This window comes from Brachypodium distachyon, chromosome 4 (genome assembly GCF_000005505.3).
Source record: "Brachypodium distachyon strain Bd21 chromosome 4, Brachypodium_distachyon_v3.0, whole genome shotgun sequence".
In the NCBI taxonomy this organism is placed as follows: domain Eukaryota; kingdom Viridiplantae; phylum Streptophyta; class Magnoliopsida; order Poales; family Poaceae; genus Brachypodium; species Brachypodium distachyon.
This window is the reverse complement of record NC_016134.3, coordinates 35,023,456-35,165,812: the sequence shown is the minus strand read 5'-3', so window position 1 is coordinate 35,165,812 and position 142,357 is coordinate 35,023,456. Positions and strand designations below refer to the sequence as shown.

Genomic DNA, 142,357 nt, shown 5'->3' with positions numbered 1-142,357 from the left:
ATGTGTGGTTTTGTTGTCGATACCTGTATATCCATCGATTGGATATCGTGGCCACACGGGCAGGGCAGGGCAGGCAGCACGCAATCCAACTGACTGCATACGCACGCACGTATGCCGTGCGCGGGCTTTTATTATGAAGCAGCATTGAGATGTAGACCTCGCCTCAGCGCTCCCGTTTATGTTTGTTGTCCATCGGAAGTATCCGATGTACTCTCGCATTCCTTTTCTTTTTGCGATCAATGCTTTCTTCTATTATTCACCGAACATAGGTCACTGACAAAAATGTGCAATCCACAATGTGCAAGGTTGCACATTTAGGGCAAGAATAATAAGCTGGCTTACAAATTACTCGAGATGGATTGGGATACATATTCGTTAATAATATAGATGGAGTATGATTTATTCATCTAAGTAGAGAAATCTCTAAATAGAGACACTTCTTTTTCTTTTTAGAGAAGGGTGGGTAAAAATCTCTGGTTCTTTTCTTTATGGTACAGAAGTAGGTGAGATTAGGTTCCCTTTTCTTCATTTTTGCATTTCCTCATGACACGTCATCTTAAGCCATCGTAAACGAACACTGGTACAGTAGGATGGCTACTAGATGGGTGTATTGAATTCTTGAATATTTAATGTTGCATGTACTTTACCAATGAGAAAAAAGAATCTGCTGAAAAAAATTGAGAGGTAGAAGAAAACCGCCGCTTACAGCGTGCCAGCTATTCCTCCTCGCGTTGTGTGCCATAGCCGAACGACTCAGCTGCAGCGCGCTTCGTTCTCTTTCATCCTTTTTTTCTCCTCCAGATGTGCTTTTGCTGACATGGACTGCCTTGTAGCCTGCTGACTGTGCTCTATTAATCTTGCACTTAGAGCACTGATAGCAGCCTTTTACATGACAATCGGAGTATGCTTTGGTGCAAGGTTGGAATGTATCCGGACAAACATGACATTTTATTCATTTAGGTGATGCTGGGGAGATGATTTTGGAGAAAAATGTTCATATTTTCTAAATAAAACATTTAGAATAACTTTGAGGGATGCCGCTGGAGATGCTCTGGTCTCTCGAGTCTTGGAGATTGATTGCTGCTAAATCGATGACATGCGCTCTGTGATTAGAGCGCTGGTCCGGTCCGGGAGTGTATTCTATCGACAGACTACGAAAACGAAAAGAAACCCTGAGGCCGATCCGGCCCGGAGGGTATTCTACGGCCGCACAGGGGTGCCGCGAAAAAGGAGAGAGGAGAAATCTCCCCGCTGCGGCCGAACTGGCGCTACGGCCCAATCCGAAGCCGATCGACGCCAAAAGACCGGCCCGGTAATGGATGGGCATCTCCCGGGAGCTCAAGGCCCACGAGGCAGCACAGAAGCATGCCGCTTAGGCCACGCACTACAACGCTTCATCATTCCCTGCTGGGGCCGGAGTGCCCAGTTCGGTGCCACGGCGCGAATCCATGAGACGCACAGACGGCTGATGTTTGCTGTGGGCCTCGACCGAGTTTGCCTATCAGCCCATCGCACGCTTCTAGCGTGTTTTTGCCGAGCCATGCCTACAACGATTCACAAATCACAAGTCGCAGGCCGTATGACCGCCCAATTTCTTTTTTCCGTTCTTTCTTCTTCCCTTACAGTACAGTTTCCTTTCTGAAAAGAATAATATTTTTTATGCAAAGACATGACCGTTTCCAAATACTGTACTAGCTAAGCTATGGCTATAGTAACGCATGATAAAATTTTGAATTGAAAAAAAAAATCTAAGCTATAAGTCCAAACTGCTAGTTGTTCCTCCTTAAGAAACAACTAGAGCTGGTAATTTATAGAAACGTTCACACAAATAACTATTCTTAAAATGTTCTCACACATTTCATACTGACACTAGGCTATTGGATCGGGCCATCACCATGAATTGACATATTTATAGGGATAAATAAATTGGCCCTAAATAGGTACTCTTTCCTTCTTATCTTATCCCTTTAGGTGCAATTCACGGAATATGGTCGTATGGGCATTCAAGAAAAAACATGAGTAATGGCAATACCGACACACGTTTAATTTAGCTCCATCTAAGTTCATTTCACCAAATATCAGAACCAAAGTTGGTGTGTGCATAGAGAAAAAGAAAAGGAGAAAATCAGCTGTAAATAGCATCTAATTCAAGTCACAATATTAATTTAGCTCCAATTAACAGCAGAATTTGTCTTTCTTTTCATGCACAATCAAATTTGGTTTTGAGTTTTTAGGCATAATAGATGAATCTTGTGTCTATTGTTTAAAAAAAAAGTACTGCCCGAAATTTCCTTGAGAAAGAAAAAAGAAATCACATGACGCCAAAGAAGCGGGCAGATGAAATATCTATCTGACCAAAGGAGATTAATTTATACCGGACGTTCTCACACATGTGTGTCGAATAAATAGGATGGTCAAACACTGTCAAAGCACGCCCATATATCAGAGCCGGTCAAAGGTTTCTGGGGTATATTTATACCCTCGATCAGGCCCTTCAACTGCGTACAGTACGTACCAACCAACGGTCACTTTCCCGTTCCGTCTGACGGGAATGTATGCACGGTACAGTGAAGCAGTTCCAAGTGGTCCTGTGTCCTGGCCTACGTACGCCAGACTAGCATAGCTATGACTACGGACGAGACGTGCATAACGCCACACTGCCCGGTACTAGTACAGTGAAACAGCCAGGTACGTACGTACGTACGTCGTCGTGTAGCTTTCGCATTTACGGCCCCTTTCAACGTACGCTAGCTAGCTAACGCCCCTTCGATCGATCCTCTGGCTGTTATGCGTGTAATCACGCACAAAGCATACCGATGTGTGACGTTCGTGCATGTCAGCCTGAGAATTCATGGTGGCTGCGGAATTTGTCGCTGAATAAGCTTTCACAAATAGATCAGGATCGAACGGTAGTACCTTCTCTCACACTTCTTTTTTTTTTGGTGCTCTGCAAATTTTGCGTCAGCCTGGCAATCCCACCTTCCTCGGAAAAAAAAGAGAGTAGCCTATATCGCGCGAGCTAATTGTTGGCTTGTCAGACTCTTCATTTCGTTGAAATTAATCCTTTTCCTCATGTGTTGTGAGATATATGATTCTTCTTGTTCCATGGCGACAAGCAGACAACATGCATGCTAGTTTCCATTTTCCATGTAAAATCTCGTACGTGTAATACCTAAGGAAAATGCGTGGACACGATTGTGGTGTACCTTGTTGAGTTCACAAAGGTACAAATTTTAAAATAAAAATAAACTGGCCATACATGCCCATGTTATATGCAGTGTGAATCCATGTTTTTTGGAGGGAACTAATAGGCACTAGCTAGAAAATCAGGTGGGAACTACGGGGCACTAGATAGAAAATAATGCATTACGACAAACTAAGAAAATCGTACTAAATTCTTCCTTCTTTTCACAAAGGTTGACGTATTTGATTTCGTTAAGACAAGACTTTGACAAAAATTACTTTATTAATATGTGTTTTTTGAAGATACGTATATCAATATATTCATTTTCAAAAGTTGTTGGATAACTGTGGTTTCCTATCATATAAATTACATATTAATAATGTTTTGATCAAAATCTTGACTTAATGAAACCAAATATGACAACCTTTGTGAAAATGAGGAAGCATTTGCAAGACTAATTGGAAAGAGGAGTTCCTCAACTAGGCTAGCAAACCGGACAATCAGTATGAAACCTTGAGAAAACAGACCACCACCCTCAAATAGGTTATTTGTACGAGTAAATATTATGTTTGCTTTTGCAATAAATTAGGAACAAGCTGTGTAAATTTTGAGGAACCAAATTGTGTAAATTTGCAGCTGCTGTTAGAAACTCTTTCGTAGCACATACTATATGCGGTTGAGTTTCCCCCCTTATAACTACCATTTTTTTTACCAAATCTGGAATCAGATCCAATAGATGACAAAAAGTTCAAGATTTGGAGAAAACTTCTCTCAGTGGGAAATTCTAAATTTTCAGGATGATTTGACAAAACGTAGAGAATTAGCAGCAGGATACCAAGTGGAGTACTTGCAGGCATGGGAAGATGCCGAGGACCATGGCTCCAATGGAAGTCCACCCCACATGTACAGGTCATACGGTGATGAATGAGGCACAGTGCGTGTGGTGGTCCAAAGGCCGCATCAACCAAACCCCCCATCTGCACGGGGCCAAAAGGCCCCATGCAAATAAATACCCAGTTCCAAGTGCCAGTGCCCCTCGCTCTCTTCTCTACGGTATCCAGCCACAGCCCACAGTACACATCTCAGGAACCAGGCCACGTCTCCTCCCCGGCCCCCGCTACAGTTCTAGGGAGAGAGAGAGGTTCAGACTTTTTAGAGAGAAGAGGAGAACAGGGCATTTAAATGGACAGGGATGCTGCACAGGGTCTCTCTTTATTTATTTTTTCCTTTGTGCTGCAGCTTGCTTGCTTCGCTATTTTTATCCCTAATCCTTTTCAATTTTTTAAAATTTTCTTTTCTAGCTTTCACTCAGTCGCTCTCCCTCTCTCCCTCTCATCCTCCCTCTCTTTGTCAGACGCTGCTGAGCAAAAGGGCCGACAGAGGGAGAGGGAACAATAGAATGACTTGAATGAGGGGACAGAGAAACATGGGGGGACTGGAAAAAATGATTTTGCAATCCATTGCTTTATGATTGGGCTGTTCCTTTTTTCCATTTCTCTCCTTTCTTTCCCCCCACATCTCTTCTTGGTAGGGGACCTTCCTTTTGAAAGAATTTCTCTCGATCTCTTTCTTGCAACTGTGTAGGTGAAGATTGTAGATGACTAAGACGTAGAGTAGTACTCCTAGTACTGGGATTGCAGTGGCTTGAGGTTTACTAGTACCGGCACATTAACAATGAGTGGAGTCAATCAATCGGTTCAGTCAGTCAGTCAGCCCTATGGTTGTCAAATCAAAAGTGCCTCACATCGCAGGAACCATACATGCATCCAGGGATTAGTGTACCACTCCGGCCTCCTGACTGTCTGGTGGCCACTTTTCCCCGAGATCCTAATTAAGGTATGAACACCGACTTTCCCATGGAAACTTGCAAAGCCAGAGGTTCGCATAATTTCCCCTGCTGATCGACCGGCCTATATATACGCGCGTCGGTGACGGACCAATACAAAGTTGACTGACATCCATGTTCGCACTAGTAATTTTTGGTGCCTCTGCAGACTCACAAGTGCAACACCTGTCTATCACCAGGCAGGTCTCATGCACTGGCGGTGGGGCTTTTCAGTCAGAATCAGCGCTAGTGTAGCTTACGTAGCCTCCTTCCTCGCAGCTGGCGCGTCTTTCAACGACGTCTCGCCGTGCATCCTCTCGTCAATCAATCACGCACGCACTGGACCAGCCGCTAAGCTACAGCGTATATGACCCTGCTTGGTCATGCTATACATAATAAGACGACCTTGCCATATGCTGGAGCTAATTCCGTCCGTCCGGCCGGGCGGTTGCTGTCATGATCAGGTCATTATTCACGGCGCGGCACCTGTGACCAAATGCTCGTAATGATCAAGGGAGATCGAGCTAGCTATATAGGCGCAGGCAGCCGTGCATAATTCCGGCAGGTATTGATGCAGATTTCGATCGAGTGCACGCAGGGAGAGAGATGCATGGTCCGATCGATCGGTGTCAGCAGATGCGCGGTTGGTTGCGCGAAACGTCCCCGTCACCCGCGGCGGGTTTCATGGCACCCTAGCCACACAGCTACAAGTACCTGCATGGATTAATGCGCGTGTGCATGCAGCTTGTTATTGGACCTGGACCACCACCATGCATGTCCATGGGGGTCAATGTATATCACGGGAGGAATCCATGGACGATCCCGGAGCCGAAGACGGTTGTACGACATTGCTACGTGGCTTTTTTGCAGGATCAGGAGATGCTTACCTTGTTCGGTTTCGATGCATGTAATTTCCGCGTAAAGTGATGAGAGCCTTTGCTTTGATTGATTAGTTAATTAACCTGGTGTGGTCAAACGGGGGGGGGGTTCACACTTGGCCGGTGCTGGAAAAGAGCGGGCAGGTATGTCCGGAGCTGACACGACCAAGTGGGGGGGAGAAAGAAAGAAAAGCATGCAAGGACCTGCAGGGATTAAAGAAAGAAACAACATGCACAAAAGGGGATCGTTGATCAAATCATTACCATGGTCGATCTCTCGGAGTAGATTGCTTCACCAGAACTCATTCCATCCTTTTCTCTCTCTCCCTTCTCCCTTTCCAACTTTCCATGTGCCAATGATACGCTCCACGTACACACGCCCAGCTAGCTAGCTAGCTGGCCCTTTCACACACCAACTCAATCCACACACACTCACTCTCTCGTGCACACGACACGCCTGCACTAATGCTGTAATCTCGCCACAGACGAAGGAAACAAAACTACAGAGGATATCGATGAGATGGAAATCGATCTACTAGCTAGCTAGCTAGCTATCTGGAAACATGCATCAGCCGGTAAAACATAGGAAAACCCCAAAAGTAACTAATTAACAGAGATCGATCATGGTAATAACTTCTCCCGCGCGCTCATATGTTGATGCTCCGGTGCTCCTCTCCCAGTAACAGCCGGCCGGTTGTCGTCGATTTTCTTCAATTCGCGCACCAGTCGGAGGAATTTTGAGGGAGCAGAAACTCAACTAAAAGATGATCTATCAGTACGGACCGATGTATCTTGGACTGAAAATTAGCCTGTTGTTGCTAGGTTTCTTTTCTGTAAGTTTGCTGGCTAGTATTGCTAGTGATCATGATCGACGCCATGCCAGTCCGGTCTCCCCAGCGTGAACTCGAGGCTCGGGCTGCTCAGCTCGTGGTTCGACACCTGCGAGCCGCTTGATCTGCAGGCCTCCATGTTCTGGAGAGCAAATGCACACATAGTACACAAGGATGAGCAAGACATGGATAACTACGGATATGCAGATTTGTAGATACGGCCCAGCTGGAGAGAAGAAGATGGGACAATGTACACACACATACCTCGATTGGAGAAGACAGTCCTACGGAGCGATGAGCGTCCATGTTGCAAGAATTGGACGACAGCCATGGGTCCCTGAAGCAGAATGGATTTCACATTTAGCAAATCTTATCATCAGTTAACCAGCTTTCCAGATCAAGCTAGCCAGCACGTACACATGTCTGGATATGTGTGAATGATGAGGCTGGCAGAATAGTAAAGTAGGACTCTTGCAATGTCACAACTGGGCATATATGTATATGTATGGCAAGTTTATTACTGAAGATAGGCACATGCATGCTTGCATGTCATGTATAACACGGATGCAAAATTGCCTGTACATATGTTATCTTTGGCTAAAGAGAGTAACAACAGTTGCTCTCCCTGACCAGTTCGTTACTCATATAGCTTCTTTCTAGGTAACGAAGTTCTTAAAAGATGTTCCCGGTTTGGCACAGTCATGCAGTGCAATGGCATGTACAGAAGCTCGTCATCGGCAAGCTGCTGCTGAAAGGATTTAAGACAAAGAGAGGCCACGACCGAAGAATCTAAAGCTACATGCATGCATGCATGCATGACTATCTAGCACAGGAAGAGCAAGCCTAAATTTGGAGACCAGATCAACCCAATTAACTTGCTCTCAGTTCCTAGGCACACTAATCTCTTGCATTGGATAAATCTGCTGTTTTTATGCCCCATATGTAGAACGAATAGTTTTATGTACAATATTCTCGCACAGGACACAGGGAGAGCTAGAGAGAGATACTTTTCTATATATATGGCTATGTCGACCCACATGTTGGAGATCATGAAATTGACAGTTCTTTTTTTTTTCTCAGTGTACGCGTGATTTTGGTACATCAAGAAAAGTGTCCTTCCTTTATCACTAATCTATAAACATATACCAACAACTCACTACCAAACCGTTCGAAAGTGCTTTTGTCTTGATAGGAGCAAACGTATACTGTTAACATTGAGGGACCAGTAGACTTTACATGTCAAAAATTATCAATCATGGATACATTACTTTATATGCCCTATATATGCCTGGATCTTCTTCTGATTAAGGCTTATATCACCGGGAGAATTTTTCTAGATGGTGGGGACTTGGGATGCATAATGCAGTATACGTTCAGTACGTGGATGCTATAATCTATACTCAGCTACACACTGCTACATTTGTCTTCACCTTTTTGTTAACTAGTTGCTCCACTCCATAATTTAGATAAACAAAACAAGCATTTTCTGAAGAGACTACAATGGAACGGACACAAAAGAAGTTTGTCATTCTCGCGCCCAGTGGCATATTTCAAAACCACAAACTTTGCAGTAACATGTATCCAATTTTCTCAAAGATAAAGGTGAAATAATTTTATCATCAGCACTGGTGAAACGGTCCCTAGGCTCCTAGCCATGCACAACCCCAAAAAGAGAAGAACAGGAAAATAGATCAGTTGATCCTAAATCACTCCCCTGACCATTTGCGAAACCAGTTTTCTGAAACTCCCAACAGGCAGATAGGAAATTCTTAAATAAATCAAGAGTACACATAAATCAAAATATATGTGGTTGCAAATTATGTTTTGGAACGAACATGTGGGTGCCATTTAATATCATGGTTATAATTTTTGTCACTACTCACTAGTACACATAACCCAGTTAACAGATTCTTCGAACGGAGGGAGTAGTATACGAGTACCATGACGTATACTATAGCTAGCATGCATTAATTTGACCTGCATTTTATTTGGCCAAAAATGACATGAAATGGCTGAACAGAAAGTGCATGCAACATTCCGTCAAAAAGAATGTGCATGCTACATTGCCAAGAAACGAAATGAGGACAGATTAAAAGAGGAGATCAAATAGATGGCTTTTTCACCGAAAAAGCTATGAAGATATAGGATCACGGAAAGCAATTAAGTACCCGAATGCAAGTACGTCTAAAAGAACGCAGGGAAGGAAAGACGGAGTACGAATTAATATAAGATAAGAAAAAAAGTGAATGCAGCCAAGGACATGTGGGACTTTGCTTATAAGCTGCCCAAAAGATGAGTTTTTACGCAGGTGTGGCCGGAGTAGACTAAGAAATAATCTTTAAAACATGCAAATTAATATTCTTCATTAGTGAAAGAAATGCTAGTAAAAAATATTGGGGGTGAAAAGAAATGCTAATGCCTCTGTCAACAGAGTTATTTAGAGGGAGATTTAGAAAGAAATGCTAATGACTCTCTTGACAGTAGCATGTCAACAAATAAATTGGGAGACCTAACATAATCAAAACTAGAGGGAGAATTGTGTGCCGCGCTAAAAATTGCTCAGGAAATAGGAGTAAAAAAAGGCACGAAGCGACTGGAGGAGGGAGGTGGAAGGAACCAAGAATGCAGCAAGTCCTTGGTACATATTCCTAGGCAATAGGGCATGTCAGGTCAAAGCCCCACCCCTCCCTGGAATCAGAGCCATGCATTGATAAGAAAAGATAATGGGGCTACCTAGCCAGCCCGGCCGTAGGAGAGAGAGAGGATTGAGAGAAGAGGACAATGGACAAAACCCAAGAACCACACACACAAAAACTCACACGACATGTTTTTATATATAAAAAGAAATATATTGCTGCATTTTCATACAGTATCTTAGTTCCACACAGTAGACCAAACACAAAGGAGCAGCCTGGCTTGGCTGGCTGTGACTGCGCAAGTCAAGGGTGGTCATGGGGGTGTGACCTTTTGGTGTTTTCCGTGACATAACATTGGCCGGCCACCTACAGAGAGATAGGCAGCCTGTGCGTACCTTCCCCTCCAGGTGTGTGCGTGCCCCAAAAACATTCTTTTAAGCTTTAGACATCACACCACACCTGATCTACACTTGTGCAAACATGAAGCCTGGTTAATTATTCACAACCTTTTCAGGTGTCAATGCATACAAAAGTTTGGTGGTGTGTCTTTTGGCTTAAACCACAGCAGTTAAGCACGGCAAAGTAAATCAAACACACAACCAATTATCTAATGAGACGTTATCTGTCTACGGATATGTAAACGCAAAGCCAAACGTGTACTGCTTAGCTGTGCGAGACAAGGCAGGCTAGGCCGCTACTAGCTAGGAGATGAGTATATGGGATGATGTGTGCACAACATTCACATGTTGTCATGTGACTTGAGTTAATTGGCCGTACCTTGACGAGTTGCTCCACCTGGTGCTTGCGTTGCCCGCGGAGGACTGGTCCATGTCGCCGCCGCCGACAGAGCTCGCCGCGCCCTCGGAGGTGGACCGGTGCTCCGGGAATGGCCTCGGGCACATGTTGTTGTCGCCGCCGGACCCTGCCTGGCCAGCGCTGGGGAAGTCCTCGTCGCCGGAGCCGCCGTCGGCTGGGCCTGAAGAACACAATGCGAGACACCCTTATATAAGGCGTGATTTAAATACTACTGCTTGTGCTATATTAGGATTTAGGAACAAGCATGCGAGCGACCGGTGGCAATGCAATATGTATGGAGGATTGATCTGAGGCAATGCGAATTACCTGAGGATGCTGCAGGCTTGTCAGTGCTCTTGACGGTTCTATACATCTGAATGCGGGTGGCAGCAAAGTGAGAAGAAAGGGGGAAAAAATACCAGTAGCAAATTTAATTAGAAAGAAAAAACAAAGAGAGCAGCAATCGGTTAGGACTGATGGGAGGGGGGAAAAGACAAGCAAATGTATCAACAGACGGATCGGCGCGCAAGAGAACAGCGGGAAATGGACAAGTGGAAATACTATGATGCCATGCCCTTGCGTTGGACAGTTCCTAGCTTTCTCTCTCATTCTTCTCTCTCGTCTGGGTGTTGGCCCTGGTTGTGGAGGTGAGTGCTTTGGGCCGTGCACACTGCAGACGCAAACACATACGCTAGCTAGGTAGGCGCACAGATGCACATACGTTTCATTATTGAGTAATGATGGCAACTTTTCTCTCTCTCACACACACATCCCCAAATCCCTCCTCTCTCTCTCTACCTCTACCTCCAAGAATGGCAGTTTCTTCACTAACTCAGGAGTTACTGCATTGGCTTTCCTGTCTGACCGAAACAAGGAGAAGAGAAGGAAGAAGGAAGCGCGATCGAGATTCGAGAATGGGTTGGGGTTGGGAGCGAGCAAAAACACTGGCAAGGAGGATCAGGTTCTCAATTGGTTTGTGATCAACGTACCTGGAGATGGCTCTTGACATGCGCTAGCGTCAGATCCTTGACGTCCATGAGCTCCAAGACAGACTTTGGCGTCGCCCCTGCACGCCGGCCGGGAGTTTGATCAGAAAAAGAAAAGAAAAGATTGAGGGGGCCGGAAGGAATTAAGAAAGGGAACGTACTCTCGTGTCCGCCGAGGAGCTCGACGGCGTGCACGAAGCGCGCGTGGAGAGTGCTGGTCCAGCGCATGCGGGGAGCGCGCATGCTGCGCTTGGCGGGGAGCTTGGGCATGAACCGGCCGAAGGGCCCGCCGTGCTGCGCGCCATGGCCATGCCCATGGAGGTGGTGGTACTGGTGGCCGCCCATGCCGATGCCGATGCCGCCGGGGGAGCCGCCGTAGCCGCGGAGCGTGTCGGAGAGCATGCCGTTGAGCCGGCCGGACGCGGACTGCAGCATCCGGTGGTGCGCTGCCGGGGACAGCCCGAACGCTGTAGCCGCCGCGGGGTCGAAGGTCGAATTCGCGGACGGCGACGTGGCTCCCAGCGAGGACGGCCACGTCGTCGCCGGGTGGTGGTTCTGGTGATACGAGCCGCTGTAGAAGCCGACCTTCGGGAGCTCGAGTCCTCCTCCTCCTTGCGCCGCGGGCGGGAGGAACGGGAAGCCGGCGCCGGCGCCGTTGTAGATAGGTATCCCCCGGATTGGCGGCGACGCCGACGCGCCGTTGGCGGCACCGGCGGCCGCGTCCAGCGGATGCAGCAGCATCGGCATGGTCATCAGTGCCGCGGACGTCGTGGCCGCTGCCGAAGAAGACGGAGCCGCGGCCGATGATGGCGCCCTCTGCCGCGGCCACGGCAGCGACGCGGCGCCCTCCTGCAGCAGGGGCGGCGACAGCGACAGCTCCGTGGACGCCGTGGATCCGTTCAGCCTCCGCCACGGGTCCCCGCCGCCGGCCCGAGGCCCAAGCCCATCCACGGGGCCCGTCGGCGGCCCGCTACTCGGCAGGCTGATGTGCAGCGAGAGGTCAGGCGAGCTCGCCTCCATCGATCTCCAATTAACCTAGCCTAGCCTAGATAGCACAAATTAGCACCCGCAGGTTGGCTGGCCGGCCGCGAGCGAGGAAGTAAGGAAGGAGGAGAAGGTTCTTGGTGTTCTTGTTTCTGCTTGTGCTTTGGCCTTGCTCATCAGGGGTGTGGGGTGGTGTCTCCTTTTGTATCTGTCTCTAGTACTGGAGTTACTACTTCTTCTTCTCTCTCTGAAGCTCTCCTCACCTAAACATGAGAGACACCAGGGATGAATTGGTTTCTTGTGCTGTCCTTCCTTATTGCTACTAGTATAAAAAGGTAGAGAGAGAAACAGTGCAGATAGATAGGTGGAGAGAGAATGTGGGGAGGTTATTATCTTCTTGTTTAATTAGGAGAGGCAGACATCACCGAGTATGAGAAAATGACACTTAGGAGATAATGGTACTACCAGATAGGCAAGTGGAGTCAAAGGACACCATGCCTTTTGTTTCTACATGTATTAGGACCATAAAATATACTAATTCAGTATAGTACACAACAACACACAGACAAACACACGAATTAATATTTATTATGCATACAAGAAAGATTGTATATACAAGCATGCATATGTAGGTACTAGGTGAAGATGTGTATATTGTAGAGGAAGATTGATGGATCTGATTTTGTTTGTTGGACTGAAAAGGCTGTGTGAGCTCGTGCGCTTGGGATTCTTTTTCCCCCATGCCCCCAGGGCTTGGGCTCTCCTTTTCTCTCTCTACATCCTGTTGAGCACTGCACCCTTTTTTAGGGGGGAGCTGATCGGAGAGACAGGCTGCTGCTTCTTCTTCTTCTCCTTCTACTACATTCTCTCTCTACATATTTCTCTCTCGTCTCGCTTTCGGATTGGATGCGTGTGGGCGCTCAGTGCCCCCCATGGGCCGGGACTGACCCAGTCGACATTCTACAGTCTCATCGGAATACGGTGATAACGAACGGACCCAAACCCGGCCTTGTGTTTTTTTTTGCAGTTGCACATTCTCTGAATAATTTTTATGCTTTTTTTAATATACTACTCCGTAGTACTAGTGTTTTCAGCGGCTTCATCTTTTTTTTAATATATATATCAGCAGTTTCATCTTTTTTTTTTGGCATTTCAAAACCAATGCTTTTCAACACCAGTATTAACGTTTTGATATCAGTGTTTAATCTTGGTACCAGTGTCTTTCAACATTAAATAAAATTTACACACTCTCTTTCTCTCTTTGCCGTGCCTTGTTAATTTGTTATAGTACCATTTTTCAAGAGTGACCTTACATGGAGGGCCCTATTTAATAGAGAGCTAGAGGAAGGCAAATTATCTTGTTTAGATACTCCATACATTGCATAATATAAAACATGCACATAAATATGTGTGCGGTCAACACATTACAACTTTAACCACAATTATAGGACAAAGTATATGTACTATGCATTTCAGAGTAATGTAATTGTATTTTTCTTGCAAAATTTATATATGCCATATATTATTTTACTAACTTTATATGCATCTACAAGTCAAATTATATTCAAAGTTGTGCATTGGAGACCGCAAAAAAATCTTCCTTTATATTTTTGGATGGAGTGAGTACAACATTGAGAAACAATTGATTGGAGTTGTATCCAAATATACATTTAATGCATATGATGTGGTCTAAGATACGATACATTGGAGTGCTCATAGTGTTGCCCTAAGCATTTTGTAGCATTCACTCGATTAGTTTGACATTTGGGTTTGATAGAAACATTACAAGATTATCATAACACACTTGCATTGACCAGTTTTTTCTAATCACACATGTTTTTCCTCAGGTGTCCCACGCGGGGATAACTCATGAGGGGACCTACTTCAAATCTTTTGGCAAAGTATAAGATGAGTTATATCACACACACCTTGCCAAGGTAAACAGTGTGCGATAGGGCATAATCGCATAGGCCTTGACCAGCTAAAACGTGTGCGATAAGGCCCATGTTGTTCTACAATGTAGGGCGTGTGCGTGACATGTCAGCTAGCACAACACGTCAGCTAACACACTATTATGAAATCTCGAAAAGTCCGGTGTTTTCCCGAACATAAATCCAGTTTTTTCTAGAAGTTGATTAAAATTCCTCAAACTTCCGAGAATAATTAATGTCGTACCTAGTGACTATAGAGTTGAATTTCATATAACTAGCAGATTGACCCGCGCATTTGCTCGCTACATATTGATTGTTATTGAAATAGAGATCAAAATTTTGTTTCTTTTTCAGTTTTTATTTGCACTCAGTACTTTAGATTTAGATCAAATTTTATATATTGTATATATAAGTCCAACTATTGATTTACTCCTTTTATCGTTGCACTCCATATATTGACACGTACAAACACAAGGGACTACTTTATATTATTGTATTTTTTGACAATTATTTGCCCTTTGGTATCAGTATTGATGTATCATTTGAAATATATATACAAAATACCATAGCCAAAATGTACATGCTTGAGAAAAATGATTAGATTTTCATAAAATTCTCCCTAAGTTGTTTTATCATAAGGACTCAAGTGTGTACAAAACACACCAGGTACGCAACTCGCCATGCAATTATTTAAAAACTAGTTGAAATATCAAGTTTTCTTATCTACCATTGTTCGATTGCTCTTTAGGCCAACCGAGTCTCCTGTCAGAATTAAAATCGAATTGGAGTTACAGCGTACTACTATTTCAATCTCCTGCAGGTACACGTTTGTTGTTGTACTCCCTCCCTTCATAATTAACTGGCGCCGGCTGTTTTGCAAAGAACAGTACTTTTCAATCTCCGATTGATATGTCGCCAAGACGTCATAAATCAGCTTGTGCGGCAAATTTTAAAATCATATCCGTTAAAATTAAGAGCTACAACATAATGAACGGAGGAGATAATTATGGGGGAAGTCGGAGCTAGTCTCCAGCTCAGAAGAAGTGTTGTGTGATAATGATGACTACTGTGTGCTACCTCGACGACAACAATCTTCTTACGGCAGTGTGCATGGAGTGTGTGTGGATGGTTAATTAGGTCGGTCAGTGTAGTCCTGGGTGCGATCATGTTTCATGAAGGCACTATGGACTGTTACTGCTTTGTCCGGTTTTTCATCTATTAACCACGAGCAACTCTCTTCTTCTGTATTAATGGATTGAGTCTTTCCGACTCCTGTTCGAAAAAAAGTTCCTTCTTGTACTATTGCATTCCGTCACTTTCTTGAGTTGTTATCAACACTACGCTTAAATGCGATTTCTCGGGGCCAAACTCTGTAATTGTGTATGTGGATGCATTTCTCTGTTTTTTAATTTATCCAAAACACAACCACGGACATGACCGACCGATGTTTTTTAATTTATCCAAAGTGACACGTGTATGTACCTTTTATGTTCTCCAACCATGAAAAAAATGCTATCTAAAAGATGTTTGTTTCGTGTGTCTTACTCCCTGAGCAAGTTGATTAATTAGTGATACCAGAAAATCACATTGGTTAGAATAAGAAGGTACGTACTAGGCTCAATAGCAAAACCCTTGTTCAAATCTTCTCGCTCTTGCATGCTTTCCCCGAGATATTCCATCCGATCCAGCGAGAGCCTTGTCTGGGATTACTATGTCATCCTCACATGCCCAAAACGCACATAGACACGCATGCTAATGCAGGCCTCTAGTTGACTCACATCCTATAGTATGCTAACCCCATGACTCGATGAGCATATGGCCTCAAACCCCAAAGCTCCATCCATCAAAGCATTGCAGACATTGGGAATGTAGCACACCAGCTTTCATGTCTCTGAAGCCTTCAAGGTGCAAATTTCTCACCTTTCGTTTTCTTTTTGGACATTCTTGAGCTAGCAACAAGTTAAGTTGGGATCACAAGCATCCATGTTGCAATGCATATTGGTCAATATAGAGAACGTAGTAGTCTAGTAGAAGTCCAGCTTGGTGTTACCTTTCGTTTTCTTTTTGGACATTCTTGAGCTAGCAACAAGTTAAGTTGGGATCATAAGCATCCATGTTGCAATGCATATTGGTCAATATATAGAACGTAGTAGTCTAGTAGAAGTCCAGCTTGGTGTTCCTGGTTTGTCAGATTAGTGATCTACGTCTGAGAAGCTACACAGAAGCCTTATTTATAGTACAAGTTGGACCGAGACAGGCGGTCATAGACGCATATAGATTCCAAACGCCTAATAGATAAGAAGGAGATCTAACTAGGTCTATATATAAATTAACAGATAACAAAAGGCCACTACCACTACCGGAAGTGGTCGGGAGGGCGGGAGGAGGCAAGAAGCACGGTAGGCTGGTCTTCGGGAACGGAACCATTGATCCGAGCACCGCTCCCAGCCTACCTCACCTGAAGGCTACTTCCAAGAGCTCGAGTGCTAGTATACGCAGTCGTCCAGGTGCACGGCAGTTCTCACAGCAGGTTAGTTGTTCTTCATTCGCCGTCTCGTGTCTTTTCGCATTTCATTGTAACGACAATGATCTGTGCAACAGCATCAATCCGGCTGTGGCTCGAATGACCCTTCTTCACACGCAAGCCTTGCTGGAGGCAACCCTCTTGGCCAGTCACCTGCTCCTGGGCACTGACTCGGGTAAGTTGCCAAAAACTTGTCTCTTCTCGAGGTCCGTTGTTTTGAAAACTTACTTTCTTGTCTCCACAACATAGAACTGCATAACCTAGCATCACATAGTGACATAGATCCCATTTTAGAGCCAAGAGGGCTCACTTGGCTCCAAAATGGTGCCTTGGTGGCATTTTTGGTCATTTGGCTCATTTATGCCACCAGGGCACCATTTTGGAACCAAATGGGCCATATTGGCTCGAAAATGGTGCCTTGGTGGCATTTTGGAGCATTTGGCTCATTTATGCCACCAAGGCACCATTTAGGAGCCAAATGAGCCATACTGGCTTCAAAATGGTACCTTGGTATCATTTAGACCATTTAGGAGTGATTTGGCTCCAAAATGGTGTCTTGGTGCCATTTTTGTGCCATTTGGCTCCAAAATGTCACCAATTTGGAGCCAGATGAGCCATGTTGGCTCCAAAATGGAGGCATGGTGACATAAGGAAGCGAAATGGCTCGTTTTGCAGCCAAAATGGTGCCTTGGTGGCATTTTTGGGCCATTTGGCACATTTATGCGACCAAGGCACCGTGTTGGAGCCAAATGAGCCATATTCGCTCCAAAATGGTGCCATCATACCATTTTAGAGCATTTAGGGGTCATTTGGCTCCAAAATGGTGCCTTAGTGCCATTTTTGAAGCACAATGAACCATATTGGCTCAAAAATGGTTCCATGCTGGCATAATGTAGCCAAATGGCTCGTTTTCGAGCCAAGATGGTGCATTTGAGGCCTTTTTGGGCCATTTGGCTCATTTATGCAACTATGGCACCATCTTGGAGTCAAATGAGCCATAATGGCTCGAAAATGGTGCCTTGGTGGCATTTCTGGGCCATTTGGCTCATTTATGTGACCATTGCTTCATTTTTGAGCCAAATGGCTAAATTCTGCTTCAAATACTAACAATTGTCACTTCAATGCCTTTATTTATATCTAATTATGCTATTCCAACTCTATTTCATAGGTTTCTACGTGTGCAATGGGTGGTGGATGTTGAAGGTGCCCGAGTCACCTTTTTTTCATGTATGAACACTTGTAATATGTTGCTACCATGTGATGAACACTTGTAATACTTATGTTGTGAGATATGTGATATTTTTGGACTTTCATGAGATGTTTATATGCTTGTGATGTTAATGCTATATGTGTATGCATGTATGATTTTGTGTGGATGTATTGCTGTGATGTGTCTGAATATATATCTATATATATGTGCTGTTAAAATATTTTTAATTGCTGTGATAAAAAAACAAAAAAAAATTCCTTTGCCGACGGCCATAGTCCTGGCCGCCGGCAAAGAGTAAGTCAGGCCTCTCCCCAGATCGTGCCACGTGTCAGCCTTTGCCGGCAGCATTTTCGCCGGCCGTTGGCAAAGGCTGACATGTGGGCCACAGCGCGGCACGCGTGGCCGGCTCACGGCGTGCCACGTGCCTGCCCTTTGTCGGCGACATTTTACCTGGCCACCGGCAAAGGCCGACAGGTGGGCCACCACGCGACATGCGTGGCCGGCTCGCGGCGTGCCACGTGCCTGCCCTTAGCCGGCGGCATTTTACCTGGCCGCCTGCAAAGGCTGACACGTGGGCCACCGCGCCCCACGCGTGGCCGGCCTGGCAGGAGCCATGTGTCAGACCTTTGCCGGCAGCTTTTTCCCTGGCCACCGGCAAAGGCCCGACATGTGGGCCCAGAGCGTTCTTCGCCGTTAACGCCACCACCGGCCGTGATCTCCTTTTCTTTGCCGGAGGCCATGGTTTTTGCCGCCGGCAAAGGCTTCGCCGACGGACCCGTGTGAAAGCCGTCGGCAAAGAATCCTTTGCCGGTGGAGCTCCGTGCCGACGGGCTTTGCCGGCGGCCCTGACGGAAAGCCGCGGCGGCCACTGGCCTCCGGCAAAGCCGGTTTCTCCCATAGTGTACGTTCATTTCACATAGGCTAAAATATCTTCTCGGATAGATTTCGAAGATGAGGTGTAAACTACTTAATGCCTACATGATATGTGATACAACGGAAGACTCCAACAATCGTGACTAATAATACATGATTAAAGAGTCCATGCATGTGACGTGCACAACCATCGTGCATCCGTAAGTCTCAAACATATATCCGGCAGCTGACCCGTGCGCTGATGTTTGCGACGCCACTCTACCTTCAGATCACCAGGTTCGATCCGGCTAGATAGGTGATACGCGATGCCTCTCATGTGGAAGTCATCTTGTCAAATCTGTTTTTCGTGTTAGGGGAAGACTTCCGTTTGTCGCCATAGGAGGTGGATCAAAGGCGGTGCCACAATGACTGGAAGCGGGACGGTATGGGACGATTCCTGCTTCCGGCCAGTGAGATGCCGTCGGAGATGCCGGCGGCCGGTAGGTGGATTGATGGAAGTCGCACCTTCGATGACAAGCATGTGCGTGATCCGGTGAAAACACAGATCTATGCACCTGCATGCCTGGTGCCCTTGCTGAAGGTGGTGATCAGTTGAAGCTATGCTTTGGGGATGAAAATCCCAAGATCGACCAACGGTTGGATTCGTCATCATCGACCCACATGTGACGGACGGCTTTGTCTACGAGTTGTGTGTTTAACATTTGTTTCAGTCACTTGTTATAGGGTATGTGGCAGGTTGGTGGGATTACTATTGCGAGGTAGACAACCTCGGTTTTTTTTCTTTTTTGAGCGACTTGTTCGACATTGCTGTCTAACGGTGTCAGTCACTTTTGATCAATGAGTAATATATGGTTGTGCACATCAACCGATTCATCAGCCGAGGGTCTTCCTTCTCAAAAAATAAAACAAAAATCGTGCATCAAGCTGGTGAAACGAGTCCATGTTTACACTGTTTTTTCATGCAATTCAGTTTGGAGTATCTTTTAATAGCACGTTGCTTTGGACTCATGCTCCAGCCTCTTGCCTCCACTAGCAACGTCCGCGCCTCATCTCTCCGGTAGGTGGAGTACATCCCCCGGAATTTCATCAATTAATTTTAGGCGATTGCACTCTAGCAAAGTCATATTTATATGTAAGCTGATTGTTCATCCGCCCATCCACAGGCCAGATTGCAGTGATGGTCATATACTTTGACTATTTGAGTCTCGGGAGTGCAAAATAATTAATATACAGAATGTGATAGCCATATTTTGGGCCGGCCTTGGTCATTCTTTCTTGTTGCTATCATTCATTTACATCTCACATCCAGTGAGCGAAAGGATGTGACTTTATTACCCGACACAAATTGCAAAGAATTAAGTTATTTGGCTTCAAATTTCCAATGTTAATTCAATAGTTAGGGACTGACCAACAAATGAATAAGATTTTTTTTAGGCAATCACTGGGGGAAGATTATTCACCTGAATATATTAAAGCACCAAACTATTACAATAAGGGGAAAAGATATACACGTCACAATCCGACGGCTACCTTTTTTAATTGTATTTCAATCAAACGTTCATAAAAACTACCTAGTCAAAACACAATAGGACTAGAGGACTACCACCTAAGAAGCGATCTCCGACATGTATGAGAGGAGTGCCTCTGACATCGTCGAATGGCAAACCACTGCCGAGTCAGAACCAGTGTTATGCATGTACAAGAGAAAAATACATATATGAATAAGGACATGATACGAATCAAGATCGAGGCGGCCGGGTTCATAACTTGTGTTTGTCACCCACAGTGCATGCATGCATGCATTGCAGGCTAACATTTATGACATGTTTAGAGAGCCCGAGAGGCCGGCCAGAGTCCTTCCTGCATGCAGATCCTACCGGTCGTATCGATCATCTTAAAAGGCCCTTCATGCTGCATGCACTACATGCATATGCAATGCGCGTTGGAGCGTTCCCCAACATGCTGCATGCGTTGCCTGGCGGTATGATGTTGATCTCCGATCCATGCTACGCTATAGCCTTGCAGCAATGGCCAGCTCCAACTGTTGCTACATTGAACTCAGAGATACTGGCGCACGTATATATGGTTGCTACAGCGTGATCAGTTCCACGCATGCATGCATACAGCCTGTGGGATCTCTGCCTCATACTGTTCGTCGTGATTGTCCACAGCCTAGCAATGCTACTTATCCCAGCAGCCATGCATGCATGCATATCCCCAGCAGAGCGAGGTCATGTCCGTTTAAAAGAAATCAAGATAAAAAAGGATAGGAGATCTAGAAATTAAACAGTAACGAACGGATTAATTAGGTGCGAAAGTGCCCATGCATATATGTTGCACGGAAACGATAAATCAATAAGAGGATGTAGTACTCCGTCCGTCCCATATTAAATGAATCAAATTTGTCTGTATCTATGTACTAAAATACGTATAGATGCATGTAATATTACGACACTTAATATGGGACGGAGAGTATTATTTATCGTTGTTGTGCATATTGTGACCTCTCCTAACTGTTAATTTTACAGAAAAGGGTAGCTCTTCTGCATCTGTACTACATGTGGAAACATTTAATTTCTGATTTCCGGGCCTTTCCCGAGTGATGGAGACACCAGTGAGAACAAGAAACACGTGGGCACGGAGAGTATATATTGACAGGTTCGCTGGGTCTAACTCAAGGCAATAACCTTTTAACTCTTCCCTGTTCATGACCTGTACTATCGATAGTCTCTCCTAGCCCCATCTGATTTGACGATGCAATAGTCGTCTGATCAATTTGTTGACATGGACTCTTCGACTAGCTAGCTATATAGCTGGAATTAAAGAAAAGTTGGGGCAGTCCTAGCGCTACTTGATTGTCTCTTTCAACCCCAAAGCAAGATCCGTTGAACCTACACCGCCTGATGGCATTTGTTTCATGGAATCTACCGGAATGAGTCGCCCGGGAAACAGTGCATTCTTCTTTTAAGGTGATGATTCAAGGTGTGTATGTGCTCCGTATATATATTGATGTTCTTTTGTCTCTCCATTTTTTCAAAAAATATTTTTGTTGGTATATAAAACAAATGCACCTCACTCTCAAGGGTATATTCACGCTGCTAAATTAAGCAGACACATGTGTTCCCTAGCATAAGTTTCCCAGGACACTCATTCCATTAAGAAAGGGGAATAGTTCCAACAGAACAGCGACAACAAAAAAAACACAAAAGAAGGGGAAACAAAGACGAAAGCAAACAAGACAACGGACAGCAGGCACTATAGTTATGCCACCTTCATCCGCCGAACACCCACACACTACGACTCACTGAGGTTTACAAAACATAATAAGAGTTTACCCAAACCCACAGTACCAAGATAAAAGTATCCCTGTTTTTTTACATCAGCTGATTCATGTCAATGATTAGAATGAACCACATGCATGACAAAAGGAAGACGTACATGCACAATAAAAGGTTTGTACATGCATGACATAAGAGTACTTGGATGGGAGGGGTTTCGACTTAAAAGCAAAGGTTAAACTACAGGAGGACCACATTGGTAAAACAAGGTGTAACCACTTCTTTCTAGTTCTTTAGACAAGTCCATTTGGATGACACTTGTGTATTGTCCTTTCCTTTATACACTTGACACATGTACGTTAGACAAATGACACTACTACGGAAAGGCTTATCAGTAACGGTCGAAAAACAACATCAGTAATGGTCGGGGCTGCCGTTACTAACTTCGTGTTACTGATGATACCCATCATCAGTAATGGTCGCTCCGACCGTTACTGCTGTACCATCATGAGTAATGGTCGGAGCGACCGTTACTGATGTACATATACATCAGTGGCGGTCGATCTTTCCCGACCGTTACTGATGTATATATCATCAGTAACGGTCGCGTTGCCACATCAGTGTCGGTCGAGGGACTGACACTGATACATTTTCGGTATTTAAAAAAATAATTAAAACCACAGTAAATACACAGGAAATATACAGAAAATTATATACAGCACAGCACATAATGTATCTCATCACAGAAAAATGTATCTCATCACAGAAAAATACATATAAAGCCGCATCACATCACATCACATCACATCACATCACATCACATCACATCACATCACATCACATCACATCACATCACATCACATCACATCACATCACATCACATCATTTAAAGCATACAAATGTATATAAGCCGCATCATATAAAGCATATAAAGAATACCAATGTATCTCACTTCACGACATTGATTACAGTGTCAAAATTCCATACAAGCGTAATTACAAAGTGTCAAAATTTCATGGAAGCATATAAAGAATACAAATGTATCTCATTTCAAGCTTGAATCTATTGTTGTGGGTGAACCCTAGACACGACTTGTTCCATGCGTTCGAAGAAGTCCCCACTAGGCTTGATGACCTCATTGTTTATGAGATGGGCGAACTCCCTTTGAATGTTATAGACGACCCATTTAGGTCGGTGTCCCATTGTCATTCGAGGCCGCCAGTACTCTTCCATCGCCGCGACTGACCCCTTCCACTCAGGCTTGAACATGCTGGCATTCTCCATAAGGATGTGACAGCAGTAGTAGCCACAGGACACACTGCCTGGCGGCTGTTGCTGGCAAGGGAACCTGTGGTTGTGGTGAGGCTCGTCTTTATAGCCTTTACTAGCTAGTTTTTCCTTGGTCGCCACTTTCCAGGCAGTGTTAATGAGTGATTTGATGGGTTTCCAGAACCTACCTCGAACACCCTTCTTCGGAAGTAGTGAATCGAAGTAGTACACCTCGGACCAAGGCAAACAAATGAGTAGTGTCACCCAATGGTCTTTGTTTTCAAAAGAAACAAACTTTAGTATCTAAGGGTGTATAAGAAAGACTGATTTACAAAAAACAAACGGTTCCATATATAAAATTCAACTTACTCCAAATTAAGGAAGAAGAGGATGAAGTCGTGGTCTGCGTATTTCTCGAGACATGCCACCAAGTATTTAGATGCCATGGTTCTTGAGGCATCCTTTTAAGGCTCAAGACCGATGTCACCGTAGTTGAACATCGCGGGGTCTAGAATGGCTACTTTTTTGACCTCCAATCGCCGCAGTTCTCTTATTTGGTAGGCAGACCACAGCCTTAAGAGGTTGATATCAAGCTTTTGGCGGTTGAAGAGGTGGAACAGTTCGTTGAACTCCACACCAAAGGTGATAGGACGTTCCTGAATGTTCCCGGTTTCTTGGTCAAAGAAGCCATAGTCTTTTGGGATTCTAACATTGATCTGTTGGGTATGCTGTTGAGAACCAGCTGATGTTTGCATGTAGAACTGATGAAACTCTTGCATCTCTCTGGACACGGCACGCAGGGAATCTTTGGTGACCATCGGTCTTCCAGGATAGTAAATAAGCACCCGGTCGAACTCTCTAGCCACGAAATAGGATCCGTCTTCGAATCTCTGGCCTTGATATGGGTTCTTGATGAGAATGTCAGGCCTATTGTCCTCCCAGACTCCAGTTATGTCAGGCACATGGTGCATCTCATCTTGAGTGACATTGGAGGACTACTTGATGGTCTTGCCGCCACGCCCCCTCTTTTTATGCCTCCTCTTACTGTCCCATGCCTTCTGCTCCTCTGCCTTGTACTTGTCATCGATCTTGTGGCCACCCATGGACTCAGCGGCACCCAAGAGAGAGAAGGTGGGAGGGACGCTTCCAGCCTGCGCCGACCCTGTGGTCTGGCTATCTTTGAGCTATGCAGGCATCGACATTGCCCGCTCTTCATCTCCGCCGGCATCGACAAGAGGAAGTATCCTAGGAGAAAAGCCGAGCGGCGAATGAGAAGTACCTTTGTGGGCGGAGGGAGGTGGAGTTATAGAGGGCCGGCGCTGGTTGTAGAAAGATACCAAGCTCCTAGGCCACATAATTCAGTAGTTTGGACAACCGCCTAGGATATCCACGCCTTCCTCCAGAGGTAGCGGGAAAGCATAATCCCGATGCTCCTCGATGACGGAGTCCACCATCACACTCACTTGTGCGTCGTTCATGAGAATGCCGTGCACCAGTGGCGGTGATTGTCTGGGCATCAGGCGGCCAATGGCACCTACAGGCTTCCCAGGCTTGTCAACGTGGATACGACACTTCACCGGTGCCTGCGCGTAACAAGAAGAAGGCATATGTGTGTAAGATCTTTATTCATGAAGGTAAGGAGTGAAAAAGAGTTTGAAAAGATTGCTTACAAGGATGTTGTCGCTCGGACCCGGATCGTTATCCCAGCTGCCCTCGCTTGGGGAAGGTTGGCTAGCGGGGGGATTGTCCATGCTAGGAGCCGGGCTGTAACCTGGGGTGTAGGTGTCTTCGTCCTCCATACGTGTGTCGGAGGCGGCGCTGCTCTTCAGCGGGGTGCTCTTTCACGGGGGAAGAGGAGGAAGAGGAGGAAGGAGGTTCCTCAAATCTTCCACTCCTCCCCCGAGTATGGCGCCAAGGGTGGGGTGGTCTTTGGCCAATGCCGACACCAAATGATGGACGGCTTGCACTGCATATTCCCGCGACACCTCTTGAGACACGATAGATGCATGCTCTCACGCCTCCGCCTTAGCTTGTTCTATTATCTCAAAAGAAGCGGGGAGTTTTTTCTGGACCCTGCTTCGCTTCGGAGCAGGCGGGAAATAATCATCCCAGCAGGCCCCTTCGCCTTTTCCTAGAACACGGCCCGTGTGCTCCGCCTTTTGCAAGACTGGCGGTCACAGCCGACTCCCACCTCTTGCTCTGCACGGAGTTGTCGGAGGTTTCTGACCACTTGCTCTCCTCCCATTTGTGGGCATTTTCCTGTTATCATATAAGACATGACGTGAGTCTATATGGATTGGGAGTGTCATAATTAACGCCGCAAACAACTAAATGCACGTGAACCTTACCGTAAAATTTTTGACAGGCGGCTGCATTGGCTCAATGCCCGCCCACTCCTCTGGTGTCATGTGCTGACGTGCATATTCTCTAGCACGTTGGTCCTCCAGCATGTCATGCATTGGAGGCACCCTGCCCGCCGCCTCAAGAATTCGGTACTGCTTGCGCCAGACCTTCTTCTTCCCCTCTTTCCCTGCACTCCCTAGCCTATGGTTCAAGGGCTTCCTCAAGCGCAGCGCCCTCATGCGTTCACTTTTCGCAATGAAGGCTGGGTCAGACGATTCCTTCTTGAACTTTTCCCATTCGGCCTCATCAGTTACCGACGGCCATTTCTTCTTGATGATCTCGTACGGTTTGTCCATCCACTTTCTAGCGGTGGTTTTCCAATTAGCAAGTCCATTGCAGACTGCTATGTTGACGGCCGCTAGAAATCACTCACGCCACTCGTCGGTGACTTGGAACCTCCTTGCAACGTCCGCGATGCACATGTCTCTAACGACTTGGGAGATGTCACTCCACTCGTCGGTGATCTTGCAATACTTGCATGCAACGGATCCACAGGTCGTTGTGAAGGCCTTCTGTGCCCTCTCAGGCGACTCCGGGCGGCCTCTCTCAGAGTGCCGGGTGAGCACGTAACAGAACTCCTTCAAGTTGTGGCTCCCCCTCGGCGTCTTCTTCCTTTGCTTCTTAGCGGGAGTTTCAGAAGGCTGCGGGTTACTCTCTTCCACCCGTCACTCGTTGTCGGGCTCTTCTGAACAAGAACTACCTGAGCCAGAGTTGGCAATTTGCTCTCCCGATGAAGACTCTTCATCGACACGATCTACCTCCTCCCGATCAAAACTGGTTTCTGGCTACTCTTTCCCATTTCGTACCTATGCCATCAAAACCATCAAATATATATCGGCCGAAAATTTCGGCATGACCTATGCTAAAAAACTAGCAAATTTTCTCCACTAGGAGCTCGAAACCTGCATAAAAAACCCACCCGCATATGTACCCCCTCAGCACGATCGCCGGCCCCTTCTCCAATGACCCGACATGATGGTCGGGCCCACAATTCACATATAAGATCCATATCATGTATAGCATATATGACAACATCTAATATATGACAGCATGTATATATGACAGCATCTAATATATGTGTAGCATTTAAAACACCTAAAATGGCATGTATTTCTTCGCAGCTATACAACAGCATGTATTTCATATAAACAGCAGCATGTATTTCTTCGCAGCTATAAAATTGTACTAACCAACACCTATACAGCAGCAAGATGTTTAAACCACAGGTGCAAGATCAATAAACACCTATACATCAGCAGTAATTGGGCCAAACGAAGGAGAATACCACATTAAAACCCAATTTCCACTGCTTGGACCAAGCTAAATGATTTGAATTAACAGCAAGAAACTACAATGCTAACCCTAACCCTAAATCCTAACCCTAAATTAACAGCAAGAAACTACACTGCTAACCCTAATCCTAAATCCTAACCCTAAATTAGAGGAGAGGGAGGGAGGCAGAGGAGAATGAGGCAGAGGCGCACACTTGTGGTTGAGGGAGACGGCGGCGCGCGCTCGGGGAGGAGGAAGACGGCAGAGGAAGACGGCGCAGAGGAAGCTCGGGGTCGGAGGAGAGCTCGGGGAGGGCGGTCGGAAGAGGGAGACGACGGCGCGCGCGGGCTCGGGGACAGCGGCGGGCTCAGGGCGGCGCGGGCTCGGGGCGGCTCGGGCTCAGGGACGGCGGCGGCAGCGGCGTGAAATACCGGCAGGGCTTCACCCGGGGAGGAAGACGGCCCACAGCTGGTCTGCTAGGAAAGCGACGCGCAGGCGAGGAAAGTGACGGGCTAGGGTTTCGACCGCTCGCTTTTATATGCCGACGCACATCAGTGGCGGTCGCGTAACGGCGCGACCATTACTGATGATCACCCACACATCAGTAATGGGCGGGAGGCTTAGCAACCGTTACTGATGTGCTTACATCAGTAACGGGCAGCAGAGCTACCGACCGTTACTGATGTGTGGGTGATCATCAGTAACGGTCGCGCGGTAGCTGACCGTTACTGATGTGCTAGTACAAATTTCACACATAATTTCATCACATAATTCATGCATTTCTGTAATACAAATTTCACACATAATTTCATCACATGCATACAAATTTCAAAAACTTCATCACATGCATATAAATTTTATTAAGATTCAGTACGAGTACATTTTTACAATGTGACTACTAGTGCTTCTCCTTCCTTCGGTAAGTCATAACTTGACTCATCGCAGAACTGCTTCTGAGGTAGGGTTTTTGTGGTATTTTCTCACTCTCGCTCCCATCACTTCTTCTTTTCCCTCTCCTTTTCCTCGTTAATATCGTGCGTTCCGCTTCTTCGTCATCTTCGGCTGTCGTCGGATCACGGAAACCTTCGTAGTCTTCTTGTGAAGTAACTCTGTCCACTCCAACAATGCTTCTTTTTCCTCCTCTTACTACAACGCAGCCTTTATTTGCCGGGTCGTCTATGTAGAAAACTTGCTTGCATTGTTTAGCAAAGACCCATGGTTCCTCTTTTGTCGGGATTTTTCTCACATCAACTTGTTCATGAGGGATCTCAGGAGGTAGCACCACCGTCGTAAACCTGTGACTTTCTTCTTTGTCACCTTTGGTCCATCTTACACGGAACATTGGGATCTTTGTGATCAAGTAGTCCAATTCTCAGATCTCCTCGATAACGCCGAAGAACGCTTTGGTTTTGCTGTTGTCGTCGACCGCGGTCTGAGAAGTCATGACTACAACACTATTTTGATACGTGCTTTTACGGTCCTGAGACGTAGTGTAGAAGTTATAGCCGTTGATCGCATATGATTGCCAAGTAGAGACGTGGTAAGCAGGTTCTCGTGACAAGCATGCAACCGTCTCTTCTGATACATTAGTCGTCTCCCTACCGTACCAATAATTCTTCAGCCACGCTGCGAATGTTTTATTGTGCTCCCAGTGGATCCAGACTTCTCCTCGTTTAGGGTTTTCATTTCGCAGTTGTTACATGTGCATTTCCTGATAAGGCCGGTAGCAACCGACAGTTTGCAACACAACCAAATGTGCTCTTTCAAAGTCAGCTTCCCTTCCTCTTCCATAGACATTACGGTATGTATGTCCAAGGCCACCTTCGCCATCGAGCTTGCCCTTGTGCCGTGATTCAGGAACACCTATTGATTTCTGATCGGCCAACCAATCCGTGCAGAACTTGATGCACTCTTCTGCCCTAAAGCCTTCCACGATGCTACCTTCCGGACGCGATCTGTTACGAACGTACCGCTTCAGAACCCCGTTGTATCGTTCAGGGCCATAGATGTTATGCAGGAACGAGGGCCCTAGGGACAAGATCTCATCGCATATGTGGATCATTAGATGGATCATGATATCGAAGATTGATGGAGGGAAGAACATCTCGAGCTCGCACAGAATCTGTATCATACTATCCTTTAGTATCTGGCATCGTCTAACGGTGATTGACTTCTGCGAGATGCTGTCAAAGAAGTCAGAAAGCTTCATGATTGTCTCCCTTACGTGCGGCTCGATGATACCTCTGATTGCGACTGGAAGTAACTGAGTGAGTATGACATGGTTGTCGTGAGACTTCATGCCAGATAGCTTGTGACTCTTCATGTCAACTAGATGCTTGATGCTCGACGAGTAGTTCGATGAGACTTTAATGCCCTGCAGGCACTAGCACATCCTATGCAACTCGTCTTTGTACAGGTTGTAACATGCAAGAAGACACCGCGTGGTCACCGTCACGAAACCATTCTTGTCGGCTGCCGAGACTTGATCTTTGCCCCACAACTCTTTCCTGATAGACATGAGTTCCAGGTCCTTCCGTGCATTGGGTCCATCTTTCGTCTTCTCTGGAATGTTCATCAGCAACCCCAGCACGCTGTCGCATACATTTTTCTCCACGTGCATGACATCTATGCTGTGACGGCATTCTAAATGTGCCAAGTACTCCAGGTCCCAGAATACGGACCTCCTTTTCCACACGACACCTTCAGGTTCCTTATATTTCTTCGCAGCAATCTTTCCGGGGACAACCTCAAGATCGTTCACAATTTCGAGGATTTGCATACCAGACTTCTCCTTCAGCGCTGTCCCGTGCTCCGTCTTCCCATTGAACCTTTCATTGTCATCCCTCCAAGGGTCTTTCGGTGGCCCATGTAAACAATTTTGGATGAAGCGGGCAACTTCTCCGATGTCGTGTTTTCCCCGCATTTTGTATAGGCCTTGTACCCATGTGTCACCTGGCATGAAGTATTTCCATTCGCAGGGTGGTCATGCACGCAGGTCAGAAGCGCTGCTCTCATCGTGAAGTACTTCCTCTAATCCTGCTAATCGCCACCCACATTCCCCATGGCGCCCAAGGTCCCCAAGAGGAGGAAGGTTTCCACAAGCTCTGCGGGCGACAAGGGCGAGAAAGCTCCCAGGAAGCCTCTGTCGGAGAAGGAGCAGAGGAATCGGGAGATGAGGGCCAAGCGGGCCTTCTTCAAGCTCGGCTTTGTACCGTGCATGCATGCCTGCGCAGCAAAGGCAAGCTGCCTAGGGTCTTTGTTCGGCGTGTGTCCAAAAGCGCGTCCCCATGCAGTCCGAGGCACCTGTGGTATCCCCTTGACTATAAAAGGAGGACCGAGGGCACTGGTCAAAGGGGTCGTCGACTCTAGCTGGGTTGTGATTCCTAGAGATTTAGTCCAGAAGTAGTAAGTAGCCATTTATCAGAAAGGAAGAGAGCGCCCGGGGACTTCCCCGGCAACCTGTAAACACTTGTTCATTGGCTAATACATACTCAGAAGGAGGACGTAGGGTTTTACACCTCCGGGTGGCCCGAACCTGGGTAAACTTGCTTGTTTATTGCTACGCTCGTCATTGGCCTCGCCAACGATCGCCGGAGCGATCCCCATCGCCCACTGCCGAACCTAAAAGGGGGTGCCCAGCATCCCCGGTGTCTAAGCCCTAGGCTACGACATTTGGCGCCAGAGCCCTCAGCGGAAGACCCCGGCAACCAGTCGTCGTAGTCCCCTGCTAGCCTTTGTTTTACCTTTGTTTCCTGTAAGTGGTGCTTGGCGCCGTTGAATAGTTATGGTTTTATTAGCCCATGTAATCATTTGTTACTTTTAGAAATTTTGCTTTCTGGTTCTACTTGATACTTGTTCCTGAAATTGACTTGTGGGGTGGATCTTCCTGTCCTCGTGTGTTATGCTTTGTGTTGCCGGGGACTCGCACGCTACTCACTTAACCAGACCAGGGACCCTGGACGGACCCGCAGTGCCAACCTCGGGTTAAGTAGCAGCGGCGCGCCACTCCACTTGCGGGTTAGCTACTCCCAAGCACGCGTCTACAGGACGAACCCGCAAGCCGCATGAGGAGCGCACTCCCCCCGCAAGCGTCCTTCTAACACTCCAGCCGCACGCAAGACCCGACCCACACCAGCGAGCCAGCGTCGAGATTAGCTAGGCGCCTAGGATAATGCACTTAGTTGTCTGTTCTCTTGTCAAACGTATCGCTTCTGCACTTGGAACGCCTGCTGGAGGGATGCGGCAAGGACGCGGTGACAGTGCACCCATCGGCGCTGAGCACTGATGGCATGCACCATCACCGCGTCTCTGCGGCAACCCTCGCCTTGGAAATGTCTGGAGGAGTGATGTAGCAGGGACGCGATGGTGGGAACACCCTCGGCGCTTGCACCCAAAGGAATGCACCACCATCGCTTCTCTACTGCATTGCTCGCCATCTTCTTAGCTTTGCCTTGAGTTGCTCCATGGCCACCATGCCCTTTTATAGGCACGGTGGAGAATCCTGTCGCCACGCGCGCCGAGTTACCGCGGCACACGGGCGACACCCTCCTGTGGTAAGAGCCTTGAAGCGGTCGCCACGCACAAGTGGCTACCCGCTAGATGACACGGCCCGTGAGTACTCCACGAGTATCACAATGCGTCTGATTCCTATCCTTATCCTGCATGTTAGATTCTTACCAAGCCCGAGATGCTGGAAAAAAATTCGAAATGCACGAAAAAAGGTACATCACAGATAACCCTCCTGCCTCCCAGCCCCCGGGCACAAAAGGGTCGATACCAAACTTGGGTGTGATCATTCTTTTATTCCCAAGACACGAAGTGATCCGGCAACGGGATTTCTGTTTTCGAGGCTCCGGCAGCCCCCTCCCATTTCGGAGTCAACTTTTTCCCGGCCTTCGTTCCTTGTATCCGGCGCAGGACAAGGTCTCCGACCTCGACCTCCCGGGTACGGACTTGCCTGTCGTGATAACGGCGGAGTCCTTGCTGATAACGTGCAGCTCGTACAGCAGCCCGGCATCGAAGTTCTTCGATGAAGTTAAGATCGTCAACCATCTGCTCGTGTTGGCTATGCTTGCCGTACGCGCGTACCCGAGGGGATCCATGCTTGAGCTCGAGGGGCAGCACCGCTTCTGCCCCGTAGACAAGGACGAATGGAGTTTCACCCGTTGCCCGGCTAGGTGTGGTCCTGATCGACCACAGCACGGGCTGGAGTTCTTCAATCCTGTGCTTCCCGTGGCCTTTGAGCTTGTCAAAGGTTCTCGTCTTGAGCTCCCGTAGCACCTCTGCGTTGGCCCTCTCTGCCTGTCCGTTGCTCCTCGGGTGAGCAACAGAGGCGAAGTGGATCTTGGTGCCCATGTCCTCGCAGTAGGCTTGGAACGCGGCGCTCGTAAATTGTGTGCCATTATCGGTGATGATGCCGTTAGGCACACCAAACCGGCACACAATGCCCTTGAAGAACTTGATGGCCGCCTGAGCGGCCACCTTCCGCACTGGTTCCACTTCCACCCACTTGGAGAACTTGTCGATGGCCACGAGCAAGTACTCATAGCCGCCAACGGCTCTCGGCAACTTGCCGACGATGTCCAGCCCCCAGGCCGTGAATGGCCAGGAGGATGGAATGACTTGCAGGGCTTGCGCCGGCTGATTACTCTTCTTTCTATGGAATTGGCACGCCTGGCATGTCTTGACTAGCTGTTCAGCATCGGCTAGTGCTGTAGGCCAGTAGAAGCCATGCCGAAAAGCCTTGCCGGCCAGAGCCCAGGAGGCCACATGGTGCGAGCATGTGCCTCGGTGTATATCTTCCAGTAGTGCGCGCCCTTCGTCTTGGGGTACGCGGAGGAGTTTTACTCCGTTTGCACGCCTCTGTTAGAGATTCCCGTCTACCAGAGCGTACATCTTGGCTTGCCGGGCTATGCGCAACGCGGCAACGTCGTCTTCAAGGAGGGCTTCCCCCTTGAGGTAGCGTGCGATGTCCACCACCCAAGGTGGGGTTTCCCTACTCATGCATGCTACCACATCGGCAGCATGGACTTCTGCTGTTGCGGGGTCTTCTTCAGTGCCGGGGGCTCTTCCCCGGCAGCCGGCTTGGGAGTGACTGAAGGCGTAGTCCACCTGTGCCAGAACACTCCCGCCGGGACTTTTCGGCGCTCTGCTGCCCACTTGGACAGTTCATCAGCCGTGAAGTTATCCTTGCGCTTGATGTGCTCGAATCGCAAACAATTGAACTAGTGTTCTAGCTTGGCGGACTTCATCCACGTACGCTGCCATCTGCGGACAGTCGTAGTCCTAGTTAACCTGGTTGATCACGAGTTGGGAATCTCGGCAGACAACCAAGCGCTTAATATAGAGGGCGATTGCCGCCCGCAACCCGACGAGCAACCCCTCGTACTCAACCGTGTTGTTGGTGGAGTTGGGGAAGTCGAGTTGGATGGCGAATTTCAACTGGTCCCCTGTGTGTGACTCGATCACGACTCCGGCACCAGCACCCTGCAGGCTGAAAGCGCCGTCGAAGTACATGACCCAGTGGCCTTCGTCCAGCCTGCCGAGCAGGCTGGTCTCTGGCTCCTCTTCTTCTATGCCTGTCGAGGTCCACTCTGCTACGAAATCAGCTAGAGCGGCACTCTTGATACCCTTGGTGTTCGTGAAGTGCGGATCAAACTCCGACGACTCCATCCTCCACTTGGCCACTCTTCCAGTGGCTTCACAGTTGGTGAGGGCCCGCTCGAGGCAGAACCCTGACACCACTGTGATGCGGTGCGCCTGGAAGTAATGCCGCAGATTGCGGGATGCAAGCAGAATCCCCAGCAAGGGCTTCTGCTCTTGCGGGTACCGTACGCAGGCGTCGTGCAACCCCGTGCTGACGAAGTGCACATGGTGCTGCACGAGCCGCTTGCGTGGTGTCGGCGCCGCCGCCTCGATGGCGGTTCCCAAGTTCAAGGCGGTTTCCGAGGCTGGCTCAGCCCCCAGCCCCGTAACCCCAGCCCCCGGGAGATCTTCTTCTCTCTCAGCAACAAGCACCAAGCTGACCACTTGGTCAGTCGCCTCTAGGTAGAGTAGTAGTGGCTCGCCCAGCTTGGGGGCGACGAGGATCGACGGCGATTTCAGGTACTGCTTCAGGTCCTGGAACGCCGCCTCAGCCTCGGGGGTCCAATCGATTGGGCCCTTCTTCTTCATTACCTTGAATAAAGGCAAGGCACGTTCACCCAGCCTTGAAATGAAACGCCACAGCGCGACAACACAGCCGTTGAGGTGCTGGACGTCCTTCACCTTGCGGGGAGCCTCCATCTTCTCGATAGCTTCTATCTTCTTTGGGTTGGCCTAAATCCCCCTGTGTGAAACGAAAAAGCCCAGAAGCTGCCCCGAGTCTACACCAAAAGTGCTTTTCTCAGGGTTCAACTTGAGCTTGATCTTGCGGAGGTTACCGAACGTCTCCCGCAAGTCATCAATAAGCGAGTCCCCGCGCTTTGACTTGATGACGATATCATCCATGTAGGCCTCAACGTTTCGGCCTAGCTGGGGTCCCAAACACTCGCATAAGGCACGCTGGAATGTTGAGCCCGCGTTCTTCAACCCGAAAGGCATGCACGTGTAACAGTAGCAGCCAACCAGGGTGATGAACGTCGTTTTCTCCTCCTCCTCGACTACCATCTTAATTTGATGGTAGCCAGAAAAAGCATCCAAAAAACACAACAAATCACAACTGGCAGTGGAATCTACTATTTGATCAATGCGGGGTACAGGGAAGGGGTCTTTGGGACATGCACGGTTTAGGTCGGTAAAATTTACACACATGCGCAGTTTGTTCTCCCCCTTGGGTACTACAACTGGGTTTGCTAACTAAGTGGGGTACAATACTTCCCTGATAGCCCCCGCAGCTTTTAGCTTGTCCACTTCTTGCTTGATGAAGTCTTTGCGCTCCTGTGCTTGTTGGCGGACCTTCTGCTTGACAGGGCGGGCGTCTGGACGCACCGCAAGTCGATGCTCGATCACCTTCCTAGGGACTACGGGAAGATCCGACGGTTCCCAAGCAAACACGTCGGCGTTCTCCCGGAGGAAAGTGATGAGGGCGCTTTCCTATTTGGCATCGAGGTTTGCACCGACACTGATGGTGTGCTCCTCGTTGCCGACTTCGAGGGGCAGCTTCTTCACCTTGGCGGCCTCCTCCTTAAGCTTCTGGCCCTTGCGGGGCGTGAGCTCGAGCTTGTGCTTCCCCCGGCAAATTGCTGCGGGGTAACGAGCCTTCTTCGCTGTGGGACGATCGCCCGGCAGCGAGCCTTCGCTCCCGGCGATGCCTTCGTCACCGGAATCGGCTGCGGCGGCGGCCTTGACGACCTCGCCCAAACACCAAGCCGCATCCTTGAGATTGCACTTGATGGACAGGACTCCATACGTGGACAACATCTTCATCACGCCATAGGCGCAATGGGTTGCCGCCATGAACTTGATCAGCGCTGACCGACCAAGGATCCCGTTTTACGGCAACGGGGTATGAGCCACATCAAACATGAGGTGCTCAGTCCTAAACGCTTCCCGGGACTTGAAGGTAACCGGCAGTGTGATGCGCCCCAGGGGCTCACGATCCCGGGGTTCACTCCCCGGAACGGGTCGGTGGGCTTCATCTGCTCCAGCAGCAGCTGAAGCTTCTCCACCAACTTGGCGGACAGGAGGTTTAACCCCGCTCCGTCGTCCACCAGCACCTTGGTTACCGTCATGTTGTTGATGATCGGTGAGACCACGAAGGGAAAAACCCCTGACCCCAGCTGCCGGGCTGGGTGATCGTCAGAGTTGAAGGTGATCGGCACGTGCGACCACTTCAACGGCTGCTGCATCTCCATGTCCGGCAACAGCGCACACACCTCCCGGGTGAGGCGCTTTACCGCGCTATAGGACGAGAGAGCGTAAGCTCCCCCAAGGATGCAGGCCACACCGCGAGGCTCCTGGAAGTCGGGCTCATCGCCCTCGCTGTTATTGGACTCGCGCTGCTCCTCAGCACGAGCCTTGTCTCATCCCCGGGGAGGCCGCTCCTTGCCGGCGCGGGCTTGGCGTCGATCCCCCTGGGCTTCCTCTCTGCCGGCATCTCCGCCGGCAGGCTTCACTCCAGCTCTGGGGTCATTCGGGCAGTTGCGGGAGAGATGCCCAATGTCCCCGCAGGTGAAGCAGGCGTCGGCTGCTCGGCGCTCCTCGTGGCGTTGTTCGTGCCTCTGCTTGATACCCTGCAGGATGCGGCAATCCTGTGCATCATGGGTGGCGTTGGCGTGGATGGGGCAGCGAGGCGTGTCGCCCGGCTTGCCGCCAGACCCGCCAGCGGACGAGGCCTTTTTCGCATGCCTCGAAGTAGCTCCCGGTTCCGCGGCAAGCACTTGCTTCCCGCCGCGCTTCTGGCAACCCTTCTTCTACGTGCCCTCAGCAGGACTCACGGCAGCCTTAGTTGCAAGTTCGGGCACCAAGAGCCCTTCCTCGGCCATGGCACACTTGTGTGCCAAGGCGTAGAGCTCATGTGTCGTTCGGATCTGGTGCGTGTTCAGCTTCTCACGCATCTTGAGGTCACGGACATTGATGGCGAAAGTGTTGATGATGGCGACAGCCTCCGCCTCAGGAATTGAGTAGGAGAGACTGGAGAAGCGATTTATGAAGCTCCGCAACGTCTCCCCTTGCTTCTGCACCACGGTGTGCAGCTCCACCATGGTTCCCGGGCACTTGTAGCCGCCCTGGAACGCACTGACAAAATGCTCGCGCAGGTCATCCCACGAGGAGATGGATCTTGCCGGCAGGTTGAGCAACCAGGTTCTCGCCGATCCTTTCAGGACCATGGGGAACCAGTTGGCCCTAACCTTCTCATCGGCACCCACGGCGTTCATGCCCAACGAGTAGGTTAGGAGGAAATCTTTAGGGTTCGTGGTCCCGTCGTACATCCCGAGCGTTGGCGGGGCTCGGAACATGCGGGGCCACTCCACCTGCTGCAGTTCACGGGTGCACGCGGGGCAACCGTCGTCAGCCCTCCGGAGCACTTCGCCTTGGCCTCCGGGATTGGCGCTGTCACGTGCAAGTTGGCGACGCCGCTCAAGGCGCTCGCGCCGATCCTCCTGCTGACGCGCGTTGAGCATCCCCCGCACGTCCGCACCTAGGATGGTTGATCACGAGTCGACGGAGTCGTCGCCAGGATCCACGCCCGTGCGACGGCTACCGCCGGGCACCCCACGCTCCGGCTGGGGGTTAGGGCCTGCACCAAGCCCCGCAACCAGGTCGGTATTAGCCCTAGACTGGCCGCGCGATCCTCCTGACCGGCGGTTGGCTGCAGCGAGGAGGGCGGCGAGCTTCGCCATCCACGCCTCGTGCGCCGGTGTTCCCTGCGGCGGCTCGTAGCGCATGATGGCCTGAGCCGCCACGAGGGCTTCTGACCTAGTTCGGACGGGCGGCACCACGTGCTCCTGCCCAGCGCTGCCGTCTGGGACGGCTCCGGTTCCTCGCAGACGATCCCGCAAGCCGGAGGGAGTTCCTTGGGAAGCAACATAACGATGCTGAGATGGACGCGGTTCGTCGTTGGCCCGCGGCTGCTCGACGTGCGGCTCGCGAGTACGAGCGACGACCCGGCAATGACTGGCCCCAGCGCAAGGTTGCGGGGCTAGCCTCGGCCGGTCTCCAACGGAGCGCGGCGGAGGCGGAGGAAGTATCACTTGCTGCTGCTGTTGCTGCACCCGGGCAGGCTCAGGCTTCTCCTGATCCTGCGACGTGCACTGCACGTCGTGTGACCGTGTGTTCGCTGCTGGGGCACCATGCGACTCGATCCGAGAGTCGCCAGCCCGCTTAGGAGGCATAGCGACGAGTACTGTCGTCGGAGAAGGCGAAGCTAATGTGGCTGAAGACGATGGCGCCGGCGGTCACCGGCGAGCTCTCCGCACGCGCCCGCTACCTGGCGCGCCAGATGTCGTAGCCCGGGACTTAGACACCGGAGATGCTGGGCACCCCCTTTTAGGTTCGGCAATGGGCGATGGGGATCGCTCCGGCGATCGCCGGTGAGGCCAATGACGGGCGTAGCAATGAACAAGCGAGTTTACCCAGGTTTGGGCCACTTCCGAGTATGTATTAGCCAATGAACAAGTGTTTACAGGTTGCCGGGGGAGTCCTCGGGCGCTATATTCCTTTCTGCTAAATGGCTACTTACTACTTCTGGACTAAATCTCTAGGAATCGTAACCCAGCTAGAGTCGACCCCTTTGACCAGTGGCCTCGGTCCTCCATTTATAGTCAAGGGGATACCACAGGTGCCTCGGTCTGCATGGGGGACGCGCTTTTGGACACGCGCCGAACAAAGACCCTAGGCAGCTTGCCTTTGGTGCGCTGGCATGCATGCACGGTACAAAGCACTGTAGTTAGGGCGATACGTGCCCTAGATTCACTGCGAGCTACTCACAGTAGGTTGACTAGACAGGAAACCACTTTCCTGTCGGAGCATTTAATGCTCGACTTGTGCCACACTTCAAGCTCCGACCAGCCCTGCACAGAAGGAGCCTGCCGGGCAGCCACGTAGCGCCGATACCCTGCCTGCACTGGGCACCGGTCCTGACGTAAGCGCCTACGTCAGGAGACACCCTCCCCGGCAAGTGAGCTTCCCGGGGGGCTTCCTGATGGGGACCTTCACACTGTCATCCGGGGTAACCCCCGCAGCCCGGCTAGTCCTGCTCCAGGGCAACCCCCTTCCCAAGTTCCTGCGGGGCTGGTGGCTTCCCAGGCAGCTCACATTGTGCTTCCCAGGGTGCCGCCTTTGCGGAGAGCAAGCGAGGTGACCCACGCGTTGAGCAACGGTGGTACCCCGGGTGCCACTGGTGCGACAGGCTGAGTGCTCAATAGTATCAAAAGCCTTTTCAAAATCTAACTTTAAGATAATGAGCTTCTCTTTAGATTGCTGACAGATGTGCGCGCAAGTATTTAAAAGCCCAAGCAAGACAATCTTGAATAGTACGAGATTTAATAAACCCATACTGATTGGCATGCACACACCTTAAGATCTGCCCCTGTGATCTATCAGCCGCAAGCGTGGTCAAAAATTTCAGACAGGTATTTGTCAAAGAGATAGGCCTAAAATCATTAACAGATTCATGCGAGTTCTTCTTGGGAACCAGGTGATAAAGGACCCATTTATACATTGCAAGGATAAATTTCCATTGAAAAAAGCCTCGCACAAAGCATAGAAATCCTCTTTGATAATGCCCCAACATTTCTTCATGAAAAGCCCGTTAAACCCATCCGGCCCTGGAGCCTTATCAATGGGCATTCTCTTCACAATACCGTCAATTTCCTCTCTGTCAAAGGGGGCCACAAGCCCATCCAGATCCTCAACAGGCTGGATGATATTCTGCAGATGGAAAACCATCCTAGGCCCAGAAGACAAGCCCATTCGCTGCCGATAACAAGCCCATAATGCAGCAACTTTTTCATGATGATCAATTTATATTTGCTAAAGCTTCTCTAGGGGTACTTCCACAACTTCTAAAAAACCCACATCAGCATTAATAGAATGCCCATTATTGAAAAAAATATTTGAATTTTTTTATGCCTAAGTTAAATCCATTATTGAAACTACTCCACGAGGAGGCCAAATCTGAACTCATGAGTCCCTTCTGCTATAATCAGAGGCAGCCCTAGGATTTTGGGAGTCGGCCGATTTTCAAAAAATCAAAGCGTTAAAAGGAAAAAAATACAGTTAAAATTGAGAAACTATGAATTGGATTCAATTAACATTGAAATGGTGACAGTGGGCCAAGGGAGGAGGTAGCCGTACGTAGAGGTGAACTAGTTGTTTTTAGGCTCAAGTAGCTTTAGTTTATTTTAAGTTGTCCATGTTTATTGATAAGAATATTATGGTACTCGCTTCATCCTATTTTCGTGGGTATTTTTTAGTTTCTGCATGTAGTCCTATTATTAGCTGACGTCCAACAACCTTTTCTATAGTGTTTTTACGAAAAATACTCTTAGACATTGGTATGCCTCTACCATTGCAATTAATGCCGTCGAATCTTAAATTGCAAGCGAGAATTAAAGCCAAGCACACGTGTGCTCGCGTGTCTCTAAGCAATGTAAAGGAGGGTTTCACCACATCAGACACATATTGTCTTCACCTCCTTAGTATTGACGGAAAAAAAATTCTAAATGATTATATAATTGCCGTACCACTGGCACCAGGGGTGCCACTTGGCACGAACGCATGAGCGGTGGAACCATTCCCGGGACCAAGAGATAAGGCCGCGCCCCGCGAGTCAGGCACACACCCCTAGGCCGGGAAGGGGCCAAAAAGCATAGTAGGCACCACAACTATATAAACCCCCTCCTGGTTGCTTCACCAACCCAGAGAAGAGGAGCACGCAAGAGGTTTGGCATGGTACCAGAGGCCTGGCTTTAACATTCTTCCTGCTCAGGGGTGTGCTACAACTAGGCCCCAGGGATCCTCCTTCTCCCACTTCACCCAACGACCACTGGAGGCCCACACGATGCCCGGATCCTTACGACACCACGAGGATAAGCTCGCCATGAGCTCAGTGTGTCGGTGTCGTAAGGAGCCGAGTTCCGGGAGGATCCTTTGGGACCACCAAGGAGCGGTGGAGGGCTTCGCGGCGCCCGGCTCCCTAGGACACCGTGGATATGGGCCTACTGTTGGCCTACCGCGTGGTGTCCTCAGGAGTCGGGTTCTGGGAAACCTACCCGTAACACCGAGGATGCAACCACTTGAGGACGTGCAACACGAGGGGACACCCATGGGCATGCTCCATGAGAACACCGTCGCGGGAGATGCGCCGGTGTCTCCTGGGGATTGACCCTAGGTTTACCCCCTGAGACCAACACCGCATGAGTGAAGTGCCTAGATCCATGTAGGGGAGGGGGTCCTCCCGGGGCAGGGCATCCTAGGAATCCGAACGGGTTCACCCGGCTCAGGACCCCCAGGATGCGTTGCTCCGATGGACCCTACCCTGACACCCGATCGCGGTTCACCCCCGAGGCAGAGAAGAAACTCGCAGTGGAGTCGCCCGCTGCAGCAACTCTTCCCTGAGATATGGGTGGGCCCACCCATGCCTGGGGTCTCCTGGGAGTTTTGCCTCAGAGGACGGTCCCTTGGAATCCAATCGGCGTCGCCAGCAGCACCACCCAACCCCTCGGTCGAACTCAGGTATGTGCACCCGGGAGACCACACGGGGTGTTGTGTGGACAAGGTTAGATGTTAGGTGGAGCAAACTGGTGGCGCGCGCCCTCTGCGACCGCCCGATAGCTGCGCAAAGCATCTAATGAGCTACGGGCAGGGCACGACGGGGAATCTGCACTATTCATTGACAAGACAAGACAAAGGCCGACCGGTCAAGGCTGACCCAACGGCTTGCCCCGTCCCATCAGAGCAGGCAAGGGGCTGGCGCGTGGACGATGCCCCGAGAGGCCTCGCCATCGCATCACTTAGAGCGACACGTGTATGAGAGCGGCGTGTCGCCTATGCAGACCACTACTGTGGTATCCACTTGAAGTATAAAAGGAGGACCAAGGGCAACTTAGAAAGGGCATCTCGCACACTTATGCATTTGGCAAGCCACTGAGCACCACACCTCTGTAACGAACAGCCGCCCCCCGAGAACCTTGTAATCCACACCCCCCCCCCCCCGCTAGATATAAATAAGAGCAGGACGTAGGGTATTACGCCCTCCGTGCAGGCCAAACCTGTGTAAAATCTACGTGTGCTTGTGTGTGAGTTCTTGGTGCATGTGACAACCGGAGTGCCTACCATCGTAGCAGCACCCTTGCCTCCATCGAACCAAAACGGGGTGTGCAACATCACCGGTGTCGGAGTTCAGGTACCGGCAATAATACTCCCCACCAAATAAGTATATTATGAAAATTTATTTCATGGTTGATCAATCTATTGCTATTTTTTGGTATTATAAATGCTGATATTTGGTGAAAAGTGACGTAAAGTGAGTAGTCACCGTGGGAAGTAAACAAGGGTCATTGTTCTTCAACTTCAATAAGAGCCTAACAACCAGGAAAATGAAAGGAAAAAAAAAATAAGAGGGGCGTAATGAACATCTGAGGGAGATAGAAAAAGTAATATCAAAACTCCATAATCCAAGCATTACATTTCCATATTTGTTAAATTTGGAGATGAGCCTAACATACTGAAATGGATTTCGGTAAAAAAAAACAAACGGAGGGAGTATATGACTTGTACTAAGGAGTAAAAAAAAGATTTGATTCGAACAAAAATTACTCCCTCCATTTGGGTTTATAAGGCCCGCACGGAATTTTATGCCAAACTTTAACCAAAAATTGCATTGCTAATACGAGATTATCGGGGCACAAAAGATATAAACTCTTTCTAGTGGTATAACTTTTTTATACATATACTAAATATAATTTGAATAATTGTTGGTCAAAGTGTGACACAAATTTCAATAGGAGCCTTATAAACCCAAACGGAGGAAAGCATATGAATTGTACTAAGGCCTTATTTTAGGTGCTTTTGGCTTTACCTTTTAGCTTTTGACTTGATATTGTTAGTTGATGTTATAAGCAAAAATTAAAGCCAAAAACATATACTCTCTCCGTGGTATATTAAGTGACTTAAATTTGTCCAAATATGAATGTATCTATACAAAAAAACGTTTAGATACATGTAATATTTCGTCACTTAATATGAGATGGGGAAATACATAAGTGTTTTTGTGAATAAACCAAAGTCAAAAAATCAAATTTAAATCTAGGGAACCAACAGGACCAGGGGTGCTGGGAGAGAACGATGCAGCCAATAGTGGGGCAGCTTCCAGAACCGCACCTGGACGTGCCACCCAGATGCTGCCACGTGCGGACCGGGATACACGCGCTCACGCACGGACGGTGAAAAAATTATAATTGGGTAATGATGCCGCTGTGATTGATGAGATGGATGAAAGGTCAAAGCCTAGGGATTTGGTAAAAGAAGAAGTTTACCACGCACTACCAGAGTAGTAAAAAACAGTAGAAATCTGACAAGGAGGAGGAGAAGAAGCAGAGTAGAAGAATGAGATGTGTGCATGGACGGAAGCAAGATTCCCGGGGCCTCACGTGAGTAGGAGATGTCGTCACGTGACCCTGACCCTGGCTTCGCGGAGTAAAGTGAGACCATAGGAGTGTTCTGTACTGGTACCTGGATTGGATTGTTTGACAGGATCGGATTAGTTAATTAGGAGGCCCTGTCCTGTGACGACCTCGCCAATAGTTTTATCCGACCAAGACATTCGTATGCAAATCGCATCAACGCGAGCTTGTTTAACTTGCACTCAAAATATTCTCCCTACTTGCTATTGTCAAACGACAAATACTAGTAAAATACAATGTGTATCGCCAAACAAGCATTATAATTATTCTTTGCCCAAAATGTGCCTACAATCAGTACAATTTCCAGTGCACAACAAGAGCTACTATTAGTGTTAGTTTCTTATTGACCATAATTAATTAATTGCTACCTTGAGATGCATGCAAACATGGGATGCGGAGAAGGTTCCAAGCAAGAGCTGGTGTAATGTCATGATAAAAAGATAAGCTGTATCAGCTTGCTTGGATCCTATGCCTTGCAAAAAGCATTACATGATGAGGTCAATGACAGCTTGATAATAGCCAACAGCAAAAAAAATCATACTTTTGAGAAACATTTTGGGGAATGGAATGCTCCGGAGATTCCGCACGTACAAATTCCCTTTGACTTGCCCACACACACACCAACACATTTGTAAAGGTGGGGCCACAAGGAAAACATCCCAGTGACGACACGCTCAAGCCATCATGTTTCTGAGGGGAGTTTTCCTAGCTTGTCCATCGATCATCTCGTGAGATGTGCTGCACTGCAGCCAGACATGTGCGGATGTACCTCCCGCCGGTACTCCAATTCTCATACCTCCAGCGTCAGAAATTAGTACTGTAAAACAATTTATACAAGATACTCCAGTTAAGTTAACTTCTACTCCGTGCAAGAGAGGGAAAACCTGTCTCAAAGGACTACGTAGTAACCATATTTGATGAGTTTGGTTCTTGCCTTTCTCCGTGATGGTGAAACGTCAGATGTCGTTTGTCTCTATTTCTTTTCCTGTTTAGGTTTGTTAGTCATTTTGAGCCTAGCTTGGCAGGAGAAAAGAGGCCGGGTTAGATTGAAGTTTGCCTTGGCACTCGTACAAAATGGAGCAACCAGATAAGAGTGAGATCCTTTCGATCAACTCAAGGAGAAGTTTGTTGAAAGCTCTCTTCAACCGCACCATTGGATTGATCCTCTCTATATACCTCTCATCCTGTCAGGGTGCTGGGTGTCGCCACCACCACCGCACCCGTCGTTTTCACTGGACAAAAGACCCACTTAATCTCCACAAATATATAGTTCCACAACGAAATCTATGAGGTATCTGGAGCGGGGGCTGATTAATTAGTAGAACACCCATGATCGCTAGGTAGCTTCAACCAGATAAAAGGTATCATCACTAAAAATCACAGGACTAATCATGCAAGGATTGCATGCCCGGTGCACATGTTTTAATGTCGCTTGGCATGTGCATGTGCATGTGCATGTGTGTGCAAAACTGTGGCAAGGAAATGACGGGCTAGCTTAGCTAGTGACCACATCCATAAAGGAGAGAGGAGAGCCATAAAGCCCAGCGTACAGCAGGGTGGGGAAGAAAAGGATGAACAGTGAGCGGCATAAATGGCGGCAGGCAGGCAGGCAGGCAGACGGTGGCAGTCATCCAACTTAACTCCGGCCGGCATATCCTCCCTCAACATGCAAGAAATTATTTATGGGTGATGGCACGGAGCCATTCATTCATTCACTTTGTTTCTGGTCCATGCGCAAACCCTAGCTCGCTTAGCCACACAAGCCTACCTAGCTACTACTCCAGCATATACACTCTGCCTCGGTTCAGACAAACTGTTGCGTTTCGCCCTGCTGGGTTTAGCTACCACGTGGTCGTGAATTCATTACACGGCCATGTATGGATGAATGAATGAATGCCACTCCTACTTTGGTTTTATGAGTGATATGCGGGGGCGGACACAATGGTGAGACGGTGAAGACGATAGTGGTGTACTACCCGCCGGACCGGTGGTGGTACTGCTACTACCGTACCTCTGCATCAAGCATCATAACTATTCCTCCAACAAAATGTGACACTACATGTATTTTATTATTTTTCTAAGTTTTTAACACCCCATTATGTAAATATATGAGACAAGCTAGCATCAGTTTATTGTTTTTTAAATACAACTAGCATGGTGTCCCGCACAATTGCGCGGGAAACATCTGTGATCATCTTAGCTTTCTACCTGACGTAGCTATGTATTGCCATACTATTCATATAATTGGTCGTTAGAAATACATAATTAATCAACTTAATATATCTAAAAAAAGTAAAATCTATATACTGAGTCAAGTGAAGTTTTTACACACGAGACAATATTTTATCTATATGTGATTTTATATCGAAATCCAGAACTAAAGATTAAATCTAGTGCCGGCTGGTGGACCGACTTTTGCATCAGATTTCTGAATTATTTATAGACCTGATTTTTATTTATCTAATTATCTACTGAGAAGGCATAGATATACCATATAGTTGCGGCAATACAGGGTGGTTTCTAAGTGTAATTTATCCACAGGTAGGGGAGCTTCTGGGGCTGGACATAAATCTTTTGGTTAATCGTTGCGGCGTTGGTATGAAGTTTATATTTTAGCATAGTACCATAGTCAGTTCTATTGTGAAGTGGTTCAATATATACATATTATGGATCTCATCATACATGTATTTTGTAACTAATGTGACCAATAATATCAATATTTGTTTGTCTCAAGTCTACAAAATCTAACTTTTTGTGGTTGTTCAAATCATGGTAAAGGTGTCCTATCCCAACTAATTGAACTGACTATACTCAGTTTCTAAAAAAAAATTATGCATTAGGCACTTCCCACCTATAATGAGAATATCAAGTATGGATCCAAGTGATCTATGCTGTAACTTCTGTACATAATCTAACATCACTTCTTTGCAGCGAGTGTTTGTGCTTGCATTTTTCCTAAGTGAAAGTGTCACTGCTGGAGCCTGCCATGCGACCTCCTGGTAGAGCTTGAGCTCTGTGTGAGGCTGAAGTGGACGACAGGAAAGTTTTCTTTTCCTTCCTTCCTTTTCATGTTTAGGGCTTGAAGATATTTCTGGGATTTAGATAAAATGTTGTTGTGTGTATATGGTCCAACAGAAATTCAGAACTGGAAGGCTAACGGTAATTGCATATTGGCAAGAAATTTCATTTCTGTGATGGCATATATAAGCAAGTGCAGTTTCAGGTTAGTTTATTCATCAACTCTGCATATATAATTGGGATGACCTATTTAATTAATTAGATCACTAATGATATTTGTAATGGCGTGTCAACAATCAATGGAACAGTAAGGGTTTCATGTTCAATATGGTAACATTTTAGGATAACCTTACTTTTAGTAAGTTTTTGGTTCTTTAGTTCCTGGGAGGGCTAGAAGTATTGGACTATCCAAAGTGATGGAACGGATGGTGCTCGAACCAGTGTTGATCAATGTGGAGATCAATGACACTACTATTGACTTGGAGCCTTGGACCAACAATTTGATGTTGATAGTGAAGCTGATGCTGATCCTAGTAGCGGTGATGTATTTATTTTGATGCTGATCATAGTAGCGGTGATGTATTTATTTTGATGTTGATCCTAGTAGTGGTGATGTATTTATATGGTGATGTATTGACACAAAATGGTGTGTAGTATGACTTTTGTTGGTTCTTATTTGGATGAATGCAATGTGCCGTCGATGTCATGCATTTAATTGATGTGCATATATATCTTGCTACTAAAAAACTGATCTGGAACTATTTACTAAATTTATGCAGCTACCAATTGTGTTTTTTTTTTCTGAATGTGTTCATTTTTCTGTCGGTTATTGGACTGTCAGAAAGAATGTTTTTCCGACGGCGTTATTATTTCTTTGTCGGCTACTGGGCTGTCAGAAAATACGATATTTGTGTCGATTAACCGACACAAATTGTTTTCATGTCGTTTTTTCTGACGGGTTAGCCGTCAAACTAAAAGTTGACGAAACCGGATGCCAAAATGTTTTTTTGTCGGCCACCGTCAGAAATATCCGCCAGAATTATTATTTGTGAAGGGTCACCGGCACGCAAATGGTTTTTCTCCGGCGCTCCAGTTCTGACGGTATTTGCGTGATGGTTGACCGACACGAATTATATTTCTGTCGGCTTTTTGGCTATTTCTGACGGTTTTGAGCCGACACCAAACTCTGCAATCCTGGTAGTGGACGAATGTGCTCGTTCTTATTTTCTGTTAGTTCCGACTCACTTTGTCATTTACTTTTTGACCAATGTCCAAGCTAGCTAATTCGGTTGCCGAGCATTTTGTTTTAACATACGGTTGCCGGCTTGCCGTTTGCAAGCCGGGAGGCACGACGGCTCTTGGCATGACTTGTACAACAAAGGGGAGGGATGTAGGCGTAATCCCGTTTATTCAAACAAATTGACTTGCTTGTTTAATTTTTTTAGGTAAAACTTAAATACTCCCTCCGGTCCGAATTACTTGTATCATATTTACTTTTCATTGAATAAATCTGAGACAAGTATTTCCGTCCTAAGGGAGTAGGCATCACCAGTGGCGCAGAGTTAGTCGCGGTGGTCATGCCCGCCACAAACCCAGTTTTTTTACCACCACTAGCTAGAAGCTACTCCCTCTATTCCAAAATACAACGTGTATAGATTTTTCTAGGAAATTCCACAATACACCTCATTTTATCTTGGTACCCGCATCCAGCCAATAACTACTCACATCCATTTAGTATTAGTCTAATATGAGTGGTTAGGCAATAGAAACGAGAGCTGCCTTGGTCCAAGTGCACAAATCTATATGAGGTGCTTTTTGGAATGAAGGAAGTATTTATGTAGTACCGAGAAGATTTGAGTCAATTCAATTTTTTTACCCCCTCTCTCAATTTTTTTGACACGATATACCCCATCTAAGGAAATTTCTAAATTATACCCCATTTCAGTAAATTTCTAAAATTGTACCCCATTTAAGCAAACCATTCCCACTAATTACCCCATTTAGCATTTCCCCCAAGTCACACGTTTTTTGACAGGTGGGGCCAACTTTTCAGGCTAAGTTGGCATGCCACGCTGGCCTTCAAGGCGGAACCGGAACCAGCCTGGTTCGTTCCGGTTCTTTCTTCAGCATCCCCATTTCCCGGTTAATTTCATCCACCTTCTTGTTCCTCTCCTCTGTTCCTTCCGGCAGCACCCCACCACAGAGGAGAGCTCCCGAGACACTACAATCATCCATAGACAAATAGCCCCAGCTCGCAAAGCTCTAAATGAAGAGCATATGAAGCACAAATTAAACACCGCTAAACGACACAAAAGGAATCCCCATATCACAAATGATCAACAGTGCAATACCCGATTCACCAATCCAATCTCTCTCACGCGAGCACTAGAAAGGGAAATCCAAGGGGGAGCCTAAGCACCACCAGTTCCTCCGCCGCCAACCGCCGCGCTCTGCCACCGCCGCCACCCCTGCCTACCACTAATCCGCGTGAGGGGGGATGGAGAGACGAGGGAGATCGCTCCCTTCCTCCGCCGCCATCTGCTGCTGCCGCTGCAGCCCCGCCATAACCCTAACACGAGCGAGAGAGATGGAGAGACGAGGGAGAGCCCTTTGGTCAAGTCCAGATCCAGTTGATACTCGATAGAAGAAGAGCCCTTCGGTCAAATGCTAAATGGGGTAATTAGTGGCAATGTTTGCTTAAATGGGGTATAATATTGTGTCAAAAAAATTGAAAGAGAGGGTACAAAATGGAATTCACTCAGAAAATTTAGAAGTTAGAATAGGACATATATGGAATCCCGGTTGCATCTCCAGCCGGGCGATCTGCTTCCTAAGAGCATCTACAATACAAGGTGCTTAAATAGGTGCCTAAGAAAATAAACCAACCATCTTCTTAAACACCAGTGCTGGAGAGGTGTCAAGTTAGACATCTACCTAGCACCGGTGCTTAAAAAAACCCGGTAATTTTTCTAAGCACCTACCTAAACATATATTGCACTGTAGATGCTCTTGGAGTTTCCTCTCGTTGGCACCGGGCCGGTCTGGGTTTCCTCTGACAAAACACTGCGCTTACTACGCGTACGTGTACGTACTCCTCGCCTCCATCCCCACACAGTACTCCGGCCTCCGGCTAGTCTCTGAGTAGGTAGGAGTACTGCTACACCAGGCTAGTCGTCCGGCGCCCTCCTCTCTCGGGAACGCGTAAGACGGGCAGCAAATTTGAGGTCAAGACCCATTTATCTTTCTTGATCAGTGGAATGCAGCTCGCGCATACGCATACGCCACCATCTCTTTCTCTAGGGAGTATGTAGCTGGCCGAAGCACAAACGTAGAGGTCAAGAGACATATTCTGTCTCGCCCAGCTCTCTCTGCACGCTCCGTTTTAGACAGCGTCCTTGGAAACTCGCGAACGCTTGGCCGGGCATTGAATGCCTCCGGCATTAATCATCTCCCTGTGGAATCTACACGCATGTAGAGGCAGAGAGAGAGCCATGGAGAGCAAATAGTAATAATTGGTCAAGGCGCGCCACCGCAAATACAACAGGTTAAGTAATGCAGGGACAGGCTAATATATAAGGTTAGGGCATCTCATGCTGCTGCCGTTATTTAGCGACATGTGTCAGATTTTTGCTTAGGTGGAAGGGAGAAAGTAGGAAAAAGTATTGTACTAGTTACTTTTGCAAGAGACTGCTACCTCACGGGTACCAAGAAAACTTGAAGCATGACAAGTGGGTCCTAGTAAAAATATATTTTTTAATTGAAAAAAAAAATGATAGATAGGAGAGAGAAGTGATGACATGAAATGCTAAGTACCAATTCTAGTAACAGCCTATTAAAGATGCGCTCACAGGACTAAACGTGATGGACTGCTGCTAATGGCATGGAAATGCTTAATTTGTTACAGTGTGCATGCCGTGGACATGAGTTAGACTGCATTCTTTGGATCGCACCGGCCGGCCCCCACATGCAGTGTATCGGAACAGAAGGGAGCACTGCTGGAAGCTCCCTCTTGTATTGGCACTTACCACTATTAGCTACCTCTAGATCGCATTATTGAAGCAGGAACGAACTTTACTATTAGTGCTAGAACCTGTTTGTCTTGGTCGTGTCGCATGCATGCAGCTCTAGCTTGTTTTGCATTCACTGCTGCTTCTCACACTTCACAGTGATATACCGTGCGATCGGAAACGCGAAACTGTTGCTGGCTGGCCGGCTAGCTAGCTGCTTTAAATTTTTCACCTGGAGTAATAATTTATAAGGGCAATTTTTGGATTATACTTGAATTTGATTAGCAGTAGAGACCAGCTTAATTTGTCTCGTAATTAAGATCTTCACCGATGTGTGCGTGCTGGTGTACACCTGATGCGTGATGTCCGGTTGTGTATTGCACAGTCCATGCACAAGTCATTGTTCCCAAGCTAGCTAGGCATATATGATAGGACAACACAGTACCAACTATCCTCGATCGGTCCCGTACGTATATACAGTACCCTGTACGTACCAAATAACAGGATTACTTCAAGGTTAAGCTCAGAGCATGAATAGCCTATTAATTTGCAGACGAATGACATACGTACGCGCGCGCCAACTTGTTGCATGTAAATATCATGTTTTTGGGAGTTATTAGAGATGAAAAAAAGAAAATGAACTATGACCTATTCATTTTGAAATTTTGATCGAGTTCATTTTGTTACTAAATTCCACTTTCAACCCCAACTTTATAAATTTGTAACAATGATAACCCAATTTAAAATGTTGTGCCAGATTTCACCCCCTCTTTGCAAACTTGTGGCAGTGTTTATCCCATTCAAATAATTTGTCAGGCTCTAACATGATAGCCAATCCGTCAGACTAACGTGGGATGTCAAATTGGAAACTTTTGCTAGGCGGTTTTGTTCCTCAGATGGACCCCACCCGCTTAATACCCCTCGATCCCTGGCCCACGTGCCAGCCCATCCCTCTGTTCTCACAAACTCGACCGAATCCATTCCTCAACCCCCACTCATCTATCTTGTCTTGCTCACACACATCCAACTCCTAAGTATAGGACTTTACCATGGCAGCAGAACAGGTGGCAGTCATGTGTGCACCGTGGTGGAACGAGGGAATGGATTCGGTCGAGCTTGTGAGAGCAGAGGGATGAGTTGGAAGTGGGGGTAAAAAGTGAAATTCACTCTTTTTTTGAATGACACTCCTCTTTGCATGCCAGTCTTTAGTCAAAGAAAAATATTTGAAACACATGATTTACTCATAAGGAAGGCTTAGTTTGGCATTGCTGAATTGTGATGTGCTAAACTTATTTATAATCTGCTATTGAAAAATACACTCTACAACTAGCATAAAAAAACTGGCAAGTCAAATGAAGTCAGAAGTTGGTTGTAAAAAGCTGGATTATGATAATGCACCTAATGCCAAACGCAGCCTAAGTACAGAGCAGAGATCAGTGTAATTAATTCCATCGTTTTTTGGTACTCAATTCGTACTATTTTGATTTAGTTGCCTCAGAACTCTTCCAAGAAATATCATTCGTCTAGAGTTTGCATGCCGGCCCCGACGAAGCACGCAAGTAGACATCGACCATTCACCGCTGCAATTGTGCAGTTTTTAATGAGTTCCTAGGGGCTAGCTAGCTAGTGAAGGAAGACACATGCATGCACATATAGCCTCGTGCACAAGGGATCCGATTAAGCACACACGTCCACCCAAGCAAATGTTACTATGTGCAGTGGGCCGGCACTCCCATCAGCGACGATACTCTATGATATATGGACATATGTATACCAGTAAAGGAGAAGCAAGAATAGATGGGGGAGGTTGGAAGAATTTAACTCCCCGATGGCACCCCTAGTCTTTTCAGCTCTACATACACACAGCCTTTCTCTTTTCAGCTCTACGAAGGCTGGCTCTAGATAGGAGGCAGCAGCAGTAGGAGTAGGACAAAACCAACAAGCAAAGAATATTATCATCTCATTCCCATTCCCTTTTCCTCCACACGACTCTCCTACCACCAAGCCAGCCAATCCGCACGCGCCACGCGGAGGGGCAGGGCAGGACCGGCCGGATTTTTTTAATCCCATCACACACCTATCTGTTCCCTAAAAAAAAAAGATCAACTATCTGAAGACCTCGAAGCTTAGCTAGGTGGGTGTATAGCTAGGGCTAAGTTTGCACACTTTGTTTCAGCAGCATGGTGTGCACGCAGCAGCAGCAGATCACCGTCATTATTGATACGGGGAGTGAGTCGAGATTGACATAAAGTGAGACCAAAGCTAGCTAGATACTCCCCAAACGACGACACCTTTGCCCTTTTCCTAAAGAAGAAGAGGGAGAGATATGTTCGTACCATCTATTGATAACACACGGGCAATTAAGTCAACAAAAAAGACCAAGTAATCATCTACGGCATGCTCTATGCTCCTGCGGATGAATAACAAATTAGGGGCCTGTTTGGTTTGTGGCCCCAACCACCCTTGCCAAAAATTTGGGAGCTTATAGTTATTTGGTTGTTGTTTACTTCATTGCTAAAATTTTGGTTGCCAATATGATTCAACCCACCTCTCTCACATATTCTTGCCAAATACTCCCTCCGTCTCATTTTTATGGACGTCTTATTCAACTTCCGCAGTCCATCTATACAAGGCGCAAAACCTTTTTGCCAGGCTCCTTCCTGAAACACCCTCCGCCCAACACTGCATGCACTAAATAATGGCTGCCTACGCGATCAATCGCTGCATGCAAGGCTAACTGCAGTCTCCAGCTTCTTGGTATCTGTGCCAAAATTAAAGAGTTCTTTTACGGTGCCCTTAACTGGATATGAGCCGTCCATTCTCTTGGATCTGATGGTCCAAATCGATCTATACTGCTTACTGACGGCGACAAAATCGTGAGCAGTATACCAGGTAAAGGGGGCAAAATTGGCACATGAGACAAATAATTTCCCCTGAACCATGTGTTCTATCGCCGTTGCCGCCAGCAATCTGCAACTTCAACGCTCCCCCTTGATAGCTGTGGCGATGAGATTGGTGCGGGCATGCGGCAAGAGATGAGACGGCGGCACCACCGGTGGCTAACCCTAGATCGTGCGTGTTCGGCTCCCTACTCCAAAGAGATGGGTGCGGCAGCAGAGGCCCCTAATTACCAGGTGAACAGAGCCGCCGGAAGAAAATAGCAATCCAACATCACTTAACCACGAAAGAATTTAACATCCAGATGCAATCGAAAGCTTCATTCAATATACTGGCTCTTTGATTATCATACTTCAAGAGATGTGTGATAGTAGATCGATCTTGTCAACCGTTGAACTACCGTGCTTTTTAATTAAATGCATGCGAAGTCCTACTATTATCGGTGAGGTGTCAGTTTAGTCCTATATTTATAAAACCGCATAATTAGGTCCTAATTTTTCTTATACCACTCACGCGAGGTCCTAATCTGGTTTACGCGTCGTTGACTGTCAGACATGTCTCGTTGACCATGGACACATCGATGGGTCCCGCAAAGAATAACCATTGGCCTGAAGTTTTTGCAGAAAGCTCCCTGACTTCTGTAGAAAGAGGTGGCGCCTGACATGGAGAAGAGGCTCACGTTGAGTCACAGCAATGGCCCGACGACGACGGGGCGGGTCGGGAGTGCTGCACTTCTTTCAGGCGGAGCAATGGCCTGGGACTTGGCTAGACTCTTTGAGGTCGCCGGGGGTGGGCAGTCAAGGATGCTATAATATGAGTTGTCGAGGCCTACAACTGTGAGAGCCGCGCACGGGAGGTGGACTTGGACGGGGTCTTCGGCGTCGTGGCCATTGATGAGGGCTTGGCCAGGGTCTTCGGCGACGCGCTTGCAGCTAGGTGAACGAGGGGAGGGCCACAAAATTAGAAGAGAGCATTTTTGAGGGGGATTTTTGTGAAAATGTTGCCTACCTGGCAGCGGAAACCAGATTAGGACCTCACTGAGCGGTATAAGAAAAATTAGGATCCAAGTTTCGTAAATATAGGACCAATCTGACACCTCACCAATAATAGTAGGACTTCGCATGCATTTAACTATTTCTCCATCGTAAGACGAGACCACACGATGGAATAGCAGCACACATGGATGCTAACTGGAGATTGACGAGGCGCATAGCGTCAGACGACTGGCACAGGCGAGCGGTGGCGATGTACGTACGGACTGTCTCAAAGGAATTGAACTCACACGCAGAGGAAAGACATCGTTGATGTCGGCGGCAGGAGCCCGGCCATGACCATGGTAGAACGGAGTTCGTTCAGATTGAGTGTTTGGGCATGAATCGAACGAATCTATCGAACCCAAAAATTGTAGACTTAATTACCCTTTGAAAGGAAGTCTAATTATTTTAGAAATCAACGGTCAGATGAAGTTTATACCGCTCCCTCTCAAATAGCAGTATATGGGTACCGTAAAAAAACTCAAATTAAAACGCCTAGTATACATGGACGGAGAAAGTAGTTGACAAAATGAGGACCAAGAAATCCTTGACAAAAAATTGTCATGACAAATCTTACCAATATTTGGTAGGGTTGGATTTGGCACAAACCAAACAACCCCTGGAACTTCGTGCGGCTACCTGTGCCGCCGTGTGCCGCCGTGTGGTCAAAGAAAAAACGAAAAGCTTTGGCGGTAGGAATAGTAACAGGGGAAATCCACAGTAAAATAACGTTTCCCGACATGGGGATGGAGGAGCAAAGGCTCTCAGCTCAGGTCTGAAAGAAGCCACAGACAGCGCAAGCTAGAGAGAGAGGGAGGAATGACAAAGAGGGAGAGAGCATTGAAGTTGCTGTCAGTCACCCGCACAGAGTATTCTACTGCTTTCCTCGACTATGACTTCTCTTTGTCAGAGAGATTGAGAGGCAGTGGAAGAGAGAGAGGAGGGAGGATTGATGGAGTGGACAGAAACATTGTCTTAGAGAGAGAGAGGGGAGCACAGAGTGACCGACTGACTTGAGGCAGCAGGGAGTAAAAGAGCAACATCCCTGATATAAATACAGATTGTGGGAGGAGAGAGAGGGGTGGGCAGAGGTGAGAGGAGAATGCCATGATTTTGTAATCCATTGCTTTATGATTGAGCTCCGGTGTGGCCCTGCCTCCCTTTCCCTGCCCCTGCCACCGCTAGGCTAGCTACCACCCCCAACGTTTTGCTTCTCTCCCTCTCTCTCTTCTTTTCTCTATTTTGTTTTGACACTGACACAAAAGGAAGTCATGATGGCCTTATGATGGAGGTGCATGTATGACCACTTGTTTTTTTTTCTTCTGCCCAGCTATGGCTTTTTCTCTCTAGTCGCTCTCCTCTTTATTTATCACACGCACCGTCCTCACTGGTCTTTTAGAAAGGACGGATCCCTCATGTGGGCCCAGTCACTAGACGATGTGCGTCAAACACCCTTACTGCTTTTTTTCCTACAGCAGCGTGGGCCGGCAGGATGCGCTGCTTGTTCCATTGGGTCATAGCAAGCCCGGTGTTTCCCGCGGTCGGTACCCAATTCTGGCCCATAATACAGAAAAACAATTCCGGGTTTCAAAAATTCCAAAAAAATTATGCATGTATATAATCCAATAATAATTGCACAAAAAACTTCTAAATTTTTTAAAGATATATCTAAGTTGCCTGATTTTTAGTTAGAGATAAGTTGATTTCTCAGCCGTTTGATATGATGGGTGCTTTAATATTCGAAACAGTGATGAAAAGAAGGGTAAAACGAGACCTAAATACCAATCCAACGGCACTGATTAGTCAACTTAGATTTAAGCCATTTGCTTAAAAATCAGGCAACTTAGATATAGCTACATCCTAAATTTATAAGAAATTTTGGTAGGCCTTGAAATTAACCTTTATGGTTAAAATTTTCAGTTTGACTACAATCTGAGCCCAATGTAAAATAGTTTATGGAAACTTGATCCATCCTAAATCCAGCATGCAATTTTTATCATTTTTTATTGAGAGCTCGGCAGTTTGATTACAAATTAATGGTTTGCTGCAATTTTGATAAAGTTTGGTTATTTTTTGGAGAAATTTCAACCACCAAAATCCAAAAGTTTATGAAATTATCAAAATGTCAGAAATTTATCAAAATTGAAAATTTTAAACCTTGCTTCTACGCAAAATATAAGCTGTGTGAAAACGTAGTTTTCTTCCGAGAACTCTGAAAAATGAAGTTTGAGTACACCGAGATGGTTGTTTTTTTAGTACCTAATATTCGTTGTCTTGCGTAGGTGGTATATACTAAAACTATTAATAGATAAGTAGTACCACGTGAACTTGTGGTCAAATGTTTCAGAATGTTTGGAAACCACTGGTGCTTAAAATCTACACTCAAAATTGTATGCATCGGAGGGAGTACCACGTAGTTACTAGTGCTGGTAGAGATATTAATTATGCGCGCGGTGGAGCCCACACACGATGCATGACGCACGTAATCCCCAGCTCCCGGCCCTCCTGTACGCGAGATCGATCGATCGTACGTACTATAGCTGTTCATACCCCGGCAACTAAGATAAATTAACAAAGAGAAATCATGTGGACATGTACGCACGCACCAGCTGCTGATCATGGCACCCACACTACATACCGTCGTCAGTGCGTAATGTAGCATCTGTCTGTCTGTCTAGCTCTCTGTCTGTCCAGTAGTACGAGCTAGCTGCAGTACGTACACATGCACGAACAGTATCAGGCATAAATGTCAAGGGCGTATAATTGGGCGTTGATTTGGCCCATATATATGCATGATGCATTGGTCGAGATTTTTCTTCTTTTAATTTCTTGTTGCCCGGGCGTGCTGGAACTGGGAGGGAAGAAGATTGAAGGGACCCGTGACCTGCGAGCTGCCGATCGAGGCACCGAGCTGCCCGATTGAGGCGTGTTTAAGGAAAGGCATGGCTGGAAACTGCACGGTCTGCCGAAGTTGTTAGGAACTTAAGGTGCACTGTGCTCGCCTTGGGCTGGAGGAAGGGAGGAGGATTCGCCAGCGTGACAGCGAGGGGCGCGTGGAAGAAATATCTTTTTTTTTTAGGGAAAGAGAGAATGTTTTCCTCTTCTTTTTTCGAGGGAAGAGAATGTTTTCCTTGGTCATACTACACACTGCAGTACTGCTGGAAGCAAAACTGTGGTAGAGGATGCCCAGCCCAGGTGCAAAAAAATTAGAGGATCTGAAAGCAGCCCAAAAACTAGCACATATAATGGGCCAGCCAGCCTTGTTAAAGCCGACCGACTGATGCAACGCTTCTGATCGCGGCCCATTGATGCAACGTTCTGTTCTTTGACATATGGGCTTTGCTAAGCTAAATACCATTATTTCACCGATGGCCAAAAAAAGAAGCCACCACTGACGGTTATGGCTTCCAGAGTTTCACGTAAAGCTTCTTCCTTCCCTCGAAAAAAAAAAACGTAAAGCATTCTTCCATGGCCATATTTTACATCCCAGTCAATCGGACGGCTAAAGGCTAAAGTTCTTACATGTTGATATTAGCAGAAATTTGACAGAAGAGGAAAAACCAGTGGTTTCGTTACTGAACTCAGCGGCTCTGAGATTTTCAACACTGAGAGACGAAGCCTCAACACCTTAGATCAGCGCGCAACTTGGTTACTACCAAAACAAAGATCGAAAGTCGCTTTGCACATGAAAAGCACTCCATTTCCGTTTTCCTGAAACATTCAAGGAACTAGCTAGCGGTTACGATAAGTTGCTGTCCGACGTGCATGCCAAGTCAGCACGGACGACACTGACCACACACATGAATACATCCGTTGGATGGATCGGTCTCAACACCAACAGCTTTTGCGCGCCAGTGTTTGACTCGGCTCGATCACTTGACCAACGACCACTGCCCGAAGGCCCCGAAGCATGGGCGACGACGCTTCGGAAGGCGCCGCGCGCGCCCACTACGGCGTCAGCGAGGCCTCTTCCTCCTCGTCGTTGTCTACTCTCCCGGCCGTTCCCTGCGGCTTCGTCAACGGCGGCGAGCCGCCGCTACGACCGCGGCGCCTCCTAGACGAGACGTGCGCCGGCGCGTCGCCATGGCCACTCGAGAACGCCGGACGCAGCCTCGTGGCGTGGACGAGGGGGGGCGGCGCCGTCCGCGCTCTCTTCGTCATATCGGTGAGCCATTCCGCCTGCCGGCCGGATCAACCCACGCATACATGGGCTCCAAATTAATCAGATTGAATTAACGTTCATCAGTCCAACGATTTCTTGATCTGCATCATCCCAACCCAACCAATTGTAACAGCATCCCCTCTCAGGTTGGATCCCTGGCATTGGTACCGCTCACTCTCCTTCTGATCTTCGCCTTCTTCCTGATGGCGGCGGCGACGGCCGCGATCGTCGTCTCGATCGGGATTTCCCTGGCCGCCGCCGGAGCACTCCTGGCTGTGATGTACGTCAGTGCACTGTCGGTCGTCGTCTTCGTTATCTCGGTCACGACCATGGCGACAGTCATTGCCATCACGATTGCCACAGGTACGTCTCATCTTCTGCTTCGTTTTTTCACTCCTGCGATGGATGCTTCTTTTCAGGCTACATTGATTTTTATTTTTATTTTCCTGTCAACGAGTCGATCTCTCCCTGCAGCCTGCGTGGCTCGCTGGCATATGCGTTTCTACCTTTCTAATACCTGAAAGCGACAATTAGGAAAGAGCCATCAACATATGATTTTGTTCTGGAGCTTCGGCACTCCTATGGTTGCAACATGTGTATTCAAACTGCTAAAACAATTCAGATATCTCAGGCTTCATAAATCTTTTGTCCTTCTAGTGAGGTTCAACGTTTCAAGACGGTTTCGACTTCGTGCGTAGGCATCGTCAAAGTTCCGGTAACAAATGAAAGCTTCGGCTCTATATCACAAGCAACTAAGAAATTACACTTCTAGGAACCCAATCTTTAGATTAATTAATGAAATTGGGGCTAGGGTTATACAAAGTCGAGGATTTGCAAGAGTACAAAAATGGAATTTTGGCGGCACTCATGATGTAAATGGTATAGTACTATTTAGCTTGATTAGTTCATTTTGGTAGGACATTTGCGTTTGATTGACTACTAGTACTTGCCATGTGGAAGTTGTCATGCGGGTCATGGATATTAATTTCGACAATTAGTTCACTGGAAAAGAAAATTTTGATTCCGTGATACATCTTGCCTGAAAATATATGGTTACGTTGATAAAATTTCTAAAAGCTGGGATTTCGTGTTACTAGTGCCTCAAAGAGTGGGGTTCCTTAATGACATTTCCTACCGAACACGTGAAGCCTTGTTTGGCATTAATGTTTTTTCTAGTGTTTGTAAAGTATTACACTCAAATATTAGAAATCTCAAAATGAGACGTTTGGCATGCATGGATTACAAGGGATAATTTCTAGATTTCTCCCACAAAACACCTTATTTTTGTATTTATCATAGTAGTGTTTTGGGTGGAAGGGGATTTGAGGACAGAGGGTATCATGTGAACATCCAATCCTCTCGAATACTCAATCCACTTGTAACTAAAAATACACTGGTGTCAAACAAGGCCTGATGTGTCCAAGATAATCAACTAGGGCAAACTGATGACGTAGTGCTGCCATTTTGTTGTTGTTTTCGGCATGATAATAAAATCAAAACATTTTTTGCTCTGAATACCTTATCAGCAGGCAAAACAAAAGAACTAAGTTGCAGGAAAATGTCACGAATCATTTGCCGGAGCAAACCAGGAACATTAACAGAGAGTGAAAAAGCATCGTGTTGATCGCTTCCTGCATAACTAGCAAAATGTTAATCAAGCCTATTTGACGGCAATCCGGCTGACCATGAATACCATTGCAGGTTGGGTTGCATTCTTCTGGACTCTTTGGTTTTCTACTAAGAAATGCTTCGGAACTTTCTAACCTGATAAACAATCGATTGGCACACAAGTCGCGCAATCTGATGAGCGTATTTCACTCGCTTTCTCAGGATATCATGTACAAATGTCTTCCTGTATACACAGATGTGCGCCATTTGAGAATTTAGCTAGCGCTGTGAATAATGGCATATGCTCCTTTAGATACCAGCACAAATTAAGACATCAGGTATAATTATCCAAGTCTGGTTTTGTTGTTAGCTTTGGTCCATGTAAATCCAAATAACTTGTTTGTAAAGGTCAACTGCTTCCGACGACAAATGTAAGAACGCAATTACAGCATGGGTTAGCATAATTTCTTGTACAATTGTGCGGCTGGATACAGTACTTCTTATACACCTTCTTTTATCTAAAGAGATATTTCCTCCACGTCACATGTAGTTTTCTTTCTCCGTGTTAACTTGATATATGCCATTGCAATTTTTGGCAAATTCAAAAAATGCCACTCCAATTCTCATCCTTTGAAAAATTGTCACTGCGGTGGCATCTTTCAACCCATGGTAATGGCATTTTGAAGAATCTGTGAATTTGTAGTGCCAGTTTTCGAAAGAATGAAAGTTACAATGGTATATTTCAAATTCATCAAATTGTAGTGGCATATATAAAACTAACCATTTTCTTATTCACAAATTTATTAACTAAGATTCCGTTTGGGAGCACCCTCACTTCCAGCTCCGCAGCCGGAGCGGGTGGAGCCGAGGCGAACAGAAAAAATCCGCGGACTTCAATTCGTGGAGCGGAGCGGGGTGTAGTTCAAATTCGTAGAGCTCGTTTTTTGTCCGGATCTCATCAGCCCCAAATCCCAGTTCCATGTAATTACATGCAATCTTTCACCTCGCCCGCCGAACATAAGAGCATCTTCAGCAGGGTCCCCATTCAGTTTTTAGGATCCGGAACCAAAAAAACGTTTCAGCATGACCCCTATTGAAACCAAAGTAAGAAGGCACCTGCATTTCCCCTCTCACCCCTCGCTCCGGGGACAGCCCCTACTCTCATCCACGTCAGCCCATCCCTTCCTCTTCTCTCCTCTATCCGGTCTCTGTCCCACGCTGAAGCTGCGCCCCTGACTGCCGCCGCCGGTCCGCCGCCTGCCCCATCGGCCGTCACCGCCAGTCCCCCGCCCGCACCCGCCGATCGTCGCCAACAGTCCGCCGCCCGCACCTGCCGGTCCCCCACCTCCTCCAGAGCCGGCGGCCTCTGGATCCAGAGCCGGATCCTCCTTGGGCCGCGCCGCCTCTGCCGCTGGGATCCTTCTCCGGCCCGCCGCGACACCCTTCGCCGGCCTCCGTGTGTGTGAGCTGCGACCTCGGCCGCCGGTCCCCCTCACCGCTGCTCCCCTCACCCTCGCCCACCGTTCCCGATCCCGTCAGCTCCGACCTTAGCCGCTGCTCTCGCCGCACAGCCCGGCTGCACCTCGCCGCCGTCGGCCACCTTGCCCTGTGCAGCCCAGCTGCAGCTCGCCGTCGTCTCCCTAGTCAATGTGGACCGAAGGAAGCAGATCAGAGGAGGAAAATAAAAGAAATGACCCACTGACATGTCGGTCCCAGTAGTTAGTGTAATAGCAAAACTAAATAAGGACTGATATTTAGAGGCTATTATAAATACCAGAGCCGGAGCATCCCACCTAACGGATAAATCGATCCAGTTTCGCTCGATTTCGGGATTTTGACAGAGCAAGTGTTTATCGAACGGACCCTAATTATAGTCCTCATTCTAATAAATAATTATAATCCTCGCTTATTTTATATTCAGACATTAATTGCCAAAAACTTTTTCCGTCCCATATCGAGTGACTTAAATTTGTCCAAATATGAATGTATTTATACCCAAAAACGTATAGATACATGTAATATTTTGTCTCTTAATATCATAACATTTAGATACATGTAATATTTTGTCACGGTAACGTTTAGATACTCCGTAAACATGTTTGATTGTTGTGTCTCAAGCGTACCAGCTAGAGAAATGCTTCCTTCGCTCTTAATGTACACACCCCTGATGTACTGTCAGTTGTCACGAGTTTGTTCAAATTGTTTGTTGGATGATGAATTAAGCACCTGAATTTCCTGACACCCGTATTTGTTTTCCCCTCTAATACGGGAAAAACTGGGACCCCATTACTTCATAAGGTAAAAACAGCGTGCAACCATTGAAACCAGGACACACTGACTATTTTTGAGTTAAGTAAAATAACAGTGTGAACTGCAGTTAAAGACAATAAAACCGATTACAGTCACCGAACGAAATGACATGGTAACATCAGGATGGTAGTACATACTCCATGGAAGATGGAACCACCAACATATAGCAAGCAACAATCGTACTAAGGTCCCCAGATCTGAATAATATATACACATATATTGAGCAAACATTAAGGAACAGAAAGTAAAATAATTGTCAGTGAAGCTCACAACACAGTGAGGTAGAGCCACTGCATTTAGGGTAATGTGATGCAACGGAGACACGTGTGCATGGTCGAACAAACACGGCCTACAATGTGAGAAGGGCGCATGAAAGGTCAATATGAGCACCACCGTGCTACTCTCTAACTGAGAGCAGTAAAAATAGTAACACTAGATAACATACCTAATGGCCACCAACAAGAGATAGCAGGAATGTCCGATAACCTCCTGATGTTTCGGAATGGATAGCATCACCTAATGGCTTTTTGTATTTCTTGTAGTATTCTGCCTTGATATATTGCATATCAATCTCAGTCCTCGTTACGACAACCCTTATAAGTGTCTTGTCATCAGTACCTAGACCTTTCATGGACTTTCTTAACACCTGATTTAACATTGTTCACAAAAGAACTGTCAAGATTAACAATGCAGGAGATGGTGCCCTGCTAAGAGATTTAATAAAGATGATTCGACTGATAGTGTTATCAGTTAATTTGAGTCTCGGACCACTGCATATGCAGATAATCACAATGATGAAGGCATAGCCCAGTAGCAACATTTCCATATCAATGATGCTAGCACAACAGACGTGAATTGCTATTGATTTCACACGGATTAAAAAGAATTAAAGTCATATAAAGGCATTTATATCTGCTCATATCTCAACTGTTTATGTCAGATCTAACAGGCGTCGAGGCCTGAAGGTGACGGGCTGCCGCCACCAGTTGAAATCTTTGTAGGAGTAAATAGGAAGTTAGCGCCTAGTGCAGTTACGGGGTATAAAGGAAGTTAGGCACCAAACATAATGTTAAGATTAGTTTTAGCATGTGATCAATTAGTTTAATCACGTGTTAATTAGCACTAATGACGGTTGATTAGCAACCGACGCCTACCTTTAACGCACGTTTTTCCCTTTCTTCTTCTCTGTTATTGCTCTGTGTTGTTAGAGACTACGTGTGTGATAACGTGTCGAGAGTAAATGAGATTGAGAATGAAATCGTGTCCGTTTCATTGATTGGTGCTGAATACATACATTTGTAAGAGGTGCATGTGCATGCACGGGCGTCCTTAGTTTTGGGCACACGCGCCCGTACGGGAGAAGGCAGGGGAAAATCGTGGGTTAAAGGGAATAGGCGTCGGTTGCTAATCAACCGTCATTATGCTAATTAACACGTGATTAAACTAATTGATCACATGCTAAAATTAATCTTAACACATACCAAAGCAAGCTAGTCATGTGCCTACTCGAAAGTCCTTGCAGAAGATGTCATGTTGGGATTATGACTAAAATATTCACTGAAAATAGGTAGCATGAAAAAGTAAATAAAGATAACTCCAGCGCCCAGAAGGATCCTGCAGGATTTATGCTCAGTACATGATGGAACAGCTGATATTGATTGTCCGGATTTCTAAAATTAATCTTGTGACACAAAAAAGGTTCTGTTGTACTTCTATTGAACACAAAATACGACTTGCTTCTTGCTATCAGATCATGATGTTTACATATTCTTTTCTGAGAACAGCACGAATGAGATACCTTAGCAAAATACTTCGCTGGATTCTCAGCACACCTGAGGATGGTTAGCAGAGCAACTTCAAAATTTCCAGATGTTTCACTCTTCACAACCTATCATCAGTAAGGAAAACTTGTGATTACACTCCAAGAGAGCACCAAAATGTATATGGGAGAGGGAAACAGACAAATAGACAATAGTGTTACCTTCTCTAATGACCGATCATACATGTGATGGTAAGCAGAAGCAACAGCTGCCATGTGTGCCCAACTGCGTTCAGTGAAGATCCGGATGAAGGTTTTCTCATCTGTTCCCAGCTTTTTCTCACCAGCTTTGTACAGGTCCTTCGCATCATGTGTCACTATAGTGGGATCAACCTCAGGTCCTTCATATCGTGGAATCCCTATGTAGGCTAGTAAGATCTGAAATATACATTATCTCATTCATTAGCACAGAACGTATAACTCAAATTTGGACATATATACTACATGTTTACTGATTAACAAATTGTAAGGAAAACCGATGCAGCAGTCAGCTTGGTATCAACATACAAAATGGAAGTACAAAATGGCACCAAGCTAGCATTTCACTAGTAACTGCAATATACCGAAGAACACGCAGCAAAATCTGGCGACCAATATCTCGCAGGAGTTGGAGAAGATGAGGTGGCTGCACTCCTTCAACGTGGTGGAGGTCCACATATGCAGGTCAAAGATGAGCTGGTTGATTTGGGACCTCAGGTGACTCATTTATATACTTTCTGGACCTAATATGCACTTTTATATTATTAGGACTAATTTGGCATACCAGTGATACTTATAGGACCTCCAACGCATTTTACTCTCCAGAAAAATGCTACACCGAAGTATGCAATTCAAATGTTTTTCAAGTTTCATGCATCAGATGAAGAAGTTAAGCAAACATAAAACAAATACTCTAATAAGAAACAAAACCTTCTGATGATCGCCAGTTGTTTGCTGACTAATATCATGTTCAACATATGTACCAAACTTTGCATAATATGTCTGTTTCATTATTTGCAGCTGTGATGGTGTCCTGGAACATATGATATCAGTAGCTGCTCTCAAATCAAGAGAGTCGGCACTCAGAGCTTCTCTCAAAACAGTTGCATCACGTCCAGCAGGATCAAGAATCCAGAGCGACATTGCTTTCTGGAAACATATACCATAAGGTTAGCCATATCTAGCACAATAACTGAGTAGTTCAACTATACTGCGAACTGAAGTAACACAGTTTTGGCTAACAATTATAGAAGTAGCTATGCAAATCAGTACTTCTATTCAGTGCATCTGTTATATATGTGATTAACCATACAGCTTCTGCTAGTGTAACTATCTGACAATTTGATTTATTATTCAAAAAGGAAAAAGAATCCATACCTTGTGGTTTCCACTGAGTTCAGATGATATACGCCGCGAAAGTTCCTCAGAATACATAGTTTTGTATTCATGTTGAATGTATCCGCGTTGCATTGAGTCGCGGTGACCAAGTATATTTGTAACTGCTGTACTATCACAGCCAAACCCTGTAAGAATGGCAACCAAACCAAAATAAATCATAATCAGGAAGTAAAGAAGAATTTAGGATCGGAGGGAGTACTTACTAATAAAGAAGACAAATGATGAAGATTGAAATGAATAAAGAAGTTTTTTTCTTTCTATTTTGCAAGCCAGTAAAAATATAGAATTTGTGCAAGCCAGTAAATTGCTGAGGCAACTTTCTTGACTATTCATTCTCAGTTGATCACGGCAACCAGGCATTACAAGAGCATATTTATTAAGTCCTGCCCTATCTGAAGAATAACTTATGTTACAGAAACAGTAGCATTGGTAAAGGTACCTCAGGAAACAAACTGAACTTCATATTATTAAACAATAATGCTCACTACTCACCAACTGTAATGATACCTTTGGCTTCAAAATGGAAGTACTATCTTGCCATCTCAAAAGGCACCTTTTGTGAACTTGCTGCTAAACATGCTGTTTTGCCACTAGACTGCATATTATGACACGGTTGCTAGCAAAATATGTACTTATATGTACGGTAAGGGTGCACCGTGCAAATAATCATGGAAATCGGCAGTACAACTTGAGTAGTATTGGTACAATAGGGGACACAACTTCAATAGTTACAACACCCAAGTTCCACTGCCATGGAAACTCCTACATCACCATTATGCCATAGGTAGTAGCTGTCATCCATAATAAGTGGTTCATCCATAGCAAATAAATTCTTGAAAGCACCTTGATCAGATGCTGAGCCTTTCATGGGGGGCACTAAGCAGTTGGCAATTTGAATATTAAGCTACTACGAACATATGGGGATGGTTGGGATGTTTGAGGGGAAGGAATGCATAATTGGAAGGGATAAGAAGGAAACAAATAATAAAAGAAAAGGAAATTTAGGAGGCAATATATCAAGTTGTGAACCAGGATACCAGTAATCACAATTATTATACACGACAATAGCCCATAAATATTGCATACACCGAATTCTTATTTATGTGAACATCAAAATTATACACTTATGGCACTTCGTCCCGAAGCACCGTCTCTCAGGACAGAACTCGTCTCTCCTTGATCTTATATCAATCCACTTGACTCCAAATTCTATTCAGAACAGGTCAAACAGATGTTCCTCAGTCGGTGCAGTACTGCAGTTACCATCACTGCAACTTGAAATATATCACGATCCCGACTTCAGTCCATTCTGACCTCTAACTATTTGAACATGTGAAGCTCTAGGTTTCTAACAAGAAGTTCACCTCCACCAGAACTCCTCCACAGCAATTTTCAGAAAACAAAATCTAACCGACCACCATCCCTTTCGTCCTCTGAAAATTTAATCCGAGCAGCCGCTCGATAGAAACAGCAATTTCTACCTGAAACGTTTCTCGCAGCTCCTCAACTCATCTGAGACTCGGCTAACATTTAGGTATCACACAAACCGCTGCAACGAAACTGCAGTCGTTCAAAACTACAGTCTAGCGCAGCCTCCCTGCGGCCGCGAAAACACCGCCTACAGCCGCGCTAGCCGTATTCTCCGGCCGAATTGAACCAAAAACGCGATTTACGGGGAAAAAATCGGAGGGGAAAGACGCGGACCTTTGAAGGCCTTGTGCAGTTCGATGGCGTCCTGGCGAGGGTTAGGGGGGCCCGGCGGCACGGTGAGGCTCGCCATTACCGACCGAGTTCGATGCGGGCTTCCGCCTCCGGCGATTGGGATTCGATTTGTTTGGTTCGGGTCTTCGGGAGCTATCCCATGAACGAATTGGAGCAAACGGATGGTTACATGCTTCCGGTTTCCTTTTTAGGTGGGGAGCGGTGGACCGGGTCTAGGCGGTCCCGGGCGGCAAGTCGCCGTCGCGCACTTGCTTGATCGAAACGGAGCGGGTGTGGGAAAATGACGCGTGCGATGCCATGTGCCAAGCAGATGTGAGTGCGCAGTGCAAATTTATTAGTATTCCAAATGGAGGGTGCAGATCAGAGTAACGCTTATGTTTGCTTTGGATCCGACCGAGAAGAAACAACGAAAGCTTTTGTTGGACGGGGCAAGCGTTGCCTTGCCTCTTCAAAGAACAATCTTGGAAACCAAGATCCAAAAATGTGAGAATAGAAGGGCATCTTATCTTTAACGGGAACACGTAAATAGCTTCATGTCATCACTTATCTCTTTATTTTAATCTTATCTCTCTTCTATTATACCTATTTCATAACGAGCTGACGTTCTTTACCTTGTTGTCTTGCGCGCACGATTGCTGTTGGGCGCAGGTGTCCAGGGTGGCATCTTCCATCCACTCACTCAGCGAGCCGTCCGAATGTACTAGTTGATTAGGTCATTCCGCGTCCGGATGTACTAGTTGATTAAGTCATTCCGCGCGTACGTCGATTTCTCAGATGGATATTCGCCACAAGTAGAGTTTACAAATGCTGCATTGTGACCCATGCATGTATGCACTAGTGTTGTACTAATTGATTTGGAAGATTCAAAATGTCCTGTAGCTTAAACCGTTTGCCCGATTAACAATCCGTTTTCGTCATTGGCTTTGCCTCGACGAGTACTTCAAATCTAGACCCCATCTTAGTATATTTCGTAAACCTTTTTTCGAACTCTCGTGTTACCAGGCGATAATGCATGACTTACCATCCTATTTTACTAGAAGTTGCCATGTGATGCGTGATGATGACTTATTACTAACAAGGTGGCAACTTCATGTATTATAGTGTGGTAACTTTGATCCACAAGTTAACATCCTTGAATGAGATTACCACATGGCAACTTGTTAACATCAGGGTGACAATTTCACGTATTATTTGGTTGTAGTTTTTAAGCGAAAAAGAAATTGCATGTCGTTCGTATAAGTCATGGATAGGTATTCTACGTAGAGTTTAAAAATACTACATACTCAACCTTGCACATGCACATTAGTGTTGTGCTAATTGATTTGGAAGATTCATAATGTTTGATTTACAATCATTTTCACTGTTGGCTTCGTCACGACGAGAGCTTCAAATCTAGATCCCGTTTTGTTACGTTTCGACAAACTTTTTCGGACTCTCCCGTTACCTGGCGATGATGCACAACTTACCATCCTATACCACTAGAAGTTGCCATGTTATGCACGGTGATAATTTATTACTAATAAGGTGGCAACTTCTTGTATTATAGCGTGGTAACTTTGACCCACAAGTTACCATTCTATTTTGTATGAGATTGTCACATGGTAACTTGTTAGGATCAGGGTGGCAATTTCATATATTATTAGGTGGTAATTTTTAAGCGAAAAAATAAATTGACAAAACATACCAATATGTGATCTACTTTTGAAAATCTCGTCGAAACAAAGCTAACCGTGAAAATAGATCGTAATTCGAGTACACGGTTTAAGAGTTATAATATTTTAAAGTTTCAAATTAGCAAAGTTATAGACATGCATGAGCATATTTCTCTTCCTGACACACAACATGCAACCAGTTGTTCGCGTGCACATATTTTTCCCCTCACACACATGCAATGCATGCCCGGGTTGCTGCATGCCTTAATTTGTGGCATACACCGTACGCGCACGGCAGCTAATGCGCGTATGGTCGCGCGATAGCAAAGTCCTTTATTATATAGAGGCTATTTATTTTATACTTTTCTCTTTCCTAGCAGTCCCACTGTCATCCTCTTTTCTAGTCTTGGTACCCGTGTAATAGTGGTATCTTGCAGGAGAAACCATCTCTTCAACTTTTGGTTCCACCTCAACCCAAAAAACAAGAAAGAGAATATAAGTATCTGCTAAGTACTCTTGTTGGAGATGCCCTAAGAGTAGAGCGTCATGGCCTCTTCAAATAACAATCTTCAAAACCAAGATTTCAAAAACGTGAGAATAGAAAAATATTCCACAAGAATAGAGTGTCATGACCTCTTCGAAGAACAATCTTCAAAACCAAGATTCCGGAAATGTGAGAATAGAAAAAAAATACTCCATAAGAGTAGAGCGTCATGGCACATTGTACAAAAAAAAACAGGTAACACACACTGACACACACGACTTGTTAAGATTTAAGTTGAGTTTTTGGATGTGGCACAGTAAAAATGCACGAACTATGTTGGAAAAACTCTGTATTTAGCAACATGTGCGATGTCTTTCATCTTATCAGCCAAAAGTATATTTATATTAGTTAGGAAAGGTTGAGATTTTTTAATGCATTTTTTTTACATGTACTACCAGTGTGCCCCCCCCCCCCCACCTACCTATTGCAAGAGGTGTAAACTTAGAAAGTTTGCAACACACATAAATCTCATTTCATAATTGGGGGTGTCACACACAATGCATACATGAAACACAACAACGAAAATGATTCTAGACCCGGTGTCCGGTTCACCGTCTAGCCATAACGTCCTAAGCCTCACCTTTGTTACCCGATGGGACCCATTGTGTATACAAGCATATACTATTCTTTAATTGGCAGTCTGAGTCCGTCGACCCTCGTAAGTCAAACTCAATAATCCCCTCCTCTCTTTTTTTGACACGTAATCCCCTCATCTCTTTATCAAGCCGCCGCCACCCCAAACCCTCCTCCTCAACGAGCCGCCAGCCCTCTGCCCCTCCCCGCAGCTGCATCGCCTCCTCTCTCCCTCCGCTCGCCGCCTCTTCTCCCATAGCTCCAGAAGCCGAAGCTAGGACGACGGCCATGGCGGCGTAGCCATACGGCAGCGGAGCAGCAATCGATTTGGGCACGTGCGGCCATGGCGAGCCAGAGGCTTGGGTGGACTGCGTGGTTAGCACTGCAATTGCACGTCGAGCTCCATGGCAACCGCCGAACATGAAGCTCCATGGCAACCACCGAAAGTGGGCCATGACACCAGACGTGGAGTTCAAGGATGCTGGCCTTGCCCAGGTGCTCGATCTGTTCTACCATGCATGACGCCGTGCTACGCGTTTTCGTCCTGGAGCCCGTGCCATACTGCTCGAGGATGGACACCTGCTGCGAAAGAGGGAGGTTTCTTCCTTTCTTGACGCCCTCAAGCTGCTCGAAGAAATGCACAAGAGGGAGACTTTCAAGACGATGCCCCAGATTTTCACCATGCTAACATACAGAGCTTGTGCAAGTTGCTTGTTTGATGAAATGGAGTTGTGCGGAGTGATTCCTGACCACGGAGCTCACACTCACACTAGCCTATGTATTGTGAGGCAAGGTATTTCTGGTCTGAGATGACGGTGATGTTTTGAGATGGATCACAAGGGAATTGGTGCGGGCAATGTTACTTACAACACTATGTTTTATGAGTTTCGTAGGGTTGATTACTTCGAGGGCATCTAGAAGGATATATAGGAAGACTATTTGCTCAGGTCACAAGGGAATCTCTGACCCGATCCAATCCCCTCCTCTTCTATATTTTGTCATATGCTTGTTCTCTTTCACTCTATCATTTGTCCATCATAAGATTATTTATATTGTGATGTCCTTGATATGGCTATGAGCTACTCAAGAATAGAGACAGGGCAATCAAATAGATCCTTACATTTTACCTTGTTTTTCATACAAGTAACTCAACGTTTTTCGTTTGTAGGCGTTTTAGTTTTTTATAAGAGAAGTTTTACAATGCCCTTTGAAACTTGCCTTTTTCCTTCTTTTCTTTTCGAGGAGGAGCTCACTAATTGTTGGGAAAAAAGAATAATTGATTAGGGATGTAAATTCGTTGTTGTTCATCGTACCAAAGTATGGACATAAAAGAAAATCTGAATAATTTAGTGCTACAATTTAATGTGAAGTTTGCCTGCATGTTACTACATACTAGCAGTACGGAATGGCTTGTCAACTATGTTCTGAAAAAAGAAAAACTAGTGGCTGAATGAACATGCTTAACCTATATTTGACACTAGCGTGATCGTTGGAATATTTATGTCTCCGTTGCAATGCACGGGCACTTAGCTAGTATCGATTAATTTCATCAGTCACATACACATACACTCTCATCTCAATGAAATGTCGGAGTTTTCCAATAACTTTGCATCGACTCACGTATGTGTATCAATGGAAGAAATCTTTAAGCTTGCATCACCTAACTTTGCGTACTCCAATTACATGAAATGGTGTGCATGAAGTCAAAAGTAGAGTTTGGACCCATAAAGCAGAGAAAGCCTCACATTTTGAGATTTGACTTTGATTATCAATTAAATAACTAATATAGGAGCTATTGTTTATTTAAAATATATTGTTGAAAATTTCTTTGGAATACAAATCTTCTATATCTAAGTAGAAGCAAACCACTACTTGATTTCTCTAAACATGCAAGCATGCCACATCATCACATAATTAATTTGTTCACACATATTTAGTGGAAAACTCATACTTTTGCACATGCATGCATGTTACTTCCATCAAGCTATTCCCACTAAGTGAAGAATGTACAATTTTATTATATGTTTTCAATTTGGAACACTTCTATTGTTGACTAAAAATTTCCGCAACAATGTGCGGGGCATCATCTAGTTCACATGATTTATGTGTCACGTAATCACATTTTATTGGTCAAATTTACATCTCAAGAATGCATGGAGGCCTTATAAACCTGAAGAGAATATTTTATTATATTTTTTAATGGTCAGCCGCCTTTGGTTAAAGCGAGTAGGAGTACCTCTTTGATTCAAAGTATACAAAGAAAACTGAAAAGAAAAATGTAAAAAATGTTTTCTTATCTGGGTCATTTGATTTGTTGGGTTGCAACACATTGAAATTTTGTGAAAGAATTCATTTGCACCACAGTGCATAAAAAAACTCATCTGACTCCAATCTCTTAAGAGACAGTACTAATATGCATTTGCTATGATGTAACCAAACTGCAAAGTTGTTTTGGTTGTTATTGGGTATCAAAAATGTAGAATACAAGACGATATAAATTACATTTCTAAGTTTTTTCATATTCCTAAGGGCTCATTCAGTTTGCGGGAATTTTAGAGGATTTTCACAGGAATTCAGAACTAAGGATGTTTCCTATGGGTAGCATTCGTTTCATAAGAATTGAGGTTTTAAATTCGTAAGGATTGGTCTCAAATTAAACTAATTCTTAAGGATCTACACATTAGGTGAGACCTCATTTAAAATTCCAAAGGATTGAAGTGGGCATGACATCTCAATATTTTACTTTTCTTATTCCCATGAATCCAAAATCCTACAAACCGAATAGGCCCTAAATGGGCGGGGTTCAATGTAGCTGATGTCAATAAGTGGAATCCAATCAGTGTTGTTTTGGTTGTTATTGGGTATCAAAAATGTAGAATACAAGACCATATAAATTACATTTCTAAGTTTTTTTATATTCCTAAATAGGTGGCACTGACGTGCGGGGTCTAATGCAGCTGATGTCAATAAGTGAAATCCAATCAGTGCCGGCATTAGACGGTTACAGCCGGTCCAGGGTGTGCCCAGTGCACCTGCCTGACTGTTGTGTTTGTAGACCTACGTGTCATCGTCACCGTACTGTACGCAATCCAGCGCAGCACCCAGGGTCCCACCTCCCCCAACTCCGCGTTAGACCAAGTGCCACGAGGAATGTAAAACTTCGTCTAAACTCGTACTCCTCGCTAAATATAAAAGCTCGGAAAGAAGAAGATTAGAAGGAGACACCGAGACGGCGAGACGGAGAGATTTGACGGGAGATTTCGGAGCCACCGGAGAAGGGAAGCTTCCATCGCGAGATCCCTTGCGCTCCCACTGTTCCATTCAAACCGCGCCTTTGGATCAACGGTTCGGTTTCTCCTACTCGGAGCGACCTAGCCGCGGCGCCCGGCCGACATGCGGGCCCCGGCAGCCTCACCGGCGGGCAGGGCGCTTCCCTCGCTCCGGCCGGCGCCGGCGCCGCGGTTGTCGGCAGTGGTACGGGTCGTCATCCCGCTGCCTGTCGCCACGAGGGAGCGGCGGCTCTGCGTCGCTGTGTCTCGCGCATCGGAGATGGCGGCCGCGGCTGAGGAAGGGGAGGAGGAGGAGAAGAGGTGGTGGAGGGGGCCGGTGGAGATGGACGCGGCGGTGAGGCGGGACATGGCGATCCGGAGGCTGCAGGAGGAAGCGGAGGCGGCGGGGATGGGGAGGAGCAGGAGGGAGTTCGCCGTGTTCGAGACGACGAGAGGAGACACCCTCTTCACCCAATCGTGGACTCCGGCTGCCGCCGATCCTATCAGGTATTCACACCTCCTTACCCTCACTGCTTCGCGGAACTTCAATTTATGTTGTACTTTTGATAATTTGCTCAGTCGCAGCGCTCGCTGTTGTGTTGCTATTTGACGCGCTTGTGGCAGCGTGCCTGTTTGTGTTAAGTTCGTTGTTGACGATGATTTTACATGTATTACGCTTGTGTTAATTTGGCGGGATTGGATTTGATGTGTGTTGGTACCGTCCACTGGTGCATAACACCGAAGAATTTTTGTCTTGGGGTACCATCCGTTGTCTGATAGTAATAGGGAAGCATGGGGGAACATCAGAATATTCTACTGAGAGCGGAGGCTTGTCGGGTCCTTGCATGTGGTGTTTTCGTGGGGAATTAGACCATGCAAATATGGGGATTACATGGCAGCAAAAATGTTAGTTTACCAACCAACTAGCTAGTATACTATTAATGTTTGTATGTGGGTGGACTAGCTTACATGGTTCACGGTTGGCCTTCGTGCTGTGTTGCACCGAACCTTATGCTACGAGAAACCTTGAATTTAGACGGAGGTGTTAGTGACTAATTGTTACTATATCATGACATGAGCCGCCTGACACTACTTCTTTTACTGAATGATTTCCTGTAGACATTTATCCTGACATATGTTACTTTTAAAATCCTGTAGGGGCATCGTTGTTCTGCTACATGGTCTAAACGAGCATAGGTATATATGTCGATATGCCAAGATGGATTTTCATAATGGGTTTTGCTGACAGCAGTTAGTGCTCCGCAGTGGAAGATACGACCATTTTGCAAAGCTGTTGAATGATCAAGGGCTTAAAGTTTATGCAATGGACTGGATCGGTGAGTTAGAGAGAGTGATTTTGATCCTCTGATGTACTGGTGTTCAAATTTGATCTGCTTATTACTTATAGTGATTTTGTTAAGGTCCCATAAATCCTTCTGTAGTCTTTAGTTCTTTACTACTAACTACAAAGTTCACCTGAAATTTTAGATAATAAGATATCCATACTAGATGAACAACACTACAGTGGATAGGCTCAAACCTTAGATGGCTATTGCCTTTTCAAGTTATGCTGCAGTTAACTTAGGAGTCATAGGATGCCTGCTGCCTTGTCAGCTATGTATGCGATCATTCAATATAAATAAGCTAATTAATTCATAGATACATGAGATAGTATGAATCTATGCTGAATATTTCTTATGTTTGATTTAATGATTCTAGTGACACTATCCCGCTATCTTGGAAATGAGGAAACTGGTTTACACTCACATTCTTTCTTTCCCTGCATACCTTTGGAGTCTCTGATTTTCAATTTGTTGAATTTGATCTGTTCTCCCAAGGACATGGTGGAAGTGATGGGGTGCATGGTTATGTTTCATCGCTTGATCACGCTGTTGGTGACTTGGTACTGTGTCTTAATACAGAATAACTGCATAGATATACATTTCAATTCATAGCTTCTTTCATATCTAGACTTCCCTGAACTTATGGAAATTCATGACACACAGAAAGAATTCCTGGAGGATGTTGTGTTGGAAGAAAACTATGGTTTGCCATGCTTCTTATTTGGCCACTCCACAGGTGGAGCTATTGTTTTGAAGGTATGCCGGTATAACAAGCAGTTAGGTTGTATTGCTTGGTTCTCTTGGTGGTATTGAGACCTCAGGCAACATAAGTAGAATCCTAACCTTGATTCCTTTTGTTTACTCATCACCCAAAGGCAGCACTAGATCCTTGTGTGAAAGTTCATATAGAAGGTTTGATCTTGACCTCGCCAGCCATTCATGTTCAGCCGTCTCATCCGATTATCAAAGTAAGCACCTTTTATTAAATGATTTTGTTGTAGTGGTTGGGGGTGTGTTTTGTGAACAACATCCATCTCTTCTTCATTTTCTACATCACACAATCCTTACGCTCCTGGAATACTATCCTCACTAGAATGTGAGTAGCTTTTGTGAAGTTTAAACTGCGTTATTCCGACAAGATGACACTTATTTGAATTCCTGTAGAATCAGTATCACACTTCTGTTATGACAGCATCATCATCACTATTCTGACTCCAACTTATTAGTCAGAAATTTAATGTGTTCTTTCAGGATGTATTTCTGCAAAGAATTACCTTTAGGCTGGCAATTTTAGTGCGGGATGCAATAATTTCATTTGATTACGATTGATTGCAATGCGGACCTTAGTTAAAAAGATTCCGTTCTTCCCAGATTCTTACATTTTTGTCATTCTCAACATCAGGTTGTTGCACCAATCTTCTCTGTGTTAGCTCCGAAATACCGAGTTAGTGCCCTGCATAGGAGAGGACATCCTGTTTCCCGTGATCCTGAGGCTCTGAAGATCAAATATGCAGATCCTCTTGTGTATACTGGACCAATTAGAGTTAGAACAGGCAATGAAATTCTCCGGATATCATCATACTTGCAGAGAAACTTAAGCAGAGTTACCGTCCCTTTTCTAGTTCTTCATGGGACAGCCGACACAATAACTGACCCAAGAGCATCCCAACGACTCTACCAAGCATCAATGTCGACAAACAAATCTATAAAACTGTATGATGGATATTTACATGATCTTCTCTTTGAGCCTGAAAGGGATGAGATAGCAAATGACATCATCACCTGGTTGAGCTCAAGGCTTAATGCTCTCCAGAGATGGTAAGGTGAATGAGCTATGAGGTGCTTCCACTTGGAACATGGTATAGAATAAGCTAAATGTAATACATGTTGTCTTAGTAGTCTGCCTCTGTCTCCATTGACATTTTTGTCTAGTCATTTTGATAAAGGGTATGGAGGGAGCCTACCTGAGATGTAAGTTGCACAACATATATAGTTATGTTGAAAATGATGTACTTCCACTCTATGCATTAGTTAAATACTATTTCCCAAATAAAAGACATGAGTTCAATATTGGTTGCTGGATTGCATTTGGATATTCTCATTGGTTTCTGGTTTATCTTGATCATCCATCTCTCCCGATGTGCACATTATCGGATAATTTTGTGCAGCGTCATCAACTAGGTAATCAAAATAGACAACGCTTTGATTTGTTGATACTTGCCCGTAACATAAGCCCAATGCCCAGTTGTTTTTTATGATGAAAGCCAAAAGGTAGTTCTGTCTCCAGTCATTGCAATTCCAATAATATTTCATGGGCTTGTAATAATGCCAATATTCACTTCATTTGGTTCAAACTCTCAATACTTCAAACGTATTGTTGACTCTCTGCTTTTACGAGTTGATTTATGGCATTAATTGTGAAAAGAATCTTCTCCTTCGCTGCATTTCTTTTTCCGAAGTGAAGAATTTTAGTGTTAGTCAACATGCTATAACCAATAGGATGGCAATCACCTCTCCTTGTGTTGAATCAGTTTTTCAGCAGGCTGGTAGGTTATTTCATGTACCATGAGGTAACTGATGCTACATAATTTCTCACAGCTACTTTAGACAGGGCATGAAATGTGCATAGCAGACAAGCAAATCACTTGCTTTTACTACAAAATTTAGACTAAGATGGTTGTTTCTGAAACGGAACTTTATGTAGAATAGGCATGGCGTTGAAACATTATATATTTTTATTGCAAATATCATGACTAGTTATATGTTTATTATCGTCTTTTGTCTGTGCAACATGTTGTTTATGACTGCCTCTCTTTGTGTGTGCATCGTGCAACCAGCTGAGCTCTTGAGCCATTGCATAGCTTTGGCCCTGTGCAAATAGTCAGTATGATGTGCATTTCTGTTTCGATTTTTGTGTTATGCATTTGTGCTGTTGGATGCAAGATGATTGTTTCTTTTACAATTTCTGTAACCTGTCCAAGATTCACATTTTGTTGGTAGCAAATATGATCCTCTCGTGTATGTTCTCTAACCTGGCTCATATCATATGTTCAGCCCTATTTCTTTGTGCATTTTGCAGGTAGTGTTGATCAGAGTCATTTTGCACTTAAATCAGTATTAGTCTATCAGATATGACACTGAGGTTTTGAGGTACTCCCTCTGTTCCACAACAGTATATATTCTTTCCATCGAAATTTGATTTCATCCATCCTTTGTTTGTGAACACATGGCGCTGCACAGGTATTTTGAAACAGGCATGGTGTGTGTTGGATACAGTTCAGCTCATTTCCACTAAATAATAATATGGACAAGATGATGGTTTAAATACTGCAACGGTAACTTGACAGAAAGATAGATAGATTCAATATCCAACTTTTAATTATTTATGCTACAGTTAGTAAGAAAGTTGTATTGACTTGCAAATATATTGGACTGCTCCTGGCCAATTGGCCATATTGATCGACACCCATTAATGTATGTGAAGTGGATATTGATCATTGAAATGCGCCCTTTTGGCTTCTGCATTGCCACACATGAAGAAAATATTGAGGGTTTATATCGAACAAAATAAAGCATCATGCACTAAAGAAGCTAACCAAATTTGGCATATGATGATATTGGTCTGTTCCAGTATCTCTCCATGCTGAAGGTTTTGTGATATGGTTGAGTAACAAGTGCCATGACGAGGTGCATGCAGTCATGCAGATCAACAATGCAGGAAAAGCTACTATTAGTTAAGTCCTATTTTGTATCTAAAGGAGGAAGTCATTCTTGTTTCTCACTCACCAGAGACCTTGATGACTTATTTTGCTTATATACGAAAATGTATTATGAAAGGCATTCTAGTGACATATTGGCAACCGTATGTGATGAATCTGTCTGGAACAAGCAAATCTGGTTTGCTGACCTTTGATTTCTCAGTATTACTAAAGTGGGTATACCATCTTCCTTATCATCGTCATAAGAGGGAAACCACCATGTATCTAGCAAGGCTCAGACGTGCTCATGATTTATCTGTTGAATCATAAGTAATTAGGATTATGATGAGATGCCATGGTCACAATGATATGGAAACTAAGTGTTGTTGGAGTTATGGAAATCAAAATATCAAATCATGCATGCATGTTAGTCGAACTGTAGCTAACATCCGAGTCGCGATGCTCATGGCCCTTCCATCTTCATAATCATGGTTTGTGGCATATGTACCAGAGGTTCCTCACCTTCAAGCGGACCATGCAACTCAAGTGAGCTGCTACCACTCTGCCTTTGTCAAGACTTCATCAAGGTCGCAGCTTGTGACATTGACCATTGTTTACTGTGAGTCTGTGACTATTTATCAAAACATCTGTTACATGTGAATATTGATATTTGACTAAAATAAGTAGTTGATTGGCAGATCTTTAGTTTGTGTACGTTTAGTGTCCCCAAGTACAAATTTTTGTTTAATGCTTCATGTGTTTCAAGCTAGAGCTACACCAGATATACTGTACACCTTCCTTGTTCGTCTGTGTCGATGAAGTTTTAGTACCTGTCTATCAGTAACATACGGAAGATTGTGACTTTCTTTTTGTGCTTTTCGTATGCATACAACATCTCTTGACAAAAGGATAGCTACCTATGCATTGCCTGTAATGTGCACCTAGCCTTCTACTAGTACTGAAGGTATGCAACTGGAGATCGACTGGAAACAGCTACCGTCCCTTTACAAGATCAGGTGATAGTGCGTGTGGGCATGTGGCTACAAACCTTTTAGATTCCCACAGCTGTGCATGACTGCATTCCAATATATGGTTAGGTCTATCAGAGAGATGCACGGACACTATTTCTCTTTTATTTTGTTTTTATCTTTATTTGGGACCATCCTACTCCTGCCTTGATTCCTCTCTCTGCTAAAAAGAACGACGATGGTTTCACAAGAATGGTATTTGTCAAGAAACATTGGACAAGCTAGAAGTCACCAATTGGATTGTTCAGGAATGGACGGTGGGCACTGTCCTGCCTAGAGGTGCTTGCTTGTCCCTTTTGATGCCCCTTTTTTATCCTTTTATGATTCTTGAATTTCTCTTTTGTCAAATAATGATGGGATAAAAAGAAGGGGTCTCCTCAGGACCCCTAATACTGAAGTAAGGAGTATATAGCAAGATGAGTTTTTCCTGTTCATTTTGTCTCCAGCAGCTGGCTTGGGAATTCACCAACAGAAACTTCTTTTCTCCTCTGAAGAAGAGCTCAACCTGATAGCTATCGGACATACCATCTTCCTCTTGGAATTCAAGCACAGGTAAGCATACTATGACTTCTATGTTAGAAAAAGCACATAATTAAGCGCACTAACACTATATTTTTTGGGTCTATGTGCCGTCTGTACTTGCAGGATCTATCCACACAGTCAACCACAGCATAGGGCTGATACAGTCCTGAGATCTTTTCTCTTTCTTTCATTTGGTCCTTCGAAAAAGTCTTGAGATCTTTTCAGATAGTATAAGAGTCCAAATTATAGCAAAAGTTGTACACAAGTTGAGTGATTTTCTAACCAGAACCGAAGGTAGCATCACAAACAGATAATGATAACAAATATATATTAGGTAAGCAAGTTGCACAAGTGTGCCTTTGTATCTTCCCACCCAGCCATTATTTAACAGTGGATGGTTTCTTCTCAGCCAATCAAGCATGACAGTGCAGCTCGCCTATCAGAACACTTTGGATTGCATATAAACATTTTATTACACCACTTGATTATTTAATTGTTCTCCTGGTGTTAACTGTAATATCGTCGTACGATTTTTTAGCATAGAGCCATGGACACAAGTGATGCCGAATTTAAACTACAACTCCTGTCTCTTGTAAAGATCAGAACCAGCAGTGAACCCACTGGTCTTCAGAAAGCTTAACATGTCTTAAGCCAATTATATAGTACTATAACATGCGGAAGTTTTGGAGTTAGTGGAATGATGAGAAGCTTCTTGACATGCAACTCTGTCAACATCTTAGCTACTGTTTTTCCGCTTCCTGACCATTTGCTCAGCTATATATCTTGCAACACTCTCCGTGTTTGGGGATTACTTGCTGATGTATGTAAGGTTCCTGCATGCTACTATTAGACAGTGAGACAATCTCTTCCTCGCCCCTAGTACAACATGGGAGAGATGGGAGTGAACAGGAAGTTTGGACAAGTGAGCTGACATCTATTTGTAGCTACACCCTTTTTTCATATGTTGCAGAGTTGAAGCATAAAACATCCGCTATTTTTCTTCTAGATCATCCTGCCAAGGATGGTGACAAGTAAGATACTGCATCACCAGCAACTGCATGACTATCAATCCATCTCTGAGATTTCGAGCACAGTTGATGAACCCTTGGGAAAGAGGCCATTGGATGGACCAAAATACAGGTGATTTTGGGGGCACCTCTCACTGTACTTGAGTTTGTTCATAGCATTTTCTTTCTGATAATTTCTTGTCCATATGAAGGGTGTTTACTGGCACATGGAATGTTGGTGGCATAACACCATCTGATGATCTAGACTTGGAGGATTGGTTGGACACAAGAGCTAACTCCTACGACATCTATGTTCTGGGGTACGTGGAATGTTCACTTCAACCTGCTAAGTGGCATCTCATCTATTGTTAACAATGCTGTTCAGTTCTTTCTGAATGATATTTGTGCTCATGGTGCTTTAGGTTCCAAGAAATAGTGCCACTCAATGCAATAAATGTGCTTGGTCCTAGGAATAGATTCATATCTAAAAAGTGGAACTCACTAATTGGGAAGGCACTGAACAAAGAGAAGAGCCAAGATGGAGCACAATTGCACCATACAACTACAAATAGCAGTGCAGTGGGGTGCTTTGCACAAGAGGGATACTTTAGATGCATCAGGAGCAAGCAGATGGTAGGCATCTTTACCTCAGTCTGGACGAGAAGCAATCTTAGGCCATACATTCACCATTTGAATGTGTCATGTGTTGGTTCAGGTATCATGGGCTACCTAGGAAACAAGGTACACATCGGATGCATGCATGCATGAGCAGTAAGAAGCGCATATCCATCCATCTATGCAATCTCATGATCATTGACTGTATATGTTGACATGTGGATTGTAGGGTTCGGTGTCAGTTCGATTTGTGTTGCATGAGACGAGCTTTTGCATTGTTTGTTGTCACCTGGCTTCAGGTGGCAAACAAGGGGATATATTGCTGAGAAACTTTGATGCGGCCGACATACTTGCAAGGACGAACTTCCGTGGTGGTGGAAATCAAAAACTGCCAAAGAAGATCCTTGATCATGAGTAGGTTTACAACATCCTAGTTCACTGACCTCATATATTAAGTTTTTGCTTTTGGTGGTCCTCTTAGATTTGTCCAATGGGCAATCATGAGGGATATCCAAGTGATTTAGCATCAAATAGCCACAGATACTGTACATGGGGTTGCTTCGACTTTACTCCAACGATTGCATTCTTTAGCTCTTACTTTGATGTGACACAAGGGTATCTCAGCTGAAAAAACGAGAATCCAGCAGCAAGATGCTAAATGATATTATGTGTACATCACTATGTGCGTCATTTATTTCTGTTTAATTTGTACAGACGATTTGCTTATGCCATTTCTTTTGTGTTTACTTTCCCATCTTTGCAGTCAAGTAGTTTTGCTTGGTGACTTGAATTATAGAATATCATTGGAAGAGCCCCAGACAAGGTTGCTGGTGACAGCCAAGAACTGGTCCACCTTGTTGGAAAATGATCAGGTATTGTTTGCCTATCTAACCTGACCTCCCATCTAATCAGGTTATAAAACGACTAGAAAATTACTAAACACAACTATATTTTCTTTTTCTCCTGATTTTATTTTATCGCAGCTAGTGTCCGAGTTCTTAACTGGTCGGGTTTTTGAGGGTTGGCAAGAAGGGTCGGTTACTTTCTCTCCCACCTACAAATATCAGCCCAACTCCGATCAGTACTATTGGTGCTTCGACACGGCGCGGGGAGAGAAGAAGCGTGCTCCTGCATGGTGAGTTGGCATGATGCCTAGTTCAGAAGGCTGTATATGATATGCAATGTTTGAGGTATAATTTGGTGATATATTATTTTTGTGCAGGTGTGATCGCATTCTTTGGCATGGCAAGGGCATGAAACAAATCCGATACGAGACTTGTAACTACAAGTTCTCCGATCACCGGCCAGTGAGAGCTGGTTTCATTACCGAATGCAAGGTGAGAGATGCGGACTCCATGGGTCGCTTTATGCGCTGAGCTCCGCAAATGTGTGATGGTCTAGATGGAATTTCTGCGCCATTCAACAAAAGACACAGTCATCAGATCTGAAATATTGGAATATCGAGCAGAGTATGCGAGAAACCACCAGGGTGAATTTTGACAAGATTATGATCACTGGCGACTGGACTGTGCCATTGGAACTACATGAGTCTCATGTTTGGACCGCACACGGCACGTCCAAGACGAAGGCTGTATAAATTCTTTGTTTTCTCTTCTTGCAAAAGAACAAAAAAAAATTCTTCGTTTTCTCCCTCAAGGCTTGTTTCTATTCCGTAAGTTGTCCTTTTATTGGATGAATATCGGCATCTTTGTACACATAATGGCTTAAACTAAGCCAGGAATTTTCCAGTTGAATACGAGTATAGTGCTTTAGCGTTTCAGCTCCTAATTCTTAACATGGTATCAAAAGACCTCTTGAACCAACTACTCAAGTAACAGAGCGTTTCCTGCCAGTTCTGACTAGACATCATGGACGCGTAGCCCTGGGCCTGGGGGAGTTATGAACCAAAGACGTTTGGTAAACACTGATTTATAACCTGTCTGGAGATCACCCAGATTCCAAAAACGAGAGGTCTAATATACGGACATAAATTTCTATAGCACCTGTTTGCTCACACGTTCCATTCATAGCAGCTCTGTTTTCTCTGTTCTCTGAGTATTTTGGTGCAGAGCAAGATGGAATCAAATGTAACATTTCTATTCCGATAGGAATGGAACGGTTATAACTTTTATATCCTACACCAAATATTTGAATTACTGGTTTCACTCGGAGCGGAATGGCTCCTATCTGTTTGAGTTATCATATGATTCAGCATATTGGAGGAATATTCTTCTCTGAGAAGTCACGTGGCTCCATTTCATTTTTCTATTCTTAAAAACAAACACAAAAACTATGTAGAAATATGAACGGTTCCATTATATTCCATCGTCTTCTGGCAATCGAACACTACCCTCTCTAGTCATTTCAAAAGATAGACCCATGGCTCGTGACATGGGGTTTCAATGGTGTCGTCAACTCATCAGGGACGAGGACATCCAAAAGCAACTTCCCATTACATAGTTAATGGTGCTTATTTTAATTATCTTGGTAAATGTACATGAGTTGAATTTTAGCCCCATAGACAGCTAAATTTAAACATAATACTCCCTCCACCCAATAAAAGATGTCTCAAGTTTGTCAAAATTTGGATGTATCTTGTTGTAATATAATAAATTCCTTACATGGGCCGGCCCGTAATCCTTCGTGGCGACGACCAAGTCAACAAATCTCAAAGACCGGTCAAATCGCCAACAAGGCATAGTCATGCCAACTAAGCGCCGGTCAAAGAAGTCAAAGGGTTAAACCTCCCGTACCATGGTCAAAGGAGTTAGAGTAGGGGTCAAGAAAGCTCTAGGGGTGAATTTCCCACTTTACCCTCACTTTCTCTCTCCCTCAAGGGTATCATTCACTCTCCATTAGAATAAGATCAAAGGGGAGAGGCCTAGAACAACCTAAGGAGCCCGCTCTCGAGTGCTTGGGTCGAGCTTAGTCTCGACTCGACCTCGGGGACGCGACTTGGGAAGTCTAGTTTCAAGGTTCCGAGCCGTCTAGTACGGTCTCGACTCGAAGTAGAGAGATCGGGTTAGAGTCTCGAGGGTATCCCAACCTCGCTACTTGGGAAGACAAGTTCAGCCCAAGTCCGAGACGGCCCCTAAAGATCTCTCGCCACAGGTGATTTGGGAAGACGAGTTCGGCCCAAACACCCGACTAACGACCCCCTCGAAGCCTCTCCTAACATAAGACTAAGTCGTACCTGCAGGGTCGACCGAACCTATTAAAAAAATATCGACGTGTCAACTTGTCCAAGTGTACGGCGACCTTCGCTATAAGGCCGGCGTACACCCCCTACATACTATTCTCGCATTTGTGCCATCGAGCATTGGCACCCTGTACTCCTGTTGTTTTCTAGAACAACAACAATGGCGCCGACCGTGGGGAACCCTCGCCGCAATTGAAGATTTGATGGCACCGACGAAGCCTACTTCATTGGGTGCCCAACTTGCCGCGAAATCTACACGGTTACAAACAAAGAAAGCAAACGCCTCGGGGGCTCCCAAGGAAGGAGAAATTCTCACCAATCCGGATGTCGCCGCAAGCATGGGCGCTACGACGGAAGTCGTGGCCGCACCCCCACTCCCGGCCGTCCCTGAAGGAGCCGAAGCACTCGGAACCTCCGTACACGGTCCTTCGGTCCTCACCGACATGGTGGCAAGGATCGGCGAGCTACCTGCGGTTACCGCCCCCGCAAGGGGCGCGGAACTCGGTATGCCTCGTTCAATGGGCTTCGCGTCGCCTCCCCTGCAACCGGTAGTAACCTTGCCCTCGGAGCCTACAAGGGGAAACAATGTGGCGTCAGGGGGATCTGCGTCGGAAAACCAAGGAGTCCCGGCTTACGACCCCTCCAACCCGGGACTACCTCCATTGGCGCTCGCCGCAGTCGCCCATGGAGCTCCTTGGTACCACCCATATTGGGGACTTCCGCCGCACGGTGCTCTCCAAGTCGCACACGCTCCGAACCAACCTCGCTTTGCGAGCGCCCCGCAAGCGCCCCTTGCTCCCCCCGCCGGGGCCGAACAAGGTGGCAACCAAACTCCGCTCGAGATGTGCCCCGCGGAGAACGAGATCCCAGCGTACACGGAAATGAGCAAATGGCGGAGTCAGGAGCCCTCGCCGGCGGTGAAAGAAATCCTCGCCGACGCTCTGACCCTCCAAGAAGACGTCGAGATCCCTCTCCGAGTGATCCTTCTAGCGATGAGAGCGACCCCGACGAAGGAGGATCTCGTCGCCGGAGAAACCAGAAGGACCGACCATCTTGTAACCCGCTCACGAGGGAGATCCAAGACGCGGCTTTCCCGCCAAGGTTCAAGCCGCCAACGATACGGCCATACGACGGAGAGTCCAACCCTCTTCAATTCCTGGACGTCTACTCCACCGCCATACGAGCGGCGGGTGGAGGCCCCACCGAGATGTGCAACATTTTTCCGCTTGCGCTCACCGGGATGGCGCAAACTTGGTTCTATAACCTGCGGAAAAATTCCGTGCATTCGTGGGAGCGCCTCCAGGAGGTCTTCATCGCCAACTTCCAGGGAAATTTCAAAGAACCCGTGCAAACTCACGAGCTTTACGCCGTGAAACAAAGGCCGGGAGAGTCTCTCCGAAGCTTCTTCCATCGCTTTGCGAAGGTCCGAAGCCAAATCGCCAACCCGCCATCGACGACCGTGATCGACGCTTGCATGCAAGGCCTTCTCCAAGTAGAAGTGAATCGCGCTCTAAGTCGCAACCTTCCGAAGACGACCGAAGAGCTCTACCGAATCTTGCAAGAATACGCTCGGGGCGAAGATGGAGACATCGCCAAGAAGGACACGCCACGGGGCGCACCCGAAGGGACTCCCTCATCAGATCAGCCCCAGGCATCCGCACCATCTTCCAAAAGGAAGAGGAGGCGGGGGAAGAAGGCGCCTAGCGATCAAGCCCGAAAGATCTTCGCCGTCAAAGGGCAAACCTCGTCCCAAAAGACTTGGCAACCCAAGAAGCCTCCTCGCACCGTCGAGGGAGGCGCCGGAAGATGCCTCATCCACAACTCAGCGAGCCATAGCACCGAAGAGTGTAATACCCTCATCGCAGCTCGTGAAGAGTTACAAGCACGAATGCATGCCCGACGCAGGGACGAGAAGGCGCCCGAGGCTTCGTGCCCCGCCAATGTCCTCCTTGCCGACCCTGCGCCCAAGGAAGAGAACCTCCCGTTTCAAGAACCCGCTCACCATGTCGGGGTGATACTCGGGGGCTCCGCCACAGGTCGAGGGTCAAAGAGGCAACGCAAGGAGTACGCGCGCGAAGTCAACATCGTTGGAACCTTCACCCCAACTCCACCACCCAAGTGGGCGAGTGTACCCATTTTCTTCATCAAAGAAGACGCTAAGGGGATACGCTTCCCACACGACGACGCCCTCTTCGTGACGGCCATCATCTCAAATTGCGAGCCCAAGAAAATACTTGTGGATGGCGGAAGCTCCGCCGACATATTGTACCTGAGCACGCTAAAGAAGCTGATGGAGCCACAAGGAGGATACAAGAACGGTTCCTTGCAACCATCGCTTTACCCCCTAACCGGCGTCGTCCCAGGCAAGTCCATCCAGCCGCTCAGCCAAATTGAGCTACTCACGACCTTCGGAGATGCCACTAATCACCGGACCAAGCTCGTGCGCTTTGACGTGGTGGACATGGAGGCCTCCTTCAACGCCATCCTTGGCAGAACGACCTTGAACCGCCTCTGCGCTGCCGTCCACCACAACTTCCTATGCATGATATACCGCCACGAGACTAAGTGCGCCGAGAAGGGACAAGCATCCAAAAGTGTCCACGTGCTCTCGGGCACAGGGGAGTCCAAGACCGATCACCCGGAGCGCTACATCCCTAAGCCCCTTCCCGAGGGAGAGCTTAAGGAGATACGCATCTCCGACAATGACGTCACGCGCGCCGTGAAGATCGGGGCCGACCTCTCAAGCGAACTCGAGAAGAAGCTCATCGACCTACTCCGGGAGAACTCCGACCTTTTCGCTTGGTCCCCCTCCGACATGGGGGGAGTCTCACGCGACGTCATTGAACATTGACTCGCCGTGAGGCCCGACAAGGCGCCCGTGAAGCAAAAACTCCGGAAACTCTCCGCAGAGCGAAGCGAGGTCATCAAGCAAGAAATTGCGAAGCTCTCCGGGGCCGGGCTCATCCGAGAAGTTTGGCATCCCGAGTGGTTGGCCAACCCGGTCTTGGTGAAGAAAGCCAACGGCAAGTGGCGGATGTGTGTCGACTTCACCGACTTGAACAAGGCATGTCCCAAGGACGACTACCCTCTCCCGCGAATCGACTAGCTAGTCGACTCCTCGGCGGGATGCGAAAGGTTGAGCTTCTTGGACTCCTATTCGGGGTATCACCAAGTCCACATGGCCAAGGAAGACGAGGAGAAGACCAGCTTCATCACTCCCAGTGGCACCTTATGCTATCGCAGGATGCCTTTTGGTTTGAGGAACGCCGGTGCGACATTCCAACGCCTCGTCAGCCTCATCCTCAAAGAGCAATTGGGGAGAAACGCCGAAGTCTACGTTGATGACGCTGTCATCAAAAGTCGAGTGGCAAATACCCATCCTGAAGACTTGCAAGAAACCTTCAACAACCTCCGCAAATATGGCGTAAAGCTCAATCCTGAGAAGTGCGCGTTTGGAGTTCGAGGAGGAAAACTCTTGGGTTTCCTCGTCTCCCAACGGGGGATCGAGGCCAACCCGGAAAATATCCGAGCCATCCTAGAGATGGAGCCTCCTTGCTCCGTCAAAGATGTGCAACGCCTTGCGGGGAGGATGGCGGCATTAGGACGATTCGTCGCCCGATCAGCCGAGAAGGGTCTTTCTTTTTTCAAAGTCCTGAAGGGCCTCAGAAACTTTGAGTGGACCGACGAAGCTCAAAGGGCCTTCGAGAAACTCAAAACCTATTTGTCGACTCCTCCACTCCTCATGAGCCCGAAGCAAGGAGAGCCTTTGCTCCTTTACCTCGCCGCAACTCCAGTCGCCGTAAGTGCAGCCCTCGTAAAGGAAGAAGATGGGTCGCAACGCCCGGTGTATTACGTGAGCGAAGCTTTGGGAGGAGCAAAGGGTAGATACACCCAGATCGAAAAGATCGCGTACTCCCTCCTCATGGCTTCTCGAAAGCTCCGTCATTACTTCATGGGCCACACCATCATGGTGCCGACGGCGTTCCCACTCAAAAAAGTCTTCGGCAACAAGGAGGCCACCGGGAGAATCGCCAAATGGGCAACAGAACTGGCTCCCTTCTCGCTGGAGCTCACTGCGAGAACGGCTATAAAATCTCAGGTCTTCACCGACTTCGTGGCCGAGTGGCATGCGCCTATAGCCTCGCCCGAAGAGACGTCGCCCAAAGCTGGGCCCCTCGAACCACATTGGATAATGACGTTCGATGGCTCCAAGCGCCTCAACGGTGCTGGGGCTGGAGTCGTACTCGTCAGCCCCGAAGGGAAGATCTTGGAGTACGCCACTCACCTCGACTTCAACGCAACCAACAACATGGCAGAGTACGAAGCACTCCTTCTCGGACTCCGGTTGGCTAAGGCCATGGGTGTTCGACGCCTTCTCATCCAAGGTGACTCCCACGTGGTGATAAACCAAATGGACAAGTCATATCAATGCCTTGATGAAAGGATGAAGAAGTATATTGAAGAAGTTCGCAAGATGGAGCGGTACTTCCTGGGCATGGAGGCGCGACGCATCCCACGAGGAGAGAATCACCTCGCCGACAGATTGGCCCGAACGGCCGGTACCAAGGAACCTCTGCCACCCGATGCATTCTTCGAGGTGATCCGTGCTCCGTCCATAGGAGAAGAAGCCGATGACCTTGACGAAACTTCAAAAATCAGCATGGTCATCGACAATCCACCCTCTTGGATGACGCCAATCATTCGCACCTTGAAAGGAGAGGTGGATGAGGAGGCGGAAGGCCCAAGCGCTAAAACTTTGCTTGCAAAAGCAAAGATGTAAGTCCTCCTCGACAGCATCCTTTACAAGAAGGGAGCGGCCGCGCTACTCAAGTGCATAACCCCCGACAAAGGGGCTGAGCTCCTCCAAGAGATCCACTCTGGGGTGTGCGGCCATCATCTTGCGCCAAGAGCCACCGCGGCGAAGTCTTTACGACAGGGATTCTATTGGCCCACCATGGTGCAAGACGCAATCACAATATTGCGAAGATGCGAAGCTTGCCAAAAATGGCTAAGTCAATCCACGCGCTGGTGACGACCCTGAAGAATATCCCAATAACTTGGCCATTTGCACGCTGGGGAATTGACCTTCTCGGGCCTTTCCCCGCATGCATCGGGGGCTACAAATACCTCGTGGTGACGATTGATTACTTCTCCAAATGGATAGAAGCTGCGCCACTCGGCAAGATCACGTCACAGGCCTCCATAATTTTTTTTGGAAAAACATCATATGTCGATATGGTGTCCCACGAGAGCTAAACGTAGACAACGGCAAACAGTTCGACTGTGAGAAATTCATCAAATTCTGTGAATGCCTCGAGATCAAGCTACACTTCGCATCCGTGGCCTACCCCAAGAGCAACGGCGCATGCGAAAGAGCCAGTGGATTAATCTTCCAAGGTCTCCGCCGAAGGGTAGAACACACGGTCAGCAAGGCAAGAGGAGTATGGGGGGACGAACTTGCCAGCGTGGTTTGGGGCATACGCACCTCCGTAAGCCGTTCCACGGCCGAACACAATTCTCTTTGGTGTATGGCTCCGAAGCAGTTCTTCCCGCCGAGGTAGAGGTCCGCTCACCTCGGGTCGAAAGACTCCAAGAAGCTACTCCACTCGCCTTCATCGAAAATGAAGAGCATCACAGGACAGTCGTCGACCTTGTGGAAGAAGCTCGTGACAAAGCCCTCATGAGGCACGCCGCCGCACGCTTCTACAACACGGGGGGTGCGGGAACGAGCTTTCTCCCTAGGAGACCTCGTGCTGAAAAAAAACGTCGACCCAAAACTCCAGCACAAGCTTGACCCTAAATGGGAAGGACCATACCGCATCGCCACGGTATTGGGCAATGGTGCATACCACCTCGAGAACATGGAAGGCAAAAACCTCGTCCATGTCTGGAACGGCGACAAACTCCGGCGTTTCTACGCCTAAGGAGGTTCCTCAATGACGACCCTTGCCGCTCCCAAAAGAAGACTATCAGCGCCCAACCGGCCGCTTCCACACAAAACTTCGGCGGATCGTAAGCGCCAACGAGGCCGTGTCTACATAAGGCTTGTTAGCGCCCATTGGGCCATACCTTAAGACAAGCAAGCAAGGGATCAATAAAAACAAGTCCTTGATAAGAGTGACACGAGACACTCATACACCCACCGTCGTAAAGGGAACCCCGTCGAGCGGCAACGTCGCAAAGGGACGATCCCCAAAACCGAGTCGCTGCCCCCGTGCCGCTCACCAAGGGACGCCGAAAGGCCTACGTTGGCCCAGGCATCACCTAAAAATTTCTTCGGACATAAGTCGCCACCAGCGAACCGTTCCTTGGTGGATTCTAGCGTGCCTCGAGGCCATCCGCCAAGTAGAATCAAGTCCCCCGAGGGTCGGAAACTCCTTAAAACGCATTTAAGGAGAACCGCAAATAAGCGAGTTATGCATGAGTTTACTTACCTCGGAGAACCATGCTACCCACGTGCGAGACGTCGCGCATGGGCCTGCATGATAGTAATCGAGTTAAGGCTCCATAATAATCACGGAAAGCATAGCTTCCTGAAGTTCGAAGAGAGGAAATTCCGCATGAATTTCCCCGAACGGCAGGTCGAAATGTCCGGATCACTATGGCGTATCGATAGCGACCCCCACAAGGGTACTAGGATCCATGGCTCGTAACCATGGCCTAAGGCACCGAAGCCAAGTCATATCCCAATGGCGACAGCAATTGATTACGCAAAAGTGTGATCATAGCGAATGATCGCGTGCTGTATAAACTGAGGAAATATAGTACTTCGCCAAAAAAGAAATATAGTACTCCAAAGAACACATGTTGAGCCAAGCTAACATTTCCGATAATGTTGACTACATGGTGAAAACATAAGAAAATACATGCCGAGATAAGTTGACATTTTCGACAATGTTGACTACATAGCAAAGCATGAAACACATCAAAAATGCTGCCTTACAACCTCTATGTCTAAGCCTAGAACATGCAAGTCATGAGGCTATGTCATAAGTGGATATGCAACATCGCATAAGTAAGTAGCTGGGGTACCTTGTCGCCTCGAAAGGCAACAAGACTCAAGCCTCACCGTCGCTCTCCTGAAGAGCGGGCTCAAGGCAACGCACGAAGCGTCGAGCCAGAGCGCGAAGAGGAGCTCCCTGGTCCGCCAGAAACTTCTTCACCCCGTGAGTCATCTCACCCTCAAGTCCACTCATCCCGGCACCGCCGTCCAGGACAGCCACGACTGCCGACGAAACAAGTCGAGCACCCGTACTCAGAAGGCACCTCTTCACGGCGGGCTCAAGGAGCTCCACCTGTGAAGTAAGCAACCTACTCGCCTCTTCAAATAGAGTATCATCTCTCAAATCTCCGAAGCCTGGGTGAGCAGGTGCGAGACCACCTCCGGACGGCTGTCCGAGGGGACGCGAGCACGAGGAGCGAACACCGGTCCGAACCCGGCGTCCTCCGACTCCGCCTTGAGGGAGGCAACCTCTGCTCGAGCGTGCTCCACGTTGAGGCTGGCCACCACCAAGTCCTCCTCAGCACGACAGGTCTTTGCGATCGCATCCTTCTGGCCCTCCTCGGCAAGGTGAGCCCTCGCCTCCATGGCCGCAAGCTCCGCCGACACCCGAGAAAGCTCTGTCTCGACGGCCTCCCGTGGCGCCCTCTCCGAAGCCAACTCACTCAGGGCAAGGGTGGCCTTCGAGGTCTCGACGTCCAAGGCCACCGAAAGCCCCCCATCCTGAGCCTTGAGAGCGGGAAGAGTGCCCACGGCCTCGACCAAGCCTCTCACCTGGCAAAAGAAGAGAAATCATGAGCGCTGACCGACAAAATAGACCTAGCAGGAAGGGAGATGAGGAAAGCGGACTCACAAGCTCCAACGCCTCGAGCGGGTCTCTCACTCCTCCCTCGGTCTTCGGAAACACCTCTCCCTCCTCCGGAATCGGGGGCTCAACCTCGGGAGCATCAGGAGCCGCAGGCCCCGTATCTGAAACAAGACAAGAAAGCCCCGTGAGAACATTCCCGAAAGGGAATTAAAACGCTCAACACGCGCGCACTCACCGGTGGCAAGAAGCTCCCCCTCGACAGGCCCACGAGCCAAAGAGAACATCGGGACACCCGCGCCGCTGGCTTCCAAGGAGGTATCCACCACGAGCTAAAGCCCGGTCCTCTGGGCAAAAACCGCACGCTCGTGAGGCGACGGAGGCAGGATCTTCTCAATGTCGATCTTCCCGGCTAGGTGCATGTCCATGAACTCTCTCAAGGGAGACCTCGACTCAGCCACGTTGGCTAGGTCAGGAGAAGGAGCCTTCCTCTTGCGTGAACTCGAAGGACGAGGGATCTTGAGCATTGGGGCCGCCGGCACACCCAACCCAAGCACAACATGAGGCTTCACCTTCCCGCAAGCATCTCTAAGGTGAGAACCAACGGCGATCATCGACGGAGTCGAAGACGAGAGTACCGCTCGCCGGCCTTGATGAGCTTCCCGAACTTGGGATCCGGGCGCATCGGTACCGAGTCGTCGAAACACGCCGCCACGACGTTGTGGCATCCTCCCTCGCTGATGGTATCGACGTAGGCCCAATGCGCATCGGTACCGAGTCGTCGAAGCATGCCGCCACCGAGTTGTACGGTCCAACCATCTGGGAAGCCCACTCGGTCGCCTTCTCTCGGGAGAAAGCCGCTGAAAAACAAGCACAAGCACTAACCAGGGTTAGTGTCAAGCAAACAAAAATACTTGAAGCAACTACTCAAGTGTCACGAAACTCATGCTTAGCCGCACGGCGTGGGTGACGAAAGGCCAAGGGGATCCCCAACTCCGCCTGTGGCCGTGCCCTCATCATGAAGCGGCCTGCCCACCATATCCTTGAGAAGGTCACGGAAGCTACGCTCCGAATGAGGCGACTTGATCCCGGCAAGCTCCCACTCCTCGACCAATGACGTGCCCATGGGACGGACGACATCCTGAAGCCCCCCAGGCCCAGAGTGTCGAGGGAGCCTACCGGAGTGACGCAAGCTCGTCTCCAAAACGTCGAGGAAGAACCACTACGAGTCCCACCCGTCGAACAGACGCACCGCGCTCTTCGCCGGCATCAGGGGGAACTCATTATGGAAGCCAGGACGGAGCCTCACGGCAACCGACCCAAAAGCACTCCAAGTACTCTCGTCAGGGGTGCGACGCTCCTCCACGTGGATGGTGAACGACAGCAAAAACAACCTCATGGTCGGAGGCTCCCGCAAGGCGGTCTCACAAAGCCATCTGAACACGTTCAGACGCAGGATCGCCGAAGGAAGCAACTGTGCCAACTCGATACCATAGGTATCAAGGAACTCCAGCAGGAACGAGTGGACAGGAAGGCACAGTCTGGCGTGAAACTAGCTGGTGAACACGACAATGTGCCCTCGATGCCTCTGCGGCTCCAGTCAAAGCTCACCCTCGTCAGGAAGCGAGGCAAGGCCCTTGAGGAAGTAGCCCGCCTCCACGAGGTCCGACAAGTCCTTCTCGATCGTCACCGACGCCGGAAGGATGCCGGGAACCCGGCCCGGCACGGCCGGATGCGGCTCAGGCCGAGGTCCTCTCTCTGGGCGTGTGACCTTCTTCGACCTCCGTGGCTTGCCCCCCGACGTCCGTGCCTCGACCCCGCTCCCATGGGAAGCCTCCCTCTCGACGCTCCCGCCGGCGCCATCGCGACGCTCCATGTCGGATCCCACCATCTTGCCTACAAAAAGATGCAAAAAGATTAGTACAAGTTGCAAAAATTCCTAAGGAAGCAACTAGGGAAATCTACGTAGCGAGGTCACACGCAAGCGCCATTGAAAAAAGAGAGAGGGAGGAGTCCCCTCCGGAGACAGCCCCAGGCCCGAGTACCATACCGCCGGCCCAGCCCGATCCAGCAACGAAGCACAAAAAAAAAAAGAAGGCGCGCCCGTAGGGTGTTCGGCCAAATGGCCGGCGACCCAGGACACGCCGCGCCGCGCTCTAGCCGCGCCCCGACCGGCGTCCCCGATGCGCCTAACCCCGTGATGCGCCGCGCCGCGACCGGCGCCCCCGACACGCCCAGCTCCGCGCCCCACCACGCGCGCCCCTCGAGCCAAGCGCGCCCACGCTGCGTCATGCCTCGTCGATGTCGCCCGCGCCTCACCGCGCTCGTGACCTTGGCTCCCTTGTTTCGACGCCAAGACGCACCTCGTCCCGCACCTGCGCCTTGAGCGCACCCCGGTGCATGCCTAAGCCGCGCCATGCGCGCCCTCGCGCCGCTCCGACCGCGCACCGAAACTATTTGACGAAATGACATGTACGTCCCACGGCCACCGTTCGCAATGCTGCGCGCCACAAGGCACCGCCATGGAGCAAGGGATAGACGCTCTGACGTAGCTCACCTCGACAGGGGCACGGAAGCACCTGGGCGTCCCCCCTTCTCGGCTCAAACTGCAGGCAGTACCGGCACCGCTCGAAACCCGAAGCTCGACGAAATCGCGTCCCCACGAAGCTTTGAGGATCCTCAGCACCCGAGGCAGGCTAGCCAACTACTTGGACGGGCTACGCGCTCTCTAGGAGCTCCTAAACGCCATCGGTCTCGTCCCGTCCTTCGGATGCCGCCGAGCTTGTCTTCGTCACCGGAAGGGGAGGAAACGAGAGTGGGCATGGCTCCCCCAGAACCCCATGGCTCCATTTTATAGGCCAAGTGACCTCCCGACGTCCGGGCCAAGCCACCCACGTCTCGACACGTCGCTGGCTGTGGGGCAACCACTGTCCAAGCACAAAGACAAAAACCAAGGGGGAAAAGGCAAAAAGAAGCGTAGGGGAGGGGGCAGAGGTGGTCTGGTGGTTGCCCAAGACCGGTCCGCGCTGCCCCTGCAAAGCTCGTGGCCGCCGGCGTCACCCATGGTGACGGCGTCGCCGACGGAAGAGGAAATGAGGACAATCTCCTTTTCGGCCCCGTACAAAGGAAGAAGATGAGCCCAGCCGTTGGATCTAGGGCTTCGGCATTCCCCTAACCGTCCGATCCTTTCACTTAAACCGGTGAACCGGTATGCGGGCCAGGAGGCGAAGTGGGCCTCGGCCCGATAACGAGTGCAAAAAAAAACAAAAAAAAATAAGAAGCCTCCCAGGCCCGGTCGGGCGCAGCCCGCACACCCGGGAGGCCCACGAAGCCAGGCACGGCGCAGGAGTGCGCCCGGGCACAATGGGCGGCCCAGAGTGAAGGCTTTTTTCAAAAACGCCCCCCAGGACGCGGAAAATCGCAGGCTGCCCCCTAGCGGCTCGATAATTCGCGCGGGGACCCTCGGATAAACCAAAATTCACAAAAGAGCCCCTGCGGCTTCGTTATCTTGTGAAAGGAGTCCCCAAATCTCCAAATTTTGCAAGAAAGACCTTCGTGGCCATGACTTTTCAAAAAGAAGGTCCCGAAGGAAGAATCCCAGGAGCCCTTGGGATACGCCAAGCCCACCTAGGTCTACCCTCTTCCTCGAAGAAATTTACCTAGCCGGTGGCTCCCCCAACGCAACGCCTCGAAGGCCTCGAGTCTGCTGGGAAGACTTCCGGAACTACAAGTACCTCACAAGGCAGCCCGCCTAGGCCCGGTTTTCTCGTAAAACCTACCTAGCTGGTGGCTCGTCGCAAGGATAGTTACGATCCGGGTGCCGGAAGAAGAATCTCAGCACGCCATCAACGTTGAAGTTGACCCAAAGGCATTCCCAATACCTCCGGCTCAAGGGGGCTACTGTTGTAATATAATAAATTACTTACATGGGCCGGGCCGTAATCCTACGTGGCGACGACCAAGTCAACAAAGCCCAAGGACCGGTCAAATCGCCAACAAGGCATAGCAATGCCAACTAAGCGCCGGTCAAAGGAGTCAAAAGGTCAAGCCTCCCATACCATGATCAAAGGAGCTAGAGTAGGGGCCAAGAAAGTTCTAGGGGTGAATTTCTCACTTTATCCTCACTTTCCCTCTCACTCAAGGGTAGCCATGGTTTTTTGTTATGTACCCCTATGCTATAAATACCCCCCATGGGGGCATGTATCATTCACTCTCCATTGGAATAAGATCAAAGGGGAGAGGGCTAGAGCAACCTAAGGAGCCCGCTCTCGAGTGCTTGGGTCGAGCTTAGTCTCGACTCGACCTCGGGGACACGACTTGGAAAGCCTAGTTTCGAGGTTCCCGGCCGTCTAGTACGGTCTTGACTCGAAGTAGAGGGATCGGGTTATAGTCTCGAGGGTATCCCAACCTCGCTACTTGGGAAGACAAGTTCGGCCCAAGTCCGAAACGGCCCCTAGAGATCTCTCGCCACAGATGATTTGGGAAGACGAATTCGGCCCAAACACCCGGCTAACGACCCCCTCGAAGCCTCTCTTAACATAGGACTAAGTCGTGCCCGCAGGGTCAGTCGAATCTATTCAAAAAATATCGACGTGTCAACTTGTCCAAGTATACGGCAACCTTCGTTATAAGGCCGGCGTACACCCCCTGCATACTATTCTCGCATTTGTGACATCGAGCATTGGCATCCCGTACTCATGTTGTTTTCTAGAACAACAACATATCTAAACATGACTTAGTATAGATGCATTCAAATTTAGTCAAAGTTAAGACATCCTTCATTGAACGGAGGAAATATAGTCTTTGAAATGGTACATGTCATCCAAGCACGTCAACTGCTCGTCAATGTGCTACAAAAGGCTTTTGCGAATATATTACTAGTTCAATTGCAAATGCTTCGAAAAACAACGCACTACCATTGCAACAAGTTACAAGTAATATGTTGTCTCGTGGACTAGTCTACCTTCGGGTAGAGACATGGAAATATCTAGTACTCCCTCCGTCCAACAAAAGATATCTCAAATTTATCAAAATGTGGATGTATTTAGACATGACTTAGTGTATAGAACTATAGATGCATTCAAATTTAGTCAAAATTGAGACATCCTTTGTTGGATGGAAGAATACACTCCTTTGAACTTTCGACTCTCACTGAACCTCACACCTCAGTACCTCACCGAAAGATCTCCACGCCTCGACCAAATAAACAGCGATGACAAGGAAACGTTGGAATCACTGGGTGGGTGTTTAGGATGTGATCGATGAGGTTTACGACGAGTATCCAATCAGAACGCCGGAGTTGATTTTACTATCAGAAAGCAAAAGAAACCAAGAAAAGAGGTGGATTTAAAAGTGAAGTCGGCACACTTGTAATAATCCCAGAAATGTCATCCATACGAGATACGACCATACGTAAGCAATCGAGATAATATCTGACGTCGCCGACTTTACACCCTTTCGAGTTAACTAAGGTATTTAGCTAGTGATTAATTAGAAGGCGGTTGATGCAGTGGGTGACTGGGTCTGGGTGGAACCGTGGGTATGCATAGCCTTTATAATAAACAAATTTAAATCATTTAGAACTGTAGATGATTTGACCTGGGATTGGCTCGGCTGCTTTAGTTAGAGACCACACAAATACCAGCAACAGGATCGGGACGGCGCGAATGGCCAACGCACAATGTGCTGATAACCGCGGGGATGAGGAAATCAGTTTGAACGCATTAGCATTTGCTCTCCTCTGCCTGAGATTCAGAAGATGCATGTACTTGTAGGTTCCTCTGCGTGTGATTAACGACAAAGCTAGCATCATGATTCTGTTCAGTACAGAGGCCTCCCAGAAAAAACTACTACTACATGATTTATATTATTTTTTTCCGGATCTTGTTTAGGCATGACTTGCATGATTTATTTTTAATTTATTTTTGCGAAAGTACCACCGATCTATTTTTTTTTTTAGAATAACGTAATCATCAACATCAGTACAAAGAGATCTGTTAATAATCATCAACATGATGCTGCTAAGGTGCCAGCTTCAACAGCATGCAGCCCAACGTCATGAGCCTACTCACCACCGAGGCGAGCCTTTGGGCAAAGACGCGGGTGGCCAGTATAATTGGGCTGCTGGCATCAGCTACTAGTGTTGTATTTTGTGGTGTGACTCGTATGTAACTCTTCTTCTATTAAATGTATCAAGCTCCTCTAAAAAAATAAATGTATCAAGCAAGCTTTGGGTTTTCTCGAGAGAAAATACTGGAAGAATACAGATAATATCGATGTATAACGAACTATAGAAGGCATGCATTTCCATGAGGCGGATATCAATGATGCATGGTATGGATAACTATAGATAGCAGGCCCATGGCTTGTGCCATAAAATATTGAGGCTTACTTTCATTAGATCCATTTATACACGGATGTAGTTATAGACGTAAGGCCAAGCTGTTTGCTTCAAATTGTTGGAGCTGAGGGCTACTACTGCCTGACCTCTAATTATACCGACAAGCAGGTTAGATCATTAGATACCAAAATGCATCTCGTAAAATGCATGTACCTCTCAACTCAAAAAAACTCCTTGAGGCAGCTGAATGTCGTTGAATGTTTTGGTTCGTCTGCATTAATACAGCAGTTTTTTTACTTCCGTTCCCCAGTGGCAGCAGGGCTCAGAGACATCTCAATTTCCTCAAGAGAACGTCCTTTCGTCTCAACTATGAAATTGTAAGCGAAAAGCGCGGACAACAAGGAGACCCCACCAAAGCCTGCATAGACTGCTCCAACGCCAAACATCTTCACAAGCTCCAGGAAATATAGTCCCACCAGAAAATTGCATATCTGACAAACAATTCATTCCATATCTCCATAAGCATAGAAAGTACACAAGACAGTACTGATAAACTACATCTCTTGGTATGAAGTGGAAATGTAGAGTGCATACCCAATGTACAGTGAAGCTGAATCCCATAACTTTTGTGCGTGTCCGAGCACTGCTCAGCTCTGGTATGATGATTCCAGTAACTGGCCCAGCACCAAGAGCAAAAGTAAAAATGTACCTGAAAAGGCAAACATAAACTTTCTGTAAAGATGAACAAATTCGCAAGTGAGTGAGGTACCTAACCAAATTCAGAACTACTAACTGTTTTATAAGAGCCTTGTTTTATGAACTTGAGATTTCTAACCAAGATTGTGATCATTTGTCACAACTGTCAAGTCATTACAGTGTAATAAGGGCTTACTCATGTTCTACATTGCTTCGAAACATGAAATGAAGAATATGTTAGACTAGAGAAAAAGAAGGTAAGATTGCATACAAGAGAGTTCCAATAATTGACAGGCTGTGCCCAATGTCCTCATCAAGGGGAGCGCTGATGGAATACACTATAAGGAACATTGAAAATGCCTGCAAAAGGCAAAACTGGCATTAGATTTTGCTAGGAACAAGACTGGTACAAGGACAACGCCAATATTGCCAGAATATCAGGACAATCTCTTGACATGAATGTTCCTAGAATAAATTGTATACTCGACGTAAACACTCCAACAAAAAGAAAAATGCAGATTTTTTGCAAACAATGACAACATTATGCAGGATTGCCTGGAAAGTACAAAATTAGAAATGCAGCATACCATTCCAAGATAGCTCCCTATCAAAAGATTCTTTCGTCCTTGCTTATCCATCAAATTTGAAGCAACAAGTGCCCCTAAAATGCAAAAACATGGTTCATGAGTTTATTTAGGGAAAACATGTTTCATGAGTTCATGAATATGGTACCAAATGACAGAACATGAATAACCGAGTTTAACTAACCTCCAAAGTTGGTTATTCCAACATATAAGCTTGCCAAAATACCACTGGTAATACCAACATCGCGGAATGTTAATGATGAAAAATAAAGAACCCCATTTATTCCAGCAAACTGTTGCAGAAAGAAGAGTGACCCTCCAATCAATGCAACTGCATATATATTAGGGAATAATTTATTGACATGATGAAGAAAATCAGAATAATATAAAGAAAAGTATATGCATCCCTCTCCTTTACAAAGAATGAAAGATATTTATGGAGAAAGAAGGATATTTGAGTTCACTGACCAATGGTGAGATGCAAAAACTTAGGACAGTTTTTTTTTTGTCAGACTAATATGTCAAGAACCTCTAGGTGAAAACACCGGAACGGTCAAACATTTTTCAAGCAGTAATGACCTCTGGCAGAACTGCAGAAAATATTTGATGAAAACCTAACAAGAGGAAAAATTGCATAGACATGAAATGGTAGTGCGAAGAAATGGACATGTACTAAACGTAAAACGGAAAATTGCAACCAGTGCCCAGAAAAAGTCATCGCCTCATTGGATACCAAGTATGAACATGTCATGAACTTGCCAGAGTAAAAGGCCACAAACCCACAAGTATCGGCAGTTTAGAGCAGCACATGCAGACTGGAGTCATGCATAGGCATGCCCTTCATGCACAATGCAGAATGTGGATGCATAAATCCAAACATACTTATGATTGTAATTCAGGCATGATATGATTACTCAGATCAGCAAAAGAGATTAAAAAAGGACAGCAAGAGGAAATGTCATTGTAATGAAACAACCTCTATTTTGGGGTTCCAGCAGAAGTTCTGACCAGTTAGCCTGTGAATCGTCATTTACAACAGATTTCATTTCTTCAATGGACTTCTCAACTTCGGAAGCTCCCCAAAGACTTTCTACCACTTTGCTCGCATCATCTAATCTGCCAACCTATACAATGGAATAAGCTTATATGGAGAAGGGTCTTGATGAAGCAAATGAAAAATCTCAGAAGTATTTAAGGCACCTTGACAAGCCAGCGGGGACTCTCAGCGGCAAATTGCATTCCGACAACAATGAGAAAACCAGGTATAGATGCCGCATAAAGCATTGTTCGCCACCTTGGAAAAAAAAACTAAAAATCTTAGGCAACACATTACTAATCTATTACATATTACACGCATCTGGTTAAAAACTAAACAAAAATCTTAAGTGTTCAAAACAGAAGTATGTTTCAGTATGTAAAATCTCTAGGATTAGTCGTAAATACCAGAAATTTGGGCTGCTATAAGGCTGTAAGCCTGTAACAGTACAATAATCTTTATGACTACGGTTTATTTTAAAATATTCTTATCAAGTCTTAGTTCTATACTAAAAAGATATATGCAATAAAAAGGTCATGCATCTGCTTTGATATGTGTTTCTTTTTTTATTCCATGACCATGGCACTGCAATAAATTTAAACAAATGATGACTTACATCATTAACAGAGCAGAAATGCCAACGGAAGGTGCCTCACCAATGTGGATCACTTTCAGAAGGTATCCCCAAGGAAAGTGCAGCAATTATTCCTAAACATGTTCCAATTTGACACAGAGTGCCCAAAAAGCCTCTGTATTTTGTTGGAGCGACCTAGCAGGTAGCATGTAAAAAGAGTGAAGATTGGTATAGAGATACTGGAAACATTCAAGACATATGAAATGGCATAGACGCTATAGAAGTGAGGGTTAATCCTGAAAAGCAACAAATCTCTGAAGTGTACCTCAGCGATATATAGTGGAACAAGCACAGTATTTACGCCAATGCCAATACCTACAAGGAACCTTCCGAGGAGCATCTCATCCAACGAATGTGCCTGTGCACTGTTATTGTTGTTTTAGACGTAATAAATGATAACTTATAAAATGGATATAATGTTAAGAGAAAAGACTGAATTTGATGTTTAACTTGTATACAACTATGTTACTAGAACTGAAAGAAGAAGAAACTCCATAACGTACGGAATATAAAAACAGTGAAACTAAGTACCTGATAAGAGCCCCGAGAATCAATGGAATACTATCAATCTGAAGAGTCCTTTTACAACCTAAACTGTCAACTAGCGCAGACGAGCTTAAGCTCCCAAAAAATGCACCAACAATGAATATGCTGACCACAAGACCTTGGAGAAATGGGTTTCCTTGAAAACCAAGCTCTCTCGCGATATCTTCTATTGGACCATTCATGACCCTGCAACCACATCATGCACCGAGACTTTACTCAGGTGTTTTAATCTCTAGGATATGAGTACCAGAAAACTGAACATCACACTGCATGGTGAGCCCATTAAACAGTCAAGTAAACATCTTTTTTTTTGTGAGAAAAATACACATACTTCAGGCAGGGTACATACCAACTCCAATTTTCACATTTCAACTGTCATTGTTCAGCCAGTACTGTAGTATAATTATCCTCCAGGGCAGTTCAATGCCATTTAAATTCTTCCTAAAGCCACATGGATTTAGATGACAACTACATGCTTTGTATTCATAAGCTTATTCAGTGATGATATGACCACCATGCTACTACATAACAATTGATTGATATAGCTTATCAAAGATAACTGCTCCGAAAACAAGTTAGGCCAGCATGTATTCGCTAAATCCCAACACATGCATGGCACATTCAATTTAACACTCCTAAACCCTTCAAAAACTCAACACTACTGAAAATGATATCTAAACCCTGCAGTTGCAACCAGAACCTTCATAGTAGATGACTTGAGAGGGTCACGCGTACGCACCCAATGTGGTAGCCAAAGAGGAAATTGGCCATGGAAGCCGTGAGCACGTGCGGGAACACCCGCACCCACCCGAGATCAGCGTCACCGCCTCCATCTCCACCACCGCCTCCTCCGAACCCTGTATCAAATCCTACAAAGAACAACGGGCAGTCGCATCGTTACACCAATACCTGCAGGAGCAACGAAGAAACAAGCGTAGAACGAATCCAAACCTGAGGTAGCGCCCTGCGATTCCGAGCCAGGCAGAGGAGGCGAGGCAGAAGACGGGACGGAGGGAGGCCCGCTCTCAACGGCCGCGAGGCGCAAGGGCCAGAGCTCCAGGCGCCGCGGCAGAGCACGGAGCGCAGCCCCCCTGACCACGGCCCCGCGCGCGCGGCGGGAGGAAGGCCTGACGCCGAGCCGCGGCCGCGGCAAAGGCGAAGTGGGCAGGACGAGAAGCTGGGTCAGGGGCGTCGGCAGCTTCATGGCTCCGAGCAACGGGACGAGCGATTCGTCGAGCACCTGGCGGGCGCGGAGAACGAACGAACTGGGAAGTTGGGGAGGAGGCGAGCGCGCGCAGAGGAGTGCGAGGCGAAACGAGTGAACAGCAAGGCGCGACGCGGAACAGCTGGTTCTGTGTGGGGCCAGCCCGTGACGCAGCATTAGCCACGTGTCAGGCCATCGGTTCGTTTTTCCTACACCTCCGAGTGAAAGTGATACAGACGTTCGTGATAACGAAAGAATGCAAGATTTTTCATCGGCGGACCGGCTGATCTCATGACAAAAATGAGCCGATGGATATACATCTAACTTTGATCAAATTTGAATGCATCTATATAGTAAATCATGTCTAGATACATCAAATTTTGATAAATTTAAGACATCTTTTATTGGACGGAGGAAGTACATGAATATCCACGTATGGATACTTGGCAACTCGGGAAACGGGCATATCACATTTGATCAAGTATATCCCGTATATAAGAGAATAAATAAATTGCTGACATGTAAGTTCATTATTTAATCAGATCACTTATATAAGTAGTTCCTCCACAGCCCTAACTCTAAATCCCTCCCTCTGTCCCTCAGTCATCGGAAAACTTGTGGTTCTCGACATGCACCAATAGGCCCGTCACTATATAACTTGACGTTGTCAAAAGTTGTAATGGGATATCCACGGATCTCCATGGATATCCGAATACCCGGTGAATATTGATATGGATATCGTTTCAGCTCCATGGATACTAGATATTAGGTTTGGAGATGGACGTGGATATGGATATGGATGTGATCTGTCCGTCCAGACCCACCCCTTGCCATCTTGAGTGACAATGTCCACGTACACATCACATATATAATTGCAGTACCAAGTAATGATATGCATAATAGTACAATATCATTGAGAAGCGGAAGCAAAAAATGCTTACCAAAAGGAAAAAAAGTATAACTTGACATATAAGTTCATCATAGACGGAGCCACCCCCAGGCAACCCCGGCAGTTGCCTGCTCCCTCCTTAATCTCCCTTTGAACCAAATAAGCATGATGATTAAATTAGCAGATTTTATGGCCAAACTTTAGTCTGGAAGAAGGGCCGGGTGACATATACTTTGCTCATGCTCCATTGATCGGCCGGCTCCTCGTTGAAGTTTTCATCACATAAAACTGAACAATAGGCCATTAAAGACTTCCACTACTTAATACTTGATTCTACAGCCACAACTAAAACTTGCTCCTCGTTACTAAATTTATGATGTTTTAAATTTGTTATAAATCAGAAAAACTAAAGTTTGTTCAAGCTTATAGACCTACTATACTTATTTTAAACAATAAAAGGTACTAATATATTATACAACTCCCTCCGTCTAATAAAAGATGTCTCAAGTTTGTCAAAATTTGGATGTATCTAGACATGATTGTTTGACACGAAAAATACTTAAAGGAGAAAAAAAGAAGTATTTTTTTCGCACCGGGGAAAATTAAAACGCGGGCGTGCCAATGTACTAAGTACACAAAGAAAATAATAATATGGAAATTACACATTATTAATCATAACGGAAAAATAAGTGTTTATTTCCGAGTGTAGTGTGCGCTCCGTAGCCTACTAGCTCGGCTAACATGACATAGCGATCATGGTTTTCTGGTTCCCGGGGCCTCGGGACGCTTCCGGTTAATTATTCCCGCGGCTTGAGCCGCAAGACACCTCCGATTAAGCTGCTGGATCGTCATCTTCATCTTCATGTCGCGTTCTGCATGCATGGTAGTGACTTGTGGACGGCGGCAGGGTCCATTCACTTGAACATGCACACGCCGTCGATAGCGTGGCCGTCGGCCACGGTCGCCCTTACCGTCTGGTCTCGTCGGCCGAACGATGTCAATGTCGTCGAAGTCGGATGAATACGCATGGTAGGGCTTGGCATTGACATCGAGACGACTCAGTGGTATCGTCGAGATGGTTGAGGGGCACCCCCGTAGAGCATCCACCGAAGTCTTGCCGACAGGAGTTGCTTGATAGAAAAGAGGTTGCTGCACACCAGGGATTTACCAAGTCCCATAGGTGTGCTAGCTGAAGAACGCGCCGAAAGACTGCCTCCTAGCAGCCTCAGCGTCGGCGTCGGCGTCGTAGCTCGTGAGGTAGAAGGGCCGCCTGAGGAGGCCTCCTCGCAGCCAAGCAAAGTGGCCAGGCATCGGTGATGTTCTCAATGGAGAGCCTGCCAAAGCGTCATCTTCGTCGGGCGGGCACATCGGCCGAGCGCCGACAAACATGACATGGCGATGTCAGAGCAGCAACGGCACCTCTGCCGTCGCAGCGCGCGTTAGGCGGACGCATGGCGTCGTCTTCTTCAGCTGCAGGTGTCGACGATCTCCCAACGTCGAAGCCGGCGGGCTGCACGTTGGCAGTCCCAGCGGCCCAACGGCCACCATCTGGACGAGACTCCGGAAGTAGGCCGACAAAAACGCACGGCGGCAGCCTCGGCAAACTGGCCGTGACCAAGCGACCCGCCGCATGTGAAGATGCACGGTACAGACCAAAAAAAAGAGAGAGGAGAAGGGAGATCAACCATGATCCTCACCATTGGAGAAAGACGCCATCATTGATGTCCTTGATCAAGTCCCTGGCCGGCTGCTGCTTGTTCTTAATCTTATACGTGGATGTTCTTTGGTGTTTGTATTCTGGATGTGAGAGTATACGTGCTCCTTTTACCTCTGGCCGACGCCCAGGCGGCTTCAGCGCTTCTCCTCTTCTGTCTCCCTCGATGGAAGCATTGGCAGGCTTATATAGGCCTCAGCCGGAGCACCGGAAGGAAAGACCACCGTCTCATAATTTTGGCAACTGCAGCTGCCGTGTTTACAAATCACAAGGACGGCTGACTTGCTAATCAACGCCAAATTGCCGATACTTTCCGTCTTCGTAGATGTCTGCCGTGTCCTTTCGTGTATATGAGGCCGTTTCCATGTATTTCCCTCAAACGGAGCTTGCCTTTCCATGTTAGCTGGAAACATGGAAGCTTCTGCATACCTGCATGCGCGCCAAGCTGAGCAGCACCGAGGATTTCTTGGTTTCTCCGGGATTAGCCCATGCGCACGTACTCACACAGCCATGCATGTATGGGTTTCTCATCGATTGCATTCATGGAGATTGGGCTAGATTACACTAATTAATGCACATATATTTAACCATGTTAATTGATACTCACATCTTGATTAGCACAAAATATCGTTAAACGATGATTTAGTGTATGGATGCATTCAAATTTGGTCAAAATTGAGATATCCTTTGTCTGACGGAGGGAGTACTCATTTAGAGGATCCCAATAAATTAAGAGTATAATATATTTTATCATGTACTTTGTTAATGCGCGACCATACGCGCGTCGGTCAGGTCGCGCGAACATGGAGAGTAGACGGGTGCGTGTCACATGCATGCAGTGTTAATACATTAGTAAAATTTGAAACTTTAAAAAGTTATAGGTTTCAAACCGTATACTCGATTTTGGGTGATTCTTTAGTACTTTGGTCTTCTAAGAAACAAAGTTTTGTTGTACAATCTACTGCTGAAAGTGAATATGTAGCTGATGCTTGCTATTGCTCACAAATTTTATGGATAATAGTTACAATGAAAGATTATGGGGTTAATTTAGAAAGTGTACCACTTTATTGTGATAACACTACTGCTATATGTATTGCTAAAAACCCGGTGCAACATTCTAGAACTAAGCACATAGATATAAGATATCATTTTCTTAGAGATCATGTTGAAAAAGGAAATGTTGTGCTACACTTTATAGATACTGAACGTTAATTGTCAGACATTTTTACTAAATCATTGGATTCTTCTCGGTTTGTTTTTCTTCGAGGTGAACTTGGAGTAATCAAACCATACGGGATGGCTTGAGGGGGAGTTTGTTCTTTTTGTACGATACGTAAAATATCTTTTCAGTTGCTTCTTGTTCGTTCTTTTATCTTTAATAAATAAAAAGTCTGAAAAAGTAATGAGCATTGTATTCCATCCTGAAATGACATTTTTGCAACCATGTTTATGTTTTGAGGACATTGTCATTTTATATGTATGCTCGTATGAAGTAGTCTATCACATGACTTCTAATACGAATGATAGTTTGAACTAAATCTTGTCATGGTTAAACTTTGTTAGTTATTTTGGTCTTGGATACTTAATAACTAGCAATGATGAAAATATAATGCTATCAAGGTCCAAATATACAAAGACACGTGATGTCAAGCAAATTTTACTAAATAAATATGGCAATGTCGCACTGCATCTTCACGAGACTGCTTACCATTGCACTTTGGTATGAACTTGAAAGTTGTTGTGTTTATTGAAACCTTTGTCTTAAACTTCTGATTGCTTACCATTGCCTTAAGCTTCTGATTGTTAATCATTGCACTTTGGACATAGGCTCGGCATGGTGTTTTAAATATAGGCTTGACAAGGTTGAATTGACTTGGCATATAAATTCAATGAAAATAAATATTATACTTTTATAAAGTGCTATGTTTAATGTAATGTGCTGCAAGTTATTTTGTATTCAAGTATTGATGTAGTTGACAGGGGGAGACCATGTCTTGCAATAAATCGTAAAAATACTTGATTTTTAGTCATGTGTAGATTACATCATACTTATATACATGTCGAATACAACTACTTTTTACATGACTTGGATGCATAATTATCATGTTCATGATGTTTCATAATGCTCATTAAAAATAAGCAAAAAAATCCCTTCTAGTTTAAAGAAACATTTTTTAAAGTGGGACATATTTTTGTGTAGTTTTGATGAAATTCATTGTCAAAGGGGGAGAGATTTCAACACATATACATACCATAATTTACCTTTATTGGTGTTTCTCCAACATTTTGATGTTTTTCATTTTCTTTTCAAAACTTTGAAAATCTGAGAGTTAAGTGAATGTGTATGCCAATCAATGTTCAATGTCTAGTGTCAAGGAGATGTTGCTAATGTTTTCATCAAGGGGAGATTGTGAAATCATAGGTGATGTGTAACATTGGCAAGTGTTTTAGATGAAACATTGATGTGGATACTTTGGATAATATGGATACTTATGTGATGACATGTATCTTCTGTTGGAACTTTCCCTGAGTCAAGTCGGTTTGTCGTACGTTGCTTATACCGGAGATGTACGGTATTGAAGATATTCGATATGTGATGGTCGAGATCACAAGAAGAGTTGATGGCATGGACTGGCATCGACGTGAAGACATGTAGGTCCAGCCGTGGCTGGATGAGAGCTGTTTAAAGATTAAACAGTAGTGTCATCAAGATGACGTCTGATGGAAAAGTGGTCCACATCAAAGTTGTGCGCGTCGTTGAGACAAACAAGTTTGCTTTTGGAGTCATCTCAATCCGACGTCGTATGCGGGTCCCACGGGCAGAATACTGGCCGGGACATAGCAGTTGGTGTTGGATTCGAACTCGAATTTTCACTTATAAATAGAGGGCATCTAGGCTAAGGTTTAAGCAAGGACGTGAGGGAACTCAGAGCTTTGGATCTAGATCAATCCTTGGAGAGTTCTTGGATGCATGGTTGCATCTTTTGTAATCGATCGACATCGTTGCAATAAAGAGATTCGTTGGCGGTGCCAGCTCTGTTCTTCTTGGATCTTCGTGGAATTTTCGTGCTAGATCTCTCTAACACGTTGGTGTAGGTTCATCACAAGTTCATAATACTTTGCTGCAGATTTATCACGAGATCAAAGAAAGATCGCGATTACTTCATTTTTCTTGTTATTCCTCGAAATTGGTTTTAGGTTAATCCTCGTAACTTTCTGTCAGCTGTTACTGTTTTCATCATATCTTTTGATTGGTTCGCCCGATTGAGCTGATTCTTATTTCGTTTGTTAGATAATTTCAATAAATTTCTTTTTCATACTCATGGGTATTTTTTTGTTCATCCAATCAAAAGTTACGGCAGTTTTACTATCACGGACATAAAGACAATATAGGGTTTGAACTTTTGAAAAAAGTTTTACTTTGCTTCCGCGCAATCATTCACCCCCCTCTGATTGCCTATCTCGATCTCACACTAACGGTGGTAAGTTCTTTCAGAGTATGATGGTAATTTTTGCATTATCGCTTGGTAACATGGAAAATAAAAAATTCGTCGAAAGATATTCGAGTGGATCTAGTTTTGAAGTACTCGTTGATACGAAGCCAACGATGAAAACGGATTGTGAATTGTACAAGCGGTTCGAGCTATAAAATATTTTAAGTCTCAAATTAGTTAGTACAAAATGCATAAATGCACCCATGCATCCAAGACAAAATCTCATCACTGATAAATACAAAATGCACGCATGCAAGCATGGCTAATTAGCATCGCACGTGGTCTGCAGGCACCGTTCGTGCGAAATGACAACGCACACGAACAAAATCAACTCCGCGCTAGAAACTACTCGACCAATGAAAACCATGCGCGCGAGTGAACAAAATAAAGAACGTCAGCTCCTTATGATTTACTCTCTCCATTTCACAAAGAATGGCGACCACGCTTCTCGAGGTCGAACTTTGACCAACGATTAGACCAATTGTATGTAGATTATATGTTACAAATTTTATATCGTTGGAAAGGTTTTTGAAATATGAAACCAATGATATAATTTTTGTAACACATAAGCTTCAAATCATTAGTCTAATTGTTGGTCAAAACAAAATTTTAAAATGAGCGCACGCCATTCTTTGTGAAATGGAGGGAGTAGGTTTTATCATAATCTTTGTAGGAGTAATAAAAGTTACACTCATGCATATGGAGGTGTGTCATACGGAGCAGATGATAGATGGGCGAAAGAATGTCCTGACTCAACTATTAGAGTTTAACATAGAGTGTACTGGGCCACGGAATTACTACGATTTAACATAGAGTGTACTGGGCCACGGCCCACGGCCCATGATGGGACGAATTGATATCAGTTTGGCTACAAATTAAGTTGTTTGGGATGTTTTTTTGCAAAAAACAATTTATGCTTCCTCCGATACATTACGGATTTAGTACAAATTTGTAGTAAATCCTCAAAACTGATTATCATCGTAGGGAGTACCATTTATTTTAAAAGCCTCTCAAAATACCGATATGCTCTGCTTTGCGTGAGCACAAGTTTTTGCTATATATCGTACAAACTTTATTTTTTTGCTAAAACAAGTGTAACTAGTCGGGGAACCTTTGCTTTCAGAATGAATAAATTAGGAAACCGCTAGATGCCCCTAAGCTTATGTCGGTGCGGTCATGACGACTACGTTAGGGACAGTGACGCCCTAACGCATGATCCTAGGCTCTGAAAGAAAATGACGTGTCACCTAACTCTCAGCTTATTGGTAGAACACGTCGTGTCACCTTTAGCTAGCATGCGAGTTCGCCATTATTACTGATCGATCGTTGCTTTCTGCACGTACAGTACAGTTGATAATCCAATTTCCACGGATGCATGGAGAGGTCGTACGATATGAACGGCGCCAACTTTCTCCTAATCATGACGCCGGTGATGACCGGCACCGGCACCGGCCGTCGACACGCGCGATGCCGCTAAATCGGGAGCCGATTTGATGTGTCATCTCGTTTGTTGTTGTTTTTTGTCCAAGTGGTGTAATCCAACACGACCCGCGAACTCTGTGGAGTATAAACTGCACGTGGCGGTCGATGCATACGTGACGTCAGCACGTGTATAGGCTATGGGGATATGGGCCCTTAACTGTTGGACCAACACACACAACCCGCGGTAGGATTGGTTGGTAGCTTGGCCCATTTGTGGGAGACCTTCGTCAAAATTCTGCGGGCCCTGTCAAGCCCACGTGTCGTCGGCCGGCCACACATGCTCCTCTGCAAAGGCGGCCGCCGTGTGTCGGCAATTAACGATCGGATAACGACGGCGGTGGCGCCTACTGCTGTACTGCTCACCGATCCACATGTGCTTCATTTCCTCTGGCTAGCTCTCCCTGTGTCGTCTAGGTAGACAGTAGGAAGCAGTTGCTCGCCGTTAATTTGCAAGGGACATGCAACGCATTGGAGTGCACAATCCTTCATGCGAGCGGGCAGTGCATGTCGTGTCTTCGTCGCATGCATGTACACAATGGATGATGGAGCTATCGGCACCAGTAGGTGGCACACGCGGCGCGGTTCCATCTGGCGCCGGACGGACATGTGTCGTGGTAGCTAGCCTCATGGCTACTCTTTGATAGACTGTATATGCATGCGTGGAACCGCCGGCCGTATCGTCAACGTGCACCAGTGTTTCTGAACAGTGGAACTCAATAAAATTAAAGCTTGTTCTCGGTGCAGACGATGTGCGATCAATGATGGCGATCCGATGAATCCGACGTCGACCAGTACGTTTCCTCAACCGCCGAAGTACTGTACCTTGACATGCAGGCCGAGACAATGGAATCGAGTTCAGGGTCGATCTAATTTATACTCGCTCCGTCCCATATTAACTTTCTATTACATGTATATAGACACTTTTTAGGCATAAATACATTTATATTTAGGCAAATTTGAGTCACTTAATAGTTAATATGGAACGGAGAGAGTATATATATGTTCTCATCCGTCACTAATGCTTCTTCGGAGTGACCTGGCTATTTCATGCTTGCATTGCATACGGTTCAGGTCATATTTCTTATTAAAGCTTGACTTCGTAGACAAAGTTTGAATCGGACCTTAACCTTCTAATTTTTGCGAACCCTGACCTTACTGGTCCTGGTTAATTAAAACCCTTAATCCCAGAAATCGTGTTTGGTTGATCGTTTTCGCTAACATGGTTCTGGTATTGATGAGTAACCTTACAAATTCTCGTGATTTGCGTCTATGTCACTACTACATAATGGATCATTAGTAACGGGCGTAAAATGACATCAGCAGTGGGTGTCTCCCCGCCTCAACCTGCATGCCCGTGATGAGGTGCAAATCAATGGCGGGCAAGCCACCCATTACTGATGAGGCGCCTCATCAGTGGCGGTCACGCCACACAACTAACACTGACAGGGATTAGGAGAAAATAAAAAAATTAAATCACAAAAATAAATCGCTGGCTTGTCAAAGCTCCACCGCCGCCGCTTTGGGCCCCACATGCGACGCTGCTCCTCCTGGCACCGCCAGTCCACCAAACGGATTTTTTAGGAATAAATGCCTTCATTAATTAGGATTTGTAAGGTTAGGGTTCGAAATCCAAGGATTACGAGGTTAGGGTTAAATTCAGACTTTGCCTAAAAGATGAGGGTTTAAAGTAGAAATCCCGACCGGGATCATCCTTTTCCTAGCGTGCCAAACAGCTTTAAGGTCATAATTGACCGGGATTAAAAAGGTCCTGATTTCAGGGATTAAGAAGTCAGGGTTCATCTTGGATGTCGTCGACAAGTACAGGGTTGAAAACGGACTTTTCTCTTTCTTTTTTTATAAGATGTTTTGGCGGATCAATTTGGTTTAAGATGTTTTAGTAAGTCAGATGATAAAAAAAAGTATAGAAAAAAGTAGTTACTCTCTCTATTTTTAAAAGTAAGAAGTACTAGCTTTGTCATAAATCAATTTTTCTTAAATTTGACCAAGTTTATAGAAAAGTATATCAACATCCAAAATATCAAATAAGTATATTATGGAAATATATGCCATGGTGGATTTAATAAAATAAATTGAGAGTTGTATATATTGGTATAATTATCTTATAAACTTGGTCAGAGTTTATAACATATAACCGGAACTCTCCTATACGCTGCACACACCATTCGGATCGAGGCCGCGGTGGCGGACCATTGATTTCGAAGTGCACTGCCAACGATGGTGCTGGTGCACCGGCGGCGGTGCGGTGCACAACACATGCCTCGCAAATGCAATGTTTGCGCTGGCGGCGGTGCACGGCCTACGTGGGAGGGCAGAAAATTGTTGGTTTGAGGCGGTAAACAATGGGTTGCTGAATAGTTATTCATCAAGTGGTTGCAGATTAGCACACCTAATGTAATCATTTGATATTGTAGCTTTTATTACTCACTATGATCCATATTAATTGTCTCAAATTTGCCTAAATATGAATATATTTATGCCTAAAAAGCGTTTGGATACATGTAATATTTCGACAATTTAATATGAATCATAGGGAGTACTTTTTTCTAAAAACTCGATCAAACTTGAAGAAGTTTGACTTAGAAGAAATCTAGAACTGCATGCATTCAGAAACGTAGTAACTAAAAGCATATGAAGAGAACACTTGATGACCATGATGCATACGCGCTACCAAACATGCTAGTCCATCCATCCCATATTAAGTGACTCAAATTTGTTCAAATATGAACGTATCGATGCCTAAAAAGCGTCTGGATACATGTAATAATAGAAAGTCAGTTAATATATATGGGATGGCAGGAATACTTAATTAGCTTGGGTGGGGGTGGGGGGGTTGTGTCCAGGCCGTACTGCCACATCGCTCTCATAGTTCGTGCTACTGCTGTGAGTCGATGCTCAGCGATCGATCGTAAACAGTTCATGAAAATATAAATATCATCTCTCTCCTCCTACGCCCTTTCGGTTCTGTATGTGGAGCCATATTTTATTTTGCTTCTTTTGCTTCTTTTGCTATGGATCATATGGACGCAGATATATATTGACAGGTCCATCTCAATGTATGTATGGATTGGTCGTCCATCTCAAGTATCCGTCCATCTGTCTTTATAGCTTTCCTCAAATTCTTGTACTGATGTTTAAAAACTCAACCACTAGGTACCATGCATGAAGGAGGCAGTGCTAGTATGAAATAAGGTAGTATCTGACAAGAAAAAACTCTAAACATTCATCCCCCAACATGGGAGTTCGATGTTATTTTTTCATTCACATTGCAATTTCTCTTTGAATTTTCCGTTGATCCCGGCCTCCGGGGAGCTCCGGAGCTGGCGTCCTAATATATTGTCATCAAGTACTCAAAAGAGGACAAAAGTGAAGTGACCACATCTGTCAAACAGAAGCCTAGCAGCGTTGCCGGTCGCTGAAACTAGCTAGCTAATCCCCGGATATGTTCCTAAAAAAGAGTCTCAACCCCGGAATATGTGGTCATGATCTCACTTGCTGCGCTGCATGTTAGCTCTGTCTCCATCGCGCCGATTGGCAATGATCAATCCCCCGGCAACGTGTCACGATGTAATCCGAAGCGTGCTCGCGACCTCATTTAGTGCAGCACTAGCTCTGAAAGCTCGCGGGAAAAATGGGAAGCTAGCGCGCGACGCGACGCGGCACGTACGTAAGAGATGTCAAGAACGTGCATGCCAAATGCCATCCAGACCGGCCGGAAACGCCGCGCCCCGCACTCAATCCATGGCTACCTAGCTAGAGTACTACCTAGCTCCGTCAATTACCGACACCTAAAACGCCGAAAAGCATCGCGCCGGAGACACGTGCGTACCAGCGGCGGCACCGCGTTTAATTTTTGCGGTATGCACCGGCCGGCCGGCCGTCGTCGACTGAGTTGCGACACGGACCGGAAATCATGGCCGTGTGGGCTAGCCAGCGCGTGTGCGTGCGCTCCAACCCTGAATAATGCGCCTAAATCAGCTGTCACGTTAGTGGATCGGGACTAAGACGTGCATGGCCACCGGCGCCCGGTGGATCGGCGGGCACGTACGTACTAGCTACTAACACCACCACCCCAGTTCGCAAAAGACGCCGTCTCCATCCACCACTGACGCGTCCACGCCGCGAAGATGACCTTAATTTGGTTTTGCCTAAGTTTCTCGCCAGTTCGACGTACCACTCCCGGATATAACGGACACCGACGGGGACGCGCCAAAGGCCATAGCTGGCGCATGTCATCATTAACAGCGGCTTCTGTTCCATACGCAACGTATTCGTCCGCACCTGGCCCGTCCGCTTTCGAGAGAAGCACCTTGTTCCATCGGTCGCACTGTGCCAGCCAATGCGCAATACTGCTACTATTGCTGCGCGTATTTACGTCCTCTGTCTACCGAAAATGTTGATACCGATCTACGTATCTGCAAGTGGAGTACGTACATGGTGAGCGATCACCAGGTCGTACGCGCGCACGTCGAGAACACAGCTCATCCGATCTGTTCCATACAACAACGCGTGTACGTATGCGGGCGCGCCGCCCGGTCCAGACCAGGCCTGTCTGTCTTGTCTGTCATGCTCATGCACTACTGTCGTACAAAACCCTTTTTTATCCTCGGCTGCGGCATTGAATGAAGCAGGGTGAGCGTTGGGTACGCGTGGCCGCTCCCTAGCGCGGACCGGACCGGACTGGATCGAGCGTGGGCTCGGAAGCACGCCATGTTTCATTCGATGCCTGCCTGCCCCCTCCACGGCCGGTCAAAATCCCAATCCAAGCATAATCCTCCGTCCTAGCCTTTAATGTCGCTCACCCACTGTCAGGCTTATAGCAGAAGCCAGGAACTAGCGGCGGTCAGGTCCGTCCGGCCAACCACAGAACTGCGAATCCAGGCCGCCCAAACCGCGCCTCCGGATCCATTCCCTCCACCGAAACCCGGCCGTGCACAGCGCCGCTCTGAGAGCGAGATCCACGCGGGGCAACGGCGAAAAGCGTCTCGTCACACACACACACATTTGGCCGCGACTGCGCGCCCTGGACACGTAAACCAGCGAGTCCAGCCACACGCGACCGCGCGCGGGCGTGTCGTGGGAGGCGAGCGACCCTCGCGCTGCGTCTGCGTGTGTACGTACGTGCGCGGCCCCCCCCCGCCGGTCCTATCTCGCGCACCTGGAAAGACTTGACACTGCCCGCAGAAAAAAGGAAAGACTTAGACACTCGCTCGCAAATCAGCCCCCGGATCAGGGAGTCAGACGCCAAAGATAAAGAGCGAGGAGGGAAAGGAAGGAAGGAAAGAAACAAGGAAGCAAATACGTGCGCCACTTGACTAACCAAGGGGCCTGCCGCCCCTGATCGCGGGCGTCGGTAAGCGGCAAGCGCGAGGCCGAACGCCGCCGGCGCGCGCCATGAGGAGCGCCGCTGTCGCGCTGGTGGCCGTGTTGGTAGTGTCGTCCCTCGGCGGCAGCGATGCCGATGCGGCTGCGCCGGACTACGGGGAGGCGCTGTCGAAGAGCCTGCTCTACTTCGAGGCGCAGCGGTCGGGGCGGCTGCCGTACGGGCAGCGGGTGCGGTGGCGCGGGCACTCGGGGATCACCGACGGGCTGCAGCAAGGCGTGGACCTCGTGGGCGGCTACTACGACGCCGGCGACCACGTCAAGTTCGGCCTGCCCATGGCCTTCACCGTCACCATGCTCGCCTGGGGCGCAGCCGAGTTCGGCGCCGACATCGCCGCCGCCGGCGAGTGGGGGCACGCGCTCGAGGCCATCAAGTGGGGCACCGACTACTTCGTCAAGGCGCACACCGAGCCTTTCGTCTACTGGGCCGAGGTATAGTTACGCGCGTATGCACACGTCACGCACTTTCTTTCTTTTTTCTCTTTTTACCGTACGTTACGAGACGACACAAGGAAATTAGGCGAATGCCCGAGACACCCGCCATTGATTTTTATTGTCATTGATTTACTGCTGCGAATGATGGCGGATGTCTAACGCGCGCTGGCCTGGTGGGTTCCGGCAGGTGGGGGACGGCGATACGGACCACTACTGCTGGCAGCGGCCGGAGGACATGACGACGTCGCGCCAGGCCTACCGCGTGGACAAGGACAACCCCGGCTCAGACCTCGTCGGCGAGACGGCCGCCGCCCTCGCCGCCGCCTCCATCGTCTTCCGCAGCTCCAACCCGCATTACTCCCACCTCCTCCTCCACCACGCGCAGCAGGTGCTACACCGTCGTGCGTGGCAACTCATCACCATTACACGCTGTCATATGGCGCGTAGTTAACCTGTATATGTTACGGAGTACTATATCTGACTGTTACGTACGTTGCTGCCTTGGAGCGTGCAGCTGTTCGAGTTCGGGGACAAGTACAGGGGCAGCTACGACAGCAGCATCGAGGAGGTGCGGAGCTACTACGCGTCGGTCAGCGGCTACCGGGACGAGCTGCTGTGGGCGGCATTCTGGCTGCACCGGGCCACGGGGAAGGAGGAGTACCTGCGCTACGCCGTCGACAAGGCCGAATCCTTCGGCGGCGTCGGATGGGCCATGACCGAGTTCAGCTGGGACGTCAAGTACGCCGGCCTCCAGGTCCTCGCGGCCAAGGTACGTCAGCAAAAACTCGAATCACCCTGGAGTAACCCGCTTTTTACTAGCAGCTGTTACTTTTGGTACACATAAAACATATACTGCTAGCGAATTCTGCTTTCAAAAGTAGTACGTACTACTAGAAAATTCTCATTTGACCCGATAAAAAAAATCTCATTCGAATCTTGAATCCCTCTAGCACTTTGTCACTGACAATTAAATTAAGTTGGTGCTGGTCGCTCGATGAGCCGTGCTACAAAGGGCGACCGTACTAGTAGTCCCCCTAGTACATGACCGCTCTCCCCTGCTGTACACAAAATTACCCCCCATTCTGCCAATTTGCGAGTACATGGTTTCGACATGGGCGTCGAACCATGTAGCTTAAGTTGTTGCCCTTTAGTTTCACTTTTACCACGACAAAAGACATTGTTAGATACGGACACATGGGCGTCTTAATTCCCGCGGGAGATTTGTGTTGTTGCTTAAGAAAGGGGGTTCGAATTAACGTCTCCACATGCCCTATACTTTTCTGTTCCCGGAAAGAAGCCATGTAGGATCCACACCTCTGCAGTACCGCCCAAATACGATCATACTACTGCCTTGGCCAGCAATCAGGCGCGATGAGATGCAAAATTAAACCCGTACACTCTACATAGACCTACCTGGCAATCTGTCATCCTTGGGCGGCAATATGGCATGGAACCGCTATAAGAGCAAGACTGCGATTTGCAGATGGATCCAAAATCCAAAAAGGGGTCGCTGTTCATCATCAACTAAGTCCACTTGTTAGCTTGGAGTGATCCCCTAGCTGGTGTCAGTAGTTCCGTTCCTGCAATGATGATGGCCGGAGATGTGAGTTAGTGTTCTGCCCTCACATGGCAGAGCATCTCGATCGGCAGAGCTGAAAGCTGCAGGTTTTTGCTAATTAAGCGCCGCAGGCTTGCTTTTCCGGTCGACATCAGGCTAGCTAGCTTGCCTTGCTTTTAGGACTATTTAGTTTCCTTTCCTGACGATTTGATCTGTGCTGACGCTTAACGGGGGAAAAAGCCAGCGATCGCACAACAACTCTCCCCGATATGGTTTGAACTGGCAACATCTCTAGGCTGAACTAGTAAAGGCAGACTTGATCAAGTCTTGTTAGATGGAGTGTTTCTTTAGAGAGAAAAATCCCTTTGTCTGGGATTAGTAAAAATCTCTTTATCGGAGTCTCTGATCTCTTCATCAGTCCTCACCCTGTCCCTGGCTCATGTCACACACCATGTGGGTATAGGACAGTAGGGGAGAGAGAGAGAGAGATATGAAGGAATTATGCATGAAGGGTTCGATCTCAATTATGAATTACGAGTGCGTAGACAAGGCGATAAGTCGATCAGAGGCTGGCCGGCTAGCTAGGCATCCACTGCGTCTGCCTGCCCAACAGCCCAAGTGCCCACACCGCACCGCGAAATTCCTTGGGAGTGGGCTAGGCAAGCACGACAGCCGTGGACGGACACGTCAGAATCTCGGTGCTGTAAAGCGGTCGATGGCAGGGCACATGGTGCTCGACCGATTGCTCGATGCGTCCATAATTGGCTGACATCAAGATGTACACGATCGCTATAGGCTATAATAGCCTCTAAGCTAGCAGCTATCCGCTCGATTCGAGTACAAGTTTGCTGATGCGAGCGGCGCCCGGAGAAGAAGAGATATTTTTCTTTCTCTGGTGCGACGGGGCCGAAACGCAGGAAATTTGGGAGGCAAAGTTTGTTTGCTTGTGCGGCCGACCGGGTACTGCTAATCCGACGGCCGAGAAGAAAAACACGGACGACTGGTAATGCTCCATGTATTCTGGAGGGAACCTGGCAAGATTTTGGATCTACGCTGGTGCTTGTCTTCGTAGAACCCTCCATGCGTTACAGAGATAAGAAAGCACTTTTCTTGTGTGTGCGGAGGACAGTTGAATGAATTAACACACTGCGTATACTAGGCTCCAAGGAAAAGGAGACTCCGTCGACGGTGTCCCATCGCATGCATGTGTCACAAGTTTCGGTGATCGCCCCGTATATATGCGACTCCGTCTCCACAGAACAAACACACGCACTACACTTCGTCACTTTGGAGTTTGGACCAGACTGTGCTTTGGACACTTGGTGAGGCACTGAGATACGTGAACTGTCTGTCACTGTGGGGCCCCGGGGTGGAAGAACCGCAATGCTTGGAATGGCATGTCTTGATCTCGAGTTCAATGTCGACCTGGCTTGATCTCGAGTTCACTGTCGCAATAGAGCACACGTAACAGGGGTAGGTCCAGACGCGTTGCTGTCTGATCGACCAGGCATCAGCTAGCTTGGTCTTCACGGTGCCGTAGCCATCTTACCTTACCCTTCCTTTTCCCAGATGAGCTACGCGTCGCAAAATTTATTTCGGTTGTGGAAAGTTTGCATCGCGATTTTTTGGTCCGAAATAGCAAATAGATGGAGGTCATGTAAAAACTAGAGAAAATTTCACATTTATTTGGCCTCCAAACTTGACACAAAGTCTCTGCTTTTTTATATCACTTTATATATATCGCAATCAGAGATTCAGAGTGGTAGTTAGGTTAGCTTTCTTTCTGATAGTATGCTGTCGTCTAGGAGTACCGTGTCAACTCCTATCCATCACTGATCTATAGTAGTAAGAAAAACAATGGTTCAGAATTAATTGACTACTTCATGCCATACAGCTACGAAGCTGTCACCTTTTCCTGTGGTAAACAGGTGGTGACGTTTGCATTTAGTTACTTCTTGGATCTTACCTTTAACCTTTTGCTGTTGTCCGCAACAGATCAAATAGAAGCTACTCTCCAGCTAGCAGTATATCGGAGAACAGTGTGACAGGTTAGCTTAATTAGGCTAGCTCTCACATCTAGGAAGAACAAAATTAAGGTGTCGACAATGCGATCAATTCGATGTTATCAAAGCAGGAATTTGTCATCACTGGCTGATGGTCTCCGCAACCTTGGCGGCCATGTGTTGTTTGGTAAGTCAGGAAAAATTACTATTCATTGGGCCCAATTTTGCTTGCCTGCTAGTCTGAAAAAGAGAACTGCGATATTTTTGTTTACCGATTTCGTGAAGGGCAAATCAGGCGAATCCTTTGTTTCTTCTTCGAAGCACCCGATCACCATCACGTGCTGCCTGCTGGAGCGGAAATCGGCGGGCGGCTATCATAGTTTCATTCAGTCATTCATTCATCTCAAAAGATTAAATTTCTGAGGGCGACGTGGCCAATGCTCCCGTAAACCACACGGCGAGCATCGCCACCTTGGGGTCCCCTGATGGGTGAGCGAGAGTAAAACAACTGTACGTTCAGTCGCAGCAGAGGATACACAGGAAAGCGACTCCAGTGTCCAGTGTCCACCATGTGGATCCGTCTAGTCTATAGCTCTCTCATCAGTCATCACAGCCACCGACAGCCACACTGCGCCGAGTTAAAGTCGGATTCGATTGTTAACGTCGACCGGTCGAGCTGGATCCCAGTTTGGCGATGCTTTATTCCAGTCAAACTGTTGCATAATTTCATCGACATTCAATACGGGGGTACAACATTCTTAGATTACCATTACCACTAGTTCCTCAATCATATAATAGCTGATATATATATGCTTAATTGATTATCATGGATTTGCAAGTATTTCTTCGAATAAATTGCTTAACTAATTTTGCTGCACCCTTTTCTTTTCTTTCTTCAGTTGCTGCTGGACGGCGATCCGCAGGGCGAGCAGCACCGGGTGGTGCTGGAGCAGTACAAGGCGAAGGCGGAGCACTACCTGTGCGCGTGCCTGGGCCGTAACAACGGGAGCAACGTGGACCGCAGCCCGGGCGGGATGCTCTACGTCCGCCAGTGGAACAACCTCCAGTACGCCTCCAGCGCCGCTTTCCTCCTCACGGTCTACTCCCACTACCTCGCCGGCGCTGGCGAGCGTCTCCCCTGCCCCGACGACGACGGCGACTCGCCGGGGGCGGCGCCGTCCGAGCTGGTGGCGCTGGCGCGGTCGCAGGCCGACTACATCCTGGGCCGGAACCCGCTTGGGCTGAGCTACATGGTGGGCTACGGCCCGCGGTTCCCGGTCCGCGTGCACCACAGGGGGGCCTCCATCGTGTCCCACAAGGAGAACAACCGCTTCATCGGCTGCATGCAGGGGTTCGACGACTGGTTCGGCCGGGGCCGGCCCAACCCCAACGTGCTCGCTGGAGCCATCGTCGGGGGGCCCAATAGCCGGGACGAGTTCAGGGACGACCGGGGAAACTACATGCAGACCGAGGCTTGCACGTACAACACAGCGCCCATGGTCGCCGTCTTCGCCAGGCTGCATCGCCTCTCGTCGACAGAGAGCGATCTCGCCGTCGTCGGTGGAGGGGTGCCGCTCTGGGACGGCACTGCGGGGGATATCAGCCAAGTGTAGATAGATGCGGTGATATGATGGAGTTGGCTTGCGGGCGCAGGGAATTCTTTTTTCTTTCTCGTATATACTTAAGGATTTTTTTTAAGTGTTGATATGAGAGATCAAAGAAATTAAAGAACAAAGGATAGTGAATGGACAATAAGAGGAGATCATGAGGTGGAAGATTAGTTTGTTAGTCAGTTTTATTCTCAGGTTAATTAGGTGGCCTCAGAAAGTAAATTTGGAAGGGATTTACTGGAGCAATAGTTAATATAGACCGCTGCATGCATTAAATTTGTGAAGATTAGTTATTTAGTTTTTTTCCGCCCAGGCTTCACAGGTCTCCACATTGTTTTTTGAGAGCAAGGTCTGCTCACGCCTCACGGGACATGGGCGGGCCCAGCTCACTTGAATACCCTTGAATTTTACAATTTTTTTTGAAAATATGTACTATGTACTCTATATGTATGCATGTAGAAAGTATTTTGGGATAAAAATCAAAGTATTCAAGCATTGAAGCCTAAAATGCAACGGCCGTCTATCTGCTCCTTTCCTCTATCTGCTCCTTTCCTCTAACTGGCCCAATGGTCTAAGTATGATTTTAGATCGCTGAAAATTTAATTGTCTACTGGATACTCATAATCTCATACGGTCTCGATCGATGCATGCATCTCGTGCCTCCTCGCCTCCTTTTACATCCCAAAACAAACATGTCTCAAATTTAGCAACCTAGCGATTTCCCCTCTGCCTCCTCGACGTCCCCGCTTTTGGGCGTTGGCCGGCTAGGCTGGTTGGCTGATGCTCCGCACTTCGGCACTCAAGGATCACTCGATTAGAAAGGCAAAATTTTCACCAATGAATTTTCGGAGCAATTTTGACCGGTGAATTTTTAGAACAATTTTGAATATCCAATGTCAAAATCCTAGGCCTGTCCCTATCACGGGATTTCCCTTTTTTATATAGAAACTGCTCACGGGATTTGCTGAGGGAGTCCACAAATTGTTTTTCGTATCCTCCATTCTGTCTGGGTTAGTAGTACGTAACTCATGAATGTTCTATTCCTTCCGTCCCATATTAAGTGATTTTTTATTACATGTATCTAGACGCTTTTTAGATAAAGATACATTCATATTTGCGCAAATTTGAATCACTTAACATGGGACGGAGAGAGTAGCTACTGCGCGTTATAAATGGACATTTGGGCTGCTACCGGCGTTTTGTTTTATGGGTCTTTTGTCTTTCACGCCATTTTTACGTGCTTCGTTGCTCAAGCCCCATCTTCTTTCCCTTCTGAATCATTCATCCGCCCCCTGCAGGTTGGCCGTTGCACAGTCTTCCTCCATGCATATTCGCCTGAAACCCTTTCCTAGGACCAGCCAGCGTCGGCGGCGGCTATAAGGGGCGGAATCAGGCCTGGGGCGACTGGGGTTATAGCCCCGTTGCCCCCAAAATTTGCTAATTTTTGTAGTCAACCAAGATATAGCCCCAGGCCCAGATAGAGCTCAGCCCATGTTCTAAGATTCCACGTACAGCCCAGAGCCCAGGGGAAGAGGGAGGATGCTATCGATCAATCGAATCCAATATAAAATCGACGAGTTTGGCAGTCCCGCCAAGTGCGGTTGTTGCCCTGTTCGTCTGTCCTTTTCCATCGCACGACTTGCCGCTTTTCACCGCTGCCCGCTCCCACGCAGGCACAGCACACGGCGAGGCGTTGCGCCGCGACTCCGCGAGCAGGCCAGCAGGGGAACACCACACCCTTCGACGGGCAGAGCAGAGCAGGCCAGGCCAACAGAGACGCCGACGCGTGCATTGCTGGCGGGGGAAAAGACGAGGTGAGGACGTCTCGTGAGATGGAGATGGTCGGGGAATCCTGCAAAGTTTCTGGGAAGGAGATCGAGATTAGCGAATCGGGGAAAGAGGTGGAGATTGACGATTCCGGGAAGGAGATGGATGGGGAATCCAGGAAGGTCGCGGTCATGGGTAGTAACCTATCAAGGGAGATCAAGATCCTGACCATGGAGATCACTGCCCTGCGGATGAAGCAGAAAATCTTGGTTGACGACCTTCTTCCCTTCCAAGAGAAGCCGTGGTTAGTTCGGATGAACAGCAAAAATAAGGAAAGGTCTGCACCTCCCCTGAGGTTTGCTGAAAGGGAGCACATGGCGGATCAGGCGAGCATCAGCTCCCAAATCAGTTTGATCTCGGAGCAGATGTCGATGGGCTCGAGACAAACCCAAGAGAAGCTCGTAAAATGCTTCAATTTTATCTTGCACGAGATGCAGCGCGTGGGCTACATGATGAAATCCATGGCATCTATTAGCAGGGAAACCTGTATCCCCGTTTCCTTGGACAAGATTGTCGATCTGGTTTAGAGCACGTCTAGATTAACTCAGATCTCCTGCCGTGTAGCCAAGATGGCGACAGAACTTACAAAATCGGATAAGGAGGAGACTTACGCTGACCACCGTGCCGGCTGGGAATCTACATGGGGCAACAAGAGCGGACTTCGTGTTGGCTTCGAGGATGTAACCACATTGAGCTCTACACACTTTACACACCGCCAACCCGGACTCATCCCATATGGATACATTTCAGTTTGTGCGAGGACTTTGCAGATCTACTCCTTAAAAATAGCTGAACTAAAAGGTGGCTATGTGTATGGTGTGGTCGCAGCTCGAGACACCGTGGACTACAAACGCAATCTTCTCTTCTGTCGATCAAGGGTTAATTGCCAAAAAGTCACTCAAGAGGATCCAATTTTGCACTTGATTGGCCCGTCTCGTGCAATTCTGGCTTTAGATTATGTTGATTTTGAATTTGAACTGAAAATGAAGGATGAAGGAGAGTCCCAAGATAGAGAATTGATCACTCGTTCCTACTGTTACCATGGTAGACACCATACTTGTCACGTCAGCAACTGGAATTGTGGAGTAGAGTTAAGCTATGGCGGCCTTCTTGAAACAGTCCAGGCCACTATCTTGTCTGTTCGTGTTGGTGAATGTGAGTCATGGCCTTTTGAATATGGAGGCCGAGTTGCTTGCTGCTCACAATTTTTACAAGTTATGGAAGTTGACAGGGAGGGCGTTGTTGCGGAGGTTACTGATCCTGAATCAAGGCAGGTTAATTTGCTTCATTGTCGTGACAAAGCAGTGCCTGTAGGGTCAGATGGTTACCTTCATCTCTCAAGGCAGGTTGTTTCGGTAGAATTACAAGATAGTCTGAAAATTATCATAGAAGCATACTCACCAGCTGGTGATATTGCTGCCCAAGGTCATATCTATTTCTCCCAGGAATACTGCAACATGTCATGGTGCATGTCTAATTGGACAATCAAAGGTGGAGATTAGTGTTGCTTGGTCCTACCTTGTCGGGGACAAGTTGGATCTCTTGAAAGAGGAATATGCTTAATGGGTGCCCATGCATTGATGTCGCGGACTATGATACCCTTTGCCTAATTATATAAACTAGTACAATGCCCGTGCGTTGTCACGGACTAAAACAATACATGTTTCAAGAAAATGTTGTTTTACTATTATCTTGAACTATGTGAATCATAACGGGAGGAGGGGTGGAGGCCGGGGAGGATTGCAAACAAAACCCCGAGTTTTGCAGAAAAAGCCAGTTCCTTCCTCAAATTGGATTGCGCATTGATTTCTGAAAAAAAGGACTAAAAAGAAAAAATGCCCCGATGGACGAAACCCAACAAACTGCTTTTATTATTAGGTACAGATTTTGTCTTGCTAGTTGTTTCTGGTTTGTTACAGTTTCAGTATTTGTGTAAGGATCAGATATGTAAGATGTTCAACTGTTTGTGTATGGGTTCAACCTCATGTTATTAAAAAAAAAGACCTGTTTTTTACAGGATCAATGTCTCCGGGAACAACAGAACACTATATGAGATCAGGACAAGGTGCGGGAACAATTCATGTGTCCATGATAAAGATAGCTCGTAATATCTACGACGACCACTGTTCCCAAAAAGTCTTATATCTAGAAAGAGAGGATTAGTACTTATTTGCTACGGTAGTATTTCTCTGAAGCTGTCTGTTTCTCCTTTTTCCAAGTCGCCAAACCATCTCTTTCTTCGGAGTCCAGGCTAAAGAATCTACATGGACGCGTCCTGGGAACCTAATAGTAACATCTATCCCGCAAACTAGACTTTCCTATATAAAAAAAAACTAGACTTATCCATTACCAAAAGTAGAAGAGTCTCCGAATTATACGCAACAAACACATTATAATGAGCCGCTTCTTTGCCTGGATCGTGTTCGCCTTCTCAAAAAAGAGAGCAGTTTCAGAGGGAGGGAGGGAGGGAGAGGGAGAGAAAGAGAAAGAGAAAGAGAAAGAGAAAGAGAAAGAGAAAGAGAAAGAGAGAGAGATGAATTCCGATGAAACATGCACCTCAATATTCAATTCTCGACAAACTGGATGTATGTAGCCGTCGTGCATTCAGACATTCCAATTACGAAGAGATGAATTTAGAACTTAAGATTCCACCGAAAATAAATACTCTTCGTGGTACATAAGCAAGAGGATAATATATACTAATCAAAGATAATCTTCGTAAATGATACTCCCTCCGTTTCATAAAAATGCCGCCCATTTTGTACTAAGTGGGCGACACTTTTTATACATCGGAGGAAGTAATACTAGCCCCATGTTTCTGAATTGGGGTTTAGCATAAAAATTTTCCGAGAAAACTCTCCCGTGGGAACCGCTAGAAACAATCCGTGCGGGCGTGGGTTGCTGCGTTATCAGCCCACGTTTGTTTGTTTCTTTAAAGCCCAACGCTGGACAAAATAGTTCATTCTAAAAATTCTCCTAAAAGAATCGCTTTTGCTATCCACGAGACGCTTCATTTTTTGTTGGAAATCAGGCGACGTGCTGAGCCGCTCGATTGCTTTGAGATTTGCGTCTCTGGACTGCTTCTCTTCTGGATATTTCGCCCCGACTGTCTGCTTCCTCATGGAACTATCGAGAGAACAATGAGAGGGAAGGTGCGGGTGGGGGAGGGGGCTTGGGGCGATCCTGACCTCCTCGTTGCCTGCATTTCGGCCACGCCGCCGCCGTCCGATGAGCTACCACCTTCGTCTCCCCTCTCTCTCATCGAGCTGTTGTGCCTGTTTTATTTGATCTCGGTGGTTGTTTTTTGCTTGCTGCTTGCGGAACAGTGGGGTAGGAGTGGGGTGGTGTTCGATCTGGTCTCGTCGGCAGCGAGGTCTTGGTCTGCGCGTCTTGGTGAGCTTTTTGGTCAGCACATCGGTCCTTGTGTGAGGTTGCTCGTCGGCGGTGAGATTTTGGTCTGTGTGGGTGGGTTGAGGACATTTTTATGTGGGGGTTTCGTGCACTGCAGTCGAAGGCTGTAAAGGGCGTAGAGGTTGTGTGAGGTTGCTCGCCGTCTTGTTGTTGGGTGCTTTTTGCTTGTCGACGGTTGAGGATGCACGCTTCCCGGACGATTTTGCTTTGCCCATAGGTGTGCCTCATGTCTGCAGGGGTTATCTGTTGATTTTTAGGCTGATTTTGATTGGGATATCCCAATAGAGGAAGGGAATTCTCCATCTCTGTTGGTGTTGGTTCATCTAGGTAACTGAGAGGAAGGGAAGCCCCCATGTGGTCTGAATTTTGGTTGCAATTATAGCTGTCATGGGGGTCTGTTTTGTTTCAGAGTTTTTTGTAGGCTCCTAAGGGTTTGACCTTCTTTTGTTGATCTGATATATGTACCGCATGTAATGTATATGATTCGGGGGTGGGGGGAGGATGACGATTCATGATTTCCACCTGTTCCCTGATGACATTTTGTTAGCATTACTGCATCATAGGAATGATTTTGCTGTGGGCCAACAGCTTAAGGGGCTACAGATGTGTTTATGACATGTTAGTTGTAGTGTATTGAAGCTTCCTAAGTTGAATCTGCCTACTGTCTTTGATGTTTTGGGTTTAGGTCCCTTTTCAGTTGCAAGCCAAGCTTCCTAAGCTGAATCTGCCTATTGTAATGTTGTTTGTGTTAAGTTGGAGGTTTGTGTTTAATTTTGATAAGTAAAGGTAGCTAACAGGCATTAGGTAGCTGATTACTGTAGAAGGGTTTGTAAAATGTTACTAACAGGGTTACATGTTTTGGGGATATCTGCATCCTCCATCTGCAAATGTGACATGTAATCTCCTTTTGAATTTGTGTTATATACTGCTTAGGTATTGGGTAGTTCTACTCAAATGGATGTGACCCTTAGATTTTGTGCTTAGCTTTAGTTAGTGTATGTTTTTCCAGCACAATAAGTTGATTTTTTTTTGCTCACTGTTTTGAGGTTTTTACTTTGAGCTGCTAGGACATTTTTTCAGTTACACTCGATGCTTTTTATCCTGACTTTGCTCACAATATATCATAAGCTTTCATCGTTAGCTTGTTCATGATGAGTTCTGATATTTTTTTTTTGCTAGGCATCATGTTTGATATCGATCCCGGCTCTTACGACGACGGATGTCGTTCAGATTCTGATATTTACCTGCCAATCGGCATGGACCTGTAAATGCCGGCGGCCAGTAACTAGATGATGCAGCGAGTGATTCCTTTGCTTGCGGTTTATCTGTGATTTTTTGTTTCATGTCATTTGATGCATCCTTTTTTGTCTGCCTCTACAGGCTAGGTATTCATCTGATGAGCAAAGTGATTCAGATTTGATCATTGACAATATAAGTGCTCTGGTATGAAATTTTTGTCATCTCGTTTTCTAGTTTTTGCTGCTGGGGTTTGCACCATATGTTTTTTGATTGATCATTGACATGGAGCATGTCTTGTTTATTCTGAATTTTGTCAAGAAAATAGTTGCAGGCAGTGGTGCAAACCAGCACCAGCAAATCCAAATGCATTTTTTGCTTTGTTCCCTTTTAGTATAATGGTAGATTCTTTACCTGTCCACAACATGAACCAGGGTCTTGCTGTGTCCATTTGCTGCTCGTTTAACTGAATCGCATGTAGCTTAATATCCACGATCTTGGGTCTAGCCAAACATCATCACAAAATCAAAATTTGTGATGGGCTGGGGTTTTACAAGTGGGCCACTTCCTATCTCTTCCTCTGTTTCTCTCTCTCCTCTCTTATTACCCATACCCACCCTTCTTATCACACAGATGGAAGCACTTGATGTGGTTGTTGCTGCCTTTGTGTTTCTCTCATTTACATTCACCTTCTTCATTTACTAGCCTTTAAACCGGTGTTACTTGTGCCCTCTTACTTCTCTGGCATTCCCCTTTCTGTTGTTTGGCCTTCTTCCATCTGTAGCACCAGGCGATTGGGCTGGGGTTTTGCTTCCTCACCAGGAGTATGATTCTTTTCCTGGTATTGTCCTTGCTTCTTTGCCTTAGCTTTGACTTGCCTTTGTTTTTTGAGCTAGGCAGCAGGGAGGGTTCTGGTGTGGGGTTGCTTTGAGGTAGCAGTATCTACATGCAGGCATGTAGTTGGGACCGTCAGATCTAGTAAATTTTTCATAGGGGTTTATGTGCGTGTACAATAATGAACCTATTACCTACAATAAGTTTTTTTTGCATGCATCAGAAGCCATGGTAGTGACATTTTTTACATGTTAATTTAGTGATCTACCCTAGGCTTTTAGTGATATCTACTACATGGAGGGGGGGGGGGGTTCTTGTCTGATGTTGTACCTGTGTTTCTGAATTTTTATCTGCAAATTGAGGTGTATCGCTAACAATGGTACTCTCTTCGACCCATATTACTTGTTTGAAGGAAAATAATCACATTTCTTTCCTTATCTTCAAGGAAAGGTCTCGCCTAGTAGTCTGTGGTCTGTGTTAAGAAGCTCTGCTCATCTTTTTTGGCATGCAGCTACCTCACATGTGATGAAATCATGTGATATCTAGCTTTAGTTTATGTAATGGATTCGCTTTTGAAACCAAAATACTGTAATGGTTTCTGTTATTGGTGTTAGAACACCCGTTCTTAGAGATATGGCGCTATGAAAATCACTGGGACTTCAATGTTTGTGTAATGGTTCATTTTCGCATCACCATCATTGTGTTGTTTTTGTTTAACACTCTATTAGGGCGGCTGCTGGAACGCGAGTTCTCGATGACGGATGCCCTTTTTTCCATTTATTCATATTAATGTTGCTGCTAGTTTGTGTCATTTTTTATCTGCCATGCAGGGGTGGATTTTTTTTAATAAATGCTTAGATGAAATCTAGTTAGGCGAGTTTGGCAAGAGAAGTCACAACCCAACATTGAATCAACATTTATCAGATACACTTCTTTTTTGGCTTGCTGTGTTATAAATATTTTTTTCTATGCATTTTTGTATCATTTTGTCCAGCTCTATGCCCCAGATGATGAATCTAAGTCTTTTTGTGTCCTTACTCTTTGTCTTGTTACTAAGCTGTGGCTCATAGGCGTAATGAACTAAAATCTGGCCCCTTTGCATGTAGCTTACAATGTGAAATCCGTTTTGATATGAGTTGCAACTGCGTATACGCGACCTTGGAATTGCACTAGGGTAATTTCTCAAGTAGTGCATGTTGATTCTGGATCTTTTTTGCATGAGGTTCCCCCTTCTTGAATTTTGCATTGCAATCGCATCTAATTCAATTTCCGCAATCTGATTTTATAGAGTAGATGCCATTTTTTGCAACCGCCTCCTTATTGAATTGCAAGGAATCCTTTCGTCCCTTAATTTTAATTTTCTGACTCACCCCTGATATTTTTTGTCACAACAAGGTCAATTGCACGTAGTTTAATTTCTGAAAGCTGGTTTATAGTCAGGTGCAATTGCAACCACCTCCTTTGAATGTGCATCTGCTTGCCCCAATCTTCATCTGTTTTCTCAAATGCAATTAGTATACTATCCGCAATCCGATGGCACCCTAGTTGCAATTGCATTTGCCTTTCACTGAAAATGCAAAACTAGTAAGACAACGTTTCTTTTTTCTGGTCTATATCTTTTGTTGTTGGCCAAAGGATGCAAGCCATCTATTTGACTCCATTTTTATGGAATTTTGTAACCATTTGTAGCTCAGCTAGCCGACTATGTGATTTTATCTGCCATGAAGGGGCTTAGTATGATGGTTAGATGGATTTTGTTGTTCTACCTGCAATATTGAAGATCAAGCGAAGCTACAGGGCCTACCCGAATCAGCAATGAACAGGTACCGACATGTTGCCGACTATTTTTATGTGTATTTTTGTATCTTTTTGTCCAGCTCTATGCCCCAAATGCTGAATATGGCTCTTTTTGTGTCCTTACTTTGTCTTGTTACTAACTAAGTTTTGGCTCATAGGCGTAATGAACTAAAATCTGGCCCCTTTGCATGTATCTCAGTTGCATGTAGCTTACAATGCGCAATCCCGTGTTGATATGAGTTGCAATTGCACATACGCCACCTTGGAATTGCACTATGGTAATTTCTCAAGTAGTGCGTGTTGATTCTGCGTCACTTTTTGCATGAGTTTTCCCCTTCTTGAATTCTGCATCGCAATCGCATCTAATTTAATTTCCGCAATCTGGTTTGTAGAGCACATGCCATTTTTGCAACGACCTCCTTATTGACTTGCAAGCAATCCTTTTGCCCCTTAATTTTTTGACTAACCCCTGGTATTTTTTGGTCACAACAAGGTCAATTGCACGTAGTTTAATTTCCGCAAGCTGGTTTATAGTGAGGTGCAATTGCAACCACCTTCTTCTTTGAATTTGCATATGCTTGCCCCAATCTTCATCCATTTTATCAAATGCATTTAGTATACTATGCGCAATCTGATGGCACCCTAGTTGCAATTGCATTTGCCTTTCACTGAAAATGCAAACCAGTAAGGTAATGTTTCTTTTTTCTGGTCTATATCTTTTGTTGTTGGCAAGAGAATGCAAGCAAGACTCCATTTTTATGGAATTTGTGTAACCATTTGCAGCTCAGCTAGCCGACTGTGTGATTTTATCTGCCATGCAGGGGCTTAGTATGATGGTTAGATGGATTTTGTTGTTCTGTCTACAACATTGAAGATCAAGGGAAGCTAGAGGGCCTACCTGAATCAGCAATGAAAAGGTACGCATCTCCTTTTTGTTATTGACCTGTTTTCTGTTAGATAGTTAGTATGCTCATTTTTTGTATACTCAATTACATGTACTTCACCTTGCACAATTGGTTGTCTTACGAATAGCAATTGCATTTGTCTTTTTTCATTGGAGTTGCAAATCTGCAACTAGGCATATTGTTGATGTACATAGGATGGGAAGTCAGTGAAGTTTTTAACAGGGGGTTATTTGACTTTGTCCATTAGTAGCTATGGTGTGAATTTAGCCAAACTCTTTGAAGCTGAGATGGGGTTTTCTTAACATTTCTGTTTCCTTGTCCAGCTCATATCAACCTATAGACGAGACGTCTGATGAACTATAAACTGGTCCTCTTTTGTATATAGCTAACAATGTGCAACCGGGTTTCATAGGAGTGTTCTTTGTTTTAATTTTTGTAATCTGATTTATAGTTAGACGCAATTGCAACAGCCTACTTCTTTGAATTGCATATGCTTGCCTCAGTCTTTTTCCAATCTTTCTATCTTTTTTTACCTCAAAAAGCACTATGTCCACTGTGCGCAATCGGTTGTCACATGAGTCGCAATTGCTTTTGCCTTGGACTGGAATTGCACATGGGGTCTTTTTTCTGAGGATATCACCTGAGTTGCGATCGTTTTTGCCTTCGTCTGGGATTGAAAACCTGTAATTTTGCAAAGGATTGGATGGTTAATGGGTTTTTTTTTTGGCATACGATGGGAAGCTTAAACAGAATGTTTTTTTTTCTGTAAATTGGATGCCACTTAGCAGCAAGTGTGAATTTACGCAAAGGGACAGAAAATCTGTAATGTGAGTCCATCGGAATAGCATATACGTGCTACTATTTTTTATTCTTGTATGTGCCTGCTTTTGCCTGAAACTACCAGGCGTCTGTTTTCACAAGTTTTTCCAGACGCCTGGTTTTTGAAATCAAACCAGGCGACTGTTTTTAGCCCAGAAACCAGGCGCCTGCTGTATAGACAGACCCTAAAAAAATTCATAGTAAAAATATGAAGTTTTGTAAAAAATAAAATAGAAGCCCGCTTCTTAAAAATTTAAAGTTAAATAAACGGGACCCTCTTTAATTTCTTTTGAAAGTTTTTCCAAAAAAATTAGAAACGTTCACTCTTCTTTAGAAAAAATGAAAGCCCATGGAAACCAGTAACACTAGGAGGCTGACGGAGGCCAATAACACTAAGAGCCTGCAGACATTGCTTGCTTGACCACGCAGAATAATTGATTGGTCAACCACGCGAAAGAATAGCTCGTCAGAAGAAATAAAAAAAAAGGCCGGAATTCGTCCTGTATATACCGTGCTTCGTAAATTATGCAAAACCATTTTTTTCATTTTAAACCGAATTAATCAAAAGGCTTATGGTTAGCTGTTTTGCTAACTGTAAGTCTGTAACCAGAAACCAAAGAAGCCGCAATTTGATTTTGAATCGGTTCGTTTTTTGGATGCTGTTTTCAGGCTCCATTCGGTTCGAAGGAGTATAAACATAGGAATGGAAGGAAGCAGAGGAATAGAATAGGAACAGAGGTGCAAAATTGAGGAATCAAAAATAGAGATGGCCAAGAGAGACGAGCGTTCGGTACACTAGAGGAGAAACGGAGGAAGAAGTTCAGCTCACTGAATTTTTTATTTGCCTACGTACTAGTTCTCTCAGTTAAACACCTGGTCATCAAATAGTACTACACACCAACACTGCACAAAGGAGATTATTTTATTAGTAAGCGATGGCTCTTCCTCGGGCATATGCAAAACATGAGCTCAGACTAGATAGGATTCCAGAGGAAATATTGGCTGCATTTCCTGTGATCCGAATGGCCGTTTTTCAGATATTCCTAAGGAACACCAATTCCTGTAGATTTCCTGTGAAAAGCCTTCGAACCGAATAGGAGCAGTTCCGGTTCGGTTAGTCACACCCTGAGCATTAGTGCATGTGTAATTAAGCTCCTGATGCTAACTCAAAAGGCTGCAGATAGATAAGTCGCATGACAGAATGTAAGAAGCCTTATCTTTATTAAGTCACAAAATTTAAACTTTAATCAAGTTTACAAAAAATCTATCAACAAAAGCTAATTTTAATACCCCGTACCAAAAGTAAGTTTGCACTGAGATAAACAATGGCGCCGATAAACAATGAGGCTCTCTCACGTTGTGGATGGTTCTCAGCTTTAACTGGTAGTCGAGGACGTCCGTGTTCGTCCGAAAAGTTGTTGTTCAAACAGCCAAAGCCACACCTAGCTAGGTAGGCAGTAGGCTGCATTGCAGCTGGGAAAACTAGCAGGGGCGCTTGTCCATTAATCGCCGTTTGCGCCCATGACTCCAAATCTCTGATGCTGCGAAGGTGCGCCGGCCCAAGACCGGTGATCTTCTTCGTCGATTATTCCGAAGGGAGTGTCGAGACTCGTGCAATCTGGAAGTCCGGATGTGTCAATATAAGTGGACGGCATGAACGTTCACATCAACGTACAACTTTGGTTGAATAAAAAAATTAAGAAACTTTTGATGATTTAAATATAGCAATTCCGAATTTCTAGAAACTGATATAAATCAAGATTGACAAATTAGCGACGATGATAACCTAACTCTGGCCATGGGTCTGTAAGATGGTTTTGTTTGGACAAATGCCCGTGATACTTCTTTTGATCATTTCCTTGTAACATATCCGTAGTAGCATCAGGTTTTCGACCCATATTAATGTTGATGTCACACTTGAAATGGAATCGTTTACATTTCCGTCACATCTCTCCATGACTAACATACGTAACGGACAACCTGCCAATACCAATTTAGTGAATTGTGCTTCATAAAGAAGAAACTAATATTAGAATCTGTAGAGCAAATGCGTTTATAAAATTTGTGTGGTATTACACTTAAATATAAGAGTACATACAAAAGTTGTTCATATTTAACTTGTACATTGAACTGAATAAAATAAAAAACAACACAAACATTATTCTGTAAAGAGTAAAATACACTATTATCCATAAACTTGGAACAAATAATCAGTTTAGTCACGAAATCAAAAAACGGATGCATAAATCCATAAACTCAGAAACTCGGATTAGTGATACTAATTAGTCAAAAAAAAACTGTTGGAGAAGGCTAAAGTTGGACTCATGTCTGTCACGTCAGACGAAACCTGGTTGACGGCTTGTAGCTAGGTTTTCTCGTGGAGGAGGGGAGGGATACATCTGGTTGACGTTGCGTCGGGATCACTGGGCAGAAGAACCGGAGCGAGCGGTCGTCGACATCTGCCTGCTGTTGAGCACCGGAGCGAGCGGTTGACGACGTCTGCCTGCTGTTGAGGAACAAGCCGAGGCCGGATCAACACTCACTCTGCGGTATTGGCGCCTCCTACGACCCTTTAAAAAACGAGGCGCAAGTCAGCAGACCCACCAGAGGCATCACGCAGTCCCCCGAAGACCAAGAAGGAGAGACGACGGAGTTACCCGATTCCTGCAAGCCCAGGACAGGCCACATAAGAGTAGAGTAGGTGTCCCACTTCTGGGAGTGCACATCAGGGTCAATGGCATCACCACGTGTGAGGACTAGAGTGTCGGAGGAGGTGACCATGGCTTTCCGCGAGGCACCGGCAAGACAAAGTTCGAATTTTGGGGATTTAACCACTCCGACGAATTTGAAAAAAAAAACCCCGAGAAAACCTAGCTACAAGTCACTTTCCAGGATTGGGTCCGAAGAGGCATGCGTTCCACTTTTAGCATTCATGAACCTTTTTTGACCAATACGATCACTTATCCGAGTTCATGGATTTATGTGCGTGTATTTTTAGTTAGTTGACTAAGCCGTTCATTTGCTCTGATTTTTTTAGAGCTTCATTTTATTGTACTAAAATAAAACCTTTATATGAGCCGGGCCGTAAATCCTACGTGGGACGATTAAGTCAACATTTCTCAAGCATGAGTCAAGACGTCCACGTGGCACGGTCAATCTTACGTGGCAAAGAAAAATAAGTCAACAAGTCAAACCTCTCATGCCATGGTCAAAGGGTCAAATGAGCTAGAGTAGGGGCAAGAAAAAAGTGAGAAAGGGGCTCTTAGTCCATGGTGGACCATGGACCAAGTCACACTTTTCTCACATGGTGCACACAAAAGATATGGACCAAAAAGCTACTTTTACCATTTTGCCTCCATTTATCTCTCTTCCTCAAGGGTACCCATCGTCTTTTGTCATGGACCCCTAGGCTATAAATACCCCCATGGGGGCATGTATCATTCACTCTCACTTGAATAAACTCAAGAGGAGAGGGCTAGAGGAAGCCTTCTAGGGGACTCTAGTTTCGAGGCTTCGAGGTAACCTTTGTTGTCATGGGCTCGAAGGAGAAGGGGTTGGGTTAGAATTCCGAGGGTATCCTAATTTCGATACTTGGAAAGACGCGTTCGGTCCAAGTACGAGGCGGACCCGACGAACCTCTCGCCAAAAGGTGTCTTGGGAAGATCCGCTCGGCCCAAGCCCTTGGCTAACAACCCCCTCGAAGTCTTTCCTAACATAGGATTAAGTCGCACCCGCAGAGTCTACCGAACCTATTCAAAAAATATCGACGTGTCAACTTGTCCAAGTGTACGGCGACCTTCGCTATAAGGCCGGCGCACACGCCCTACTTTTATAACCGCACTTGTGCCATCGAGCATTGGCACCCCTTACTCTAACTGTTGTCGAGAACAACAATAGTGGCGCCGACCGTGGGGAACCCTCGCCGCAATTGAAGATTTAATGGCCCCGACGAAGCCTACTTCCTCGGGTCCCCAATTTGCCGCGAAGTCTTCACGGTTGCAAACGAAGAAAGTAAGTGCCTCGGGGGCTCCCGAGGAAGAAGGAATCCTCAACAATCCGGATGTCGCCGCAAGCATGGTCGCCACGACGGAAGTCGCGGTCGCCCCTCCGCTACCGGCCGTCCTGGAAGGAACCGAGGTGCTCGAAACCGTCGTAGGCGGTCCCTCGACACTCACCAACGTGGTTGCAATGATCGGCGAGCTGCCTACGGTTGCCGCCCCCGCAGGGGATATGGAACTCGGCATGCCTCGCTCGATGGGCTTCGCACCCCCTTCGCTACAACCGGGGGTGACCCTGCCCTCGGAACCTACAAGAGGAAACAATGTGGCGTCGGGAGTATCCGCGCCAGAAAACCAAGGAGTCCCGGCCTACAACCCCTCCAACCCGGGATTACCTCCACTGGCGCTCGCCGCGATCCCCCAAGAAGCTCCTTGGTATCATCCTTATTGGAGGCTTCCGCCGCAAGGCGCTCTCCAAGTCGTACACACTCAACATCAACCTCACTTTGCGAGTGCCCCGCAAGCGCCCCTTGCTCGCCCCGTCGGGGTCGAACAGGGCGGCCACCAGGTACCACCTCAAGCCGCGCCTCGCGGGGAACGAGACCCCAGCGTGCATGGAAACGAGCAAGTGGCGGAATTCGGGGGCCGTGCCAGCGGCGAAAGGAATTCTCGTCGACGCTCCGACCCTCCAAGAAAACGCCGAGATCATTCTCCAAGCGACCCCTCTAGCGACGAAAGCGACGAGGGAGGACCTCGCCACCGAAGGAACCAAAAGAATCGGCCGAGCTGCAACCCGCTCACGCGGGAGATCCAAGACGCGCCTTTTCCGCCAAGGTTCAGGCCACCCAAAATACGGCCGTACGACGGGGAGTCGAATTCTCTTCAATTTTTGGATGTCTGCTCCACCGCCATACGGGCCGCCGGGGGAGGTCCCGTCGAGATGTGCAACCTCTTTTCGCTCGCGCTCACTGGAATGGCACAAACTTGGTTTTATAACCTGCGGAAGAACTCCGTGCACTCGTGGGAACGCCTCCAAGAGGTCTTCATCGCCAACTTTCAAGGAAACTTCAAAAAACCCGTACAGGCTCACGAGCTATACGCTGTGAAACAAAAGCCGGGGGAATCCCTCCGAAGCTTCTTCCATTGCTTCGCGAAGGTACGAAGCCAAATTGCCAACCCGCCGTCGACCACCGTGATCGACGCATGCATGCAAGGCCTTCTCCAAGGAGAAGTAAATCGGGCCCTAAGTCGCAATCCTTCAAGGACGGCTGAGGAGCTTTATCGGATCTTGCAGGAATTCGCCCGAGGCGAAGACAGGGACATTGCTAAGAAGGACGCGCCAAGCGCCGCTCGCGAAGGAACTCCCTCGTCCGACAAACCCCCTGCGCCTGCTTCATCTTCCAAGAAGAAGAGGAGGTGGGGGAAAAAGGGCGCCGGCGACCAAGCCCGGAAAATTTTCGCCGTCGAAGGACAAGCATCATGCCAAAAGACCTGGCAACAGAAGAATCCACCTCGTCCGACCGAGGGAGGAACTGGGAGATGCCTCATCCACAACTCAGCAAGCCATAGCACCGAGGAGTGCAACACTCTCATCGCGGCTCGCGAAGAATTCCAGGCACGAATGCAGGCCCGACGCAAGGATGAAAAAACTGCCGAGGCTCCGCGCCCCGCCAACGTCCTCGTGGCTGACCCGGCACCTAAGGAAGACAACCTCCCGTTTCAAGAACCCGCGCATCACGTCGGAGTGATACTCGGGGGCTCCGCCACAGGCCGGGGATCGAAGCGACAGCGCAAAGAGTATGCTCGCGAAGTCAATGTCGTGGGAACCTTCACCCCGACACCACCACCGAAATGAGCAAGCGTGCCAATCACCTTCACCGAGGAAGACGCCAAGGGGATACGCTTCCCGCACGACGACGCCCTCTTCGTGACGGAGATCGTCGCGAATTGTGAGCTCAAAAAGATTCTGGTGGATGGCGGAAGCTCCGCCGACATCCTATATCTGAGCACTCTGAAGAAGCTGATGGAACCACAAGGGGGATACAAGAACGGCTTGTTGCGGCCATCCCTCTATCCTCTCACCGGCTTCGTACCGGGGAAGTCCATTCAGCCGTTCGGACAAATTGAGCTCCTCACGACCTTCGGGGATGCCACAAATCATCGAACCGAGCTCGTGCGCTTCGACGTAGTGGACATGGAGGCCTCCTTTAACGCCATCCTCGGAAGGACTACGCTAAACCGTCTCTGCGCCGCCGTCCACTCCAACTTCTTGTGTATGAAGATCCCGGGCCCAAAAGGTCTGATAACGGTCCGCGGCGAGTAATCTTCCGACAGGAAGACCCTCTACCGCCATGAGACCAAGTGCGCTGAAAAGGAAGAATCATCCAAGAGTATCAACATGCTTTCGAATGCAGGAGCATCCAGAACCGATCACCTGGAGCGCTACATCCCTAAACCCCTCCCCAAAGGAGAACCGAAGGAAGTACGTGTCTCCCAAGAATACGCCACGCGCACGGTGAAGATCGGGGCCGACCTCCCGAGTAAACTCGAGGAAAAACTCGTCAACCTACTTCGCAAGAAATCCGATCTCTTTGCTTGGTCGCCTTCCGACATGGGAGGAATCCCGCGCGACGTCATGGAGCATCGCCTCGCCGTAAGGCCCGACAAAGCTCCCGTAAAGCAAAAACTTCGGAAACTCTCCACCGAGCGATGCGAGGTCATCAAGCGAGAAATCGCCAAACTTTCCGACGCCAGGCTAATCCGAGAAATTTGGCACCCCGAATGGTTAGCCAATCCTATCTTGGTGAAGAAGGCCAACAGCAAGTGGCGAATGTGTGTTGACTTTACCGACCTGAACAAGGCGTGCCTCAAGGACGACTACCCGCTCCCTCGGATCGACCAACTGGTCGACTCCACGGCGGGATGCGAGAGGTTGTGTTTCTTGGATGCCTATTTAGGATATCACCAAGTCCACATGGCCAAGGAAGACGAGGAGAAAACCAACTTCATCACTCCCAGCGGCACCTTCTGCTATCGCAGGATGCCTTTTGGTTTGAGGAACGCCGGCGCAACTTTCCAACGCCTCGTCAGCCTCATCCTCAAGGAACAATTGGGGAGGAACGCCGAAGTATGCGTTGATGACGCCGTCATCAAAAGTCAAATTGCAGGAACTCATCCCAAGGACCTGCGTGAAACCTTCGACAATCTCCGCAAGTACGGCGTTAAGCTCAATCCGGAAAAGTGCGCATTTGGAGTTCGAGGAGGGAAACTCTTAGGCTTCCTTGTCTCCTAACGGGGGATTGAGGCCAACCCGGAAAAAATTCGGGCCATCCTGGAGGTGGAACCTCCTCGCTCCGTAAAAAATGTGCATCGCCTAGCGGGAAGAATGGCGGCCCTAGGACAATTCGTCGCCCGGTCAGCTGAAAAGGGTCTCCCTTTCTTCAAAGCCCTGAGTAGCCTCAACAACTTTGAGTGGACCGACGAAGCCCAATGGGCCTTCGAAGAGCTCAAGACCAATTTGTCGACCCCTCCACTTCTCACGAGCCCAAAACAGGGGGAGCCTTTGCTCCTATACCTCGCCGCGACCCCGGTCATCGTAAGCGCAAAAACACCCTTGAAGGAAGAAGATGGGTCACAACGCCCGGTGTACTACGTGAGCGAAGCTTTGGGAGGAACAAAGGGTCGGTACACCCAGATCGAGAAGATCGCATACGCCCTCCTCATGGCCTCTCGAAAGCTCCGTCATTACTTCATGGGCCACACCATCATGGTGCCAACTACCATTCCACTCAAGGAAGTCTTCGGCAACAAGGAGGCCACCGGAAGAATCGCCAAATGGGCAACGGAATTGGCGCCTTTCTCGTTGGAACTCACGGTGAGAACGGCCATAAAATCCCAAGTCCTGGTTGACTTCGTGGGCGAGCGGCATGCTCCACCAGCCTCGCCCGAAGAAATCACATCCAAGACCGAGCCCCCCGAACCACATTGGATAATGAGGTTCGACGACTCTAAGCGCCTCGACGGTGCGGGGGCTGGAGTTATACTCATCAGCCTCGAAGGAAAGATCTTGGAGTACGCCGTCCATCTTGATTTCAATGCCACCAACAATATGGCGGAATACGAGGCGCTACTTCTGGGACTTCGACTGGCCAAGGCCATGGGAGTCCGACGCCTTCTCATACAGGGAGACTTCCAACTGGTGATAAACCAAATGGACAAGTCATATCAATGCCTTGATGAAAGAATGAAGAAATACATCGAAGAAGTTCGCAAGATGGAACGGTATTTCCCGGGCATGGAGGCACGACGCATTCCACGAGGAGAAAATCACCTGGCTGACAGGTTAGCCCGAACGGCCGGTTCCAAAGAACCGCTGCCACCCGGTGCATTCTTCGAAGTACTTCGCACCCCATCCATAAAGGAAGAAGCCGACGCCCTTGACGAAGCTTCAAAGTCCAGCATGGTCATCGACGCTCCACCCTCTTGGATGACACCGATTATCCGCGCCTTGAAAGGCGAGGTAGACGAAGAAAGGAGCCAAGATGTACATCCTCCTCGACGGCATCCTATACAAGAAAGGAGCGGCCGCATTGCTTAAGTGCATAACTCCTGACCGAGGAGCCGAGCTCCTCCTGAAAATCCATTCAGGGATATGCGGCCACCATCTTGCGCCAAGGGCCACCGCGGCAAAAGCCTTACGTCAGGGATTCTATTGGCCCACCATGGTGCAAGACGCAATCACCATATTGCGGAAAATGCGAAGCTTGTCAGAAAATGGCTAAGTCAATCCATGCGCCCGTGACTTCCCTGAAGAATATCTCGATAACATGGTCATTTGCACGCTGGGGAATGGACCTCCTCGGGCCTTTCCCCGCATGCAACGGGGGCTGCAAGTACCTCGTGGTGACGATTGATTACTTCTCCAAATGGATAGAAGCAGCGCCGCTTGGCAAGATCACGTCACAGGCTGTTCAAATTTTTTTCTGGGAAAACATCATATGCCGATATGGTGTCCTGTGAAAGCTAACCGTGGACAACGGCAAACAGTTCGACTATGCGGAATTCATCAAATTCTACAAATGCCTTGAGATCAAGCTGCGCTTCGCATCCGTAGCTTACCCCAAGAGCAACGGCGCATGCGAAAGGGCAAATGGACTAATCCTCCAATGACTCCGCCGAAGGGTAGAGCACACGGTTAGCAAAGCAAAGGGAGCATGGGGAGATGAACTTGCTAGCGTGGTTTGGGGCATACGCACCTCCGTAAGCCGTTCCACGGGCCGAACACCATTCTCTTTGGTGTATGGAGCCGAAGCAGTTCTTCGCGCCGAGATCGATTTCCGCTCACCTCGGGTCGAAAGGCTCCAAGAAGCCACACCAATTACCTTCATCGAAAATGAAGAGCATCACAAGACGGCCGTCGATCTTGTGGAAGAAGCTCGTGACAAAGCCCTCATGAGGCATGCCGTCTACGAGCAAAGCGCCCCACGCTTCTACAACACAAGGGTGCGGGAACGAGCCTTCTCCTAAGGAGATTTGGTACTGAAAAAGAATGTCGACCCAAAACTCCAGGGCAAACTCGACCCTAAATGGGAAGGACCATACCGCATCGCCATAGTATTGGGAAATGGTGCATACCACCTCAAGAATATGAAAGGACAAGATCTTGTCCATGCCTGGAATGGCGACAAGCTCCGGCGTTTCTACGCCTAGGG

At 46.8% G+C, this 142,357-nt stretch overlaps 8 protein-coding genes across 15 annotated transcripts; 4 read left to right on the top strand and 4 right to left on the bottom strand.

The window, feature by feature from the left end:
• Positions 1-6,118: 6,118 nt before the first annotated feature.
• Positions 6,119-12,442, bottom strand: LOC100842585 (probable transcription factor RL9). Its single transcript, XM_003576455.4, has 6 exons — positions 11,296-12,442; positions 11,138-11,214; positions 10,476-10,521; positions 10,131-10,329; positions 6,982-7,054; positions 6,119-6,859 (listed from the first exon to the last, which is right to left on the bottom strand). The coding sequence occupies exons 1-6, from the start codon at positions 12,152-12,154 to the stop codon at positions 6,743-6,745; spliced, it is 1,371 nt and encodes a 456-aa protein (XP_003576503.1). The 5' UTR covers positions 12,155-12,442; the 3' UTR covers positions 6,119-6,742.
• A 45,380-nt stretch (positions 12,443-57,822) lies between these two features.
• On the top strand, positions 57,823-60,175 carry LOC104584672. Its single transcript, XM_024463552.1, has 3 exons — positions 57,823-58,106; positions 58,250-58,466; positions 59,805-60,175. Exons 1-3 carry the CDS (start codon positions 57,852-57,854, stop codon positions 59,864-59,866), a joined length of 534 nt encoding a protein of 177 aa, XP_024319320.1. The 5' UTR covers positions 57,823-57,851; the 3' UTR covers positions 59,867-60,175.
• Positions 60,176-62,029: 1,854 nt separating this feature from the next.
• LOC100825553 (annexin D5) lies at positions 62,030-67,116 on the bottom strand. 2 transcript variants are annotated; one of them, XM_003578031.3, is made up of 7 exons: positions 66,922-67,116; positions 65,197-65,342; positions 64,750-64,968; positions 64,003-64,218; positions 63,820-63,909; positions 62,467-62,667; positions 62,030-62,370 (listed from the first exon to the last, which is right to left on the bottom strand). In XM_003578031.3, the coding sequence occupies exons 1-6, from the start codon at positions 66,995-66,997 to the stop codon at positions 62,467-62,469; spliced, it is 948 nt and encodes a 315-aa protein (XP_003578079.1). In that variant the 5' UTR covers positions 66,998-67,116; the 3' UTR covers positions 62,030-62,370. The 2 variants fall into 2 exon arrangements, with proteins under 2 accessions (XP_003578079.1, XP_024319319.1); XM_024463551.1 differs by lacking the exon at positions 66,922-67,116 and adding an exon at positions 65,710-66,874.
• A 5,779-nt stretch (positions 67,117-72,895) lies between these two features.
• LOC100825868 (monoacylglycerol lipase) lies at positions 72,896-79,258 on the top strand. Of its 6 annotated transcripts, none has more exons than XR_002960491.1 (9): positions 72,896-73,484; positions 74,136-74,174; positions 74,244-74,314; positions 74,816-74,880; positions 74,984-75,076; positions 75,196-75,288; positions 75,723-76,143; positions 77,400-77,470; positions 78,530-79,258. XR_002960491.1 is itself a non-coding variant. In XM_024455215.1 (8 exons), exons 1-7 carry the CDS (start codon positions 73,102-73,104, stop codon positions 76,140-76,142), a joined length of 1,164 nt encoding a protein of 387 aa, XP_024310983.1. In that variant the 5' UTR covers positions 72,896-73,101; the 3' UTR covers position 76,143; positions 77,400-78,888. The 6 variants fall into 6 exon arrangements, 2 of the variants coding, with proteins under 2 accessions (XP_024310983.1, XP_024310984.1); XR_002960489.1 differs by having other exon boundaries at positions 77,561-78,888; XR_002960492.1 differs by having other exon boundaries at positions 72,898-73,484; positions 75,723-76,138.
• Positions 79,259-80,163: 905 nt separating this feature from the next.
• On the top strand, positions 80,164-82,978 carry LOC100825249 (type IV inositol polyphosphate 5-phosphatase 9). Its single transcript, XM_003578030.4, has 8 exons — positions 80,164-80,490; positions 80,575-80,708; positions 80,788-80,895; positions 80,998-81,316; positions 81,420-81,604; positions 81,954-82,062; positions 82,174-82,325; positions 82,413-82,978. The coding sequence occupies exons 1-8, from the start codon at positions 80,455-80,457 to the stop codon at positions 82,564-82,566; spliced, it is 1,197 nt and encodes a 398-aa protein (XP_003578078.3). The 5' UTR covers positions 80,164-80,454; the 3' UTR covers positions 82,567-82,978.
• An 8,218-nt stretch (positions 82,979-91,196) lies between these two features.
• On the bottom strand, positions 91,197-94,077 carry LOC112268817. Of its 2 annotated transcripts, XM_024454961.1 has the most exons (4): positions 93,138-94,077; positions 92,433-93,054; positions 92,243-92,358; positions 91,197-92,163 (listed from the first exon to the last, which is right to left on the bottom strand). In XM_024454961.1, exons 2-4 carry the CDS (start codon positions 92,479-92,481, stop codon positions 91,732-91,734), a joined length of 597 nt encoding a protein of 198 aa, XP_024310729.1. In that variant the 5' UTR covers positions 92,482-93,054; positions 93,138-94,077; the 3' UTR covers positions 91,197-91,731. The 2 variants fall into 2 exon arrangements, with proteins under 2 accessions (XP_024310729.1, XP_024310728.1); XM_024454960.1 differs by having other exon boundaries at positions 92,433-94,077.
• Positions 94,078-98,472: 4,395 nt separating this feature from the next.
• On the bottom strand, positions 98,473-103,336 carry LOC100842274 (probable plastidic glucose transporter 1). The gene is made up of 12 exons (XM_003576454.4): positions 102,982-103,336; positions 102,770-102,899; positions 102,016-102,216; positions 101,750-101,849; positions 101,507-101,619; positions 101,015-101,108; positions 100,791-100,938; positions 99,999-100,145; positions 99,818-99,891; positions 99,502-99,590; positions 99,129-99,243; positions 98,473-99,025 (listed from the first exon to the last, which is right to left on the bottom strand). Exons 1-12 carry the CDS (start codon positions 103,232-103,234, stop codon positions 98,828-98,830), a joined length of 1,662 nt encoding a protein of 553 aa, XP_003576502.1. The 5' UTR covers positions 103,235-103,336; the 3' UTR covers positions 98,473-98,827.
• A 12,638-nt stretch (positions 103,337-115,974) lies between these two features.
• On the top strand, positions 115,975-122,108 carry LOC100824946 (endoglucanase 22). The gene is made up of 4 exons (XM_003578029.4): positions 115,975-116,645; positions 116,836-117,036; positions 117,163-117,417; positions 121,109-122,108. Exons 1-4 carry the CDS (start codon positions 116,226-116,228, stop codon positions 121,820-121,822), a joined length of 1,590 nt encoding a protein of 529 aa, XP_003578077.2. The 5' UTR covers positions 115,975-116,225; the 3' UTR covers positions 121,823-122,108.
• The last annotated feature ends 20,249 nt before the right edge of the window (positions 122,109-142,357 follow it).

Bases quoted from the DNA above. Each gene is read 5' to 3' on its own strand.
- LOC100842585 (XM_003576455.4), bottom strand. From the start codon at position 12,154: ATGGAGGCGAGCTCGCCTGACCTCTCGCTGCACATCAGCCTGCCGAGT. The intron at 10,330-10,475 runs GTAATTCGCATT...TGTGTTCTTCAG, and splicing joins CAAGCCTGCAGCATCCTCAG to GCCCAGCCGACGGCGGCTCC. The intron at 7,055-10,130 runs GTACGGCCAATT...ATTCTGCTTCAG, and splicing joins AGGTGGAGCAACTCGTCAAG to GGACCCATGGCTGTCGTCCA.
- LOC104584672 (XM_024463552.1), top strand. From the start codon at position 57,852: ATGGGCGACGACGCTTCGGAAGGCGCCGCGCGCGCCCACTACGGCGTC. The intron at 58,107-58,249 runs GTGAGCCATTCC...ATCCCCTCTCAG, and splicing joins GCGCTCTCTTCGTCATATCG to GTTGGATCCCTGGCATTGGT. The intron at 58,467-59,804 runs GTACGTCTCATC...ATACCATTGCAG, and splicing joins TGCCATCACGATTGCCACAG to GTTGGGTTGCATTCTTCTGG.
- LOC100825553 (XM_003578031.3), bottom strand. From the start codon at position 66,997: ATGGCGAGCCTCACCGTGCCGCCGGGCCCCCCTAACCCTCGCCAGGAC. The intron at 64,969-65,196 runs GTATGGATTCTT...ATATGTTTCCAG, and splicing joins AACTCAGTGGAAACCACAAG to AAAGCAATGTCGCTCTGGAT. The intron at 63,910-64,002 runs GTAACACTATTG...TACTGATGATAG, and splicing joins ATGATCGGTCATTAGAGAAG to GTTGTGAAGAGTGAAACATC.
- LOC100825868 (XM_024455215.1), top strand. From the start codon at position 73,102: ATGCGGGCCCCGGCAGCCTCACCGGCGGGCAGGGCGCTTCCCTCGCTC. The intron at 73,485-74,135 runs GTATTCACACCT...AAAATCCTGTAG, and splicing joins GCTGCCGCCGATCCTATCAG to GGGCATCGTTGTTCTGCTAC. The intron at 74,881-74,983 runs GTACTGTGTCTT...CATGACACACAG, and splicing joins ATCACGCTGTTGGTGACTTG to AAAGAATTCCTGGAGGATGT.
- LOC100825249 (XM_003578030.4), top strand. From the start codon at position 80,455: ATGGGAGAGATGGGAGTGAACAGGAAGTTTGGACAA. The intron at 80,896-80,997 runs GTACGTGGAATG...ATGGTGCTTTAG, and splicing joins TACGACATCTATGTTCTGGG to GTTCCAAGAAATAGTGCCAC. The intron at 81,605-81,953 runs GTAGGTTTACAA...CCATCTTTGCAG, and splicing joins AAGAAGATCCTTGATCATGA to TCAAGTAGTTTTGCTTGGTG.
- LOC112268817 (XM_024454960.1), bottom strand. From the start codon at position 92,481: ATGTTCTCTTTGGCTCGTGGGCCTGTCGAGGGGGAGCTTCTTGCCACC. The intron at 92,359-92,432 runs GTGAGTGCGCGC...GTCTTGTTTCAG, and splicing joins GGGGGAGCTTCTTGCCACCG to ATACGGGGCCTGCGGCTCCT. The intron at 92,164-92,242 runs GTGAGTCCGCTT...TTCTTTTGCCAG, and splicing joins CGCTCGAGGCGTTGGAGCTT to GTGAGAGGCTTGGTCGAGGC.
- LOC100842274 (XM_003576454.4), bottom strand. From the start codon at position 103,234: ATGAAGCTGCCGACGCCCCTGACCCAGCTTCTCGTCCTGCCCACTTCG. The intron at 102,900-102,981 runs GTTTGGATTCGT...TGTTCTTTGTAG, and splicing joins ATCGCAGGGCGCTACCTCAG to GATTTGATACAGGGTTCGGA. The intron at 101,850-102,015 runs GTACTTAGTTTC...CAACAATAACAG, and splicing joins ATTCTCGGGGCTCTTATCAG to TGCACAGGCACATTCGTTGG.
- LOC100824946 (XM_003578029.4), top strand. From the start codon at position 116,226: ATGAGGAGCGCCGCTGTCGCGCTGGTGGCCGTGTTGGTAGTGTCGTCC. The intron at 116,646-116,835 runs GTATAGTTACGC...GGGTTCCGGCAG, and splicing joins CTTTCGTCTACTGGGCCGAG to GTGGGGGACGGCGATACGGA. The intron at 117,037-117,162 runs GTGCTACACCGT...TGGAGCGTGCAG, and splicing joins TCCTCCACCACGCGCAGCAG to CTGTTCGAGTTCGGGGACAA.